Genomic DNA, 144,179 nt, shown 5'->3' with positions numbered 1-144,179 from the left:
TACCTAAATCACTAGACAGGAATGCATCGGCTGGAGAGCAAAATAGATAATTCGAAGGTGAAATACAGCTTCTTGGCAGGCAGGCGAAAACTGGCCGAGGCAGGCACCGTTAGCTGCACAGGGAGTAGGACAAAGTTCATGGATACAGATGCGAGCACAAGCTGAAGCTGTTAAAAGACAGAGAGCAGGGAAAGGCTTTGAGGACAGAATCGGGCCTACTTGCCTGAACTGTAAAAATGGAGTAACTTAGCCATATAAAGTCGGTGGCCTTTCATGCTTAGGAATCGAATATCCAGCCCATTGATGGCGGATCTGACAGAGAACATGTCGACGGTAGACACACATATGTTTGCGTCTTAGAAACTGGAACTGGAGGGAACATACATGTACTTGTAACATGCATATAGAACCGTTGGGGTCCAAGATAGGGGACATAACTGATCAGGAAAATCCACATTTCCACATTCCCTCCTTGTCCCCTACTTGCCCTTCAAGAGATATCAATCTTCATCATTCCATCGATTTGCTCATGGAGCATCATTTCTTCTTCCTTCTTCTTCCGGTATTTTGAACGAGAACTGTGATATGGAATGCATGATGTGGCACACAGACCACAAATCGCTGGTCCACATTGCAGGCATAAACAACAACTGAAGAGCATAAGAAGGCCAATACCTAGGAAGGATAGAACTCTCCATCCCCAGGCTGATATCACACTCCAAAACCACCCGGACCACGTCCAAGTGCCTGGATTCTCGTGTATCTGGCTCACAATCTTATGAAGGCGTGTTATAGCTTTATATACAGATGGCGAATTTTCTGGTATAAATATGCAGCAGCTGGATCCGATGACCCTGCAAGCTCCGCCCCTATCGGCCAGGATGACGTCAAGGACAAGACGATTCTGGAGAACAACAATTCTCATCACTGATTGTTCTTCTGTCAGATTGCCTAGGGCGGCTATAGTCTCGTTTACTACAGCTTCAAGAGTCTTGGTTAGTCTGCGTATCAGCTTACTATTTGATATTGTACCTATATAGGGAAAGATACCTTTATTGAAATCTACATACTTGTCCCATGCCGTCTCAGTATAATCGACAACTGGGAGATCTCTTCGCTCTCTATTGTGTACTAAATGAACATTTCGATAATAATCAGGGGGGGCTAGGAAAACAGGTGGCAGAAGGAATGCTATGTAACAGGTACCATCCCAATCTAGAGGCAGACGCATATATGCCGTCTGACCACATATAAAGTAAGAATGGCGAGAAGCTCTAAATGAAGATTTACCTTGATCACGATATTCTACTGTAGTAACGCATTGGCTATGGCCCATATGTATGGAACCAACTTTTCTCACACATAATTCACCCTTAACTGGAAATACAGACATAGTGGGCAGAATTAGTTCAACTTCGGTTTTGACATTCAAAATCATAAGATTAGGCGTAAAATTACCTAATTTATACACTTCATTTTCTAAATCAGTTCCTGTTCTACTGGGGTGACCCTCCTTATTAGGGTGACAGACTTTGAATAAAACTAGATTCAGATTTCCCCATATCCAATGTTGTTGATAAACTGCTGTGTCTGGGTCTATGGAATTTAATAAACTAAACCATGCTCCACAGGAGCCATTGTGTGTGAACGGATGTGGAAAGAAAGGCAGAACTCCTTTGTTATTCTGATAGGGAGGGAGTCGGCCACACACCCAACAATTGGTGGCATTACTAGTCTGATGGGAATGATGTAACATACTAATGAATGTGTTATTGCGCAGCGCAAGTCTATAGGACAATTCATGTGGCGGTAGGTCACTAAAAGAATGTTCAGCAGTAATATTATAAACATGTCTAGAAATAGGATGATATATGTGCAAAATCACACTCGTAATGATTATTAAAACACTCAATAAAAACAGAATTAATAATGTCCTCACACAGTAGCTACGCAGTGATTTACAATACGCCTGTCGTTTCAACATTTCTCTGGTATTTTCTCTACTCAGGTCCAAGGGATACATGTCAGAGACAATTCAACCGCTTCACCTTGGAGAGGACTTAAACAATCAAATTGCTCGACTGTTTGGGCCTAAGTTTTAATTTATAGTTCTGAGAGTCATTCCTTTCAACAAAGGGAAGTTTTGAATCAGTCTGTGAGGGAGTGCAGGGCACAGTGTCTATATCCGAGGATAGTCCATGAAATTTCTTAACGTGACTGGAATGTATCCATCCTTTGCGGCCCTCCACTTTCACGGCTGTTCTTGTGGTCAGCAGGACTAGCTTCGGTGTTTTCCACCTGGGCTCCAATTGGGTTTTCCGATCGAAATTCCTCACAAACACCAGATCCCCCGGAGCAACGTCATGGGGTTTCACCTCAGTGTTGTCAGGAAAAGCTGCAGCTACCTGTGAACGACAAGATTGTAGTGCAGACATCAAGGAAGCCAGGTAATCTGTCAGCATATTACAATTAACATCAGTTATTTTACGTGGTACAGGCGTCCCCCACATATTTGGTGGTCTTCCGAAGATCACCTCATACGGGGATAGCCCTGTTCGAGAGTGTGCTACCATTCTTATGTAAAATAGTGCAACTGGTAAGGCTACTATCCAATCAACACCTTTCTCCTTACATATTTTAGACAATCTGATTTTCAAAATTTGATTATGTCGTTCCACGAGACCTGCTGCCTCGGGGTGTCGGACACAGTGGAACTTCCACTGATATCCCAACAAAAGTGAGACATGTTTCATTAATTCGGATGAGAAAGGCTGGCCGTTATCTGAATATACAACACGTGGTAAACCGTACCGTGGGAAGAATTCTCGAACTAACTGTTTGGCAGTAGTCGGGGCCGTGTAATCTGATACTGGGTACGCCTCAGTCCATCGGGAGAGAGCGCAGACAACTACAAGAACATATTTGAATCCTCGACATCGTTCTATCTGGATATAATCCATTTGGAGCACTTCAAAAGGATGATCAGGGGTCTGGAATCCACCCTGTTCTACGGGAACACTTTTTCCCGGGTTGAACTGACAACATATCATACAGGTACGGACCTTTTGTTTAGCTGCTGCTCGTAGATGTTTATTGAACCAAATGTGTTGAATGCTATCTAGCATAGCTTTTTCTCCTAAATGCGCCGGGCTGTGAATTGTAGCTATAATGGCTTGGACCATAGAGTCAGGAAGAAACCATACAGATTTCTCCTTCGTCATCCATCCCTGATCTGTCTGGATCCCTCCTAGTTCAGTCCATTTCTTTAATTCTTCTGCAGTAGCATGTGTCTGTATGTCAATTACGTCAAGTGCGGGATCCTTAATTGTCATACACTGTGTTGGTGTCTGAACTATTGGCTTTGTCATGTCTAATGTGCGATTCTGAGCAGTCTGTTTAGCTGTTCTGTCAGCTAAATCATTGCCTTGAGAAATGATATCAGTAACCTTCGTGTGTGCTTTACATTTCATAATCGATATAGCAGTAGGTAGATGTATTGCGTCTAACAAGGCATGAATGAGGGGTCCGTGCTGAATGTGGGCACCATGGGAGGTTAAATAACCTCTCTCTCGCCACAGCACGCCGAAGTCGTGTACAACTCCGAATGCATAACGTGAGTCAGTGTATACATTAACTTTCTTATTTGTGGCTTGAATACAGGCTTGTGTTAGAGCAATAAGTTCTGCTGCTTGGGCTGACAAAGTATCTATACAATTTGTCTCAATAACTTCAGTGTCTGTTGTGACTGCATACGCGGCCACTAAATCTCCTGTACTTGTTCTCATGCACGATCCGTCTACATACAACGTCAGGTCTGGATCTAACAATGGAACGTCTGTCAAGTCTTGTCTAGGTTTCGTCTTTATTTCAATGATTTCAACACAATCATGAGCTAGTGGGTCTGTTCCAATTACAGGTAATAGTGTAGCAGGATTCAATGTATTACACCGTCGGATCTCTATGTGTGGTTGAAACAATGTCAGTTCATAACCGGTAAGTCTTGCTATGGTCAAGTGTTGTGTTTGTGTTCGGTTCACAAGAACCTCTACTGCATGTGGTACTTGTACTGTCAATGGATGTCCTAACACTATGGCATCGCTTTGTCTGATTGCTAAAGCTGTCGCTGCCACTGATTTCAGGCATGCAGGCAAAGCCTGAGCTACGGGATCTAATGTACTGGAAAAATAAGCACATGGCTTGCGTGATCCTGCTTGATCCTGAGTGAGTACTGACAAGGCAGTACCTTCGCGTTCTGTAACAAAGAGTGTAAAATGTTTGCTATAACATGGTGTTGCTAAAACAGGTGCTTGACATAAAGCTTCCTTTAGGCTTTCAAAAGCTTGTGTATGTTCCTGAGTCCAAGGGAGAACAGTCGATGTGGCTGCCTCCTGTGTGGTTAACTGAATGAGTGGTTTTGCTAGAAATGCGTACTGAGGGATCCACTGCCTACAATATGAAGTGAGGCCTATGAAAGGCCGCACCTCCTTTTGTGTCTGGGGTATTGACATGTTAGCAATTAACTGGATGCGATCTGGTGTAAGCTGCCTTCCCTCCTTGGACAGCGAATGACCAAGATAAATAACTCGCTGGACACAGAATTGCAGCTTAGAAGGAGACACCTTGTGCCCCTTGTCGGCTAGAAAATGTAAAACTGTCAGAGAAGCCTTTTCACATTCTGGCTCGCTTCTTGCGGTGATCAGCAGATCATCGACATATTGAAGCAGTGCAGTATTGACTGGCATGTGGATACTGTCAAGTTCTCGTTTCAGTGCTTGGCTGTAGATGCTGGGGCTTTCTGTGAATCCTTGGGGAGCGCGTGAGAATTTAAAACTGCGCCCATTTAAACTGAATCCGAACAAATATTGGCTTTCCGGATCTATTGGGACGCTGAAAAAGGCATTCTTGAGATCGATTACAGTAAAGAATGTTGCTTCGGAATCAATTGCTGTCAACAATGATGATATATCAGGGACCACAGGGAATTGTGGTACAATACACTTGTTTAGTTCACGCAAATCAATAACCAATCGGTACACTGGTGGGGCAGTAGGATCAGTTCGTTTAAGAATCGGAATTATCGGTGAATTACATACATTGGAGTCTGTTTCTACAACTACTCCCTGGGCAATCAGCTCATCAATGATTTTCAGCAAAGCCACTACAGCATCATGCGGTAACTTGTATTGTCGCATTCGTGGTAGTACCACTCCTGCTTTCAATGTGACTCGATAGGGTGTAATGTTCATACAGCCAACATCCGTAGGGCCTTGTGCCCATAGATGTACTGGTAAAGTCTGTAGTCGGGGATCCATGTCTCTACACGCATAGTGACCTTTAAAATCACGTAGAAACAACCTTACTCCTTCCGGAGAACAACATATTATGGCTCCTAGTGCTTTCAGAGTTTTAATTCCTAACAGATTTTCTGGGCATGATTTAGTAAGCAATAAATCTGTAGTTCGTGTCAAAGGTCCTATCGTAAGTGGTAGAGGCTGTGATACTTCATTAACAATAGGTTTTCCCGAAAAACCAAGGGAAACATTTTGAGAGCCTGAGAGGGGTGCCCCTGGAACTTCACTACGTTTTATGGTTGTTCGACTTGCCCCTGTATCGAGTAAGAATTTTCTATCTTGACCTAATAATTCACTATGTACATAAGGTCCTTCTTGATCTACAGGAATCTCGATAAGCGGTAAGTCAACTTCCCTCTCTAGGCTGGTTCATGCGTAACGCTGATACTCAGGGTATTCATACTGTGCAGTCTGATACATTTGTCGTGTTGTGGTTTGTGTGGCAGTAGCAGGCAACGGTGGTGCAGCTGGCACAAACTGTATGGGTTGCTGTGAGGCTGGCATGGACTGTTGTTGAACTGGCATGGACTGTCCATGCTGCATAGCTCCTTGTTCATTCTGATCTTGTCTAACTAATCGTGGTCTCTCCTTTGCAATACCTGTAGCTATATTACGTTTCAGGACTGGACAATCGTGTACATAATGGCCCAGTTGTTTACAGTAATTGCAGGTTCCCTTTACAGGAACTGCAGAATCACCAGAATGTGTCACACCCTTTTTGTGACCATCTGCTGGTACTGTCTGAGAAACTAGCATTTTCATTTTTGTATCCTTCATGCGTCTATGCTCGTGTTCTTGTTCATCCCTAATTCTATTGTGATGATACTGTAACATTTGTAGCATTTGCGACGGAGTGTTACTTTGCCAGGTACTCTCGAATTTCAATATTCTATTCTTTACTGGAGGCAATGCATTTTCCACTAATTTTGTCACAAATAAATGTGGATATGAGTCACTACTTGCTTTTATACCACTATTTATACCAAAACATTTTTCAAATCGAGCATAATAATCGCTTGTGTCTTCATCTTGCTTTTGTTTGCAGGCTGTGATTGCACCCCAATCTTCCTTTTTTGTAGTTAATAAACGTGGCAGTACCTGTACTAGTAAACCTGGTAACAGTTTAACTTTATCCCCGAGCCCTGAACCTGCAGTTCGGCCCCTTTCTTCCTCTGCTAATGCTGTCCAGTCTATCTTTTGGTCACCCACTTCCCACTCTTTTTCTTTCAGTTTTTCATAAATGCCAGCAGGCAAAAGCACCTTTAATATCGTCATAATATCAGGAAAGGTGTACTCTCCCATCAGTAACATGTCTTTAATTTCTCGGTGGAAACCCGCAGGGTCTTTGTCATGACTAGGTACTACTTTCTTCATTTCCAATAATTCCATTTTTGATATGGGTGTGTAAACAAATACACGGTGAAACTCATTGTCTTCGCCTTTTATTGGGTGCACTTCTCGTAGGGGATTTTGTCTATCCATATAGTACGGCGCTCTTTCTCTGCGGGGCAGCGAGAGAGAATCCGGACTTACAAAAAGGACATACTGCTTACGTGACACTAATATCTCTTTAATTAGCTTGTTACTAGAACCTCTCCATCTGTTCGTGAGTAGTTCCGTTAATATATCAGGTAAAGGACCAGGGTCAGCATGTTGGCTCTTATATAATATGAGGAGTTGCTGAATCATATAGATTCCAGCTAAACGTTGTTCATCTGTACTGAGATTAAAAAACGTGTGTGCTACGGTCTCATCACCGTATTTTTCAGGACTGTCAATCCAGTGAACGGCTGATCTGGCTAATTCTTGCTCATCCATGGAATCGAGGAGGTGGTAACCCCTTCGTTCTCGTAGTATTTTATCTGCGGCTTGAAACGAATGTTCAGGAGACTTCAGATTTATTATAGGCGTCGGATACGTTCTGCTATTATTTGGGCATACAGAGTGTATGGGATCAGAAAAACATCTAGCATTATCACAGGATCTTCCTCTGCCTACATAGGCTATGGTCTCTGACTGTCTTGCGGAATTCCCTGATTCGGACACTTCATCTTGCTCAAACTCGTCTGTTCCCAATCTTTCTTCATGAATACGCTCTATTTCTTTACGGATTTTTCGGCACATGGCTATTATACAATTTTGCTTATCGTGTCTCCCTTCTGATATATTCTGACTCCATCTTGTAAGAATAAGCATTGTATTCGGGTCTACCCCCGGGCGGTCTTGATTTCTGATCACACAGTTTATGAGGAAACGTAACAGTTCCCCCTGTATCTCTACTTTCTGGAATTCCATAGCTCTGTTAATACATCCTGGATCTCGTCCTGTTTGAACAAAATGATATATGTTATCTAGATGCGTAATCATTCCTGGTAACCTTGCTAAATACTCTGCGGCTCGCCTGATACGTAATGATGCCAGGACCATTTCGTCCTCTTTACCAACCACCGGGTCATATCTACAATTTACAAGGAGTTCCTTAAGCGTACGTTCACTTACGAATTTAGGTGTACGTGAATGCGCTGACTCTTGAAAAACAAGTTTATTTATTCTGGGTGGTGTAAAGGTAATGCTAGCACCTCCCGTGGCCCCATCTGGGGCGTCGGGTGTGAATGGATTCGTTGAACGTGACACAGCAACTATGGGTGTCGATACCCCTGTAGGATCGACTGCGGAGACAGATGCGGAAACAGATGTGCTTGCCGAAGCTTGTGTCGGGACTTGCTGTTGCACGGGGACAGATACCTGATCCTGACGTTGAACCCCTACACCAGACGGTCTATGTGGTGCGGCGTTAGCATACTCGGGAGCTGCGTCGTCTAGATATGAGGAAAGAAAAACATCTTCTGCGGTTCTGGGATGCCCTTTTGGATGTACCTTAATTGGAAATAATGGGGGTGGCAAGTCTTTTGGCATCTCTGGAGCAGCCTTAGGTAGTCCTTCGGCTAGAAGGGGATACATACCATTCATAAGAGCATTTCTTTGTCTATTTACTTGTTCTGATTTCACTCGGATACCTTCCTCAATTAATAGATTTTCTTGAACTTTATTTGAACTTTCTTTACTCCTCTCTTCTTGTCTACGTGCTTTTTCTGTACGTCTATGAGATTCTTTACGCCATAACTCAACAGCGTCTTTCTGTGACTGTCTGACCTTTCTTTTCCATAACTCTTCCTCTACTTTCATGATGCATTCTGCATCCCAGGTTCCCGCTACGGGCCACCTTTGACTTTCCGGCAATCCCTTGGTATAATCTACCCATAGATCAAGAAACAATATGGCATCTAAGCCATGCTTATGGTACATAAAATGCCCTGGAGTGTCCCTAGGAGGAATAGGAACTGCTTCTTCAAGCACCCCTTTTCTGGTAGTAATCTGTCTTAACTTCGAGAAGAGCGGCATATTGACAACTGATCTGATACTTACTCTTGAACTCACTTAATACGAAAAACACAATAATGAACAGTGAACAATGAACACTCATTCATACCACAATATTTGAACACTTTAAACATTAAACATTAAACATTTTAACAACGACCGACAATGATGACAGTCTGCCTAACTAATCACCACGCTGAATTCTTGACAATAACTGCATACTTCGGAATACTTGATATACTGCTAAACAGTACATATACACTGCTAAACAGTGCAGACCGGATTTGTGTACCCAAATCCGTCTTGACCGGCACAACCTATGTGCGCGTCAACACGCCTCCCCGGCGATGGTACTCACTGAGTAGCTCCTTGAAACGGAAGGCCTCAGAGAATGGACAGGACTCGATGACTGCGGACAGCGGACCCTCTGGACATCGGGATTTCGAGAAACCTGGTGGGCCTCTGTATACCTCGGATCTTGCTCTCTCAGCTAGGCTCTGGTCGGGATACTTCGCACTTCTCACCGCCTCGTCTGGGTTGATCGCAGCCTCAGTCGCCCCCGCTTGACCGGAGGGAGCTTACAGGAAATCCTGCTGGTACGCGTTTATGGTCCGTCCAGTTGTGGCAGGAGACCGGGCCTGCAACGCACCGCCGGCGCGTGAGATGAGAAAGTGTCCCTGTTCGGGCGCCATTATGTGGTAAATAAAATCTTCTTTACCGGACTGAATTTCATACGGAATCTTAAAATAAAGTAAAATAGCTCAAAATAACAAGAGGCAGAATCCGTGGTATAAGAGGTTTTCTAAATGGGCTTTATTCCACTCAAAATGGCCGACTCGAGTCGCGGCCTTCAGGTTCCGTCACCACGAGGGTTCAGGAAGTGAAGTACAATACTTTATTGACAAGAAGTAACTTTTATAGGTTATACATTTACAATGAAACGAATGCAAAAAAGGCGTAACAATTGATAAGATAAATTAACATAGTGACACGTAATCGAAACTAGGCGTAATAAGGAGCAAAAAGAAACATGATTGGCTCTGATTATCTTACATAGGTGGATCTATACGATAATACTTAACATAGATGCGCGCGCAGCAGCATGACGTGTGATTGACGTGCAACTAGGGGGTGAAGGGACTTGACATTTAGCTCTACATGTGGAGACGAGAAGTCTGGGGGGTCAAGTCAACCTAATCCCAAATCATATCTAACATCCTATGTTTAAAGAACTATGTTATCCACAAGGAAGGACTCTCGGACAGAATCTAGTCTATACTGACTGTGTGCGTGCACAAACGCCTAAGTGTCTATATGATATGCGAGAGGCAGAAAACTTTCCATGGCAGCAGGGCTATGAATCACTTGCAGGAGGACGGAAAGGCTGAGTCCTTTGCTTGTGAGCTAAAGGAAATGTTTACCTAAATCACTAGACAGGAATGCATCGGCTGGAGAGCAAAATAGATAATTCGAAGGTGAAATACAGCTTCTTGGCAGGCAGGCGAAAACTGGCCGAGGCAGGCACCGTTAGCTGCACAGGGAGTAGGACAAAGTTCATGGATACAGATGCGAGCTCAAGCTGAAGCTGTTAAAAGACAGAGAGCAGGGAAAGGCTTTGAGGACAGAATCGGGCCTACTTGCCTGAACTGTAAAAATGGAGTAACTTAGCCATATAAAGTCGGTGGCCTTTCATGCTTAGGAATCGAATATCCAGCCCATTGATGGCGGATCTGACAGAGAACATGTCGACGGTAGACACACATATGTTTGCGTCTTAGAAACTGGAACTGGAGGGAACATACATGTACTTGTAACATGCATATAGAACCGTTGGGGTCCAAGATAGGGGACATAACTGATCAGGAAAATCCACATTTCCACACTACTTCGGCTTTGCAACAATCTGCTGGTGGAAATAAAACTACCAACTTACAAGCAAAAGATCTCACAGGAAAGTCTACTAACCCTGCAGCTCCTCATTCTACAAACAAGCCCGAAGGCTCTAAGCCAAAGCAGGCGCGCTTTAAGTCAATTAGCCTGCCACCGGAAGTCTCTCCTTTTGTGGTTGTGCTGACAGCCGTTCCCCCACTGAAGGAGGGAGTAAAAGAAACCTTTGTAGAGCTAAAAAACAAATGTGCTCAGTGGCTTCAACTACACAAACCTTTACCTAGCAATATGAGTGGTGAAATTCTTACAGTGCGTAGAGGGGACTGGGTGGGCAGGAGTAAGAAAACAATAGCAGGGGATGTAATTACAGTTAACTTTAGGGATATAGGGGCAGCCAGCTACATATGCAATACACCCAATAGTGGTCCTGCTACCCAAATCAATCCACTCCCTTTGTCTTATTTCCTTCCCATGCCGCCAAGATTAAATCCCCATCGGCCTACTTTTCCAACTAACAGAGGGTCTGTGTATCCCCCGCAACATACCACTAAACACTGGCAACAACCACCACAATTCTCATCTTTATTCCCACATCATGCTAGTCTTCAGTGGCAACAACCTTTTCAGCATCTACCACCCCTATATCAGGCTGCTCAGCAGTGGCAGCAACCCCTTCAGCCTCCACAATTCGCTAACCATCATTGGCAACAGCCATGGCAGGACTTGCCCCCTTCTTTCGACCCCTCGTATTCACAATTCGCTCATCCAAATAGATACTGTGTGCTAGATGAGGTAGACTGACTTAACTTCATGGAAGGTCCAGATATAAATCTCACTATCACCGATAACGATATGGAGGATGTTCCGCCAGCCACATCTCTCCCTATGTGTTCCGAATCCCCAACAGAGGCACCCCTAATACCACTTGCCCACATATTTACTAGGGACAGTGTAGACCCACCAAATTCTAAAATTATTACCATCCCCGACGGTGATCCAACACATGGCGAGATAAAAATTCTTAGTTGGAACCTTGCGGGGATCTCTAGGAAATTAGGCCTCCCGGAGTGGAACGTCCTGATTGACGCCCACAAGATTTGTGTATTCCAAGAGACCTGGATCACTGAGCCACTGCACCGTGTCGGGTTTGTCACATTTTATACACCAGCTGTAAAACCTAAGGCAGGGAAGGGGCGGCCATCAGGGGGGCTTATCATCTGGGTAAGCATTTCGCTCAACTGTCGGATAACCATAAAAAAGGCAGGAAACCCAGACATCCTTGGTATCTCTCTATCGGGTCAACGTGGGGGACTACTTGTAGATCTCTACGATGTCTACGTTAGAGGCTCCAAAAATGGGTGCATCTCACCAACAGTAGCGGAACTTGAGGCCCAATTAGGGGACCATAACGAACCTGGCCATATCATAATAGCAGGAGATTTCAACTGCACATATGAGCCACTCCCCCTAGAAGGAATACCCGATTTAGGAGAAGAGGACAGTAGGTGGGGTATTCCCATCCTCTCTATCCCACCCATTAAGCGCTGGACTCGCAGTGCAATACAGCTTAACGCACTTACATTAGAGTTTGGATTAAGAGCAGCCAATGGCCGCACACGTTCTGATCAGATGGGTGCCCCAACGTTCAACAGAGTTGGTCACTCCACAAGGATAGACTATATTCTGCTGGACCGGGGGCTCTGGAGTTCGGTCATCGATATGGTTGTTATTCCTACCATAGAGAGTGATCATAACTCACTTTCCCTAACCCTAATGAATTCTTGGTCTACCAGAGCGCCGCTAGCACCACCGAGCTGTCCACAGGAGATTACTGTCTCCTCTTGTGGAAGACGCCTTAAGTGGAATAAGATCTTGTGTAATACTAATAAATTGTCCACTATTGAAGAGGTGATTAATGGCACACAAGATGTAATCAGCTCCATAGATTTATTTATGGCAGCAGATAAGGTAACAACTATCTACGAAGTAGCCATAAAAACTATAGGGGACCTTTTCTGGGTAAAAGGGATTATAGGGAAAACCAAACCTCTAACCAAACCCAAAGGCAGACACGACTGGTATTCTGCATCATGCAGAAAGGCCAAGACATGTCTAATTGAGGCAGTTAAAGGGAAGTCCCCCTTATCAATTCAAATAGCTAGAAGGGAATATAAAAAGGTCTTGTGGTTGGCCAAAAGGGAGTGGGAAGATGCCTACTGGTTAACCCTTAAAGAAGCCAGCCTGAAAAAAGACTCTAAACATTTTTGGGACACTATAAGGGCACGTAACAGACCAGACAGTGATCTGCTAACCTGTAACATCTCAAGCCAGGTGTGGGAGGACCACTTCTCCAAACTCTACTCCTGCCATGACGGCTCCAACGGGAGAGGGTCTGCTATATCCCTGCCTACCACAAACTATGCACTCTGCCCCACTGACTTTGATTTTACGCTAAAGGAAGTGGAATACGCAATAAGCTCTATCATTCCACAAAAAGCGGCCGGACCTGATGGGATTCCCGGGGACCTGCTAAAATCCGATAGCACCAAATGGGGCAAATTGATCCACTCCCTTCTTGTTGCCATCTGTAGGGGTGCCCCTATTCCCTCATCGTGGAAAGGGGCGGAGGTGGTCCCCATCCATAAGAAAGGTTCGAGGGATGACCCATCTAACTATAGGCCAATCAGCTTGTTAGATACCAGCCAAAAAGTTGTCGGCAAAGTCCTGTTACTTAGAATCCTAAATTGGGTAGAAGAAAATAAAATCCTTTCCGACTTCCAGGCAGGTTTTAGAGTGGGTACTGGAACGATTGAGCAGGCATTCAGGCTCATGATGGTATATTGGAAGGTTGTGGTTATAGGCAAGGGCAGTCTTTATCTCGCGTTTATCGATTTAAAGACTGCCTTTGACCTTGTACCTAGGGACCTATTATGGAAAGTACTTGCTGACATGGGGCTGCCACATTATCTACTATCTCTATTAGTCAGACTACACCAGGACAGCTTTGCCCAGGTCAGGTGGGGCCCTGGAGGGGAGAAAACGGGCAGTATTCCGGTCGAGAGAGGAGTCCGCCAGGGATGTGTTCTGGCTCCCACCCTTTTCTCTCTCTACATCAATGGGGTGGTTGAGCATCTCCTCAAACATCCATCTGACGAGCCATCCCTGGCTGGCGAACGCATACCGACCCTCCTCTTCGCGGATGATACGCTTTTAATCTCCAAAACCCCAATGGGACTCCAGAGACTTTTGGACAATTTCCAATCATTTTGTACCAAACGAGGTCTGGTAATAAATACTAACAAAACGAAGTACCTTGTCCTCAATCCACCGAAACAACATGTGCGTTCCCCCACCCTAAACGCTGAGCTTCTGGAAAGGGTAAAGGTCTTTGATTACCTTGGGATACGCTTTTCGGATAAAATGGACTGGACGCCACACCTAGATAAAATGCTGTTGAGCCACAAAAGGATTACAGGTGCCCTATTAAGAGAGCAACGTTCCAGTACAACAAGGCCTATAGGAACAGTCCTTGAGATTTACACAGCTAAAGGAGTTAGCTCTGCCCTTTATGGGGCGGAACTCTGGGGCTTTTCGTCTACTGACGCTCTGCAGAGATCTGAGAACAAATTCTGCAGAGAAATAATGTCCCTTCCACAAGGCACCCCGACACTTCCTTTATTCATGGACCTTGGCTGTACCCAGATTGGCGAAATCGCGAAATTTCGCCCTTTATTATTATGGGCCCGTATTTGGCGGGTAGAAGAACTAAGTGGATATGCCAGAGGCCTCAAGGAAATCATGTCATCACCAAGCTGGTATAAAATCAAATGGCTAAAAGACATGAAAAACTTATTAATTAAGTTGGGTCAACTTGAATCATGGCTAAGTAGAACTTCACCCCCAAAGCAAACACTTAAAAAGCTTTATTGGGACTGGATTTGTTCTCAAAGAAACTCTAGCACCTCCCTGGGCAGGCTAACAGAGGACTTTCTGAGGTTCAAAGACTGCCCCAGGCGGGAACTGTACCTGGATGCAATTGGAAAACCCTTTGATAGGGCCTTGTATTTTAGATTTGGAATGGGAACCTTACCACTTAATACCTTTACTAAAAGATGGAAATCCTGTATGGAAATGTCTGAGCTATGCCCATCGTGTCTTGTTAAACCGGAAACATTAGCACATTTTATGTTTGTGCGCGGCGAATATGCTACTCCAAGGAGGGTCTGGCTCAAAAACCTATGCCGTCAGCTGGGGACTAGGAGTCATGATGTGGCAATCAGGATACTTATTTCGGACAGTAGCGTACCCTATGCTTGCGCTCTAGCCAAGTTTCTATCCTGGGCTTGGGCTATCCGAGCCAAAAAGCTAAAACAATCTGTTTAATTCTTTGTTAGAAAAAATTTCTTAAACTGAAAATGCTGCCATAATTGTTTAACCTCTAAAATTTAACCAACTAGTTGGCTAGTTTAACTGAACAAACATTTTTTGAAACTATTGCCCTTCCTAAATGATGGAACAGAGATATAAAATCTTTTTAAATGTATTACTGTTGTTCTTAACTGTAACTTTTTATACACTGAGCTGCTTTTATGATAATGACTTTTTATCGAAATAAAGCTTTGACTTTGACTTTGAAAACCACTCTATTATAAAAAATCTTTTTACGGATTTCTTTATACTGATTTTGGCTTCTTTTACCATACATCGAATCTTTTAAATTTAAATTTTCTTTTTTTCTTTTCTGTTATTCATAGTCTTTTTTGTGGTCGAACCATTCTCAGTAGTTTGCACATTCTGCACACTGCTTCTAGGGTTTGAAAGTTTTTTAATGAATGCTTTTGTTGTCTTACCGGAAGACTTTTTCTTTTTACCCACATGATGTTGGTCATCCAATACTTGCTGTTGAATTTTCTTCAAATAATTGTCCTTTAACTATTCTTTTCTCTTTCTTGATTCTTCAGGCATGATAGCTTTATTTTAATGATGATAAACAATATCTGTAAAAGATAAACATAAATAAATGTATTTTAATAAATTTATAAATTATACTTTTCTAATATTATACAAATACATTCTATATAAAAACCATTTAACCACTTTCTTTTCTCATCACTAATTGAAATTGTAATGCAAGGTGTATACATAACTGTATAGGTGATTACAGGTCTGCATGTGTAATGGACAAAGGTTTGTACCAGTGTTTGTGATAAGCCCTGGGACATTATATGAGTACTTAGGCACTGACTGAATGATTACAGTCCTGCAAGGAGAATGCCTGGGTGAATGTATAAGTGGTTGGGTTTTGGCGCAGTGAATGGATTAGTATATGGTGCTGGATGAGTCATTATACGACTGCAATGGGAATGACAGGGTGTTTGCTGGAGTGTATGGACACTGACTGGGGAATTGAAGATATGAAAGACAAATGTCTAAGTGCTTAGAGGACTGTATGCATAGGAGTTTGTAGCAGTCCATGTGCTAAGGCCTGACTTGCTGCATGAGTACTTGGATACTGACTGAATGATTAGAGTAGTATAAGGAGACACACTGGCTGAATTTATAATTGGTTGTGATTTACTGCAGTGAATGGATTAGTACATGGTGCTGAAAGGGTCACTAGAGGAATGCAAGGGGAGTAACAGGGTGTTTGCAGGAGTGTATGGATAATGACTGGGGAATTGTAGGCCTAAAACACAAGTGTGTAGGTGGTTAGAGGACTACATGCATAGTGCATAGGAGTTTGTAGCAGTCCATGTGCTAAGGCCTGGCTTGCTGCATGTGTACTTGGATACTGACTGAATGATTAGAGTAGTATAAGGAGAGACAGGCTGAATTTATAATTGGTTGTGTTTTACTGCAGTGAATGGATTAGTACATGGTGCTAAAAGGGTCACTGGAGGAATGCAAGGGGAGTAACAGGGTGTTCGCAGGAGTGTATGGATAGTGACTGGGGAATTGTAGGCCTGAAACACAAGTGTGTAGGTGGTTAAAGGACTACATGCATAGTGCATAGGAATTTGTATCAGTCCATGTTCTAAAGCCCTGTATCACTGCATGAGTACTTCGGTACTGATTGAATGATTAGAGTACTACAAGGAGAGACACTGGGTGAATTTATAATTGGTTGTATTTTACTGCAGTAAATGGATTAGTACATGGTGTTGAATGGGTCACAAATGGAGTGCAAGACGAGTAACAGGGTGTTTGCAGGAGTGTATAGATAATGACTGGGGAATTGTAGGCCTAAAACACAAGTGTGTAGGTGGTTAGAGGAATACGTGCATAGTGCATAGGAGTTTGTAGCAGTCCATGTGCTAAGGCCTGGCTTGCTGTATGTGTACTTGGATACTGACTGAATGATTAGAGTAGTACAAGGAGAGACAGGCTGAATTTATAATTGGTTGTGTTTTACTGCAGTAAATACATTAGTACATGGTGCTGAAAGGGTCACTAGAGGAGCACAGGGGGAGTAACAGAGTGTTTGCAGGAGTGTATGCATACTGACTGGGGAATTGTAGGCCTGAAACACAAGTGTGTAGGTAATTAGAGGACTACATGCATAGTGCATAGGAGTTTGAAGCAGTCCATGTGCTAAGTCCCTGGATCACTGCATGAGTGTGTGGGTACTGACTGGCTGATTAGAATAGTACAAGGAGACATGAAGTTACCAAATGCTTCTCTCACAATGGTTGCCCAAATGCACACAGACTCACAGTGTGATTCTAGACAAGCAAGACTATTCCCTGGACTTTAGCAGAAGAGACTCACTAGTCTGGAAGGGGTTAGGTGGCTGCATACATTCTGCACAATTCACTCCAGCACAGCTACTGTGTATGCCTGACTCATTCTGCGAATGCATAAGCAATGACTGGCTTCTAATTCTACCAAAACTTGAGAACAGGATAGGTTTTTAAGCAGTTATTTATCTGAAAAGACATGAAGTACCCAAATGCTTCTCTCCCAATGGTTCCCAAATGCACACAGACTCACAGTGTGATTCTAGACAAGCAACACTATCCCTTGGACTTTACCAAAAAATATTTACTAGTCTGGAAGGGGTAAGGTGACTGCACACATTCTACATATTGCAGTACTGCACTTTAGTGTGGAAGCCTGACTCATTTTGCAAATACATAAGCAATGACTGGTTTCTAATTCTATCAAAACTTGAGAACAGGAAAGGTTTTTAAGCAGTTATGTGTATGCAAAGAAATGAAGTACCCAAATGCTTCTCTCACAATGGTTCCCAAATGCACACAGACTCACAGTGTGATTCTAGACAAGCAACACTGTCCCTTGGACTTTACCAAAACACAAGCACTAATCTGGAAGGGGTAAGGTGACTGCACACATTCTACATATTTCAATACTGCATACTACTGTGAAAGCCTGACTCATTTTGTGATTGCATAAACAATGACTGGCTTCGAATGCTACTAAAACCTGACAACATGACAGGTTTTAAAGCAGTTATCTGTCTGTAAAGACATGAAGTACCCAAATGCTGCTCTCACAGTGGTTGCCCAAATGCACACAGACTCACAGTGTAATTCTAGACAAGCAACACTATCCCTTGGACTTTACCAAAACACATTCACTAGTCTGGAAGGGGTAAGGTAACTGCACACATTCTACATATTTCAGTACTGCACTTCAGTGTCAAAGCCTGACTCATTTTCCGAATGCATAAGCAATGACTGGCTTCTAATTCTACCAAAATTTGAGAACAGGATAGGTTTTTAAGCAGTTATGTGTATACAAAGATATGAAGTACCCAAATGCTTCTCTCACAATGGTTGCCCAAATGCAGACAAACTCACAATGTGATTCTAGACAAGCAACACTACTCCCTGGACTTTAGCAGGAGAAACACATTACTCTTGTTAAAAACAAAGGCACCACATACAACCCCTCACAAATTAATAACTCACCTTTCAAATTGATTTGTAGATTAAGAAGTATGTCAGTCACACACCAGTTTTACTTATACAGAATGTCTGTACTGCAATGCTCTTAGAAAAACCAAAAAATGGCAAACTTTCTCTCTCATTCTGCACACATATACATGTAAATATCAAATCACATTCCTTCCCACATTAATTCAAAAGATAACACATTTCTATTGGTTACACATTTCAACCCTTTCCAATTTAGATACATTTGAACCCTACCCCCAATCTGCTTACTGCCTGTTACCACAGTAACAGTTCATGGAACACTCAACTGAGCACACAGGTCACAAGTTCAGCACACAATGTTGCTAATCCAAACAGTAAGTGTGCTTGACTTTTCAAAATATCAGCTTATCCTATGTAATGTTCCTTTCAAATAGTTTTTGTTAACTAATAGGAAACATGCTTTTAAAAAATAGAAACATGCACCCCACTTTTCAGTCTAGAGTGTTCTCAAACAGCCAATCATTTCTTTTCTTTTTTCAAAACTGCATCTTATCCACCATTTTAGAAAAATCTTACTTTTCAAACTGCCATTTCACATACAGACACCATCTGAGTGCATCCAGACCTCCTTTCAAGATGCTTAGAGTGTGGATTGTGGGACACAGCTATATTTTCTGGAGCCAAAGGTATGCAGAAAACAGAGGTATTGACAAAGACCTAGCTTTGCCAAATGTAGACATTAAATGGATTGGTCAGAGAGGATTAAAGTGGCACCAATTGATGCCATTGGTTAAATCCTTTTTGGATCTCCAACACCCTGACCTCATAATTGTGCACTGTGGTGGCAATGACCTAGGCCCTTTGACTCGGGTAGGTCTGGAAGTGCTTATGAAGAACACCTTTGGAGAATTGATGTCACTTTTCCCCCAATCTGCCTTTGTCTATTCCAACATATGCCAAAGACAGAAATGGAACTGGTCCAATCAATTTTGTCCACAGATTGAGAAAGCTGGAAAACATGTAAATAAAGCTGTTTCTGCTTTTCTCCGAATTATAGGATGGGGTCCATTTACCACAACAATCTGCGTTTCAATATGGATGGCATCTATAGGAGAGATGGTGTGCATTTTACAGATGAGTGTAACAGAGTCTTCCTCATCAACTTTAGACTCTGCATAGGTACTTACTTATAAGTACCAAATCTCTCAATAAACAAAATGGCTCTTTTTAGGGCAACCCAAGATCTAAACACATAAACTTGATGTATATCTGAAAAATATGACTTTTTTTTGCTTGAGTCGCGCACCCAACGCGAGAGGAGTCGTGCACCCAACGCGTTAGAAGTCATGCACCCAACGCATAGGAGTCGCGCACACAGCACATGCACACCAGGGGGACGCACTGAGCGTAGCGCTGGGTGAGCGACTCCTAATTTGCCCGTAAAAAAAACCAATTAGCACCTATCACTAATTTCTATTCTCCCCGGGGACCCCATCCCCCTGGGCCAATATACAATGTTGGGGACCATGGGGGGAGCCCCAATGCCCCCACGATTCCAGCCGGCTCCCCGTGTCCTTCGGGAGCCGGCATTGCTTTTCAACACGGGGAGCTGCTAACAATCAGCTCCCCGTGTGGAAAAGCAATATGGTTTGCATTTTGAAAGAGAGAGCAGATTTCCCTGCTCTCTCTTTCAAAATCCAAACCAAGTTTGCTATGACAGGGCGGGAGCCGAGGCTCCCGCCTTGCCATAGCAAACAGCAGTGTCCCGGGGGTGGGCACCCCGAGACACTGCAGGAGCTGGCCCTGGGGGGTGGTGGTCCCCAGGCCCATCATGAGCTCCAGGAGGAGGGCTGCACGGCCCCCCCTCCAAACATGAGTGAAGCCCTGGGGAGGTGCGGGGGCCCCAGCGGGCCACCGCTTTTATTTTTTCAGAAATGCACCCTGGACCTAGCCCACGCCCTTCATTGTTTTTTTAAATATTTCAGCGGAATTCACGGCCCCAGCGCGAACTGCGCCAAATTTTTTCTTTTTTTTAAAGATGGTTTTTTTGGGCCCTTGGGGTCTTTCTGGGGCAGGTCTAGGGGGTCAGGGTGTTTCTACCCTGCCCCCTTCTCTTGTTTTATATATTTGTTTCTCTGTTTTCTGGTGACTCGCTTCTACCAAGTCACAAGATGGCTGCCAACACTTCCTGGTTTGGAGTGTTGACAGCCAATTAGAATGAAGCTCCTGGTCGTGGCAGCCAATTAGAATGAAGTTTGTGGGTGGGAGGGGTCGCGACTCCACCACGTCCCTAGATATCGAAACGTTTATTTTTTTAATTTCTCAGCAACTACTGAACGGATTACACCATTTAAAAAAAATCACGCTTTCTGATCCAAGGACTACCTTTTTGCCAAATTTGGGGTAATTCCGTCCAGTAGTTTCGGCTGTAGCCTTGCCTAAAGTTTCCTATGGGAAATTGATTTTTTGACTTACTCAGAAACTACTGAGCGGATTTACACCATTTAAAAAAAAAAAGGTCGCTTTCTGAACCAAGCTCTACCTTTGTGCCAAATTTGGGGGAATTCCGTTCAGCAGTTTGGGCTGTAGCCCTTCTCAAAATTTCATATGGAAATTAACATGGAGAAAACGCGTTTTGAGACTCCCCTTTTTTTCTCAGCCCCCGCTTGACGAATCACCCCCAAACTTTCAGGATAGAAGCTGACCTGGATAGACTTGGCCTTTGAGCCCCCCCACCCATTTTTTTTAAAGCCTGGGGGTAGCGGTCCCCGGGGCTGGAGGAGGCTTTTGAGCCCCCCCACCCATTTATTTTGTAGACCCGGGGGGTGGCGGTCCCCGGGGCTGAGGGGCCCCCCATCAAATTTAATATTTTTGCCCCTGGGATTTACCCCCCGGGGGCTAATTATTAAAGAAGAGCGGGAGCCAGCGCTTCGTTTTATTAATTTTTTTACCGCAGAATCCGGGCACCCTGCGCACATTTTGCCATTTAAAACATAAAATTGGGGGGGCCCTAGCATCCTTGTGGTACCCCCTAGCAGGTCTAGAGGGTCAGGGTATTTCTACCCTGCCCCCTTTATATGTTTTGCACACTTGATCCACTGATTTCTTGCCAACACTTCCTGGTTTGGAGTGTTGACAGCCAGTTGACAGCCAATTACCATGCAGCTTGTGATCAGAAAGATATATATATACACACACACACAAATGTAGTTATTTATTTTATTTATTTATTTTAAGGGTTTTATATAGCGCTGTCTGTACCCGAGGATATCAGAGTGCTTTACATGGGTATTAATTGTAATATAACAAAATTTACAATGAGGTAGTATTCAAAACCAATACAAACAGGAGAAAGCAATTAAAATTTTACACAATCTAATTACATAAGTTGCAATGGACTACAGCAATTCCTGAGAGTGTAGGCTAGTGTGGGAGGGAAAGGATGGAGAAGAGGGAGGTAGGGTATAGGAATGGGGAGAGGCTGGGGAGGGGGGAGGTTAAGGCAATATCATATCGCTATACATGGATAATTAATTGTAAAGTAACAGAATTACAATGAGGTGGTACTCAAAACCCATACAGACAGTAAAAAGAACTCCAGTTTTACAAGATCACATTACATGTATTGCGATGGTCTACAGCAAGTCTTAGTGATTAGTCTTAGTAATTAGCCTAGCATGGGGGGAAAGGATGGAGAAGAGGGGGAGAGAGTATGGGAGTGGAGAGAGGCTGAGGAGGGGGGGAAGTTAAGGCAATACCAAGTGGGATGAAGCAGGTCCTATGGGAGAGGCTAGTGGGAGAAGTTAGTGGGCGAAGGAAGATGTGAGAGGGGGAGGAGAAAGGGAGTCAGATGTTTCCAAATAGTCTTGAATTCACACAAGGCAAAGAAACAGCAGCTCAGCCAAGCACCAATACTTTGTAAGTCTCTTTTCTTATACATATACATATACATATATATATATATATATATATATATGTATAAATATATATTCACTAAAAAAAACATAGGTTTCACACATGTTATATTTAGCTGGACATTTCACTCGAAAAAAAACATTGAAAGTCCCCCGTTATAGTTAGTTCAGCTAACTATAACTCGCGCGACCGCAATCCACTGCTGATGACGTCGCATATTACATCACTGTATTCACTAAGATACTGTTAATAAGTCAGTTATACAATAAATTTTACAAAAAACCCATCCATTTAGACACTTATTTACCCATTTATTCTTCTATTAACCTTTAGATATACATATATAAAAAAAAAAAAATTCAGAAAGACACATATTCACTGGATGATGTCATCAGTGATGTCATTTGAGATGTCATCAGTGATGTCATGAGTGATGTCACTGACCATGTCATGAGTGATGTAATATGCGACCTCATCAGCAGTGGATTGCGGTCGCGCGAGTTATAGTTAGCTGAACTAACTATAACGGGGGAATTTCAATGGTTTTTTACGAGTGAAATGTCCAGCTAACTATAACATGTGTGAAACCTATGGTTTTTTTAGTGAATTTGTAAGGTTTTTTAAATGCTAATTTATGTATGTATTATTATATTTTTATATATTTATTTTACAATAAACTACCTATGTATATAGTTATAGATTGACTTTATCCTTTAATATGGAATGGCTCAGCTCTTTTATTTTCAATTTGGATAAAGTTGAACAGCATAGTTACCATCTTCTATAAACTTATAAACAGTTTAAGGGTTATTCACCGTGCGCGCACCCCGCAATTTTTTTAAAAAAAATAAAATGTTTTTTTCACCCTTTGGGGTCCTTCAGGGACCCCCTGACAAAGGCTAGGGGGTCAGGAACTCTCTACCCTGCCCCCTTTTCACTTTCTCCAACTTTCTTTTTCACTGCCACACACAAAATGGCATCCGACACTTCCTGATTTCGACCGATTCGAATATTGACTGACATCTAACCACCAATCAGAATTACGTTCGCGCACGGCACCGTGCGCGCACGGTGCGCGCATATAGATATTTATGTACTTTTAACTGCAATTTTCTCAGGAACTACTGAACAGATTGACACCATATATGCAAAAGGCACATGCCTGACCTGATTACTACCTCTTTGCCAAATTTCAAGTAATTCTGTTCATCCGTTCGGGCTGTACCTTCGACTAAAGGTCCTATGGGAAAATGCATGGGGAAAACGCGTTTTGGGCCCCCCTTTTTTCTCAGTCCCCGCTTGACGAATCACCCCGAGACTTTCAGGGTAGGAGCTGAGCGGAGCACCCCATTAGTTTTAAAAATTTCGCGAGGATTCGTCAACCGGCGCCAAAGTTATTCAAAGTAGAATTTTCATTAGATATATTTATACATATATATATCTCCACAGCACTCCACTCCGCAAGGAAGAAGTAGAGGCCACTCAGGGGAAAGGTCGGGAGATCTTTTATTCAAACAGCTCACGCATAATGCATTTCGGCCTGTAAGGCCTTCCCCAGATGCAGCTGTATACAAGATATGGCTCCACCCTCACATTTAGCTAACCATAGTCTCTCCCATTGGCAGTAGTCCGCTGACCAATGGTCACATGTTCACAACTTCGCTATAGTTCAACTACAGCTCCCAGAATGCAGTATAACTGGGTAAGTGTTGCCTGGGAGGAACTTTTAAAATAAAACCCCTGTGGGTGGTGGTAATAAAACTAAAAGGTGCCAAGTGACAAAATTAAAGAGTTCTTGTGTGACGGTGTTCCGTAGTCCGCCCTCGAGTCCCCTTCAACGCTCCAGCCTTGATGTGCGTGTGCTGGCCGGGCTGTGAGCCAGCATTTCAGTGAACCCGACTCTCCGTTAATAACAGACTGCATTCCGCAGCAGCCGCTGGCATGGCGTGCACTCCAAGGCGGGCCGGAGCCATGTCAATCCCTTGACAACGGAGGGTTGAAACAGCAGCGGGTGCCAGTGACATTCCGGCCTCTTCAGGGAACGGGGCCTCCAATGCACCTCTGGCAAGCGCAAAAATATCCACAGCATTCCACTCCACAAGGAAGAAGTAGAGGCCACTCGGGGGAAACGTCGGGAGATCTTTTATTCAAACAGCTCACGCATAATGCATTTCGGCCTGTAAGGCCTTCTTCAGATGCAGCTGTATACAAGATATGGCTCCACCCTCACCTTTAGTTAACCATAGTCTCTCCCATTGGCGGTAGTCCGCTGACCAATGGTCACATGTTCACAACTTCGCTATAGTTCAACTACAGCTCCCAGAATGCAGTATAACTGGGTAAGTGTTGCCTGGGAGGGACTTTTAAAATAAAACCTCTGTGGGTGGTGGTAATACAACTAAAAGGTGCCGAGTGACAAAATTAAAGAGTTCTTGTGTGACGGTGTTTCGTAGTTCGCCCTCGAGTCCCCTTCAACGCTCCAGCCTTGATGTGCGTGTGCTGGCCGGGCTGTGGCGGTCACCAGTAGGTAGTTATAGTTAGGACCTATTATCCATAGGAAATCCGCCACATTCTATTTGGAATAACTTTGGCGCCGGTTAACGAATCTTCGTGAAATTTTCAAAACTGGTGGAGCGCTCTGGTCCGCTCCTATCCTGAAAGTCTCGGGGTGATTTGTCAAGGGGGCAGAGAGAAAAGGGGGTCCCAAAACGTGTTTTGCCCATGCAATTTTCCATAGGAACCTTTAATCGCAACTACAGCCCAAACTGTTGAATGGAATTACAACAAATTTGGCAAAGAGGTAGCCCTTGGTTCACACTCATGCCTTTTGGTTAAATGGTGTAAATCTGTTCAGTAGTTGATGAGAAAATCAAAAGTAAAATCACATATATATCTATGGCCTCGGAGGATCCGCGCACCCTATGCGCACCCAGCGCTCACCCTCCTGATCATATATGTCTCCGAGACAACCTTAAAAGCTCTCCTGATATGCAAATTGCACTTCACGTCTTGTCTCGGAGACATATATTTGATTAACAGAGTTCACAAGAAACATGGCTGTTGCAGGTTAGAAAGGTTAAGGCATCACACAGATTTGTTTGTTTAATTTCACACCTACACATACTTACCTTCATGATATTGTGGTAGTTGATATTCTGGCTACAATGTTGTAATACAAAGATATTGTAGTACATCTTATTATGACATAAAACCAATGTACCAATGCCTTGTAGTATGTCAGGAGGAACATGCCTATGGGTCAGACATAGAAGAAACCCATGAGCATCTTAGTTTTGGAATACTCTCCCTTACTCCATCTCCTGCCTGGAAGCTCATTTTCCTTTCCGTAAGGCCTGGAAGACCTGGCTTTTTGCCTTGTAATATTCCTTTTAGCTCCCGGATGAGGCTCTTCCCTCCTCAGTAGACTAACCACATTATTGCCTTGACACCTTCGGGTATATTTTCGCGCTTTATAAATTGCCAAATCAAATCAAATCCTAAGGAGCTTTGGTGTGTCCCCCACCGAGTCGACCCTCTTCTCTATTTACAGCCTGTAGCGAAAGAAGAATAGACTGAGGAGGAACATTCCCTCGAGGCACTTTCCCCATTCTTTACACAACGTAGCTCCTGGAGTGGTTTCCAAGATGACCCGGTCCACCAGAGAAATGTCATCAATCACTCTTGACCAATAGCCAGCAGAAGAAATGCATCAAGGGAGGAGACGGTAAGTGAGGACTGGAGAGAACAGCAAGGATGAGGAGTACGGGAAGAAAGAGCCGGAGACCGACAAGAGGCCACCAAGGAGGAGAAACCACAGGCTGCCAGCACTGTGGATGACCCCAAGCTGGGATCAAGTCGCGGCAAGCCAGGAGGCCAACGTCTTCACAATGGGCCCAGCCACGCTCCCAGAGGAGCACGGCTTGCCCATGTAGTGCAAGCATACACAGACTAACCGGGAGGAGGGAGAGAGTCAGTACTGTGAAAACCCTATAATGGATGGCTAGAAAGTGCTGACCTCTCTTCCCCGATAATAGCAAACATGTGGTGACAGGCGTAAAACCCTTGGTGACCTCTCACCCCCCTCCCTGATAAAATTGCAAAGTGTGACACTAAACACTTACTGGTGCCACTTCTTTTATTTGAGGAGAGCCAACGTTGGTCCGCTGAGAACTCCGAATAAGAGGATGGAAACCTATCAAGAAAAAAGAAAATCAAGGAATAAGAAATATTATCACTTTGGGAAACAGTCAAAAGATTGAAAAGGAAAAAAATAAAAAAAGTGTAAACTTCCCTATTGGTTTGGCTGTGTCTTTCCAAACCCTTACATAGAGTTAACAGTTATTCTAGCGGGAGGCATTGATCCAGCGGTAAACCAGCCTCAGATACTCGAATACCATTTACTCACCTGGGCCCATAAACGTACGCACACACACACAGACCAGTTAAAACCACTGGGGGTCAATTTTTATATATTTTCTTTCTAAGATTAGTTACCAGTCATTCTAACTAATCTTTCACTGATCAAAAAGTTATTTCCTCTGGTCAATGGGCCATTAGTTGAACTAGTTGATGGTGAAATGACACGAATAAAACCTACTTTTCTCTGCAATGAAATAACCACAGACTCGGGAAGATTTTAAATGTTTATCTAAATTAAATTCATGTGAGCTAAACTCAGAGTACAGTACAGTCTCCGTCTCTCACGGAAGGAAGAATTAAATCAGCGAGAATTTTCAATGACAATACAAAGAAAAGAGAGGATAGAGAGAGCAGTACAATTACACATTCACAGAATTATATTTACCTAGAATGGTGCGAGGACCAACCCCCTAGCCAAGGAGTTGGGAAAGGTCCCCCGGGTACGGTCAGGAGACTAAGACTTCAGAATTCAGGACAGGTTTCAGAACAGGATTCAGGACAGGATATGGTGACCTCTTCTAGATCCGACGCCTGCGTCACACCCCTCTCTGACACTATCTTCCTCCTCGATTCTTCCACGATCTTCTTCTAATTAATTTGGCTAAAATTTGAAGTCTGCAATACGATTCTTCTTCAGTATTCGCTCATCACTCCGACAGCATCTCGAGCTCTGCAGCATTCCGGTCTCTCTGTTCTAACTAACTAATTAAACTACCTCAATTATACCTTTCTAACGTCATGTACCACCCATTAATGTTTCAATTTCACAAAACTCCTAATTCTGGTTGGACAGGCAAAGGGGATGATCATCACACCATGCTAAATTTTCAATACGGTCTTTCAATTCATTGTTTAATGATCCCGCCCCTTAATTTTTATTCACAAAACTTAATCCTCACATCTGCATCAAATACAAAAGTATATACTTCATATATTCTCTTCCTTTTCACAGGACATTGTGCTGGTTCCCAAGGTATGTTTCTGTTCTCGTCCTTGGATGGCGTTCAAGGATTACATCGCGGCTTCTGGCTCACTTAAACTGCGCATGTGTAGAAGTCACATGGGATATAGACTTCGGTCTCTCACAAAGGCCCGAATACGAACAATTAAGAAAAGTCAAGAAAATGTATATTAGTTTCAAATTAAAATGATTTCACTGTATAACACCTATCTCTACTCTAATCCCATTTACTTATAAATGCTCTCCTCACATTAGCAATTAGTAAATAGCTTTGTTTAGTTTAAGCAAAGCAGATGCTTAGAATGTGAGCTTTTTAGCGTCCATTTTAGATGCGTTTGCACAGGTTCAGAAAATTCCCGCCAAGCGACAGCTCGTCATACTCAAGTCAATAGATCTTTATTCGATTCACAGAATCATAAAAGCATCATACATACCAACAAAAAATATATAAGATCTATTTACAAATATGGAACTGATCCTTCGTTAAAATACACATTACAACATTTAAAACCTAGTAATAGCAAAAAGTGCAACGTAGTGGTCACCCTGATGCTCGTAGCATGTCGTACCTATACTTATTGCTTACTTAGAGTCAAGGTAGTCATTTATAACCAGGATTGATTTTTCATAAAGTGCAAAGTGCTTCATCTTAAAATACTATAATTTTTGTATAAAAACGTGTGAGCATGACTTCCCTTAAAGTATTTAGAGTCAAACATATACTTTAAATACAGTATAAATGCATATTTTGGAATTTCCCGTAAGTCACAATAAAAATAAGTTTAAAATTTGAGTCCCTTTTTGATCCTAATAAAATTAGCTGCCAATAAGAATCTGCTGGTACCGAATACAATGAGTTTGGAAGAGTCGGTTTTTAGGATGCGCAACATTTCAAGATATTTTCCAACACCTAACTTCCTGCCCAGAGGTTTTATCCACTTGTTTCTAGGTACTCTATAGGCGGGGCAGAAAAATAAAACGTGTGCAACATCCTCTTTAATTCCTATGTTACATTGGGAACACCTGTCGTCAATTTCCCCACTCTCTTTCTGGACTGACCCCCATTTAGATGTAAAAGACTTAATCTGGAGAGTGCCGTACCTAAATTTAAGGTACAGTACTTTGGCGAGTTGAGGCTCGATCTCATCCAGAAATTGTTCAAAACGGGGGATTGTTTTGAACATCAGAAATTGAGAGGTAAGAGGACCGGCGTCACAGTTTAGAACAACATTGTGCCCGATAAAATTCCAATAGATAGTTTTTATTTCCTGTTTTGAGTCAGGAGTGAGTAGATTCGGGTTTTCCCAGAATCTGCTCAGACCCAAGTCCAGCAGCCATTTACGAATATGGGAGAACCACGGGAAACTAAGATTAGTATCTAGGGCCAAAAGTTCGCTTAATGATTGTCTATAAATGTGAAGTTCCTCTGTCGTCCAGATTCTTATCCAGTAGGACAGGGACATCCATACAGCCCTGTGGCCCAAACGTTTTATGCCTAAATCCATCATGAGGGGGGTCAATGGTGTGTTTTGTGGGAGAGCAACAAATCTCCTCAAGATCTTATTTTCCCCCTTAATTAAAATCGCGAGGGAACCCCCTCCCCATAACTCTGAGCCATACAGCGCGGCAGATTGGGCCCTTGCCTTGTATACTTCCAGGGCTGGGGTAATGGCCTTTGACGTGGTTGCATGCAGTTTGTTTAAAATTGGAGCTGAGTTTTGCATTAAAATTGTTCTTGATTTTGTAATCTGCGGGTTCCATGAGAGTTTGGAGTCAATATTCACACCAAGATAAATAAAATTAGGGACACACTCTAGACTCATTCCGTTCAGCTTAATGTTGCGATTAAAACTTTGGGGGGTCTAATTGACATATATTTAGTTTTTGCGGGATTGATTTCTAAACCCTTTGAGTTACAATAGTCATTGAGTGAATTCAAGAGGTTTTGCAAGCCCTTTGGTGTTTGTGATAATAGTATTGTATCATCAGCAAAGGTGAGAGCACAAACATGATTCCCCCCCAGCTTCGGGGAATCGTGATTAGATCTTTGCAGGAACTCAACCATGTCATTGACATATAGGAGAAAGAGGGTGGGCGCCAGGACACATCCCTGGCGCACACCTCTGTTGACTGGTATTTCTTCGGTGAGTTCTCCCGCCTGGCCCCAACGTACTCTTGCGAAGTTCTTCTCATGAAGCCTAACCAACTGAATTAGGATATTCTTAGGTACTCCCTGTTGCAATAAATTTGACCACAATAGATCTCTAGGGATAGAATCAAAGGCGGCCTTTAGGTCTATAAAGGCCACATATAAGTGGCCAGCTCTTAGCCTGGTATATTTCCAGGCTATTGTTATCAGTCGAAACACCTGATCTATGGTGCTTGTCCGTTCCCTGAAGCCTGCTTGGTAGGGGGAGAGTATGTTATTTACAGACATCCAATCTTTTAACTTTTCCAGGATTTGTTTAGCGTAAACCTTTTGCAGTATATCCAGCAAGCTGATAGGTCTGTAATTAGCGGGATCGTCCCTGCCACCCTTTTTGTATATTGGGACGATCTCCGCACCCTTCCAGGATTCAGGGATTGGCTGCCCTCCTGCTATTGCGTTGCTCAACAGGTTGATGTATGGTGCCCACACGTCTGGTGTGTGTTTAAAAAGATCACCTGGTATTCTATCGGGGCCAGGTGCTTTTGAGGGCTTAATAGTATCCAGAGCCAATCTAGTGTCTTCAATACTAAAGGACAACGGAACAATCATGGTTGATGACATAAGGTTTCCGATGTCGCTAGTGTGGCCACTTGTCGTAGGGACTAGGGAAGCATACAGGTGGGCGAAGTGCCTATGCCAGGTACCTGGATCCAAGTTATGGTCGAGAGCTTGGATACCTGGTTTCTTACCGTTTGCGATAATCCGCCAAAATGAGGATTGGTCGCCCACTTTTGCTGCCATTAGCAATTCTCCCCAACTTGTGTCTTCCCAGCTCCTGCGAGCTGTATTCAGGGATCTACTATATAATGTCCTCGCTTCTCTAATAGCCAAAGGGTCCTTTGCATAGAGTGCCTTTATTAGGAGTTGTTTTTTTTCACCACAATCTTTACTAAACCAGGGGTTTGATTTCACAGCCTTAACTGTATGTTTTGTCTTAATAAGCCCAGGTTTTGTCAAGTATGGTTCGATTCTCTTTACCAATTTCAAGTGAGTCTGTGTGATCAGTGAAGTCCCTAAGGGTTCGTCTAGGTACGACGACACTAAATCGCTAAAACTATTATATATATGAGTAAGTGATTCAATATTCCCCATTATAGAAGGCCATTTTACTGCCCTTCTGTTGTTACTCACTATGGGCTGGTTCACTTCATTCCCAGGTCCCAAGTGGATCGTTGTGTGTTTCTGGAACGATTCTTCTACGAGATCTAGGCAAAGTGGAAAGTGTCACTTTCTCTTCTAGCGTCAATTTTAAATCTTTTACGTAGGGCCAGTAAGCTGAGCTTACCATAATATAATCAATCCTGGATGTCGCGGATCCCCTCGAAAAAGTGTTAGATCCCAGGGGGTCCGAAAAAGTTCTACCATTGCATGATCTCAAACCATTTGCTATGGTAAAATTCAATAGCTGTAATGCAGATGGAGAGCTTCTAGAGGGTTTGATAATTCCTAGAGGGGGTATACCCAGGGCAGTGTCTTCATCCTCAAAAATTTCTTTCAGGCCTGGCAGCGGTTCGTAACAGCAATTAAAGTCTCCGCCAATTAAAATAGGCCCAGTGGGGAGTAGGGGTCTATGATTTCTTCCAATAGCTGTAATGTCATTGATTCTTTGGAATTTTCTCTAGGCCTAACATATACATTAAATAAAAATAGCCTCAAGTCATTTTTAAATTTAAAGCTTAGGCCCAAGACATGCTCTGTGTCTGATGGTATTATTCCTATTATAGCATTGATGCTATTTGTAACCCAAATAAGGAGTCCTCCTGCTGGTCTACCTCTGGGTGATTGCCGCGCCTCTACACTAAATGTTCTAAAGCCCGCCTTATGCAACGGTTCCCTGGCCCACGTTTCTTGAAATAGACAGAGATCAAAAGTATCTATATATTCGTGCCAGTCAGGTTCCTGGAGCTTTCTTGTAAGGCCGGCTATATTCCAGCTTATCATCTTCACGCAATTTGGGGTAGTATAGCTGGAATAATTATAGCCTACTACTAGTTGTGTTGGGTTGGTATAGCACAAGGATGTTTCAGTGATGTTATCCAGTCTACCCACTTCCTCTAAGGAAGTGCATAGACCTCCCTCAGAATGTGATTTCTCATGATTTGTGTCATTCTCGATTACAGGGGGAGGTACGGATACAGATTGTAGTGCCGAGGCTATAGAAAATATTACTTTTTTCGATGGGCTACAAGTCCACTCTTGAGTCAGTCAGTCTGGGTCTTCAAGGTTCGAAGGCCCCCCAAAAATGGGAGGGTCGATGTCCCTGCCAACTAGGCAAGTTCTTTTCTGCCTGATGCCAATACTGGAATTAAAAAAGGAGTGGGATCTTAAGTTCATGGTTATTAAATTATCAGCGGTGTTTTTAGAGTGAAACATTAACTTAATGTCATCCAGGTCACCCTTATCTTGTTGAATCCTTTCCGCAATTTTTAGATCTGATCTTATTATAGATAGACACTGCCTTTCCTTTCTAATCCAGTGGACTGCTTTGTTAAGTAGGGAGTCCTTGTCTTCCCTGCTACCCGCCTTCAATCTAGGGCCTTTTGTAAGAAATACACAGCATGATTCCGGGTCCTCCCTGGTTGCAAGATGGTTGGCCTGGTCTAAGTGTCGATTGTGCTCTTGTTCAGTGCCCCTTGCCCCCCTCCAGGGGTCCTGAGTAGGTCGTATGGGTCTGTCTGTGTGAGGAATTCTCAAATTTACATGGGTGTGTCTGGCCTGGTGTTGAAAAATAGGCTTTTTGAGATGTTCATAGTTATTATCCTGTACTCTACCGTACTTGGTCGAGGGAGGTATGTGTGTACTTTGATTTTTGCACTGCATTATATTCTGGTACTCAGGGTGACTGTTGGATACTCGAGGCGGTAGATTGGTCATTTGACTTCCCCTAATCGTACATGCTAGTTTTATTTCAGGTGCAACTGGTTCTCCCGGAGTAAGAATTAAACCCCCCTTGTAATTCGGTAATTGAGACGTTAGGGCCTCAAGCATTTTTTTAATTGACCTGACCTCCTCTTGGAGTACGTCAAGTTTGATATTTAAGGTTGCCACTAGGCTATAAGTGTCCAGTGATACCGGATTTGTTTGTAACTGTGCCTGAGAGTGGTCCCCTATCTCGTCCGGATGTTCAAAAATTGTTCCATCATTACTATTCGCGAGGTTCATGATGTCAGGCTCTAAATTGTCACCCAAAGGTGTAAATCTATTAGAGCACTCGACATTAATCACCTCTCTACATGTAGAACTATCTGGATACCTAGTTACATTCTCAGTGTTATCGATGTTGTCAATGTTGACAGGGCCGGGGGGGGGCCTACTAATTGGTCCCCTACTTTGCTTTGGGGATGGAGGAATTGGAGATTGAGATTGTGTTTGTGTTGAGGGGAGGGGTCTATGTACTGTGACAATGGGGACAGGGGACTTTGCTCGTGTCACCTTCTCTCTTTTGCCAAAGTAAGATGAAATTTTATTTCCCTTATTATTAACCCCCTTGTCACTCGACAACATAATCTCCACTTCTTCTATTAAATTGTCAATCTCAGCCAGTGTGCAATTGTTTACAGCTGTTTTTGTTTGTTTTTGCATTTTAGCTAATTTCCTCTTCCCAATCATGGGTTCAGTGGCTTTCCGCTTTCCCATTAGAGCCCCGAAAATAAAACAACACTATATACCCTTCAACCAAAAATGGCTCCTTTACCAGTGTCCGAAAAACAAATGAAACAGAGAGTATTAAAAAGGCCCGACTGTCAATGTATCAAAGATGGCAGCCTAAAGCAATGTCCCGAGCAACATTTAAAGGCGCAATCAGTATATCAAAGCTATGTAGTACACGAACACCCAAGGAAATAAATACTGGCTTGAAGTTACGAATCAGGGCACTCAAAACACTAGGTCCTCAGGCAAAAGGCTACTACGAGTGCAGAAACATGATTAAGCAGTCTTACTTGAAAGTTAAAGGGGATGGCCCAGTCCAGTCTTGTCCGGTCTTTGACGGGCAAGGACGGTCCCGCCCTTGGCCCGGGCTTCGCCCGGGTGCTGCCCGCGCGCGTCCCGCGCCGCGGGAGGCGCACAGCGTAGATGTAGGCAGGTGACGCCTGCCACTGACGTCACCTGCGAGCGCCGAACAGGGGAACCTGGAAGCTGTAGTTTCTTGCTGATGCCGTTGCCCTCACGGCGGAGCTGGAGATCTGTTACCAGGTAAATGCTCCCTGCTTGGAGCCCTTCTGGAGTTAAGTGCGAGACTGCCGTTGCCCTCACGGCGCTAGAGAGGTGTCCGGTCTCGAGCCCCCTTCGAACGCGTCCCGCGCCGCGGGAGGCGCACAGCGTAGATGTAGGCAGGTGACGCCTGCCACTGACGTCACCTGCGAGCGCCGAACAGGGGGACCTGGAAGCTGTAGTTTCTTGCTGATGCCGTTGCCCTCACGGCGGAGCTGGAGATCTGTTACCAGGTAAATGCTCCCTGCTTGGAGCCCTTCTGGAGTTAAGTGCGAGACTGCCGTTGCCCTCACGGCGCTAGAGAGGTGTCCGGTCTCGAGCCCCCTTCGAACGCGTCCCGCGCCGCGGGAGGTGCACAGCGTAGATGTAGGCAGGTGACGCCTGCCACTGACGTCACCTGCGAGCGCCGAACAGGGGGACCTGGAAGCTGTAGTTTCTTGCTGATGCCGTTGCCCTCACGGCGGAGCTGGAGATCTGTTACCAGGTAAATGCTTCCTGCTTGGAGCCCTTCTGGAGTTAAGTGCGAGACTGCCGTTGCCCTCACGGCGCTAGAGAGGTGTCCGGTCTCGAGCCCCCTTCGAACGCGTCCCCTACGCAGATGTAGTTGACGACTGCGCAGTACAGTTTCCCGCATTAGCAGCCATTTAAGATTTCTCTCAAGTTACTTGTTAATAGAACACCTGTGCAAGCTTCTCCTCTTCTCTAAAAATGAACTGTGATGCATATTAATTACACAATACACAATTAGTACGAAGTTCTGAGTTATAGGAGAGAGTTTCTTTCAAGCAAGTCTCTTTTCTACGAGTCCTTGCTCTATCAATCACCTCTCTGATGGCATTTTTGAGCCATCACAAAATTACCCATCACAAAACCAGGTGCCAACTTTAGCACATCTCAATTCCCCTTTCAGTCTTTTCGTTCCCATCCTCATTTTTATCTTTTAAGTTTTTTATTTTCTTGTATAATTCACCTTTCATTTCTTCTACCTGTATTTCTTCATACTTTCTTTTATTTCCTTTTCCATTTATTTCATATCTTTTTCTATTTTGACAACATTTGCACCATATCATTATTGCTAAAAACTATTATTATTATGCAGACTATTGGTAGTATTATTTGGCCTATAAAACTCTTTCCTATATTAGCAACCCAAGTCCCTATTGAGAAAATACTCTTTGTTAATTTCTTCCATACACTATCAACTTCCAGTGGTTTCAATTCTTATTCTAGTTTCGAAATATTTTTAATGTATCCTCCAATTTCTACACTTTAGTCCGGTATATAAGTGCACAATGTTGTGCTTTCAGCATTTTACAGACGCCTCCATCTTTTGCTAATAATATATCAAGTGCAAGTCGATTTTGTAAAACCATAGACCTAATTGCAAACATTTCTGTATTGATCATTAAGAAACCTCTAGCAGTATCAGTCGATAGGCGATCAACTACTGTGGACAATTGACAAATTTTACGTGAATTCAGAATGACTCCCACAGAAGGTATCAATGCACTAAATATGTCACCTACTGTTTCTGAAAAACTAGCTCTTTTCCTACGTGTTAGTTCTTTAGTGTTTTCATTGCTTCCAGTGATCCTTTTTACGTGGTAAACTTTAGGGAATACTATTTCGAAATACCAACTCCTGTACCACCGCGCAGGCAGCTTAAAATAAGCTTTATTCCCACACACGTAATAAACACCAGGAAAAACTGGATCTGTTCCCCCTTTTAGTCCCCAACCTCCAAGAATCAAAAAAGTATGCCAGCTGTATAAATTCCCTCTTTCTCAGCCCATGGTGGTATATGGGGTTTCTTTTCAGAAGCTTTTCTTTGGAAGTCCTGTCTCCTCTCTTCTACTAAATTCAAAAACGCCTTTTCTTCTTCTTTTAATGAGCATGTTAAGTTATTCTTGTGTGCCTTTGCTATATCTATTGACTTCACAGTTAAGAAAAATTCACCCATAAACTGTGCATCTTGACTACTAAGCACTAGATTCATACTCTTTTGAATAGGAATCTCTGAAAATATCACATCTAAATTTGAATAATAATACTGTAATTTTCCTGTTCTATCAAATAAACTGGTTAAAATACTACATGAAATGCCATTTGTTAACAGTAAATGTTGATAGGTGATGCCCTCTGCTACTGAAGCTGGTAATTTCATACAAACATAACAATCACTAATTTCCATTGTGTCTACATACTGAAATAATAACTTTGTGAATACATTTAAAGTAGTGTCATTATCTGTCACAGTGTGATGCAAATCTAACTCATCTGTTGCTTCTAATTCTACTCTATCTCTTTTTAGGCTAGCAACCTTCCCATTAGGGTCTGTGTTATTTTTCTTATCTGTAATCAAAAGGTAAGGAATCGCTATAGTTAAAACCAACCAAACTGTAACTACTAATAATATACTAAATATACAAATTCCACAACATTTCTTTACACAATTTTGTTTTGGTCTTCCAGCAACTCTATCTTCAGCCATTTTAGTCTAAGAAGATTTCTCTTCTTTTCTTCACTTTGCTTTATGAATTTTATTTCTTTTGATACTTCAAGGAGGTCTCACTTCTCCTTTGTCAATCTGTTCTGCAGCTATTTCTTCTTCACTTTCTTCATTTAAATCTAAATTCTCGAGTTCTTCAAGAATCACATAGGTCCACTCAGGGCCTTTAAACTTATTGTTCAAGATTCTCAGTCTTTGGCTTTTTCGTTTAGTTTTCTCATTCAACTGTTCAGACTGACTAGTGGCTTCATTCACTTGTTCAGGTTCCTCACTTATTGTCGTTAAGTGATATTTTAACCTTTTGACACCACCTGGCCAGTTATCACCTTTACTGGCCTTCTTGGCTTGCACTGCACTTTCACCTTCCTCGTCTCTTTCGAAAACTCTTTTATTTTCCATAAGTTGTGGCACAATGTGATTTCCCTTGTCTACAGTGTCCCTCTCGATCTGTCCTTGTTCAGGTCTTGTTATTGTTATTTCATCTGCCTGAACACATTCTTCTTCCTCTATCTGATCCTGTTCAGGTCTTATTTTGATTTGTTTATCTCTTTCCTCCTGAACTTGTTCTTCTTTTCCTAACTGGTCCTGCTCAGGTCTTACTGCACTTTGTTCTTCTGCAGCCTGAACATGTTCTTCTATGCCTGTCTGTTCCTGCTCAAGCTCATTTGGTTCATTGATTGCCTGAGTATTGGTTTCTTTCCCTGTCTGATCCTGCTCAGAGTCTCTGTCAATTTTGGTTGCCCTTTCCTGAGCGTGTTCTTCTACATCTGTCTAGTCCTCTCTAGTTTCTGGTCTTTCTAATCTAGTTCTGCTTCTTGTTTTAACAATCAATTCAGGTATATCTACCACTGGTATCCAATCTTCCTGACTTGTGCTTGGTTGTTCTTTGTGAGCTTCTTCAGAATCTGTTGCTCTAGATTCTTCAGCTGCACAGCCATCAGCGGCCTCAACTTCTTGTGTCAGTTGTGGTCCCTCTTCCTCAGGAGCTGAAACTCTTTTGGTGTGACTGGCATGTATCCAGTTAGGCAACCCTGTACATTTCACTGCTGTTGTTGTGACCAGTATGACCTGTCGCGGATAATCCCACCTGGGTGCTAGGCATGACTCTCGGGTATGATTCTTCACTACCACCCAGTCTCTGGGATTCAGATCATGTGCTTCATCTGGCTGCCTGGCAACTGCGTCTTCTCCAACCTGGTGAGAGACAGAACGCATTAGGTCAGCCAATCCTTTAAAATAGTCCAATACCAAATCATCAGTTATATTCAACAGTTTATGTCCTGGTATAAATGCTTGTCTCATTGCTCTTCCCATGGGAATTTCATGGGGGCTCAGTCCTGTGTTTCTGTCAGTAATGCTTCTGAGTCCCATCAGAACAAGAGGTAATGCATCTGGCCAACACAGTGATGTGGATGCACACACCTTTGCCAATCTTGACTTCATTGTGCCATTCATTTGTTCCACCACTCCAGAAGCCTCTAGGCGGTATGCACAGTGCAGGTTTTGTTCAATTTTAAATGCTTCACAGATTAACCGAATTATTTCATTATTAAAGTGAGATCCTCTATCTGATTCCAAAGTTAATGGAAAACCAAACCGCGGAATTAACTCTCTCAATAATAGTCTGACTACTGTTATATTGTCATTTCTTCTAGTGTGATATGCCTCTACCCATCGTGAAAACAAACACACTATAACAAGGACGTACTTTAAACCCCTGCATGGTGGCAATTGTATGAAATCTAACTGCAACCTCACAAATGGTCCTTCTGTCTTTCCAATTCTTCCACAACTGACCACTGTCTTCCTGCCTGGGCTTATTTGTTGACAAGTTAAACATCGCTGCCAAAGCCTCTCTGCGACTGCCCTAAATCTTGGATTGTACCAATCTTGTCTGAAAAGTCTGATCATGGCGTCCCTGCCTATGTGTGTGTCTCCATGATACATTTTAGCCATTTGTGAGAGCAAACAATCTGGCATGACTGGTCTGCCATCTGGATAAATCCACACGTCATCTTCTGCCCTCCTTTGACACCCTGTTTTTATCCAACCTTCCTTTTCACTCACGTCCACCTCATCCTGCAGTTGTCTCACCTCATCCCATGTCTCTAGAGCTGAGAATAGCATAAGTTGGCAGCTGATTACACTTGTTTCAATTTTCTTGTTTATTGCCATTTTATTTCTTGCACAGTATTGAGCAACCTGGTCAGTGTATCGATTACCAGCTACCACATAGTCATTTCCTGACTGCTGAGCAGCACACTTGACCACTGCTAATTCATTTGGCAATTCTTTTACAAATTTCCAATTTTTTATAGGGGATCCTGAATGTGTCATGCAATCCCTTTGCATCCAGAGTGGGCCAAAGTCATGAACAACCCCTTAACCATACTGGCTATCAGTAAATATGGTTACTTTCCAATTTTTCCCAATTTTGCAGCCTTTAATTAAAGCTATCAATTTGGCTACTTGTGCAGGCTTGACTCCTGGTAAACAGGATGCTTCAACTACTCCAGTTATTTTGCATACAGCATAAGCTGCACTTAATCCTCATTCTTCATGCCTTAAACATGAGCCATCTACAAAAAGCTCATGGTCAGATTCTTTCAGGGGTTCTTCCTGTATGTCTGGACGGGGCTTAGTACAAAACTATGTTACATCTAGGCAATCATGCTCAACTTCAGCTCTCACTTCTTCTCATTTGTACATCTGGCAACAACATAGCAGGGTTTAACATGGTACACCTAACCGCAGTTACATTTTCAGCTCCCAAAATTATCCTTTCAGATTTAGTCATCCGACTAGGTGTAAGATACTGTATTCGAGTTCTTGTTAAAATAATCTCAACTGAATGTGGAGCATATACCTTCACTGGATGTCCCATCACAATTGGCTCACTTTGTTCTAGGCTCATACAAGTAGCAGCCACTGCTTTTAGGCAACCAGGTAATGCTGAAGCCACAGGATCCAAGGTAGCAGAAAAATATGCTACTGGACGTCGGCTCAAACCATGTCTTTGGGTCAAAACTGAGAGTGCACAACTTTCTCTTTCACAACAGAATAGTGAATATTCTTTTGTATAGTCTGGCATACCTAGGGCAGGGGCCTCACATAAACAATTTCGGAATTTTACAAAGGCATCCACACTTTCATCATCCCAATCTACTGGGTCCTTCGCTCTTTTTCGTGTCATCTGAATTAATGGCTTCGCTAACAAGGAAAAACCTATTATCCACTACCTACAGTATCCCACTACACCAATAAACATCCTGATCTCTCTGGGTTTGTGGCAACTGCATCTGCTTTATTAATACCACAATAAAGGGAGCGCCGTATTCAGTAATCAGTATTTGCAAATGCAAATTTGTTCCCAACTGATTCAATCAAAAAGACAGATTTCCTTGAATCCACAGATCCACAATTCATTGCACGTCCCTTTAGGATAGTGTTTCCACAACAATTATGACAGTTCATCAATACTGATTGACAAGCTTGCAGCAGTTCATCAACAGAAGTTCCTAATAAATTCAGCCAACGCATTTCGTCCAACGTAGGACGTCGTCAGGTTTGAAAAAAAAAAAACCACTGTTCATATTTCCCATACCACATAGTTAAAATCATCTTGATTGATGACACAATTTCCTAAGCATTAAATTCTTCACATTATCATCAACATCCCCAATATATAATTGTCATCAGCATTAACAATGTCCCTCTGTAAGGAAGCCTGCCTATATAACAATATCAACAAAAGTCAATCATATAAAGCAAATTGCAAACAATTCTTAGAAACAACTAAACACTGGGAGAAAAACATATTCATCATATATGTAGAAAAACCGGACCCTCCAAAACATAATCTCATGATTATTAAATCCTAACCGTACATTGACCAGTTCATTCATGTCACCTAATTGTCTTTCCTGACATTTATAATTCACTTATTATTTAGCTCAACCTGAGACATTATTATGTGCCAGAATTCTATCTCTATGTCAGGTCTGCCAGGTTGTCAGTAGCGCCCAAGCCAATAACCCGCCACTAACCTGCAATGTAGAATCCAGCAGAGACGATAGATGAGAAGGTCCCTGACTCCCAAAAACCTACTCCCCAGCAGCGGAAGGTAACCTAACTGCGTGAGATCAGGTCTGTGGGAAAAAGGGAAGTGGATAACATAAATAGATGAGGCCAGGGATAGGGACTCTCCAGAATGAAGGTCGGGGTTGTAATTTCTTCTGGGAAGATGAGTACCTTTCTTCTTGCGGAACTCTCCCGTAACTGCCTTAACCGCACACACCCTTTCCTGGGTTACTCCACAGTTCCCTACAAAGTACTAGGTCTTCGGGAGTGATATTCTCTCACCCCCACAAGCCAATGACGGAACGGGTCCCACCGGGAGCCCTCCGTAGGTGCACTGTCAAGCGAAAGTAAAGTTCGAAATAAACAAATGATAATCCCTTCCTCGGGACTTCGTGGATACTTTTCCGTTTGCGAAGCAGGACGGCAATGAGGCACTTAGTGTCCGTGTCTACATTACACCAACCCCACCATGTCCAGGCAAAAAGGGAACAAGTAATCCGGGATTTTGCACTGTCTCTCACGGTGTCAATAAAGTTGTGTTGACGGAGCAACACTCGTGGCTTACCAGAACAGCTGAAGAATCTACCTTCCCAAATACCTCGGCTTCTCGCTCGCCGCTGAATTGGGCTGGCTTCCTCGGAAACGCGGGACACGGCCCGTCACAGGGATGGCTGCTGAAATGCTTCTCGGCTTCCTCGGGAACGCGGGACACGGCCCGTCACAGGGATGGCTGCTGAAATGCTTCTCGCTGGAATCCGGCGGGGAACACCTTCCGCCACAAACATCCACAAGCTCTCTGATTGACAAGCACCGTCCGCTTCCCGCGGAAGTGCTTATGTAGGCAGGGTCGTCGGATGCGCCCCAGTGCATGCAGGGATTTGTAGTTCGTGACTTCCCGACATCGGGAAAACGCGGAAACACTCCCGGTTTCCTGATAAGGGGCATAGTCTGTGAGACTGCTGGCGATTGTTACACTCTATCCTAAAAATCCTCTTTACAGAAATAGCACAGAAATCAATCAATCAATCAATCAGACCATTTGTAGAGCGCACTACTCACCGTGAGGGTCTCAAGGCGCTGGGGGGGGGGGGGCGAGGGTGCCTCTACTGCTTGAACAGCCAGGTCTTGAGAAGTCTCCTGAAGGTCAGCAGGTCCTGGGTCTGTCGTAGGTGGAGGGGGAGGGTGTTCCAAGTCTTGGTGGCGAGGTGGGAGAAGGATCTTCTGCCGGCGGTCGCTCGTCGGATGCAGGGGACGGTGGCGAGGGCGAGGTCAGCAGAGCGAAGCTGGCGGTTCGGGTGTAGAAGGTGAGTCGTTCGTTGAGGTACGCTGGTCCAGCGTTGTGGAGTGCTTTGTGAGCATGGGTGAGGAGCTTGAAGGTGATCCTCTTGTTGATGGGGAGCCAGTGCAGGCCTTTCAGGTGGGCTGTGATGTGGCTGTGGCGGAGGATGTCGAGGATGGGGCATGCAGAGGCATTCTGTATGTGTTGTAGTCGTTTCTGGAGTTTGGCTGAGGTTCCCGCGTAGAGGGCGTTGCCGTAGTCCAGCCTGCTGCTGACGAGGGCCTGGGTGACCGTCCTTCTCGTTTCGGTGGCGATCCATCTGTATATCTTGCGTAGCATGTGGAGGGTGTTGAAGCAGGAGGAGGAGACGGCGTTGACTTGCTGGGTCATAGACAGCGAAGAGTCCAGGATGCCCCTCAGGTTGTGTGTGTGGTCGGTGTGCGTCAGTGCAGCTCCCAGTGCGGCTGTCCACCATGAGGGGAGGGGGTGGATCCGATGATGAGGACCTCCGTGTTGTCCGAGTTCAGTTCCAGGCGGCTGTTCATCCATTCGGCGATGGCCTTCATACCTTCGTGGAGGTTGGCTTTGGCAGTGGTGGGGGCCTTGGAGAGGGAGAGGATGAGCTGGGGGTCGGTGGCATATGAGATGATGTTGGAGTCGTGTGATCCGATGATCTTGGCGAGCGGTACCATGTAGATGTTGACGAGTGTTGGGCTGAGGGACGATCCTTGGGGTATGCCGCAGATGATCTTGGTGTCTTTAGATCAGAATGAAGGGAGGCGGACATTCTGGGTTCTGCCGGTGAGGAAGGAGGAGGTCCAATCCAGGGTTTTGTCACGGATCCCTGCGTTGTGGAGGCGAGTGCGTAGGGTGCGGTCGCAGACGGTGTAGAAGGTGGCCGAAAGCTCCAGGAGGATGAGGGCCGCGGTTTCTCCTTTGTCCAGCAGGTCCCTGATGTGGTCGGTGGCGGCGATGAGGGCTGTTTCGGTGCTGTGGTTGCTGTGGAATCCGGATTTGGACGGGTCCAGGATGTTGTTCTCTTCGAGGAAGGAGGTCAGTTGCCTGTTGACAATCTTCTCAATTACTTTCGCCTGGAACGGGAGATGGGCCGGAAGTTCTTGAGGTCCTTGGGGTCCCCCCTGGATTTCTTAAGTAGGGCGTTGATCTCGGCATGCCTCCAGCTCTCCGGGAAGGTGGCGGCCTCGAAGGAGTTGTTTATGATCTTGCGGAGATGGGGTAAGATTGTGGAGCTTGCTTTGTTGAAGATGTGGTGCTGGCAGGGGTCTGATGGTGAGCCGGACTGGATGGTGTTCATGATTTTGATGGTGTTTTCGTCGTTGATGTGGGTCCAGGAAAGCAGGGGTTCAGTGTGGCTGGGGGGCAGTGAGTCTGAGGTGTTGGTATCTGTCGGGTGGGCCTGGTTGTTGAAGCTGTCGTGGATGTCTGCAATCTTGCGATGAAAGAAGGTGGCTAGGGGGTCGCAGAGAACTTGCGATGGCAGGATGTCATTGGAGTTGGCGCTGGGGTTGGAGAATTCCTTCACGATGTTGAAGAAAAGTAAAACACCTACCTATAGTTCAGTGTTCTTTCTGTGTAACTTCTACCTATCACGCAAAAGATTCTGATTTTTATTTTTATTTTTCTGAAGATAAAAGGAGATACATAAAATATAATTATTACATCTGCCCCAATCCTCTTATCTCATGCCATCTGTTCCTAAACTGATAACTTCATTGCCCATTAAACATACCTTCTAAAATAATGGTTTCCAAAATGTCATGAGCACCGTATTTTATTAGGTCATCCGTGCCTGCTAAATTACCAATCAGCAGTTCTGCACGAAAATAAAATTAAACCTATTACACCAAAGTCCACTAAAGACTTCATCATACAAAAATTTCAACATTGAACCCACCCTCTATATTTATTATTAGCTCACCTTACAAATATCCGCATCCAAATTCAACAACGATTTACCTGTAAACAGCTATTACAGTGGTCTTGTAAAAGCATCTTACTTATTTGCAGTCCAATCCCTACAATTGGTAGTAGTATAAGCTTTATTCGATATAAAAAAATATCATAAAAGCAATGCATTTCCAAATATACACATTATTTACATAAATAAAATGGTTTAAAAAGTCATTAAATCATCGTCTAGTAAGCTTATATAATACAATATCCACAATTGATTAAAATTCGTAATTCGGTTGTTAAAAGGAAAAAGACTAAATCTACAATGTGTAAACTAGAATCCTGTATAAGGGAGGGACAGCTGTTCGCCATCAGCGTCTGCAGGCTTCCTAGCTAGTAACTTACTTCTAATTAGCCAGGCGGATCCCAAGAATTTAGCTACCCCACATATCAGAGTAAGGGAAGAGGTATCAGTGCAAAGGATGCGGAGAGCATTACGATGGCACATTGGGCCCAGTAGTTTGCAGACCGGTTTTAGCCACCTCATTCTGGGGAGCCTATACGCCGGGCAAGCAAACAAGAGGTGAGCCGTCGTCTCATTATGGTAGGCACAGCCCGGGCAGGGTAAAGATGACATAATTGGCCCTTTCCAACGTGAAACAAAGCTGTTGGTCGGCAGAGTCCCGAATCTCAGCTTCATATATAATACCCTATGGCTGGGGGTCTGGATAAAATCCAAATAAGGTTCTAATGAGCGGGTATGTTTGTGTTGGAAGAATCTTTCCGCCAGTTTCCCCAGTCTGGGATTTTGAATGACCAGCAACTGGACCCATTCCCAGTACAATTTTTTGATAACCTGTTTTGTAGGTGGTATTTGGGTGCGCCAGGCCTCCTTTAGACCAATAGAAATTAAAAGTTTTCGAAGGTCTGTTAACCATTTTATCTTACTCCCAGAGTCCGCTGCAACTAGTTCGTCAAAGGCTGCAGCGTAATGGGAGAGTTCTGGAGTCCTTTTTATACGGGCCCAGAACAAAAGGGGGCACAAGCGTACTATATCCTGGAATGAGTGTCTCCCTAGGTCAAAAAATAGGGGCTTCAATGGCGTCGAGGAAGGTAGGGAAAGCATATCTCTCATAAACTTATTTTCCGACAAAACAAGATCACTCACATTCTGGAAGCCCCAGAGCTCGGAGCCATACAGGGCTGAGGAAAGTGCTTTTGCCGGCATAGACCGCAAGGACAGGGGCCACAGGCCTACACCCAGTAAGACGCTGCTCTCTCAAAATAACGCCAGACGTCCTCTTGTGATTTAAGAGCATCTTAGCAAGGTGGGGGCCCCATTTCATGTCTTTAGCAAGAGAGATTCCCAAATAATCAAAACCCTCCACGTTGTCCAACGGGACACCATCTAGGGTGAAGTGGTTTTTAAAGCGTTTGGACGGGTTGATGCACATGGTCTTAGTTTTGGTGGTATTAACTATCAGGCCGTGTGAATCGCAAAAAGAGGCAAAGTTATTCAAAAGTTTCTGGAGCCCCCCCGGGGATTTTGAGATCAAGAGAGTATCGTCTGCGAACAGGAGAGTCGGGATCTTCTCCCCGGCCAGTGATGGAGCATCGGCCGGGTCCTGGCATAAAAAATCAACCACCCCGTTGATGTAAAGAAGGAACAGGGTGGGTGCCAGCACACATCCCTGTCGAACTCCCCTGTTCACGGCGATTCTCTCAGTCAGTTGCCCCTGGGACCCCCATCTAACCTTGGCGTAATTGCCTTGGTGTAGACGCTGAATCATGTCAAGGACCAAAGGGGGAGCGCCAAGTTGTTGTAAGGTAAGCCAAAGTTTCCCCCGGGGAACTAAATCGAAAGCGGTCTTCAGATCTATAAAGGCAAGATACAAACTGCCCCTGCCCAGAAGTACTATCTTCCAATAAATCATAAAGAATCTGAAAACCTGGTCGATTGTTCCCATCTTGGTCCTAAAGCCTGCTTGAAAGTGGGAAAGAATATTATTGTCTTCCATCCAATTGCCTAACCTAGCTAGTAAGACCCTGCCAACAACTTTCTGAATCACGTCAATTAGACTGATTGGTCGGTAGTTGGCAGGGTCTTCCCTATTCCCCTTTTTAAAAATGGGGACCACCTCGGCACCCTTCCAAGAATCAGGTACTGGTGCACCTCTAGCTATCAAATTCAGGATCAAAAGGATAAGGGCTGCCCAGGGCTCAGCAAAATGTAAAAGCAAATCTCCAGGGAGGCCATCTGGACCTGCCGCCTTACCAGGGGCTATGCTTTTGATTGCTATTGTCACCTCGCTTAAGGCAAAGGGATCCCCGTGGTTACACCAAAGTCCACTAAAGACTTCATCATACAAAAATTTCAACATTGAACCCACCCTCTATATTTATTATTAGCTCACCTTACATATATCCGCATCCAAATTCAACAACGATTTACCTGTAAACAGCTATTACAGTGGTCTTGTAAAAGCATCTTACTTATTTGCAGTCCAATCCCTACAATTGAAACAACAATAGAAAAACCTATCACTCAAAGGTCCAAGACGCAAGCCCAAGATTATATAAAGCCTCCAATCCACGCCAAAATCTGCTCACCTTCAATTAAAGCCCAATTCAGCTAAGACGACCTCATTCCTCGCAGCCGGCCCCATAAATCCCGCTGTCAGAGCACTTCCCGCGTCCATCTCCTTCTAGTCTAATCACAACCAATCATGAGCGAGTCCTTTTAGCTCATTCATTAGCATAAAACCAGTACTGTTTCCACTGTGATCCTCGTCACCTTTCAACTAATGAAAGCCCTTCTTGATATATTTCCTGTGCCCGAAAACCAGCCTATCAGAATCCTGCTTTTGCGCAAACCACCGTGACCAATGCCAACCCTTCTTTTCATATTTCCGGTCCCAGGAAGTTAGCGCATAGTGTTCAGGTGCACTCGGTTAATACACAAAACACCATTTTGTCAGTGCACGCTACGTTTGTGCGCACCCAACAACCAATCACATCCATCCTGTTATAAAAAGGTTGTTGCGGCCACACCGCATCCTGTCCTAGTGCCAATTATGCTCAAGTACACTTCAAATCTTCCTGCCTACAAGTTACCTGTTTTCTCTCTGGTCCGCCTTACAGTTTGCTCCAATCAAAATCTTTCTATTCATTCTGGCTTACGTCCGGCTAAATTTCTCAACAAAATTGACGTACCCACATTGTAGTGTGTCACTGCATAACTCTCGTTGTTACTAAATGGTGTAACCAAAGCCATCTCTCTCTGGGATTGTGGCACCTGCATCTGCTTTATTAATACCACAATAAAGGGAGCACCGTATTCAGTAATCAGTATTTGCAAATGCAAATTTGTTCCCAACTGATTCAATCAAAAAGACAGACTTCCTTGAATCCACAGATCCACAATTTATTGCACGTCACTTTACGATAGTGTTTCCACAACGTCTATGACAGTTTATCAATATTGATTGACAAGCTTGTAGCAGTTCATCAACAGAAGTTCCTAATAAATTCAGCCAACACATTTTGTCCAACGTAGGACGTCATCAGGGCTGAAAAAAAAAAAGAAACACCGTTCATATTTCCCATACCACATAATTAAAATCATCTTGATTGATGACACAATTTCCTAAGCATTAAATTCTTCACATTATCAACAACATCCCCAATATATCATTGTCATCAGCATTAACAAAGTCCCTCTACAAGGAAGCCTGCCTATATAACAATCTCAACAAAAGTCGATCATATAAAGCAAATTGCAACAATTCTTAGAAACAACTAAACACTGGGAGAAAAACATATTAATCATATATGTAGAAAAACTGGACCCTCCAAAACATAATCTCAAGGTTATTAAATCCTAAGCGTACATTGACCAGTTCATTCATGTCACCTAATTGTCTTTCCTGACATTGATCATTCACTTATTATTTAGCTAAACCTGAGACATTATTACGTGCCAGAATTCTATCTATATCCTAAAAATCCTCTTTACAGTATTAGGACAGAAAAGTAAAACACCTACCTGAAGATAAAAGGAGATACATAAAATATGATTATTACATCTGTCCCAATCCCCTTATCTCTTGCCATCCGTTCCTAATCTGATAACCTCATTGCCCATTAAACGTACCTTCTAAAATAAGGGTTTCCAAAATGTCATGAGCACCGTATTTCATTAGGTCATCTGTGCCTGCTAAATTACCAATCAGCAGTTCTGCACGAAAATAAAATTAAACCTCCTACACCAAACTACTGGGTCCTTCTCTCTTTTTCGTGTCATCTGAATTAATGGTTTTGCTAACAAGGAAAAACCTACAATCCACTGTCTGCAGTATCCCACTACACCAAGAACCATCCTGATCTCTCTCTGGGTTTGTGGCAACTGTATCTGCTTTATTATTTTTATTCTCTCAGGCGTCACTTTCCTCACTTCCCTTTCTATTTGGTGACCCAAATATTTAACTCCAGTTTGACAAAATTTTGCCTTGTGTCCACCATCAGCCAAATGATTTAACAATGCAATTGAATCAGTAACACAATCATCTCGAGACATTGATGCAATGAGCAGATCGTCGATATACTGGACCAGAACTGAATTTCTATTTCTAGGCATAACTAGTTTTTCTAGACTTTCTGTATACCTGTGAGGAACTCGATTCCATACTAAAAAACAATCTTCAAATTTAAAAGAGAAGAGATACTGGCTGTCTGGATGTAAAGGTATGGAGAAGAATGCTTGACATAAATCAATCACTGTAAACCATCCTGCATTCCAGGGTATCTGATACAGGGTCACTGCTGGGTTTGGTACTACAAGGCAAAAAGGTACCACAATCTTATTTATATTCCTTAAACCTTGTATAATCCTGTATATTCTGCTAGGCTTTTTAAGACCAATTATAGGCGAATTACAAGGACTGCTCATTATTTCTTTCAAAATGCCTTGTTTAATCATTCGATCAATTTCAGAAGCAACACCTGTTCTGACCTCAGGACTCATTTTGTATTGTCAAGTATTTGGGTAAACTGCACCTTCCTTCACAGTCACCTTCACTGGATCTACATTTACCATTAATCCAACTTCTTTTCCAGTAAAATCCCACACTTCTGGATTCACAGTTGTTTTTAATTCTTCTGGTAAGTCGTCTTTTGTCATTAATGAATACTTCTCATCTACCTCTGTGCCTTGTTTCACCAACATTATTTTGTAAACGCTGTCTTCATCAGGGTCTGAATTGCAACACCATCCGGTGTGCAATAAATTGTGCAATTCACCTTGCACAATAAGTCTCTTCCTAGCAAGTTTACTGGACTAGAGTTGCACACCACAAATGTGTGCATTTCTCTGAAATTGCCAATGCGCACCTCCATTGGTTCTGTAATCGGGGTTCTAATCTGTTTGTTAGATACGCCTACTACTTGGATTGCTTCTCCGGAGAGGGGTAGGTTTGGGATGTCTGCTGTTCTCACAGTAGAACGAGTAGCACCATTGTCCAATAGAAAAGTGATATCTTTTACTTCTACTTTCCCATCAATAAATGGGCCTGACTGATCAACTGGCAAGGATGCGCCAAGTACGCACTCCTCTTTCTCCCCCCTCAGTCACCGTCATTGTTCATTGTCGCTATCACTGCTGTTTTGCAAAAGAAACTGTGAAGATACAGAATTTCTCTTACCACTTGCTCCTGGAAATCCGGCGTCTGCCCTGTACTTTGGTTTGTTCACAAAATTTTGCATAGGGGCAGGTGGCACCTGACACTGCTGATTAACAACCTGCTGCGGTTGATTCATTAGCACCTCACTCTGCGTCAGTGGATTTAAATTTTGATTTGGGCCATTATTATTCTGAATATTTTTACACTCGTTTTTCCAATGTCCTAGCTTTCCGCACCCACGACAAGGAAATTTCTTCTTTGCATCCTCTCTACTCATTCGTCCTCTTGGTTTACCCCCATTCGCTGCCTTATCATTCTGACCCTGTTCTTTCATTTGACCATTGGTCTGACTATTCAATTTAAGTTCCTGTTGTTCTACCAGTTTCACTCATGCCCACCTCATTTTCTCTTCTAACTTTTTATGCATGGCCTCAATTTCATCCCTGTCTATGGGTTTTCCTTGCCAGCGCAACATGTGCTGCTGAATCATCTGACTTAATTTCTGGTCTTAAGCCATATACAAATCGATACACAAAATTACCCATGTCCTTATGTTTTCAAATCCACTATACTGCTTAAACACCTGTAACAGGTGTTCATAATAAGCATGTACAGATTCATTTGGTTCTTGGGTTGGTCTATCTATTTTTACCCAATCTGTTTCTTTCGGGGGAATTTTCCTTTTCAAGAAAGTAATCACTTGGTGATACTTCTTCATTACCTCATCTGAAGGGGCTCCTGTTTTTGAGTCTCTTGGGTACTTCTCACTAGGCCAATCAACTGTGATTTTGCATTCTGTCCATAAATCAGCAGGTGCCACTATGTCACACAGACCATCCAAATCTTTCAACAAAACTTTGGAACCCTTCACAAACCTTTCAACCTGCTTCTACCATTCAACTGGTTTCACTCTCAGCTTGGGAAAATCATCGGTAAATGACAACATATCTTGTCTACTCCAAAGAACATGAACATATCCCCCTCCGGGAACTTCTCTCATCGGGTACAACCTCTCTGCCTTTCCTGATTCTTTTATTAAATATTCAGATGCCGTTTGACTTGCCTGTGCTTCCTCCTTCTTCTTTGTCCACCCAGTCTTCCACCTGTCTAAGTCTCCCCATTTCTGTAAAATGGTCATTAACTCCTTAATCTGTAGTTTCCTTCCTGACACATTCATATTTTCTAAATCCTTGTCAGTAAATTCTGCTCTATATGGTTTCTGTAGTATCTTTGATCTCCCTATTTCAATCCCCATTTCAGAGGCAGGTTCTGTCAATTTTTCATGAAATGTCTTAGCATTTCTAGTTATCGTTCTACATATGAACATCAACTCTTCTTCACTGTTAAGTATTCAAACTATCTTTTCCCACATTTCCTGCTATCATCTCTTCCAATTCCACCTTTCATTTGAAAATGTCTAAAATCTTTGGGGGTGAACTATGTTTTTCTATTCCCTGTGCCCATCTCTCTAGATCTTCTGGAGTTACTGCTGTTGCGCTTCTGACTCCTGGAGATGCCACTGATCTTCCTTCTTTTGAACAACTGGGTATAACCCTTCTCGGGGTTTTATTTGTTTGGTCTCCTATTGGCAAATCCAATAAGGATATTACTGAATCACACTCACGGATTTGATCATCAGTTATTACAATTTCTTTACTTGGTTTATTCAAAGGAGTTATTACAACTGGCGGTTTTGAACAGCTTGCTTTATCTCCGTATAATGGAACAACGGGACCTATAGTTACTGGTACAGTTAATGCATCAGGGTGTACATTCAGTTGGATTATTTTCTGTGTCAATTCCTCTCTGTTTTTATTCAATGCCTCTCTTTCTTACCCTATTGACTGTTGTATCATGTAAAATCTGTGGAACCAAAGGTGTTCCAAAGACCGGTGCACTTGGAATGACTCTACTTGGTTCTTCCTGATATGGTGGAGGGTTTTTAGTTAAAATGTCCTCCATAAACTCATCTTCTGATTCTCCAAAACCTGTCATTGTTAAGTGTTTAGTTTTCTCCTTACATTTTCCTCCTGCCTGCTCATCAACTGTCAATACTGGATATATTCCCCCTACTGTCATTGAGGGAGAAGTGGGGACAGGATGGTCTACAAATAGATGACGAGGAATGGCAGGAGGCACTTTCTTCCCCTAAGGAAGTCGCCATCTCAGCAAAACTAAGGTTGATCCTGATCCAGCGCAAAAACCCTAGCAACAGGGAAACAACCTGCGTCACAGACCCGACGTCACACTAACTCATTCACACATGCAGTCATTGGTGGGGCCCATAACACCAACACTCACACGTTACTTCCACACCGGTCTGCACACACAGGAGGGATGAATGATTCAAGCGCCGGACATGTGGCGGAAACACCTTATAACCTATAGGGAAGGAAAAATCATTTACAAAATATACATTAACGCCCTTTCGCCTACAGATCCTTAATCCTAAAACATCAAGGCACTCCTCCCACTTCGGTCAAATGGACCAAATTAGTTGGATTGGCTGATGGGGATTTAGAACCAGCTAAAACACATTTTAAGACCTCAGAATCTATCTCTTGAATGAAACTCACAACTCCTGAATTCTTGTTTATCAATAATTGTTTATCTAAAATTTCATAATGATCTAAAATCCGCATTTGTCTCGTCAAAATTTTAGAAAGTTAATATCAAATTTTTAGTAAATCGCAGAACATCATATTTACCAAATCTTGCTATTTGGAGTCCTCTAATTCATTGGCTCTGCATAATTTTGTCATAAAACGTCCGAAAGCAAGCCAAAGCTCGAAGTTCTTTGCTCAGCACGCTACAGTCCCAAAGATCGGAAAAGGACCAGGGACATGCAAGCATCTATCATTCCCCGTAGATTTAGGAAACGTTCGCAGTCATCAGATGATCGGGCAGCATCCGGACCTTCAAGGATTCAGGAAAATGCACAAAACGAAGTGGCCCAAAAGTAAGAGCGGAACGAGCCAAAACGAGTCTACCCTCTCTATTCTACTACTTCTTTTATAGCACAAGGAAGTCAAGAAGATACAATATAATATTTTAGAGCAGTCGTGATTGGCTGGTTGAGATCATACGATGTCAGTTTTAAGTTTTCTGTTCAGTTCGAGGGGTGATGTCATGAGTTTGTCCAAAAGTCGGCTTGTTCCGGTTTATTGTAAGGTAGATTGTTCTCTGGTTTTTGGCTGATGTCCCACTCTGTCCTTGTTCGGGTACATGGTGAACAAAGGTTGTGACAAGGTTTAGGAGAATTTTCGCGCATGTTCAGCTCACTCTGCGCCTCGTGGGACAGTGGTCACTTCGTCGTGTGGTGTCAGCGGCCAAATGCTAATTTAAGCTAAACAAACACAAAAGTGTAATTAATACATAGAAATAATGAATCTAATGTTAACACCTTACTAATCCCTCTATGTGCTTGTATTTAACTAGTGTATAGCAACATTTAAAGCCATTATATTCACCTTTTCGGTCCTCCTCTTGGGCAACATTACAAAAACAACATATATCATGCAGTATTCTATTTACCACATATACTAGTGTTAATATGCCTACAGATTTTAGTCATAAAGGTTATTTTAGCCATGCAAATGCAAATCCCAAGTATAATTTCAATATTAATAATGTTGGTTAATAAACATGCAAACTCGTTTAATAATATTATAGTTAATAGATTATTCAATTAGTATTTTCATGCAGAATAGAGGAGGTATACAACATTTTGCACTACCTGCTCCATCAATGCCCCCTTTGGTGATTTTATCACCACACCATTAACATTTTGTATCAATTTGTCATAAAAAGCTAAATGAATTCTTTAGTTTAGTTCACATTTCTGTTTCCCCAATTTCTTCTCTTCTTGCTGTTTTATACATATTATCTTTCATTTCTTCTAATTCTACTTCTTCAAATTCCACTCTCTTGTCTCTTATTCTCTTATTAACTTTTTCTGTATTTTCTTTCTTTTATAACATAAACATTCTAGTCTTAAAATTAATACTAGAAAAATCACACATGTTAATGGAAATAAGATCCTACCTATAAATGTACCACCTAAGTTTAATAAGAAATCTTTAATGGAAGAAAGTTTCTTTCCAATCTTTTCCCAAACACTTTCAACCTCCAGTGGTGCAATTTCCTCATGCAATTCAGTTATATTTTTAATGTAGATCTTCAGGTCTTTACTTTCATCTGGAATGTAAGTACAACAATGTTGAACTTTCAGCATTCAACAGACTCCACCCTCTTTTGCCAATAATATATCAAGGGCAAGTCGATTTTGCATTACCATGTCACGCATGGCAACCATTTCAGTATTTACCAATAAGAATCCTCCAGCGGTGCTTGTTGACAAGCGATCCACTACTGTTGATAGCTTTCTAATTTTGTGTGCATTCAGAGATATTCCCACTGCTGGTATCAATGCTCCAAAAACGTCTCCTACAATGTCTGACCAAGATTCTCTTTTTCTACTTGTTAGTAGGCTACCTAACTTATGTACACCATCCTCTCCTCTTCCCATGTGGAATATCTTTGGGAAAACCAGACCTACATAACATGTGCCCTACCAATGATCTGGCAACCGATAATATGCCTTGTTCCTGCAGATAAAATAGAACCCAGGAAAAACTGGATCATTTCCTCCTTTAAATCCCCATCCACCCATGATTCGGTATGTATCATGGCATTCACTGTTACCTACAAAGTAATTATCATACGCAGTTTAATTCCTTCTAATACACAACTTCCCTTTCTGAGGCCAATCTAAAGCCATAGTTGGACTAGCTTCTCCCTTCAAGTGTTTTTCCATTTCAACATCCCAGACTGTCTTTTTCTCTTTTCCCTCAGATGCTTTCTTTTGCATTTTCAATCTCCTTTCTTCAACCATATCTAAAAAAGTATTTTCCTTTTTCTTTAAACTGCAAGTCAAATTATTTCTAAATATATATTCTCATGTTAGTTCTTTAGTTTCTAAGAAAAATTCACCTAACACCTTTGCAGGTTTTACTTTGTTCAATTTGTTAACTGCAGGTACTTGTGAAAATATGTTCTCTACAGCTGAAAAATAATATTCTAATTTCCCTATTTTGTAAAACAAACTAGCTATCACACTACATATTATTTCATAGGTTACTGGAAGGTGATGGTAGGTCACTCCCTCCGATACAGATGCAGGTAACTGCATACAGACGTAACAATCTCTCACATCCATTGTCTTTACATATTCATACAATAGTTTCGAAAATATATTGTTAGAGAAATCATTTATAGACCTGTCTTTATGAAGATAATTTCTATCTATTTTAGTCGGATATACTTTCTGAATCTTTTCTATATTAGTTTTATTCTCACGATGTCCTTCTATTGTTTCTAGCGTAACTTTAAATGATATCATCAAAGCTAATACACTCCACAGAAGCATTTGTAATCCTGTACAACAACAACACATTTTAAACCACCTTCTAAGAAACGTACATTTAGCTTTTCTACTTTCTGTGTTTGCCATTTTCGTAAAAATTATCAGTGTCTTGTGACTTAGCCTCTTCTACTTCACAACTAGTTTTGTCTAACCCAAGGCTCTAAGCACCTACTTGGTTCTATCAGTTATGTATTTTTCCGTATTTTATTGTCTTTCCATTGACAGCATTTTTGTCTTATTCAATTTGGCATTTGATCGTCTTTCACTTTTCTCTCATAATCTTGAAACAGAATTTCCTGAACATCCGTTTCTTCTCCAATATCGGACAAGATAACTCTCAGGATTTCCGATTCTTCGTCTTCCTCAACCACTTCTGGTACAGTCACCTCTGGGTTTTCTTGGCTATCCGCCTCTTCTTTAATTTCAGGCAGAGCTACATACGTCCATTCCGGCAACTTATACTTCTGGTTAGGTTTTCTCGTTCTATTGTTTTCCTCTGCTGTAGTTATTTTCTCATTTTTCGATTTTTCTTGACTAGATACTTCATTCACTTGTTCTGCTCTTGGTGAATTTACTCGTGTCAGTCGGAATCTCAATCTCTTTATTTTGTTTGGCCAAATTTCATATCTTGCTGATCTTTTCGATTTATTTCCTTTATCATTCTCTTCAGCTCTCCATGCTCTCTTTCTCTAGACTCGACCTTCTGGTACTTCTTCATCACTATCCTCTGATTCTGTTACAACTTACCTTTTGCTTTCAGCTGTTCCTCTTTCCACCACTTCTTTAAGTTTCCCTACTTCTGTCCCTCCTCGTGGTTCTTGCACACAATCTTCCTGCTGAATAACTATCCCTTCATCTAACTGGATGTTTGAATTCCCTACAACTCCTCGGGGGTCTTCCGCAAGAATCTTTCCCTCACTTTCTGTATCTGGCACCTGTTCATCTACCTTTGTTATTTCAGGTGGAATTTCTCTCAGCTTCCCATCAGGAACCTCCTTATCAACAATTTCTTTGATAGTCTCTTCTGTCTCTTCACTGCTTTTCTCTTTTCTCCAATGTACCTGTGCTTGTTCAGTCTCCGAGTCTGAGCTGGTATCAGAAATCTGTAATTTCCTTCTCAAGTGAATATTTTCTGGGGCAACAGTCAAATCTGGTTCTGATTCCCCCCTTTCAGAATGTTCTCTTATTCTTGTTTCCTCAGCATCCGATTCAGAACTAATCTCTGACTCTTCTAAAAATTCTCCTTCCTTGTTATCCACTGGATTTGAGATTCTCAATGTGTGACTAGCATGTATCCAGTTCTTTATTCCAGCACACTTCACAGCAGTTGTTGTGGTCAAAATCACTTGTCGTGGTTTTCCCCAACGTGGAACCAGACAGTTCCTTCTTCTATGTACTTTGATTCTCACCCAGTCTCCTGGGCTCAGATCATGAGCATGCTTCTTTTCAAGGGTGGTGGCATCCGATCCAACCTGATGAAACACAGAATGAACTGCGTCAGCCAGCCCCTTACAGTAATCCAACACCAAGTCATCAGTTATAGGTAACAGCTTGTTGACTGGTATGAAAACATGTCGCATTGCTCTTCCCATGACAATTTCATGGGGACTCAGACCTGTGTTCCTATCTGGAATAGATCTAATAGTCATGAGTACTAGAGGCAAGATATCAGGCCATTTCAAACCTGTGGCTAAACACACTTTTCCCAATCAGTTTTTAATGGTGCCATTCATTTGTTCCACCACACCAGAAGCCTCTGGGCGATAGGCACAATGTAGTTTCTGTTGTAAATTCAATGCTTCACAAATCAATTTCATGATCTCATTATGGAAGTGTTTTCCTCTATCTGATTCAATTGTGACTGGGATCCCAAATCTAGGGATGAATTCCCTCAAAAGTAATTTTGCTACTGTGATTCCATCACTTCTTCTTGTGGGATATGCTTCTACCCATCTAGAAATCAAACAGACCATCACTAGAACATACCTCAACCTGTTACAGGGAGGCATTTCAATTAAATCAATCTGCATTCTGGTGAAAGGCCCTCCTTCTCGACCTATCGTTCCTAGACTTACCACTGTTTTCCTCCCAGGATTGAACTGCTGACATATAAGGCATCTTTGACAAAAGCTCTCAGCTACAAGTCTGAATTTTGCATTATACCATGTCTGCTTAAATGACCTAATCATTGCATCTCTCCCTATTTGTCCTTGTCCATGATATATCCGTGCCATGGCAGACACCATACTATCAGGCATGACTGGTCTTCCATCTCGATAGACCCACACATGGTCTGTTTCTCTTGGTGCACATCCTGCTTTTACCCATTGTCTCATTTCCTCATCTCCTGCTTCTTCCTGCAATTGCCTCACTTCTTCCCAAGTACTCACAATGTTAGGAAACAGGGGGCAAGAATTCATTTCCCTTTCTTTTGTCCTGTTGATCGAATTCTGATTACGAGCACACTATTGAGCCATATCGTTGGCGTACTTATTACCAACTACGACATAATCTCCCGTCTGAACATGAGCAGCACACTTCACAATGGCCAATTGCTTAGGCAGCTGTATCGCCTCAAGCAACTTCCCAACCACTTCAGCATTCTTTATAGGAGTTCCACTTGAAGTCAGAAATCCTCTCTGCAGAAATATCTGACCGAAATCATGCACAACACCAAAGCCATACTGACTAGTCATCATCATCATCATCACTTTATTCGGTTATAAAATATAATAACCAGGGGGCGTGGTCTCGCTGCTGATGGAGTGAGACACACGCCATCGGAGCTCCGGGCCGCCGCCGGTTAAATCAGCATCTGAAAGCGGCACAACGCCCACGGGGGCACCCCACCTGGGGGTGAACAACAGGCAGAGGAGAGCGGGCAGTTATTTGGAGGCTCGGGATCCTGTAATCGAGCGGCAGCGGTGAATACTGTGGCGGAGGAGAGGCCCCGACCGGGGAGTGCTCGCCCGCCATCTTGCGCGTACGGACCTAGCGCGCTCCAGAGAAGACGAGCCCCATCTGCACGCGGTAGGGGCCGCTGGTAAAGAGACATCGGAGCGGTGTAACAGACTGACCGTATCGACGTCCTGACCCTCCTGCTCTGCTGGCTGACGGCGGAGGAGACCGGGCTGCGGAGGCAGGGAAGACCGCGAACGCCATTTTCCGACGCCTTGCCGCTGCCACCATTGACTCTGACCCTGCAGGGGCCCGGTTTGTTCCCAGGCAGCGGCGTCCTGCGGCTCCCGGGTTCTCCTGTTCAGCACTCCACTGCTTTTGGGAGGCTTGGTCGATGGCCCCCACTGACAAGCCCTAGCCCACCGGCCAACGCCGACCCCTTGCTATCACCCTGCCTCCAAGCTGAGTGGGCTAAAGCTCGCATGCACTCCCGGGCCGCGACTGGGCCATCGGATCCTCTCCCAGGGGGCAGAACGGAAAGCGCACCTTGGCACCTGGCACTCCTGGGCTGCACTCCGGCCTGGGTGTGAGCCTGAATGTTCTTTGCCCCCGCTGTATCTAGCGACCCGGTTGCCACCTCTGTTGCCCTGGCGGGAACCATCAAAGCACGGCTGGGCACTTGAGTTATTATTTGACCCGGCAGACGGCTTTGGATCCCGCGCAGCGGAGTGTAGGAATGCCAGTGGCCGCAGCCGGGCTGGATCGGGGTCACTGATCACTTGGGATTGCTCAGGGGCTTCGGAGAGTCGCTGGCGCGAAGGACACCCCTTCCATGATCTACACTCTCCAGGAGAGCCCCCTACGCCACGTGATAACCTGGACCTGGGTGTGTGGCTGTAGCCTGGCGGGCGCGGGCGGCGCAGGGAGCTGAGAGACGCCGGCTACCACCTCGATTAAACACGTGGGGGAGGCCTGACCCACGCAGTGACTGGACGGGGGAGGCGATTGAGAGAGAAACGCACTCTGGGGTGATCGGCCCCAGCGACCTGCTGCCTGTGTCCTTCTGCTTGCACCCCCAGACCTGGAGGTGGTGGACTAGCGCTGGGTTGGGTGAGGCCCGTTGCCGCGCCTTGGCTTGGGAGCCTGCTGGTGGCCCGCATTGCAGGCGCGACGGCCATTCCTCACGCTGGGAGTCGCCTCTGGAGTTGCATCGCGGCCCTCGACGCACGGCGGGGGTCCTGGACGGCGTGGGAACTTGAACCTGGAGTTGGCGGTGGATCCCGTGGAGGGGTGCAGTTTAGCGTCCGCTTCACTTCGTGGTGCTGTGCCTGGAGAGCCTTCTACATTGCGGCGTCCTGTGCCACGGCCCTGTCGTCTGCGCTCATCCTTGCGCCCCCGTGTTTCCGAGACTGGAAGGTCGGAGCTGGGCGTCCACCATACGACTGCGGGGCGTTGAGCTGCTAGGGGCTGCTACTCCCATACGCTGAGAGGCCGATCCCAGGGGCGGCCACATCATGACCCGCACGAAGCCAGGGAAGGAGCCGCCGGCGACCCCCAAAGACGCCTCTGTCAAGGACTTGTGGAACAAGCCTAACACGACATCGCAGAGCGCGGAGCCATCGGGGGCAGGTGTCTCGGCGGCCCCCGTCACGCAATCCTTCATGGCGGCGTTCATGCAAGAACTTAAGTCAGAAATTGGGTCCCTCCGCACAGAAGTCCAGGCATGCGTGAAGGACCTTCGGAAGGATGTGGGGGAGTTGGGAGGCCGAGTAGATGACTTAGAAAAGACCCTGGATGCGCGTACAGAAGACCAAGAGCACCTATGGCAAAGACTGGCGACCTTGGAAGAGCAACATGTTGAGCTCCAGATCAAACAGGAGGATTTGGAAAATAGGGGGCGCCGGAACAACATACGCATCCGGGGGGTGCCGCCTGGAGCAGAAGGGGCAGATATCATGTCCTTCGTGGCGGACTTACTCCATGACATCTGAGGGGATGAAGATACTTCGCCGCCCACCTTGGACCGCGCCCATAGGGTTTCAGGGCCGATGGGGAGGCCGGGTCTTATCCCTGACATCTTGACACGGGTTCATTTCTTTGTGGAAAAGGAAGCCATTCTGAAGGCGGCCAGAGGCAAATCCGAAATCCTCTGCGGGGGGAAGCCCATCCAACTATTTCAAGACTTGGCCTCCACCACTCTCCGGCGCCGTCGGGACTTCAAACCCATCACGGACAAATTGAGGGAGCTCAACATCCGCTACCAATGGGCCCATCCCTTCGCCCTCATGTTTCAGTGGGAGTCCAAGCGGCGGGTGCTGCGCTCATACCGGGAAGCGGCTCAATTACTGCAGATTCCCAATTCACCACCGGCCAGCCCTTCGCGGCGCCCCGCCAAACTCAGAGTCCCGTTGAGGCCACAGTGGTCCACAGTGCGACGCCCTCGACACCCATCGTCGCCGGAGGGCAGCAGGGCCTCCCGGGACAAGCAGGACATTATTGAACATATAAAATCCCTGGAGGGCTCCTCCTCGCCGCTGGGCTCACAGGCCTCTGCCCTTAAATGAACACTACCATTGCGGAACATCCCACCTGATTGTGGCTTTACAACTGAGACGACTGGAGGTGCGGCCGGCTGTGGGCTGCATTTCTCCCCCATTACTCGACGCCTTGGACGCCTCATTCGGAGGCGCACCGACGTCTCTTCTACGGGGCGCTGCCTCCCCGGCTTGGGCGGCGGCCCAGGAAGGACTCTCGACGCCATAGCTTAGTGGTTCAGCGATGGCGCACCCCCACTCCTATTTCTGGGAGAGTGACATCTCCGAGACAGCCTGTGCCGTGGTGCCTGGCTACTCTCTTGACTGGAATAGGCTCTTCCGGCCCTGTTGGCCGACTACAGGTTTTCATGGTTGTATTTGTTTCTATTTGTTCCCCTCAGTGCCCCCTTTCATCCATTCCCCTTGGCGGGGGGGACATGCGTATGGGTGGGATGATCATGCGGGAGGTGCCCTATTAGGGATTTTACGACAATGAATACCACCTCTCCCTGGAAGATTCTTTCTCTTAATGTGAAAGGGCTCAACTCTCCCAACAAGCGACGCCTAATCTGGCGCTACCTGCTCCTACAGAATCCCGATATCATCCTCCTCCAAGAGACACACCTCCTCAAGTCGGATGTGGGCCGGATGGCGCACCCGCGCTTCCCCCTTCAGATCTGGTCCTCGGCTCCCTCGAAGACGGCGGGAGTAGCGATACTGTACAGGGCGGGGATATCCCGGGGGGACGCCAAAGTACTTAGGGATGCTGAGGGTCGGTTTCTGCGGGTGGAGGTCCGGCGGGGAACCCGCGCTCTGACACTGTGTAATTTGTATGCCCCCAATCAGGGTCAGGATCTCTTCTTGCGTAGGATAATCAGGGAACACCTTGAGCCAGTGTCCACTGACCTCATAGTCGGAGGGGACTTCAATTTGGTGTGGGACGCGGAGCTCGATCGCTGTGGGGGCGCTTTCCATGGGGTGGGAGCCATGTCTGCGGCGGTGAAACGCTCCCTAACCGCCTTAAACTTAGTAGATGTCTGGAGGTATCACTCCCCGGGGCTGCGAGACTACACCTTTTACTCCCATGTCCACCGCACTTACTCCCGCATTGACCTCCTCCTCGTATCGCACTCTTTGCTCAAGGATTCTGTCTCGGTGTCCCACTCCACCATCTCGGTCTCAGATCACGCCCATGTTGAGCTGCTTCTACGGGAGGGTCCCCTCCACCTACTACGGCCGCGCCGCTGGCGATTCCCGGATCACGTCCTTCGTGACCCAGTAGACAGGGAGGAAATCCAGACAGCCATTCTGGCATACTTCGAAGACAATGACTTGCCGGGGACCCCTCTCCCCCTTCTTTGGGACGCCTTCAAGGCCACTATACGGGGTACTCTCACAGCCTTGGCTGTCGCTCGAGCGCGAGAGGCCCAGCTCTACGAGACAAAACTTACGAGGGAGCTGCAGGTGCTTGAGCAGATGGACAAGGAGCGCCCGCTGGCGACGCACAAGCGCCGCTTGGCCGTCCTTCGGGGGCAGCTCCGCGCGCACAGGGTCAACAAGGCTGAGCGCGCTCTGCTTGCACTCAAGCAGCGCTACTACGTGGGGGGCGACAAGGTGGGAACTGTTCTGGCACGACGCTTGCGGACGCGGGCAGCTACGGCGCATATCGCGAAACTACAGAAGGCGGACGGGTCCTGGGCCGTTGCGGAACCGGCGAAGCTCCAAACGTTTCGCGACTACTATGCGGCCCTCTATACTGGCGACTCCCCTGCGGCGGAGCTGGTTGCGGAGGCCTTGGACTCTTGCCACTGGGACCCGTTGAGCGAGCATCAATCCGGGCTCCTGGAGGACTCTATTACTCCGGCAGAACTGGCTGGCGCCCTGCGCGACCTCCCGCTTGGCAAAACGCCCGGCCCGGACGGGCTCCCGGTGTCGTTCTTCCGCGCCTTTTTGCCGCAATTGCAGCCGTACCTTCTGCGCCTCTTTAATTCCTTCGCGGAGTCGGTAGGGCCCTCGGCAGACATGGCAATGGCCGACATAACCCTCATCCCGAAACCCGGGAAGGACCATACGCTGTGCTCCTCTTACCGGCCCATCGCCCTGTTGAACACCGATTTAAAACTCTACACCAAAATCCTGGCTAAGCGACTTAGCCCTCACCTACCTAATCTCATTGAGCCCGATCAGGTGGGGTTTATCCATCAACGCCAGGGCGCGGATAATGTACGGCGTATTGCGCATATCGTTGGGAAGGCTAAGCACTGGAGGATCCCGGCCTGCCTGTTGTCACTCGACGCTGAAAAAGCGTTCGACCGGGTGGACTGGACTTTTCTCCGAGCAGTGCTGCGGAAAGTGGGCCTGGGCCCTAAGATGGTGGCGCGCATTATGGCCCCGTATATTTCGCCGGTCGCCAGGGTACGAGTCAACGGCCAGCTCACGCAACCCTTCCCCATCTGTAGAGGCACCCGGCAGGGCTGTCCTCTGTCGGCCATTATGATTCGGCGGTCCCCTGATATCTGCGGTATACCTCTGCGCGGAGTGCAGCACAAGATCGCTCTCTTTGCAGACGATCTCCTGCTCACCCTTTCCGAGCCCCTACGCTCACTGCCGGCGGTGCACTCGCTACTCCGAACCTACGAACGCGCCTCCGGGCTCAAAATTAATCATGCCAAGTCCTGGGCCCTCAATATTTCGATCCCGGCCGGAGAGCTTCCGGCGATCCAAGCTTCGGCCCCATACCAGTGGGCGGACGCGTCAGTGTGATACCTGGGTCTTAACTTGACTTCAGACCTGGCCACCTGGACGCAAGCCAATTGGCAGGAATACAAACTCTCTGTCCTAGCTGACCTACGGGCGTGGAGGGCCTTGCCGCTCTCTTGGCTGGGCCGACTCAACACAGTGAAGATGTCGATATTGCCAAAGGTCCTCTGTCTGTTTCAAACACTGCCAACTCCGATTCCGGAGCATCAAATACAGGGGCTCCAACGCGAGCTCAACGCATTTGTTTGGGGGGGAAAGAAACCGCGGTTTTCGAATAGAATTTTGAGCCTCCCTCGGGATAGGGGTAGCCTGGCCTGCCCTAACCTTCTCGAATACTACTGGGCGTCGCATCTCCGCTGTGTCCTGGAGTGGGGGGCGTGGGAGAGTGAGAGGGTGTGGTTCCACATGGATAGGGCAGTCACCTGTCGCCCGCTATGGGACCATGCTTGGCTTCCCCGAGCGGCTCGTCATCGTAGCGCTTACATGGCCGTCCCTACCAAAACGGTCCTGGAGATCTGGGATAAAGTGGCGGTGAGCAGGGGCCTGACCACCTTTCCATCCCCGCACACCCCGATTGCGCGAAATCCGCAATTCCCGCCGGCATGTCGACCACCTCACTTCGCGAACTGGACGGAGTCGGGATGCAGGACGATACGGGACCTGTTTCTCGGTGACTCTCTCAAAACCTTTGCTCAGTGCAAGCAGGAGTTCGGGCTCCTAGACGGTGACAAATACCAGTATATACAACTGCGTCACTGGATACAGGGATCGTCCCTGACGCCGGCGGCCACGCGACCCTACACGCAGTTCGAACAGCTAGCTCGCGACTTCGGCAACTACAAGGGGCTAATATCTCGCATATATAAGGTGCTGCAGCACTCGCACCGGCTGGACCCCCACCCATACCAATCGAGATGGCAACCCTCTACTGGCTCAGGCGTTACCCCTGCCCAATGGGCCCGGCTCTGGGGCGACATCCCCAAAATCCTGCGTAGCATTCCCCAACAGGAATCGGCTTACAAAGTAATGACCCAATGGTACTACATCCCCGCCAGACTTCACAAAATGTTTCCCAACTCATCCCCCCTGTGCTGGCGATGCACCCAGGTGCAGGGAGACTTCATACATATTTGGTGGACATGCCCGCTTCTGAAAATCTTTTGGAAAGAGGTCCTCAGCCATGTAAAAAGGGTACTCGGGTACCCCCTTCCGGAGGATCCGCTGGTGGTCCTTCTGGGCATTAGACCAGCAACCCTGAGAGCCATGACTGGCCGCGATCGGCACCTTAGTCTCCACATGCTGGGCGCTGCAAAACAAACGGTAGCCCTTTACTGGAAGAAACCGGAGTCACCCTCCGTAAACGTGTGGTTTACTCGTCTGTGGCATGTGGTGGCGATGGAGTCTCTCACGGCGTGTCTGCAGCTCCGAGACGCCAAATATAAGAAGCTCTGGAAGCCTTTGGTTGATTACCTGGGGCGGCTAGAACATGCTCGTCTGCAGCCGCCACGGCTTCGAGCCCTGAAGCTCTTTTATGACGTGCTGGATCCCACGGACCCGGGGGGGTTCTGGAAACCTGCGGGGGGTGTATAATATAAGTCCCTAGCGACTGTGTGCCTGGAAGGGAGAGGACCCTGCTGTTAGCAGACTAAAACCCGTAGCCCCCCACCTGACGATGACAATAGAGCGCACACCCCTTCCTCCCCGCCACGATTATTGCCTCTTACACTGGTTCTCCCCTTCTCTTTTCACTTGTTCTGTCCCCCTGGTTGATTGGTCGCCGCATTGGCAATCTTTGATGCAGGGACTGGGGCGGTATTTCTGCCCTGGCATGGCTGTTGGATATTGGGGGTAGAGTGCTCAATCCCTAGTTGCTCTGGCAGTGGAAGGTCTGTCGGAAGCCGAATTGCATTATACCCTGTACATCATTGATGAAAGTTACTGGACTTATACAGCGCATCTCCTGTGCGATATTCGCTATAATAAGTTATGACTGTTGCATTGCACGAGTGGGGCGCCATTGCAGTCTTGCCCTAACGCTACCTGCCCAGCTGGCCCGTGACAATTGTGATATACTATTAGCCAGGAGTTTCCTGCCCCCTATGAACTGTTTATGCAGGGTTGCTGGGCGGGAGGATTACTGAGGGCCCGACGCCGCTAAGGCGGGAGACTCTGTGAGTAACTGTCTCTATGGGGACTGGTTTCTGGGCTATAGGTGATGTTACTTGTGCTCCTTTATGTGCCTTTGCTCCTGACAATGAGTAGTCACCCGCTGCCGGCCGTTATGGTTGTAGGCGAATAAGCTGTGTATGGACTTCTGCACGACCATTAAAATCAATAAAAGTTGGTTTAAAAAAATAAATAAAAAAAATAAATATATAATAACCATCAAAGTACAGTGTTAAAAATAGATCACATAATCATTGTTTTCCTACATCTAAAAACATTTTTAAGAAATACAGTAACAGAAGCAATGACGAATTCATTCTCTAAAAATTGCAATGCTAAAAGGGCCGGGCGACAGCGTCTCAAACCAAAGGACTTTAAAACTGGGACAATCCATCTCTTTCTTTGTACTTCATAGTATTTACAAAATAAAATAATGTGAATGGTGGATTGCATAGAGATACCATCGCAGGGACAATTACACAGATGTCTGGACCAGTCATTCATCAATGGGAAGCTTAGGAGTCTGAATATCATATTAAATCTAAAACGGGTTAACAAGAGGCGATAAAAATCATAGTCAGTTAGTGATAGGTATAACTGGATGGTAGGTGACGACAGAGTTAGGTGGTGAGCTTGAACTGTGGGTTTTTCATCTCGCTAGTTGTTCTTTTTTCACCCAAATAATCCATACAGCAGGCCTTAAGCTCTTTCCTAGTAATTGTGCGCATAGCGCTGGGATCTATGTAGTATTCAGGATGTCCTATATCCGACATGAATTTTTTCACAAATTCCAACCACCTAATGTATTTAGCTCCATCAGACTGCAATACGTCAGCCAATAAGTAACGGTTAAATCCAGTTTCCTCTGACAACCAAATTCTGTGCCACAGGAGAACGGGTTGGATTTTAATGGTGTCTTCCAGATATGGAATACCCAGTTCCATGTGTACTATATGTGTTGAAGTGCTTTGGGGTACTGCTAAAAGGAACTTCAAAAACATATTTTCCGCGGTCTGCATAATCTTTGTGTCGGCGTAACCCCATACACCCGCTCCATATATAGCAATGGAGACACATTTGGCCTTGTAAATATGTATAAGTTCAGCTGGTGGACGCCTACCTAGTTTACGACTGAAGTTTGAGAGGGCCGCTAATGCCCTGACAAACAACAGACGTCTACTCTTAATCGCCTCCGTCCAAGTTCCTGTCCTATCGAATAAGATCCCTAAGTAAGAGAATGTTTTTGTTTGCTCGATTGGGCTGGCGTTGATATATATAGTCTTAACCCTTTTGTTTGTCCCAGCCCCAGAGTTCATGGTATAGGTCTTTGAGCAATTTATAGACAGTCCCAAGTTTGTCATAAAACCAGTGAATGAATTAACTACCTTTTGGAGTGCAAGTGGAGTACAGGCCATTAAAACAGCATCATCTGCATACAGAAGTGCCGGAATAGGACGCTTGGCCGCCTTGGGTAGGTCCCTACACTCTTTAATTAAAATGGATTCCAAACCGTTTATATATAAGGTGAAGAGAAATGGGGCAAGGACGCAGCCCTGCCTCACCCCTTTTTCAATTCCAAAGTGGCTCGTGCATTCCCCATTCCTTCCATATCTCACCTTGGCCCTAGCTCCAGAATAGAGTTCCCTTAAAAAAGCAATAATTAAAAGATCTACTCCAAGCCCTTCTAAAATCAACCATAGCTTATCGTGCATGACACAGTCGAAAGCTGCCGTTAGGTCAACAAAGGTCATAAAAAGTCTGCCCTTTTTTGCCTTAGTATACTTTTCCATCAAAATATGGAAGTTCAGTCCCTGTTCGACGGTGCCCAGGCCCTCACGAAACCCATACTGGAGGTCACTAATAATGTCATGTTCAACGGCCCAGGTCTGTAATCTATTCAGTAGAACCCGGCCTATAATCTTGGTGGTGGAGTCCAGCAGCGAAATCGGACGATAGCAGGCTGGGTTCAGTCTGTCTCCTTTTTTAAAAATTGGCACAATCAATGATTCGTACCAAGTTGGTAAAAAGGCGTTGTTATTACAGGCATTAGAGACCTGGGTTAAAAGAGGGCCCCATAATGCTGTGTTTGATTTAAAAAGGTCCGCAGGAATACCGTCTGGCCCTGGGGCTTTACCAGAGGGGCTGGAATGAATGGCTGCAATAATCTCATTTAGGGTAAAATTCATTTAGAGATCATGTGCTCTGTCTGGGGTATTGAGTGTCTGACCTTGTTCCTCTGGTATTGTGTTTTTGTACAAGCTAGAGTAATGTTTTACCCATTCAGCTTCCGAAATGGCAATCTCCATGACTGCCAAGTCCTTATCTGCCATAAAAGGTAAGTTGACCACTTTCCAAAAAGCTGAAAAATCATGACTATCTGCTGCATCGCGTAAAGCCCGCCAAGTGTTTTGTTTTAAGGTAGACTTAGCATTTTTAAGGGCATTTTTATATTACGTCTTGCCTCCCTTATTTGTACAATGTTTTTGACTGGTGCATGAATACAATTTTTAAGATTTATATACGCTTTTGAGCATTCAGGATTGAACCAGCCTTGTTTTCTTCTCGGGGCCCCATTGTTTTTAGCAGATAGTGACTCTTTTATATATTTTGAGATTGCCAGGAAGTTTTCCCTAATCTCAATGCTGGGTGTGGTCTCGTCTAAACATATCAGAAACATGCTTTTACAATTAAAAACAATATTTGAAATGAGTTCATTAGTATTTACGTTAGACCATTTTAGTGCAACCCATTTTGTCTAATACCGACAATATGGTCAACATTGTCTGCGGCTAATGATCTTGCATTAGTACTCTGTTTAAGCATAGTAACATCAACACTAAGGGGAAAGTGATCGCTTATGGCTATCGCATGTGTCATAAAATTATTGGTACAAGGAGAATATCTACATGAAGACAAGATAAAATCAATTGTAGATGATAGACCTCGCGCATGAAAGGTGGGGGTAAAGGGAATCATAGGGGAACACAGTCTATTAACAAACCCCAAATCAAGAGTGAACATGATATCATTTAGAGCATCCCCATAAGGTGAATGCGGGAAGTGAACAAAGCTTTCCCCATTACCATATGTCAGTCCACAAACTTCGTCGTCGGTATGTTTACAGAAAGGAGAGTTAAAATCCCCACCCTAAATCACGAGCACCTCCTTCTTTATTCGGGTAATTAGTGTGTGCAGACAGCAGCTCAGTGACCTCAGGGTATCTATGACCACAGTCGGTAACATATTGTTGTAAAAATGTACGATTACTAAACAGAAAGTACTATCCAGATGAAGGGTCACAAGATGGTAATGAGGATCTGTGGATGTAAATTCAATTTTCCCGACAGTGAGGTAGTTAGAAACATATGTGCACAGCCCCCCCTTGGCTCTGCCGGATGATGTTGCGGTGGCTGGCGTATGAAATGTTTTATATCCACTGATGTGTAGGGGGTCTTTCATCCAGGTTTCTTGTACATTAATTAAGTTAAAATTGTTAATGAACTCGATCCACAAGGGATTGTCAACCTTTGATTTCAGCCCTGCAATGTTCCAAAATAATATTTTGCTCTGGGCCTCAGAACCTCTTCCATAATCATTTATCCCTACTTTACTAACTTGATGCTGCGATAGGCAGATATGTTGTGCTGGGCTAGAAGCTCCCTCCGGTGTACTGATAGCCACCAGTTCTTGCACTAGGCCGATACTTACTGGGTCATTATGTGCAAGTGGCTCGTCTAAGATGTTAGTGAATGTTAAATCAGAGAAACTCTTTCTATGCACCCGGTCCATAGTATTGAGTATATCTATACAAGGGGGTTCCCCCAGTTGTTGTCAATCAACTAAGTTAAGGTTTGAAAAGGTTTCAAATCGATTTTGGACAGGAACATTAAACCGATTTATGGGGGCCGGAGTAAGGGTTTCCCTAATCTGGGCAGGTTTGCTGAGGGTAGTTGGATGATAAAAAAAGCCTAATGGTACCAGATTGATACCCTGGGTGATGGTAGGGGAGGGGCCAGCCCTATACAATATTTCACGGACCAGGTTTGGAGATTTAAAAGATAGAATCACACAGTCCCCCATCATGAGCTTTCGGCCTTTACCAATCCACGACGCCCTTCTGGCCACCTTAAAATCATCGTACAGCCTTTCTGTAAGGCCAGTTCTGGAACCTAACCAATGTAAAGACTTATTTCTTAAGCTCTCCCAGGATTCCATGGTCCCGTTTGGGAGGCTCGGTACATTTGTTAGCACGACTACGTAGGGGGTGGCTGCAGGTGGTAGGTCCGGGTTTTTATTACATTGGTCATCTATATGGCCCTGCCCATTGATAGAAGAAATGTAATTATAGCCCGGGACCTTTGTAGATAGGGGCAAGGTTAGGGGATGGGTTATTAAATTAGATTCTTGAGTGGAAGAATAATTGATCTCTGGCCTACGTTGTGGGCCACTACTCCGTTCCTCATTGCTAGCAGATAAAATACCAACCGGTTGGGAGTTTTCTCTCTTATCACTACCTGCTTCTTTGCACTTATGCATAACTAATAAATCCTCCGAGAGTTGCTGTGTTTTACTAAGGCTGGTATGTACTAGATCTTCTAGCTTCCCAATTCTTTTAGTTAAGTTGTCTAGTGTTATTCTAATAAAAGCATCCAGAGAGTCCAGTTTATCGTTCATCTTTATTACTTCCTTTTCAATGTGGACATTCAGGGTACCTAATTGCTTGCCTCTATCCCCTGATTTTTGCATAGCTAACGGGGGGGCTTTTTTATAGATCTTTTTTCGCGTCTTCAGTTGGGGTATTACCGACGATACATCTAAGTTCCCCGTGGGTTTTGGGGTAGGGGCAGGGTTTCTGGCTCGCTTGGGGGGTGGTTGACCTTCCTGCTCGTGATCACTTACTGAAATGTGGTCTGATATGTCCACACTGCACGCATTGATAATTGGTGCAGTTACGGTTGGACTATCAGAGCACCCCTGAGTAATGTTGTCAGTTATTGGGTTTATAGTAGGTTCTAAGTTAGCCGTGCTTAGCGACTCCTCAACAGTAAGAATCTGCTGTTCAATTGCTCCCACTGCCCTGGTTAAATAGGTCAGTAATGTCTGACGTGAACGCGTCTGCGGATTAGACTGACTATTAACATTGTGGGGAACGGTTTGTGCCTTACGTTTCCCCATATCTAGGGCACCTTAGCCTCAAGGAAAAAAAAAAAATACGCAATTACTCTCCCTCCTTAGTTGGTTATGACTATTAGAGGACCAATCACGATCAAAATGAAGCATATATTAACAAGAGCACGGTCACAAAGATGTAACAATCATGGACCTCGCACACACAGTACCTTACAGGCTCAAAAGACCTGGCCCAGTCCAGTCTACTACGGTCTATGACGGGCTAAGACGGGCCCGTCTTGGCCCGGTCTTGGCCCGGGCACGCCCGCGCGCGTCCCGCGATGCGGGACCGCGTCCGTTGGTTTATCGACCCTCCAGGGACCGTGGCCAAAGTGCTTCGTGCATCAGCAGCAGGGCAGGGGCTGGAAGTAAAGTGCAGCGTGCCAGTCACTCAGTAGTGGTCTCCCGCAATTCGGGACCGCGTCCGTTGGTTTATCGACCCTCCAGGGACCGAGGCCAAAGTGCTTCGTGCATCAGCAGCAGGGCAGGGGCTGGAAGTAAAGTGCAGCGTGCCAGTCACTCAGTAGCGGTCTCCCGCGATGCGGGACCGCGTCCGTTGGTTTATCGACCCTCCAGGGACCGTGGCCAAAGTGCTTCGTGCATCAGCAGCAGGGCAGGGGCTGGAAGTAAAGTGCAGCGTGCCAGTCACTCAGTAGTGGTCTCCCGCAATGCGGGACCGCGTACGTTGGTTTATCGACCCTCCAGGGACCGTGGCCAAAGTGCTTCGTGCATCAGCAGCAGGGCAGGGGCTGGAAGTAAAGTGCAGCGTGCCAGTCACTCAGTAGCGGTCTCCCGCGATGCGGGACCGCGTCCGTTGGTTTATCGACCCTCCAGGGACCGTGGCCAAAGTGCTTCATGCATCAGCAGCAGGGCAGGGGCTGGAAGTAAAGTGCAGCGTGCCAGTCATTCAGTAGCGGTCTCCCACGATGCGGGACCGCGTCCGTTGGTTTATCGACCCTCCAGGGACCGTGGCCAAAGTGCTTCGTGCATCAGCAGCAGGGCAGGGGCTGGAAGTAAAGTGCATCGTGCCAGTCACTCAGTAGCGGTCTCCCGCGATGCGGGACCGCGTCCGTTGGTTTATCGACCCTCCAGGGACCGTGACCAAAGTGCTTCGTGCATCAGCAGCAGGGCAGGGGCTGGAAGTAAAGTGCAGCGTGCCAGTCACTCAGTAGCGGTCTCCCGCGATGCGGGACCGCGTCCGTTGGTTTATCGACCCTCCAGGGACCGTGGCCAAAGTGCTTCGTGCATCAGCAGCAGGGCAGGGGCTGGAAGTAAAGTGCAGCGTGCCAGTCACTCAGTAGCGGTCTCCCGCGATGCGGGACCGCGTCCGTTGGTTTATCGACCCTCCAGGGACCGTGGCCAAAGTGCTTCGTGCATCAGCAGCAGGGCAGGGGCTGGAAGTAAAGTGCAGCGTGCCAGTCACTCAGTAGCGGTCTGACTTTCAGTTATCACAGTCACTCTCACATTCTTTGCCAACTTGCATGCTCTAGTTAAGGCTACAAGTTCAGCAACCTGGGGTGATTTTACTCCCTTCAGGTAAGATGCTTCCATTATTGCTGCAACTGTGCATACTGCATATGCTGCACTTAGAATTCCTTAGTCTGTTCTCAAGCATGACCCGTTCACAAACATCACAAAGTCACTTTCTGACAATGGTACATCTTTTATATCAGGACGTGGTTTGGTACAGAGATCAAGTACATCCAAACAATCATGATCCACTTTGTCTCTGACTTCTACATTCTCAGCATCAGGCAGTAACGTTGAAGGATTTACATTCAAGCATCTCACAAGGCTCACATTTGTTGCACCTAATATGACCCTCTCATATTCAGTCAGCCGACTATGTGCCATGAACTGAGTGTGACTCCTTGTTAAAAGGATTGCCACATCATGAGGTACAAACACTTGCACAGGATATCCCATCACAATTCCTTCACTCTGTTCCAGACTCTTACAAGTAGCAGCTACTGCTTACAAACAACCTGGAAATGCTACAGCTACAGGGTCTAGCATAGCTGAAAAATATGCAATTGGTCTTCTCAATTTTCCATGTTTCTGTATTAGTACAGAGAGTGCACATCCATTCCTCTCACTGCAGTACAATTCAAACTCTTTATCGTAATCAGGCATTTATAATGCTGGCGCTTTACACAGACTGTCTCTCAATTGTTTAAAAGCTGCTAGTTCTTCCCTATTTAAGTCAATGGGGTCTTTTACATCACTTCTTGTCAGGCGTACCAAAGGTTTCGCAATCAAGGAAAAGTTACTTATCCACTGACGACAATATCCAACCATTCCAAGAAACATTCTAACTTCTCTTTGCGTCATTGGAGCTCTCATTCCTTTTATTATCTTGATTCTGTCTGTAGTTATTTTCCTCAGTCTTTTTTCAATTTTGTGGCCTAAATATTGTACTTCTTTCTGACAAAATTGTAATTTCGATGGGGATACCTTAACTCCTCCATCTGCCAAATGGTTTAGCAATGCTATGGTGTCTATTACACAAGCTTCCTGAGTCTTTGACGCCACAAGTAGGTCATCAATATATTGGACTAGCACTGAATTCTCGGGCATTTCTAGGTCTTCTAAGGACTTTTTCAATATCTGATTAAATATCGAGGGGCTTTCTGTATACCCCTGTGGGATTCGGCACCATGCCAAAATACGTTCGCCAAAACGGAACGCTAAAATTTGCTGGCTATCATGATGCAACGGGATGGAAAAGAAAGCGTGACACAGATCAATCACTGTGTACCATTCTGCATCATGTGGAATCTGATACAAAATCACAGATGGATTTGGTACAATAGGACAACATGACACAACAATTTTGTTTATCTTTCTCAAATCTTGCACTATTCTGAACTTTCCATTAGGCTTTTTCAGTCCCATAATAGGTGAATTACATGGACTACTCATTATTTCTCTCAAAATATCTTGTTTAACCATTTTCTCAATTATAGGAGTAACTCCTTCAATTATCTCAGGTATCAATTTACATTGAGGAACATTTGGGTAGCTTATTCCTTCCTTCACTGTTATTTTTACAGGATCCACATTTTTCATTAATCCTACATCTTCTCCTGTGAAATCCCAGACTTCTACTTTTACTGTATTTTTCAATTCTTTTGGTAGTTCATCAGGGTTGAATACAGCAAAGGCTTCAGTAATCTCAGTTTCCATATTAGCCATAGTCATTTTATACAGTACGTCTTCATCAGGGGTCTCAAATGCTATACCATCAGGGGTACAAAATATGGTGCAATTCATCTTGCACAGTAAGTCTCTCCCTAACAAATTTACAGGACTTGAATCGCACACAACAAAGCGGTGCATTTCGAAAAATTTCCCTATATTGACTGTAACTGGTTCTGTGAGATACATCTTAATCTGTCTGTTGGATACTCCAACCACTTGGATTGTTTCGTCCGAGAGAGGAAGATTCCTAACATCAGCTGACCTAACAGTTGAGTAGCACCAGTATCTACTAGGAAAGTAATATTTTCATCATTTACCTTTCCATCCACAAAAGGGCCTGTGTGGTCTACTTCTAGAGTTGCGCAAGTACGCACTCTTCTTCCTCCCTACGGCACCGTCAATAATCTTCTTCTGACTCACTCTCATCGCATTGTAGCCAATACTTCGAAACAGTGCTAGGGCACGGCAGCTTAGTTACCTGTTCTTCATTATAGAATCCTGTCTCATTACTGTATTTCTGTGAATTTACGCTCTGTGGAAAAGGCGGTTTTGGCGCCTGATTCTGTTGGGCAACAACCTGCTGCTGTCGCTGCTGTTGACAACTCACCTCTTTCTGCACCTGCAAATTCAATGATGCATTATCATTATTAGTATTTGGGGGAAATTTACACTCAGATTTCCAGTGTCTTATTTTCCGCAATTATGACATGGCCATTTCTTCTTGGCTTCTTCTATATTGAATTGTCCCTTTCCTTTTCCAGCATTAAATTTAGGTTTTGGTCCTGCACCATTTGCTTGTTCAATCAACTGAGCTTCCTGTCTTTCTGCCACTTTTACCTGTGCCCACATAGCCTTCTCTTTTAACTTTCGCTGCTTGGCTTCAATTTCATCATTACAATATTTTGCATGTCTTAGTACTTCATCTATTTTCTTATTTTGCCAATCCACTGTATGCTACTTAATCATTTCACTGATTTCTGGGCGTAGACCATATACAAATCTATATACAAAATGACTTAAATCTTTCTCACTTAAATTTTCATCACCACTAAACTGCTTAAAGGCAAGGATTAACCTCTCATAGTATGCGTGTACTGACTCCTTAGTCTCCTGATGAGTTCGATCAATTTTTACCCAATCAGTCTCTTTGGGAGGTACCTTGTTTTTCAGGAAAACAATTACTTGTTCATATTTTTTCATGACTTCCGGGTCAGGGGCTCCTGTTTTTGGATCCCTAGGGTATTCTTGTGTAGGCCAATTTATCATCAATTTCCACTCTGTCCATAGATCTGCTGGTACTATTATGTCAAATAGACCATTTAGATCAATCCACAAAACTTTCGATAATTTTACAAATCTATCCACTTGCCTATACCACTCGACTGGCTTTTCGCATAGCCGAGGGAAATCATTTGTAAATGACAAAATATCTTGCCTAGTCCAAGGACCATGTACATATCCACCTCCTGGAATTTCTCTCATGGGACATTCTGTCACTACCTTTTCTTTTTCTCTTACAGGGAAAGCTGCAAATGTTTTATCTGAGGCATCATCTCTTTTTCTAAACCATCTACTTTTCCATTTATCTACATCTCCCCATTTTCTCAACAAAATGATTATGTTTTTAATCTGAGTTATTCTTCCTGTGGTGTTCAGATTTTCAATATCTTTTTCAGAAAAATCTACTCTGTAGGGTTTTTGTAAGGCTTTTACTCTTTCCATGTCTATACCCATTTCATTTGCCACTTCTTCTAGTCTTTCATGTAGACTCTTTGCTCTCCATGTTATGCTTTTGTATAGAAATAGTAATTCTTCATCCTGATAATTTTTTAGCTTTTCTGTGGGGATAGTCCCTACTATTAATTCTTCCAAAACCATCCTTAGCTTGGCCACATCTATAGATTGGGATTCTCTGTCTTTTCTCTGTAAACTCCTTAACCATTCACTTAATTCTTCTGAAGTAGGACCTACTGGTTTCTCCTCATTACCTCATTCTGGGTCTCTTGGAGTTTCTGATACAGATTCTGTAGTCATTATCATTCTTTCCACTAAACCTGGATTTGCTGTCAAATTTTTAGGAGTACTCTGTTCTGACGTACTTACTGTTTGTCTCCATGGGTTCTCGTCTGAACCTTTTATTGGTCTCTCAATCTGTCTATTACTGTTGTAAGGGACATTTAGACAATGCTCATTAACTGTCTATTTATCAAAAATAGGCATTACAGGACCTATAGATACGGGAACAGTCACGGCTTCTAAGTTTTTAGTCAATTCCCCAATCTTTTCAATGAACTCTAAAGTGGTTTTCGCTAATTCTGCCGAATTTTCATTATTCATTATGCCACCCTGTTTTTTCTCTATTTCTCTGAAGGAATAATTTCTCCCTATCTCTTGGGGTACTGATTCAATCTTTATGTTTCGCAAACTCTCTCTCATTGGGGCACTTGGTGTCAACATGTCAGAATCTGTTTGATACGGGGGTGGATTTTAATAAAACATGTCGTCAAGAACATCATCCTCCGATTCATGCACTCCATACCCTCCCGATTCAATATTATGTCTATTTTCTGTACATTTTCTTCCGCTAATTTCTTCAGCATGTCTCACAGGAAACAAACCATCAGTCATATTTGCACTTCGCCATCTCCTCATTCTGTCATCATGATTCTCCTGTGCATGTGATCTACCAAACATGTATCTATACCTTCCGCCACTCCTGTGTCGTTCCCTGTCATGCATCTCATCTTCCCATTCAGTCAATGCTTCAAACTGTGTTGGTCTAGGTCTCGGTTCTAGATTCATCATTCTTTCTCTCAAATTCCTCAAAACCGCTAAATTAAATGAACCATGTTCTGGAAATGCCAAAACTCCATCATCATTTGTATACTTTGCCCAATTGTCCAACCAAATACAAGTATGATATCCGTATTTCGCAACCATGAAGGATGCGGGCGATTTTGGTGGAGGAAGCAACTGTCCCTCTCTAGTCTTAATCGGTTTGTCCTTTTTAAATAAACTCTTGATTTTTCCAAACCAGGATCTTTTCTCTTTTTCTGTTGGATCGTAATACATCATTTTGTCTTCCGTGTATCGCTAGATTTTCCCTACGACTATTCTGTTGTTTTAACCAATCGTAGCGCAACTCACACTAACGCACCAATCCGGAGCGTCTATGTCACTTCTGTAATTCTCCAATCCCAGCGTGACTTACACTAACGCGCCAATCAGGAGCGTCTACGTTTCTTACTGACTAGCCAATCCCAGCGCGGTCTTTCTGACGTCAGTTTTTCTCACTACTCCTGCTTCTGCTGACCCCTCCTTTACAAAATTTTCTCGGTGAGCTCTTTGCATTCTTTAAACTTACAAATCTGTTAGTAACAACATAAAAACGCCACCATTATCTGTTTCACTAACCAAAGAATAGTTAATGACCTTTCTTACAAGAATTCCGTCTTTCCCGAGAGCAGCGCTTACCTCTGCCCTACTACGGAATCGTTACTTCTGTTGATAAAGTAGCACATCCCTCTACCTTACCCTTCCAACAAGCATTAGCTAACCGTTTCTCCAGAATTAAGGCTCTGCTCCTGAGAAATAAAACCAGAGTTTCACAATTAACCTGAATGCTATTTCATTCACGCACTTTCATACGGAAAATGTAGTTCATTCACACAGAATTCTGTCTTTTTTTCCGAGAACAGCGAACAGTCTGTCCTACTACAGAATTATGACACACGTTAATAAAGTAGCACTTCCCTCTACTTTATCCTTCTAGCAAGCTTAGGGAACACCTATTACATTTCCAGTGATAAGCGTAATCAGAGTGCCTTTTGGACTCCTGGTACCTAAGACCAAAATTTCACAGGTGGCCTTCGCTACCATACATTTCTCTCATACAGAAAATATCCCTAATGGCAACACACGACGATGTTACCGAATCGAACTCAGACAATGTGTCGTGCAACTCCAATCGTCACACGTTTTCCCCGTGTACCTACAGGGCAACAACAATTCCGTCTTTCCAGAGAGCAGCGCTTACCTCTGCTCTACTACAGAACCGTTACAAACTTCTGAGTTCCTACATCCCAGAAGCCGTCAAACAACATAGAACTTGATGCGACTCAACATAGAGTGCTAATACAGAACCAATACTTTCCCACAATCAATAATCAATAAGCAATTTACAAGCAATAATCACCAAAACAATAATAACCATCATCCTGCTACAAGAAAAACTGATCCAGCGCAAAAACCCCAGCAACTGGGAAACAACCTGCACCGATATCCTCCCTGCGTCACAGACCAGACGTCACACTAACTCATTCACACATGCAGTCATTGGTGGGGCCCATAACACCAACACTCACACGTTACTTCCACACCGGTCTGCACACACAGGAGGGATGAATGATTCAAGCGCCGGACATGTGGGGGAAACACCTTATAACCTATAGGGAAGGAAAAATCATTTACAAAATATACATTAACGCCCTTTCGCCTACAGATCCTTAATCCTAAAACATCAAGGCACTCCTCCCACTTCGGTCAAATGGACCAAATTAATTGGATTGGTTGATGGTGATTTAGAACCAGCTAAAACACATTTTAAGACCTCAGAATCTATCTCTTGAATGAAACTCACAACTCCTGAATTCTTGTTTATCAATAATTGTTTATCTAAAATTTCATAATGATCTAAAATTCGCATTTGTCTCTTCAAAATTATAGAAAGTTTATATAAAATTTTTAGTAAATCGCAGAACATCATATTTACCTAATCTTGCTATTTGGAGTCCTCTAATTCATTGGCTCTGCATAATTTTGTCATAAATCGTCCGAAAGCAAGCCAAAGCTCAAAGTTCTTTGCTCAGCACACTACAGTCCCAAAGATCGGCAAAGGACCAGAGACGTGCAAGCATCTATCATTGCCCGTAGATTTAGGAAAAGTTCGCAGTCATCAGATGATCGGGCAGCATCCGGACTTTCAAGGATTCAGGAAAATGCGCAAAACGAAGCAAGGCAACGTAAGCGACGTGACCCAAAAGTAAGAGCGAAACGAGCCAAAACGAGTCTACCCTCTCTATTCTACTACTTCTTTTATAACACAATGAAGTCAAGAAGATACAATATAATATTTTAGAACAGTCGTGATTGGCTGGTTGAGATCGTCCTATATCAGTTTTAAGTTTTCAGTTCAGTTCGAGGGGTGATGTCATGAGTTTGTCCAAAAGTCGGCTTGTTCCGGTTTATTGTAAGGTCGATTGTTCTCTGGTTTTTGGCTGATGTCCCACTCTATCCTTGTTCGGGTACATGGTGAACAAAGGTCGTGACAAGGTTTAGGAGAATTTTTGTGCATGTGCAGCTCACTCCGTGCCTCGTGGGACAGTGGCCACTTCGTTGTGTGGCGTCAGCGGCCATCTTGGATTTAGGCCCAAATGCTAATTGAAGCGAAACAAATACAAACGTGTAATTAATACATAGAATTAATAAATGAATCTATTGTTAACCCCTTACTAATCCCTCTATGTGCTTGTATTTAACTAGCGTATAGCAATATTTAAAGCCATTATATTCACCTTTTCGGTCCTCCTCTTGGGCAACATTACAAAAACAACATATATTATGCAGTATTCTATTTACCACATATACTATTGTTAATATGCGTACAGATTTTAGTCCTAAAGTTTATTTTAGCCATGCAAATGCAAATCCCACGTATAATTTCGATATTAATAATGTTGGTTAATAAATATGCAAACTTATTTAATAATATTATAGTTAATAGATTATTCAATTAATATTTGCATGCAGAATAGAGTAGGTATACAAAATTTTGCACTACCCGCTCCATCAATCCAATTAAATATTCTACAGTGAGTGTATATCTCTGGACACAGATTGGTGCTGATGGGCAGGAGTGCAGAAGGGATGTGTAAGAGGCAATGTGGCATGGAGGGGTCTTTTCTACACATACTCTGGGAGTGTCCACTAATCCAAAATTACTGGAAAAAAGTTCATGAATGTATGAGCATAGTATGGGGGGTGGAAATTCGACTTGAAGCCAAAAGATGTCTTCTAAACATTTGGGAGCCCACGGATTTGACCACAAAACTTGGGCAACGCTTGGGCAAATGGTAGCTAAGCGAAATATCGCCTGCCTCTGGGGAGTGGTGACGCCACCAACACTCAACGCCTGGAAAGAAGACATGGACTGGTGTGTGATACGTGAGAGGACAGTGTATGTAGCTCGTGGCTGTCCCCGTAAATGAATAGCACTCTGGACTAAATGGAACATTGATCGTGGGAATCTGTGTGAACCCCCAAGTGTCCCCTCCCTTGCCGAAACATTAACGCCTTGATGTATGTAGATATACAGCGACCACCTTCATACGGCTTACGTTCTGGGCAGTGGTATTATTAATAGACAATAGGCACTTATGGTGAGTACACCTGGTATCTGTGGGGTTCAAATTGGTTACGGTGCTAAAGGGTTGGAGAGAACCACCAGCCTCCCTGAGTGATTGTGGCAAACGCAACACAAAGTCAAAATTGAGAATACCCAAGCACACGCAAAGATTTAGTTTACAAGATTATTATGTAGATTCAGCAAGTAACACAATAAAGCAGTTCTTTGTTTCTTTCTTGTGTATTTCTTCAATTTAATATTCCCGTTTTCACAGTAGTTCCACAGTCTTCACAGTGGTTCCAAAACCAACACGTGTTTCGTCGCCTTTAGTAATATTGTACATGCGACTTGTTCACGGCTAGGTACAAATTAATATGATATTCCACATTAGTCCAATGTTATTGTAGATGTTGCAAACATTTGTTAACATAAGCAAACAAATGTGCTCCCAGGGTAGGTGACAACGTATTGGGCTTTCAACATGTGGTGGTATCACACGGCTAGGCTATGGTGTACATATTTGCACCGTGAAATAAGGTGAGTTGTAGCCTTATCATATAAGATGGTGAGTATCCGAACGTACAGAGATTTAACGCATGGGCAGTGTACATGAAACTGATTGATTATGTGGTGAAAATATGTTCTATGTGAAATTTTCCATATATTTCATACGGTATGTATAGTCTCTAAACACCGGGCTAATAGTGCAGACAGAAGTGAGCTAATCAAAGCATAGAATAGCTAGGGGTGTCTATTGATTAATATGCTATATAGGAGAAGAAGGTATAATTAAGTCACTGACCTGAACACTGTCTTGTAAATAAATTCTGAAAATGTACAAGAACAGAAAAGAAAAAGGATACGTGGCTGTAAATATCTATGTCTCAGAGTACGAGTGTGAGGTAAAGACACCGCAGAACAGTTATTGGACGTCAAAAGACTTCATACGTATATCAAGTGTGACGGTAATTCCAAATCACACAGTCATGCGACGTGGGGGGCAGGCCCTCGTAAGGTTGCACTTCAAATTAAAAGCGGTATTCGGTACTTTTTTGTACGATCCCCATCTAGTTCAGAAAAAGATAAAGGGTGTCTCTGTTTCAATATGAGTTTGTCTATTATGACTGAGATAAATATAGTCCCTTAATCAGGAGAAAGTCTGCCACAGATATAGATGTGCTCAGAGAGCCAAAAGTTATTTCCTTTACCTATGGGTTAGTGAGAGCGTCTCTGAAAAGTGCAGCTGCCTCCTCGCGTCTGGCTCCGAATTCGAGTTGCCGGCAAACGTAACGCGGCGTGGTTATCTACGTCTCACGATATCACATGACCGGAAATCGGTCCTACGAACATATCTGCGAGGTCCCAAACCAAGGCGCCATATATAAGAGGATTATATATAGTATTTGCAATATAGTCAAAGACCCCAATATGAAACGAGTTAGTTTAGTGTACTGTTTGCATAAAGCAAAGCACTATGTATGCAATCCCTGATCTCCCGGTGAAAATATACATCGCGTAGTAAGTCATACGGCAGAAATGGATATATTCGATCTAAATATCCTGCTAATACAGGGATTGGTTATGTAAGCATGACAAACATAAATTGGAGATTGTAGCCGTATTTATATAGCCACCATCAAAAACTGTTTCGGACAGTGACTTGAGTAGAGTGGCAGCCATGTTAGATAGGGATGTGATCAATGGGATATAAAGGAAGGAAAACTTTATTAGAAGCCTATCGCGAACAGATAATCGGAGGTATTAAAATCTAATATTACTCGCGATGAAACCGACAATACGGTACGTTATGTGGGTCTGTGTACGTCATATATTAGTGACGTGCCGGATATGTACCGCCATACAAGTGCTTATTTATTTATAAGGCAGAAAGGCCCCTGAGAGATAATGAGAGCACAGCCTGTAGATTCGCTGATTCGCTGAATGGACCTCATGTTAATAATAAAATATAGGGAATGCACCTCTCGGTCTATGTATGTGGTGGATCTGAAAATAGATTTGTTTAAATTTATTGGGGAAATTCAAATTAAAAAGCATTTCATGTTATATAATGAAGCTAATAAAAGAAATACTGTTGATCGACAATTATATCCGTTGAGTGAGATAACTATCCAGGAAATTTTTGATACTAGACTAATCTTGTCACTAACAGATTGTGAGGATGAGATTACAACTGCAGATATTGTCATGCGGGATCTAAATGTGATAAGTGATGCGCGGGTGGAGAGTGGTCTGGGAGAAAAATCAAAATGGACACCCACCTTACAGAGTGGGAACAGTATAGATATTTTCCATAAGTTGGTAAACAATGACTTAGACAGATTTGAACTAAAAAAACATACACCACATCTAAGGAATGACAATCTGACACATGGTGAAAGACAAGCACTAAAAATGATAAGAAATGATGACAGTATAATTATAAAGGAGGCAGACAAAGGGGGCAATATCGTCATTATGTCTAATTTAGACTATGAGAACCAAATTCTCTCACAATTGGGAGATCTGGAATGCTACGAACACCTCACTACCAATCCAATTTGGAAACTTACAGACCATATCAATGGACACTTAAAACAATGGTATGGCATGGGTATTTTGGACCAAGACAAATACAGCTATCTACAGGTAAACAAACCTAGGTTTCCATGTATATACACACTCACAAAAATCTACCCTTCCCACCTGGCAGGCCTATCATCTCAGGGATAGAGGGCCCCACTGAAAGAATGTCTGAATACGTCGACATTTTTTTGAAACCATTGGTATACAACCTTCCATCATTCATACGAGATACCAAACATATTTTGGGGCTCATATCGGACATTACATGGGGGCCAGACATGACACTAGTTACACTAGATGTTACGGCCCTAGATACGAGTATCAGAAGAGAATGTGGATTAAAAGTGATTAGGAAAATTCTAAGCACAAGATCTGCTAGCACATGGGAACACACAGAGATGCTAATTACCATGATAGAACTTATCCTTGACAACAATGTTTTTCTTTTCAAGGATAAATGGTATCGCCAAAAACAGGGAGTTGCTATGGGCTCCAGATTCTCTCCTTCGTACGCCAACCTTTTCATGGGATGGCTTGAGGAGGAGTGGATCTGGGGCCTTCATGGATCTGAATGGACAGAGTTCATTCTCTTTTGGGGCAGATATGTCGATGACTGCCTGATGATCTGGACAGGAGATGACGAAAAACTTATGAAATTTGTTGAACACCTCAACAACAATACTTGGAACATCAGATTTACACACGAGCATAGCAAGGTTAGAGTAACATTTCTTGACACAGAGCTGTACATAGAAAACAACCAGATACACAGCAGACTGTATCGTAAAGATACAGCGTGCAATGCAATACTACATGCATCAAGCGCACACCCCAGGCACCAGATCAATGCCATCCCTTATGGGGAGTTTGTCAGAGCCAGACGCAATTGCAGTCTAGACTCTGACTTCACAAAATGTACTCAAGAAATGACCAAACGCTTCAAGTCTAGAGGTTACAACACACATATTCTAAAGAAAGCTGAATCTAGGATCAGTAGGATCAAAAGAGAAACGACTTTAAGAGACACTATTAGCAGAAAGAAAAATGACAACAAAGTCAGATTCATTACGAATTTCAACAATCTTTCTAATGTGTTAGTCAAAAGCCTGAATAGACACTGGCATATCCTGAAAAAAGATGAGACCATGACGGGGGTGATTGACCACAAACCGGAGATTACCTACAGAAAAGGGACTTGTCTCAGAAGTCTCCTTAGCCCTAGCTATCCCACACCCACTACCAACATAAATTGGCTATCAGCACACATGGTGGGCTTCCACAGGTGTGGACACTGCTCAGCCTGCAAATGGGCGGACAGCAAGAAATTGGATTTCATGGGTCCTAACAAAAGATGCTACAAAATCAATACGAATATCAACTGCAACACGAATTTTGTAGTATACATTATTGAGTGCAGATGCAACAAAAAATATGTGGGAAGCACGATTCGTCCCTTACGTGTCAGAATAGGGGAACACATGAGGGCGGTAAAACAGGGCGATCAGAGATATCCAATTGCAACACATATCCTGGAATGCCATTCGCAGGGTATACATAAGGACTTTATATTCTATGGTATAGAGCAGACCATGAGGAACCCCAGAGGGGGAAATAGAGAACTCACGCTTCGCAGAAACGAAGCATCCTGGATTCTGAAACTACGAACGACTGACATTGGGATAAATGTTGATGATGAGATGCATTATTTCCTTGGCAAATGAAAGTAAGGCTTTATATGTAACCATACTGATATATTATCTTTTTTTGATCATATAATGACTAAGTAACTAGGATTTTTCGAAAGTATGTATTGAACAGAATCTCCTTCCTTAATATTATGTTTCTATTATGTTTTTAGATGTCACTCACTTATGCACTTTAGTCACTGACAACTATATTCGAAAAGTCTATACTAGATTACACATAGACCGGTATGTGTAGTCTCTATCTTTCACTGACGAAAATATTCAAAATTCTGAGCCGGGGTATACATAGACCGAGAGGTGCATTCCCTATATATTATGATTAACATGAGGTCCATTCAGCGAATCTACAGGCTGTGCTCTCATTATCTCTCAGGGGCCTTTCTGCCTTATAAATAAATAAGTACTTGTATGGCGGTACATATCCGGCACGTCACTAATATAGGATGTACACAGACCCACCTAACGTACCGTATTGTCGGTTTCATCGCGAGTAATATTAGATTTTAATACCTCCGATTATCTGTTCGCGATAGGCTTCTAATAAAGTTTTCCTTCCTTTATATCCCATTGATCACATCCCTATCTAACATGGCTGCCACTCTACTCAAGTCACTGTCCGAAACAGTTTTTGATGGTGGCTATATAAATACGGCTACAATCTCTAATATATGTTTGTCATGCTTACATAACCAATCCCTGTATTAACAGGATATTTAGATCGAATATATCCATTACTGCCGTATGACTTACTACGCGATGTATATTTTCACCGGGAGATCAGGGATTGCATACATAGTGCTTTGCTTTATGCAAACAGTACACTAAACTAACTCGTTTTATATTGGGGTCTTTGACTATATTGCAAATACTATATATAATCCTCTTATATATGGCGCCTTGGTTTGGGACCTCGCAGATATGTTCGTAGGACCGATTTCCGGTCATGTGATATCGTGAGACGTAGATAACCACGCCGCGTTACGTTTGCCGGCAACTCGAATTCGGAGCCAGACGCAAGGAGGCAGCTGCACTTTTCAGAGACGCTCTCACTAGCCCAGAGGTAAAGGAAATAACTTTAGCTCTCTGAGCACATCTATAGCTGTGGCAGACTTTCTCCTGATTAAGGGACTATATTTATCTCAGTCATAATAGACGAACTCATATTGAAACAGAGACACCCTTTATCTTTTTCTGAACTAGATGGGGATCGTACAAAAAAGTACCGAATACCGCTTTTAATTTGAAGTGCAACCTTACGAGGGCCTGCCCCCCACGTCGCATGACTGTGTGATTTGGAATTACCGTCACACTTGATGTACGTATGAAGTCTTTTGACGTCCAATAACTGTTCTGCGGTGTCTTTACCTCACACTCGTATTCTGAGACATAGACATTTACAGCCACGTATCCTTTTTCTTTTCTGTTCTTGTACATTTTCAGAATTTATTTCCAAGACAGTGTTCAGGTCAGTGACTTAATTATACCTTCTTCTCCTATATAGCATATAAATCAATAGACACCCCTAGCTAGTCTATGCTTTGATTAGCTCACTTCTGTCTGCACTATTAGCCCGGTGTTTAGAGACTATACATACCGTATGAAATATATGGAAAACGCCACATAGAACGTATTTTCACCACATAATCAATCAGTTTCACGTACACCGCCCACGCGTTAAATGTCTGTACATTGGGATAAATGTTGATGATGAGATGCATTATTTCCTTGGCAAATGAAAGTAAGGCTTTATATGTAACCATACTGATATATTATCTTTTTTTGATCATATAATGACTAAGTAACTAGGATTTTTCGAAAGTATGTATTGAACAGAATCTCCTTCCTTAATATTATGTTTCTATTATGTTTTTAGATGTCACTCACTTATGCACTTTAGTCACTGACAACTATATTCGAAAAGTCTATACTAGATTACACATAGACCGGTATGTGTAGTCTCTATCTTTCACTGACGAAAATATTCAAAATTCTGAGCCGGGGTATACATAGACCGAGAGGTGCATTCCCTATATATTATGATTAACATGAGGTCCATTCAGCGAATCTACAGGCTGTGCTCTCATTATCTCTCAGGGGCCTTTCTGCCTTATAAATAAATAGGTACTTGTATGGCGGTACATATCCGGCACGTCACTAATATAGGATGTACACAGACCCACCTAACGTACCGTATTGTCGGTTTCATCGCGAGTAATATTAGATTTTAATACCTCCGATTATCTGTTCGCGATAGGCTTCTAATAAAGTTTTCCTTCCTTTATATCCCATTGATCACATCCCTATCTAACATGACTGCCACTCTACTCAAGTCACTGTCCGAAACAGTTTTTGATGGTGGCTATATAAATACGGCTACAATCTCTAATTTATGTTTGTCATGCTTACATAACCAATCCCTGTATTAACAGGATATTTAGATCGAATATATCCATTACTGCCGTATGACTTACTACGCGATGTATATTTTCACCGGGAGATCAGGGATTGCATACATAGTGCTTTGCTTTATGCAAACAGTACACTAAACTAACTCGTTTTATATTGGGGTCTTTGACTATATTGCAAATACTATATATAATCCTCTTATATATGGCGCCTTGGTTTGGGACCTCGCAGATATGTTCGTAGGACCGATTTCCGGTCATGTGATATCGTGAGACGTAGATAACCACGCCGCGTTACGTTTGCCGGCAACTCGAATTCGGAGCCAGACGCAAGGAGGCAGCTGCACTTTTCAGAGACGCTCTCACTAGCCCAGAGGTAAAGGAAATAACTTTTAGCTCTCTGAGCACATCTATATCTGTGGCAGACTTTCTCCTGATTAAGGGACTATATTTATCTCAGTCATAATAGACGAACTCATATTGAAACAGAGACACCCTTTATCTTTTTCTGAACTAGATGGGGATCGTACAAAAAAGTACCGAATACCGCTTTTAATTTGAAGTGCAACCTTACGAGGGCCTGCCCCCCACGTCGCATGACTGTGTGATTTGGAATTACCGTCACACTTGATGTACGTATGAAGTCTTTTGACGTCCAATAACTGTTCTGCGGTGTCTTTACCTCACACTCGTATTCTGAGACATAGACATTTACAGCCACGTATCCTTTTTCTTTTCTGTTCTTGTACATTTTCAGAATTTATTTACAAGACAGTGTTCAGGTCAGTGACTTAATTATACCTTCTTCTCCTATATAGCATATAAATCAATAGACACCCCTAGCTAGTCTATGCTTTGATTAGCTCACTTCTGTCTGCACTATTAGCCCGGTGTTTAGAGACTATACATACCGTATGAAATATATGGAAAACGCCACATAGAACGTATTTTCACCACATAATCAATCAGTTTCACGTACACCGCCCACGCGTTAAATGTCTGTACGTTCGGATACTCACCATCTTATATGATAAGGCTACAACTCGCCTTATTTCACGGTGCAAATATGTACACCATAGCCTAGCCGTGTGATACCACCACATGTTGAAAGCCCAATACGTTGTCACCTACCCTGGGAGCACATTTGTTTGCTTATGTTAACAAATGTTTGCAACATCTACAATAACATTGGACTAATGTGGAATATCATATTAATTTGTACCTAGCCGTGAACAAGTCGCATGTACGATATTACTAAAGGGAACAAAACACGTGTTGGCTTGGGAACCACTGGGAAGACTGTGGAACTACTGTGAAAACGGGAATATTAAATTGAAGAAATACACAAGAAAGAAAAAAAAGAACTGCTTGTGTTACATGCTGAATCTACATAATAATCTTGTAAACTAAATCTTTGCGTGTGCTTGGGTATTCTCAACCTTCATACGGCTCACTACTACAATGTATGACTTTTATGCCTGACTGCGGGACTGTAACACAGATATCAGTAACGACTTCTTGTTTACAATGACCAATTTTTTGAATTGTTTAATAAAAAGATTGAAAAAATATATACTAGATATAATCCGTCTGACACCATTGCTTTTCTCCATTGCTTCATCTGACCCTCACGTGACTCACGCAAATACCTAGGAAAATGACCCATGTATCTTCCACTCCTTTTCTTCTCTCGCTCATAAGATTCACCATTCTTCTAATGCCTCATACTGAGTCATTCTGTGTCTCGGATCCAAATCATTCATCCGCATTCTCAAATTCTGCAAAATCTTTCCATTAAATGTACCATGTTCTGGAAAAGCCAAAACACCATCACCTTTCGTGCACTCCATCCAATTCTCCATCCATACAAACGTATGATATCCTCTTTCCATCATCATAATGAAGCAGGCGTTTTTGTCGGAGGAATAGGAATTCCCTCTCTAGTCAATATTGGCTTGTCTTTCTTAAAGAAATTCTTAGCTCTCTTCATCACTGACATTTTTCTCTTTTCTCCATACATTCTATACTGTGAATACATAAAACAATAATCTGCAACCTCGAGCTTTTCTTTCCAGGTCGACTTGCACCAAATGGCAAATGAGAATCAACCATACAAATTTCCCGTTAACCAATACAAAAGCAGCTTTTATTCAAACTCCCAATCAAATTTCAGCTCACGCTTGCGATCTGACCAATGCCAGCGCGACCTTTTGTGACATCAGTATAACTCCTTACTGCTGACCCCTCCTTTACAATTCTCTTTCTGTCACACGCCCGCTGCTTCTTCCAATCCCAGCTCGGCTCTTTGTGACGTCAGTACAACTTCGGCGACTGACCCTCCCGTCACAGGGTAACACAAAACTTATTTTCTTACAATTTTCATTAATAACAACATAAAAACATTTGCTACTCTGTCTGTTTCACTAAAACCAAAGGATAGATTTTTTCTTTTGCTGCGAGTAAAACCTTCTGCTTACTCTTCATACACTGCGAGTAAAACCTTCCGCTTACCCTTCATCTAAGCTCAGAGGAACCTGCTACTCCTTCGGTGTTACCCTTTCTAGGTGATATAACACCAAAGTTTCACCAGCGAACCTTTTGCTATCAGTCACTCTTGCTTTAACACAGAAAATAGTCCCTAATTTAGCACTGGTAGACCTGCATAGCTTCTCAACACTTTTCTAACAGACGAGTTACCTCACTGCAGTATAGCTTCCATTTACCACCCGCTATTCATTTCCTGGGAATTTCCAGACAACATAAAACAAGACATTAACGATTTTGATAAAATATAAATCAATAATCAATAGTCCAAATACTTTTCACCAAACAAGTCAATAATAACCATAGCTCTGCTACCAGAAAAATTGATCCAGAGGTAAACCAGCCTCAGATACTCAAATACCATTTACTCACCTGGGCCCATAAACGTACACACACACACAGACCAGTTAAAACCGCTGGGGGTCAATTTTTATATATTTTCTTTCTAAGATTAGTTACCTGTCATTCTAGCTAATCTTACACTGATCAAAAAGTTCTTTCCTCTGGTCAATGGACCCTTAGTTGAACTAGTTGATGGTGAAATTACATGAATAAAACCTACTTTTCTCTGCAATGAAATAACCACAGACTCAGGAAGATTTTAAAAGTTCATCTAAATTAAATTCATGTGAGCCAAACTCAGAGTACAGTATAGACTCCGTCACTCAAGGAAGAATTAAATCAGCAAGAGTTTTCAATGACGATACTCAGAAAAGAGAGGCTAGAGAGAGCAGTACAATTACACATTCACAGAATTATATTTACCTAGAATGGTGCGAGGACCAACCCCCTAGCCAAGGACTTGAGAAAGGTCCCCCGGGTAAGGTCAGGAGACAAAGACTTCAGAATTCAGGACAGGTTTCAGAACAGGATTCAGGACAGGATAAGGTGACCTCTTCTAGATCCGACGCCTGCGTCGCACCCCTCTCTGGCACTATCTTCCTCCTCGATTCTTCCGCGATCTTCTTCTAATTAATTTGGCTAAAATTTGAAGTCTGCAATATGATTCTTCTTCAGCATTCGCTCGTCACTCCGACAGCATATCGAGCTCTGCTGCATTCGGTCTCTCTGCTCTAACTAACTAATTAAACTACCTCAAGTATACCTTTCTAAATTCATGTACCACCCATTACTGTTTCAATTTCACAAAACTCCTAATTCTGGTTGGACAGGCAAAGGGGATGATCATCACACCATGCTAAATTTTCAATACGGTCTTTCAATTCATTGTTTAATGATCCCGCCCCTTAATTTTTATTCACAAACCTTTATTCCCACCCGCATTCACATCTTTATCAAATACAAAAGTATACACTTCATATATTCTCTTCCTTTTCACAGGATATTGTGCTGGTTCCCAGGGTATGTTTCTGTTCTCGTCCTTGGATGGCGTTCAAGGATTACACTGCGACTTCTGGCTCACTTAAACTGCGCATGTGTAGAAGTCACATGGGATATAGACTTCGGTCTCTCACAAAGGCCCGAATACGAACTATTAAGAAAAGTCAGGAAAATGTATATTAGTTTCAAATTAAAATGATTTCACTGAATACCACCTATCTCTACTCTAATCCCATTTACTTATAAATGCTCTCCTCTCATTAGCAATTAGTAAATAGCTTTGTTTAGTTTAACTAAAGCAGATGCTTAGCATGTGAGCTTTTAAGCGTCCATTTTAGATGCGTTTGCGAAGGTGCAGAAAAATCCCACCAAGCGACAGCTTGTCATACTACGTAGATGCAGTTGACGCATGCGCAGTACAGTTTCCCGCATTAGCAGCCATTTTAGATTTCACTCGAGTTACTTGTTAATAGAACACGTACGCAAGCTTTTCCTCTTCTCTATAAATGAAATGCATTAATTACACAATACACAATTAGTACGAAGTTATGAGTTATAGGAGAGGATTGCTTTCAAGCAAGTCTCTTTTCTACGAGTCCTTGCTCCATTAGCATGTTTCAAAACCAGTGTATTTTTTAAAGAGGCTTATGGGACGGTCTCATTCTGCCTTAAATCTACAGTTGTCATGTCAAATGTCCACTCCATGTGGTTTTTTTAAGCAATAAGGCCATTTAAAGGAAAATAAGAACTTGGACCTAGGTACGATCTTCCAAGTAACATGTAAGAAATGATCAAGATAAGCGTGATCAAGCATAGGCCAAAACTCACAGTAGAGAAGTTCAAGATCTCCCAGGCTCCCCGCATAACATCCCTGGCCTGAACTAAACAGGAAATGGGTTAGGGGTGTATAGCACTCTCTATCCAGCCCACTTCATGCACCGTATACACCAGATTTGGGCCCTGACCTGCAGACTGCTACTATCAGCAAAAGGTTTAGTTAGGAACAGCAAGTCTAAAAGGTGAAAGGCAGGTGCCTGCCTTCCATGAACAAGAGTGGATGATTCAGGATGGTTGTAGCATAATGTTATGTCCCCATCAATTCATGATATAATCTCGATGATAAAAGCAGCCATAAATAACATTTCTCCTATTTCCATGGGCTTCTTGTTGTGTCTGCAAGGTGAGGAGTCATGCCCACAGGGATGGATGTCCACGGTTACACCCACCAAGAACAGGAGCATGGTGTGAATTGAATACTGATACAGTGGAAACTGCTGCCTCTGTCAGGCCTTGCTCTAGGGCATTTGAGGAATGTAATAATCATAACTTATCTGAGTCTCCACCCAGTCGCATCTACTGGGTTCCTTCACAATTGTATTTGCATGATGGTTTTCTCTGGCAACTGTTCTGCCAATCTTCTTGCAGATGTTTGTTTCATTAGGGTTTGGTTCCCACAATGTTTCCAGGGCTTAGAGCTTTCTGGAAAAAGGCAAGCGATTTCTGGGGAACCTGAACCAACCCTTTTTTTGCTCCATGTCAGTATTTCCAACTTCTTTATACAAATCATTCTACTATGGCTTTTTGCAATAATTGACAGTTTTAATTTAATAAACACTCTTCATTCAAACAGTTCTACCATCTTATGTTATTATTCTCCAACTAGTGGCATAACGCAGGCCCCTGCAGCCCTTGTGTGCAGGGGGGCCTTGTCCTTTTGGTGGGCCTCCTTCAGCCCAGAGCCAAAGAATATCTGTGATAAAGTGAAATTACTAATTGAACGCATGTATTAACAAAGTGCAATGAATAACGTTAAAATAACATATACACATTTAACACAACATTTGTGATAGGTAATCACAAATAGCCATTATAAGCAAACACTCAAGTTAACTTATTGTAATTAATTAAGTTAGTTAAAATACTGATGCCATTTTGAATGTTGGTTTTTACACATTAGGGCTAAATTTTAATTCAAATTCAAAAAGGCTTTATTTCGATAAAAACATATCATAAAAGCTGAATATAAATAGATTTTTCCATTTTAAAAGACATTTACAAGAACCACTAGATTCCATAAATTTTCAACGGAGAAATAAATACATTCTGTACAAGTTAAAAGCAATTAGCAATTTAACAATAAAAAGGAATTAAACATTAATTTTAAGCCTTTTGCTACGTAAATACCAGGCCCATGATAAAAATTTAGATAAACCACAGACATAAAGTGGGCGTGAATCTGACGTTAAGATACGCAAGGCCTCAATGTGTGACCTAGTGCCTAAAAGCCGACACAGTGCTTTGAGCCACTTTTTCCTGGGTTTTACATATTCCGGGCATTGGAACAAGAAATGCGCTAGGGTCTCGGTGCAAGTTGTGCAAAAAGGGCAAAAGGCAGTTGTCTGTGCCGGAATTTTCCACCGTGCTGTAAACGCTCTTAGTGGGAGAGTCCCAACTCTAAACTTGAAATAGAGAGCTCTATCGAATGGTTTTTCAATAATGTCCAGATACAGTTCCCGAATGGGTAAGTCCTTGAACTTCAGGAAGTCCTCCGTTAGTTTTCCCAAAGACTGATCAACATATATTCGGGACATAACCCAATTCCAATATAAAGTCTTTAGAGTTGCCTTTGGTGGAGATGATCTATTATCCCATGCTTCACTTAGTCCAAGAGCGATAAGTAAAGCTTTTACTTCTCTCAACCACTTTATTTTGTGCCATCCCGGTGATGCCATTATTTCGGACAACCCTTTAGCGTATTTGGCGAGTTCTGGGACTCGCCACAACCGGGCCCATAAAAGCAATGGCCGAAGTTTTGCAAGATCAGCTATAGAACGACAGCCTAAATCAAACATTAACGGTAAAGTTGGCGTACCCTGAGGGAGCAACATCAATGATCTACAAAATTTGTTTTCCGACTTGGAAAGTTCATCTATATTTTGGGTACCCCATAGTTCTGCTCCATAGAGAGCAGAACTAACTCCTCTTGCTTTATAAATGTCTACAACCGGGGCTATCGGTCTTATTGTGCAGAGACGCTGTTCCTTTAGTAGGGCCCCTGTCACCCTCTTATGATTTAGAAGCATTTTGGTTAAATGGGGGGTCCATTGCATTGTTTGTGAGATGCGTATTCCTAAGTAATCAAATACCCTCTCCCTACCCAAGGGTACTGAATTCAGGACAGGGGGTCGGGCGAGTTTTTTTGGGGGATTCATCACCAAATATTTGGTTTTGTCAGTATTAATGACCAACCCCCGCTCCAAACTAAAGGTCTGAAAGTTGTTAAGGAGCTTCTGAAGGCCCATTGGGGATTTGGATAACAAGAGCGTGTCATCCGCAAAGAGGAGAGTTGGGACACGCTCGCCCGCCAGGGATGGTTCGTCTGAAGGGTCTTTTAACAGATGCTCGACCACACCGTTGACATATAGAGAAAAAAGGGTGGGAGCAAGAACACATCCCTGACGGACCCCTCTATCCACCGGGATTTTGTTTGTTTTCTCGCCCTGTGTACCCCATCTAATTTGGGCAAAATTACCTTCGTGGAGCCTCATCAACATTGAAAGAATATAGCGCGGGAGGCCCATTTTATAAAGGACTTCCCATAAGATCTCCCTAGGCACAAGGTCAAAGGCAGTCTTTAAGTCAATGAATGCAAGATAAAGACTGCCTTTGCCTATAACCACGACCTTCCAATAGATCAGCATTAATCTAAATACTTGCTCTATTGTTCCCGTACCTGTTCTGAACCCCGCTTGGTAATTGGAGAGGATATCATTATCTTCGATCCATTGTTGGATCCTCCCCAATAAGACCTTCCCAACTACCTTCTGGGTTGTGTCCAATAAGCTTATAGGGCGATAGTTAGAAGGCTCGTCCCTTAAGCCCTTTTTAAAAATAGGGACGACCTCTGCGCCCTTCCATGATTCCGGGACTGCCGCACCTTTATGGATGGCAACTAGCAGGGAATGTATAAACTTCCCCCACGTTGGAATATCGTAGCGGAGCAAGTCGCCAGGAATACCATCACGCCCGGCCGCTTTTTGGGGCAAGATAGTATTGATAGCAGACTCAACTTCTTTAGTTGTAAAATCGGGCTCGATCATATCACCCTCTAAAGCAGAGTAGTCAAATGGTGCTCCGATGCTAAACCCCTGTGGGCAAGTATACAGTTGGGAGAAATGGGTAAACCATGCTTGACCGGTAATACTGCATGTGATATGGTTACTATCAGGTCTATTCCTAGCTCTGATAGTATCCCAAAAAAGTCTAGCATCCTTAGCAGAGCTAGCCTTTTTCAGGATATACCAATACTCATCCTCCCAATCCTTTTTGGCACTAGCTATCACCCGTTTGTAATTCGTCCTATTGGACTGTATTATGGATTGTGTTTTACCCTTAATTGCTTTAATTAATGCTGTTTTTGCCTGCCTACATGCAAGAGTAAACCAATCATGGGTGCCCTTCGGCTGTGAATTCGTTATGGGTTTACCCCGGGGCACTTGTTCAAAGAAAACTTCCCCTATAATTTTAATTGCTTCTTCAAAAATTAGGGTTACCCTACCTATTGCAAGGGGACTTTGAGAGATAGCATCAAACTCTGTTTGAGAGGTTAACAAGGTCTGGTCTATAAGATTGAGTTTGATTTTGTCTAAAGCTATTTTATTCCACTTTAGACGCCGCCCACAATTGGATAGTAAAACTTTAGGGGCAGGCTTATGACTCAATCCATTTGTCTTACTAGGCCATAGATCATTAAGGGTTAAAGACAGCGGGTTATGATCACTCTCAATAGTAGATAGGACCGTCATATCCTGAACCGAGTTCCAAAGTGGAAAATCAATTAGGATATAGTCGATCCGTGAGGAGCAATTCACCCTATTGTAGGTGTCAGCACCCATTGAGTCTGAAACAGTGCGGCCATTTACAGCTCTCAATCCGAACTCCATAGTCAATGCATTTAGTTGTATCACCCTTTGGGACCACTTTTTAATTGGTTTAATGGTTAATGGTGGTATGCCTCTTTTTAAATCATCTTCCACCAGGTCCAAAATATCTTCGGTCGCAAGGGGCTCAAATGAGCAATTAAAATCCCCCGCAACCAACACCTGAGCCCCATCACTGCAGGCTCTGAGCTCATTTTCGAGTAGAGTTACTGTAGGGGAAATGGAACCATTTTTAGGACCCCTGGCATAAACATTAATTATTTCCAGGGCTCTCCCCCTATTAGGACCTCTCAGTAAAATTCTCATTATATCCGGGCAATTAGTATTTTTTTGCGTGATATTACATCCAAGCGTGATGCTTACCCATATAAGGAGACCCCCGGATGGGCGGCCCTTCCCTGTACTTGAGGGTATTGCGGGCAGGAAGAAGGTAACATACCCGACTTTGTGGAGGGGCTTCAAACTCCAGGTCTCCTGAAAAATACAGATCTTATGATCTTCTACCAGAGAATTCCATTCTGGCAGGCCCAACTTCCTATTTATGCCAGCCAAGTTCCAACTAATAATTTTAAGTGGTTCCAGAGCAGGACTAATACAACTCAATATTGGATCAAATTGATCTCTAGGAGAATTAACCACTACATTGGTTTGATTGAGAGTGGGAGTACAATGGAAAGATGTTTCCAGATCCAGGGTGCTTCTTATATCCACTAAAGGGGATACCAAAGGAAAGGGATCAATGGGGTTAGTTTGTAAATACGAGTGGGAATAATGGATACGTCAAAACCCTAAGTTGTGGTCAAAAAATTCCCCCTTGTAGCCATAGGTAGAAGTAGCACAAGGGTGGTGCTCATACATATGCCTACCCCAAAATCTATTGCCCTGAGCTGGCCATTGTATTTGGGAAACTTGACAGGGATAAAAGAAATCTAAACCAACTACTCTGATTGTGCTGCTAGAGGACTCATTCTGGTGGTTACAAATAAACTTCACGGCCTGTGCATCACGAAAATTGACTATAATACAGTCACCAAGGACCTCCTTGCGTCTGTTGCCTACCCAGCCAACCCTTCTAACAAACAGGACCTTCCCATCTAGCTGTCTAGGGAGAGGACAGGTTTTATTCAAGTGATAGATGGTTTTATTTTTCAATTCCGAGTATGCTTCAATCTTACCAGATGGCAGCTGAGGGACTCCTACCAATACTACCACATAAGGCATGCTGGCTGAAGGTAGGTCAATATTGGGGGGACTAGACTGTTCATTGTCACCCCTGTCCACACCATTTGACAATTTTGCCCTCACTGCAATTGCATTCTTAGAAGTGGATTTATCACCAAAATTTTGTGAAGATGTGGCAGGACCGACTCTCTCACTTCCCGCAATAGCTCCATTATTAGGGATGTTAAGGGTGGCCTTAGGTTGGGAAGCTTGATCGGCTCTTAACACCTTACTAGTTTTTGTTGCTAAACTTTTGCTCGTTTTATTTCCTTTTTTCGAGCTTAATGTAGAAGAGTTGTCACTACCCACATTCCCAGGGGTAACATTATTATTTTCTAAGATAGCAACAGTATGCGTTGGCAATGGATCTTGTGACTTCTGTTCCTGTGAAATAGAATTATTTTTTGCGTGCAATTTAATAAGAGATTTTAAGGAAAAGAAGTTGTCAAGGATATCTTGCTCAAGCCTATCCAGCCTAGTTGATAAAGCTTTAAGCCTCTCATTGACCGGAAGTAAGAGAGACTTCATAGTTTGTTCAATACAGTCAATAAGAGGAACCTCTTGAGCACGGCTTAAAGGATGTTTCCGGTTTGAAGTTTCACTCTGGAATAATATGGGACCAGTATTAGTAGTTTCATTGTTGGGTTGTACCGGGAGTCTTCCTGCCAATGCTTCAAGCCTATGTGAAGGTGAGTCTCCAAGAATAACACCACCAGTTTCCGATATTATAACAGAGGTGTCAGATAAATGACTAACATCAGAGTTTTCAAGAGTTATCTTGCGTTTCTTGGATTTTTGGTGCTTTTTATTTTTTGCAGTTCCCCTACCCCCACTAGATCTTTGGTCAAAGGGATTTACCCTATGAGGTAACTCAGATCTAAGCCTAGCAGACTGACCTCGGGTGATTACATGAGGCGAGCTTATGTTATGGGCATCCTCTGAGATCTCAGACAGATTAAGTGGCCTCGAACAATTGGTAATTAATTGGGAACCACCTGGAGGGGATACTGATATGATCGGCGACTGGGATAGCCTTGAGTGGGATGGCAAAGGGGGAAGGTTAGGGGACACATTATTATCCGTAGAAGACACAACTACGGTGTCAGGAACCTGACGAGTCATTGGAAGCAATACAAAGGAAGGTAATAGAGTGGAATCCTGAGAATTGGTAGTAAGTAGTGACAGATCGGGATTGGGGAGGGGAGGGACACAACCCATGGGCAATGATAGGCGACGTTCCGTACTTTCAATGGCGTTTGCCACCACGCCAATCGTCTTTTGTAACATACGGTCTATCGCTGTTAAACTAGGAAGCTGTGGTGTAATAGCATTTTGGTTGTGAGCAAGTAAGGTTTTATGGGTATTGCGCTTTCCCATTTTACAAGTTCTATTAGGGGGTACAAACCTAAAGCGTATTATACAGGATGGTGGACCAGCTAAACAACCATATACATAAACACAACAAATGAACTACAATATAATATTTGCCACTCCCCTGTCACAGTTTGCTATAACACAAATTATAGGTACTACACCAATGGCCAGAATTTACGAGTAGTTAGACAAACCTTTCGCACTGTGAGTGCTCAAGGGAGTGGGACTCAGAGGGATGGCCCAGCCCAGCCTCTTCCGGCCGCTAACGGCCACAAACGGTCCCGCCCTTGTCCCGGGCTTAGCCCGGCGCTGCCCGCGCGCGTCCCGCGACGCGGGGGCTGAGTTCGATTTTAAGCGCCTCCGTGCGTGAAACTGACGAAAGCGGACTTCCGCCGCTAAGGCTCCTGGGGGCTGTAGTCCCTCCTGCGCTCTGCGGCCGCGATGTGATGAAAATGCGGCGGCGGCAGGGGGGCAACAGCAGCAGCACCGGGACCAGGTAGGCAAAAGGACAGCAAGTGTGTCTGGAAACCGCAAAGTTCTGAGAACGCCAGCTCTGCCGGGGGCTGAGTTCGATTTTAAGCGCCTCCGTGCGTGAAACTGACGAAAGCGGACTTCCGCCGCTAAGGCTCCTGGGGGCTGTAGTCCCTCCTGCGCTCTGCGGCCGCGATGTGATGAAAATGCGGCGGCGGCAGGGGGGCAACAGCAGCAGCACCGGGACCAGGTAGGCAAAAGGACAGCAAGTGTGTCTGGAAACCGCAAAGTTCTGAGAACGCCAGCTCTGCCGGGGGCTGAGTTCGATTTTAAGCGCCTCCGTGCGTGAAACTGACGAAAGCGGACTTCCGCCGCTAAGGCTCCTGGGGGCTGTAGTCCCTCCTGCGTTCTGCGGCCGCGATGTGATGAAAATGCGGCGGCGGCAGGGGGGCAACAGCAGCAGCACCGGGACCAGGTAGGCAAAAGGACAGCAAGTGTGTCTGGAAACCGCAAAGTTCTGAGAACGCCAGCTCTGCCGGGGGCTGAGTTAGATTTTAAGCGCCTCCGTGCGTGAAACTGACGAAAGCGGACTTCCGCCGCTAAGGCTCCTGGGGGCTGTAGTCCCTCCTGCGCTCTGCGGCCGCGATGTGATGAAAATGCGGCGGCGGCAGGGGGGCAACAGCAGCAGCACCGGGACCAGGTAGGCAAAAGGACAGCAAGTGTGTCTGGAAACCGCAAAGTTCTAAATAGGGGCTGTTTACATATTCATGCAGGTGTTTTGTACAAGATGTTTTTCTCTTCCCTCTGCAGATGCTGTAATTTTCCAGAAGCCCTCTGTTAGCTAGTGAATAGACATGTCTTATTTCTTATGTATTAGACAACGGATAGAAAGGTTGTCACCAGGAGGAGAAGAAGATGCCAGGAAGCACGACTCGTGGGAAGAGCTGTCTGAACCAGAAGATTCTGTTCACAGGATCAATTCATGGACATAGTTATGTATGAACAATATGCAATGTTGCAATTAGAGTTATGTTAAATTCTAATAGGGATGCATTCCTAGACTAGGGCAGATCTTAGAGATGCTTGCTGACTTCAAGCTGAAAAGACCTTTCCAGCCTCTGCTAATTTCCACTGCCTGAGTGCTCAGGCATCATGCCTCTGCATTCCGATTCTTTCATCTGAAACTTTCCTTTAGTTTTCTGAAGCTGACAACTTCCACCTTTGCTTAAAATAAAGTGCCATTGTCGCCCAACCTTTTTTAATCTAGATTAGAGATTTTACTTAATGAAACACTCTTGCTGCATATTCTGCATTCTATTTCTAATTTTTAGCAATGTGCTATTTTATTTTATTTTGAAATATAATCTTTTAGATTATTTTAATCTGTTATAATGATGACAGGAATGTAAGTACTTACTGAACTAATTATTGATTTGAACTAATTTGTTAATCAATCCCTTTTAAACTCTTTCCAATTTTCTTTGTCATTTTCTGTGAAGCCCCAATTGGTCTTTGCTTTTATGGTAACTAATGTAAATGATATCTCCCTATCTGTTCTCCTTGTCAACTAACAGAGATCCAGCCGACTAGTTGGGAGTATTATTTGATGATCATACCCAACTTTTGAAATACAAGATTCCCCGCTCCAGCATCTGTGACATATGGGAGACTGAGGGGCCGCTCAGATTCTGCAGGGAGAATGTGTGATACGTCACTGGCTCCAAGATAGTGGGTTCACTGCCGTTTCTGTCTACCTCTCTCAGAACTGGGAGTGCCTGCCTTGCTTGAGCCAGCTTTCTTTTCTACTGCTTCCAATCTTCTACTTGAAATTTCTGAACCTGGAATCCTTTGCAAAGTACCTGTTCTTGGAGATTTTCTCAACCATAAAGCTTTCTCCTCTAGCTTGATATATCTTTCTGCAGACACCTGCTACCACACATTTTTCTATTGTGCCCAGTAAAGTGGTTCAGAAGGGTTTCATCCCTATCTGGGACAGACCAGGTCAAAGACACAAAGATATCTGGTGCACTCTAGCCCAGGCTGCAAATCATTACATTCAAATGTTAATTACTAGCAACCTTCTATAGAGGTACATGATTTATTATTTCAATTAGATTGAGTCATATAGTGAATAATGGTGTCCTCATAATGACTAAACAGCCAACATTCTTCTTCTGTCAAATGTAATTGTATCTGGAAGCAATCAATATATTGTACCAGTCCAAATGCCTATTTCAACACCATATACAACTCATAATGTATAATAGGGTATAGAGTAATTTCTCAGCTAGACCCTAATTAAAGAATTCAGTCAATGAGCTTAGACTAGAGTCATATTGCATAGAAATATATCTATCATTGATTAAAGCTAGCAGTAGTCCATCTGTCCCCAAGAAAATCAAATTAGGGGGCTGCTTTAGAGAGCCTCAGAAAGGGTACACTGTCGCAACGGCAATGGAGTACCCTTTCCACCATACTGAAGGTTCACTCACCTTATTTAGATTTGGGTGGACCATCAGTATGTCAGTGGTGGAGACTACTCCATCGCCACCGTTAACATACACCTCAAGGGCCGTTGGACGTTTTGCCATTTGCCTGCCCGTCCTATTTAGACAGGGTGAACAAATAGAAAGCTTTTACTTTCGATTACCACCATCTAAAACATGGCAGTAAGTGAAAGTGAAAACATTTCAATAACCCCAACATCATGGTAGAAAACATGGCTGGTGACGGGGTCATTGCTGAAAATAATAAAAGTATGCTGTATGCCTAGGTCATGTTGATGGACCCGAAAAGCACACTTTCACTGCATTGAAAGGAACTTCCATGACAACGGTTCATGCTGCTGGGGCAACGGACATCTCTCATTTTGGAGTATGGTTTCTCAGTCAGGGTCGCCCTTGACAGAGTAACCGCAAACTCTATATCAGGCCCTCACTATATAGTTATAATGAAAGTGTCCCTGAAAAGTATAGAACAATGTTCTCCAGGTATCAGTACAAATACTCTACATAAAGGAACAGCACAGAGTTCATATTGACATTAATTAAGGTCATGAAAGAAAATTAAGATTAAATCTCCTAATCAATACAAATTTATAAAGTACAAGGAGGAATAATTGTATTTCTCCTCGTTTTTCCTCTTTCAATGCATGCCACATTTCTAATGGTGCTACCAACATTCGGTAATCCACAGGGGCAGGTGAGTGCAGTTATGAGATTGTTTATATACAAATGTATTGCAATACTGACTTGTAATCATCAGTCTTCTGCTAAGCCTGATCACAAAGGGCTTCACATTTGTAAAAATATTTAGAGTCAAGGTAGTTCTTATTATAGCAGTCTAGTTCTCATAAACTTGTAATAAGTATGTAACATAGATTATCAGGATGTGAAAATGTCAAGGGGGCATTTTTATTTAAACCATGACATCATAAGATGACATACTCAAAAAGCAAATGCAAATATTTTTTTACAATTTTCCTCACTTTTACTCAATTGGGTGCTTGTCTATCAGTTCTCATACAAACATCCTTTGGCTCTCTTTATAGTACTGTCCCTATCCATGTTTCCATCTAAAGAAGCCAGCTATGTCTAATTGTTGTTTTATGTATCCTGTACAGTAAAATAGTTGTCCGTCGGCTAAATGTATGTAATCCTCATTCCTAGTACAGTTACATTTAGTTCGCAAATATTCAACATATAGTACCCTGGTTATCATGCATTCAGAGTGACAGCTGCGTACATGAAGCGCAGAACTGGTTGTACTTTCTTTCCGATAGAGAAACACATGTAATTTATCATACTGAGCATGGTTTGAACATGGACATGTAGGTCTAAATATTCAACCACATTCTGATCACATGTATTATGTAAATTGAAGTTTCAAATAATTATTATTAAGTATTTCAATGAAACATGTTAGTGTATCTTTGAGCACGTTTCACAAAATAGGAGATGATCTTTTATTTAAATTTTATTTAAGTTTCCATCATGGCAACCCGCACCCAATGGTTGCATTCAAATGCTGTGATGCCGGTCTCCCACTTTGCTGCTGTATAGGCACTGCCACAGGGCCACGTGTCAGAGAGTTTCAGATCACAACTACCTAAGTTACAGTTTTGCACAAGGAATAAATGTGCCGTGCAGTGCAGTGAAAAGACGTTTGGAGCACGTCGGTGGTAGACAGAAGTGCACTCTCGAGCAAAGGTTTTTGAAGCTCCCTGGAGTTCTGCCATCGAACTCTGCTGTGCTCATGCACCCTCGGTGATACTGGGCTGCCCGAAGAAGAAGTTTGGACTCCACACAACACCCCCCCCTAACGTCTTAGAGAGGCACTCGTCAACTCCCAGTAAAACACCTTGGCGAGCTGAGAAGACGTTCGCTCAAAGGTAAGAGTGGGGGCGTGGCGGTAATTTGGGGAAGGAAGGAATAAGAGCTCCTTCCTCGACATCAGGCAGGAGCAGCTTGTGTATTCTCTTGAAGGCTTCAGTTAACATGAGGCTAACAGCTACCATTGAGTCTGTACAGAGTATAACCAGTGGCGGGGGCAGGGGGGTTAAAAAAAATAAAAATAAAAAAAATCTTACTTACCTGAGTATGGCCGTCACCTCTCTCTGTCCTCCCTCTGTTCCTGGCTCCCAGACTCCCCTAAGACAATCACAATGCTGCTGGCACAAGCAAGACAACAGCATAGTGATTGGTCTGAGCGGCCTGGTTCAGCGCTCTGACAAGGAGTGGGAGCCTGTGCATTTTCTTCACCCGGTTGTGCAATACAGCCAGGTGGAGAAAGGCTAAGTGCGCAAATTTGATTGGCAGGCTCAAGACGGCCGACCAAACTGTCATGCGCACTTAAGTGCACCCAACCCCGCCCGCCCTAACCTGGCTCATACAAAAAAGAAAATGATAATAACATAACATTATTAACGTTGTGTTACTGTCCTTTTATTTTTCCTTTTGCACATAGTGGTGCGATGATCCTCAACCTTAGCGGAGGAGCCACCGCTGGACAAACCCATAGTTCAGAAGTACTAAGGTTACACATTCCACACGTGCCAACAACTCTTGCAGCTCCATAAAATAAAAGGTTTACCCAAATTTGGTTAAATGCACCCCATCAGGCCGAAACAAATACCCCTCTTTCTTCCTAATGTTTGAATGAGTCAGCACCATAACCCCAATGGACTGGCAGAATAACCTCATGGCCCTGTTCAATTTACGTCTGGCCTTGTCCACCGCAGTGGGTTTTAATGCCCCTCTCCATTTCCCCCAAAGAATAAACTCAGTCCATACAATGGTAGTTCCCGACCTTAACTGATTGAGTCATTTAAAGTCCGCCTTCATATTTTGCAGCAGTGGCAGTCCTGGAAGAAGCACCAGATCGTGCATAGGTGTATAAGTCGTAAATTAGGACAACCCCTAGTAGATGACAACTGAACCAACAAAAGAAACAACCCCCACCCCATACCACTCGTGCCCCACCAAAATATTTTGTGTCAGCTGCTAGCCAGGCCAAGGCCTCTGTCACAACCTACAAAAAGAAAAAATTATATCAAACAGAATATTGTCTGAGAGTTAAACCCCATCCCAACAATATTTTCTGATATATATATATATATATATACATTGCAAGCACCATCTCCCAATCCTCCTAAACTCTCTCCAAGACAAACCTAGCAGCCTCCGTTGCCTACCTGATGCGGAAAGAATGTGTCCCATAGGAACTGGCATCCAAACCGAGCCAGCCTAAACCTATTCTCAAAACCGCCAACAACTAATATGCAGTAACTGTGAAACCGTTGGCGTGACAAAAATATTCTCCCTGTGTTGCAAGAGGACCAAATTACAAAAAACCTTCCATTTCACCCCCTGGGCACAACCTGCCCCCCTCTCGTCCCCTTCGCCCACCCCCAGCGCTTGGGTGCAACCAAACACAACACCCCGTCCCCGATGGGTCTTTTTCGAATGCCTCAACCAAATCCTCAAATGTGGAGACTGAAGAAACACGTACTCAAACAGAAAAAAACCCTCCTCCCCTTCCCCCCAGTAACTCAGAAACTATAAAAGGCCCAAAAAACATCCAAATCATCAACAAAAGAAACAGCACCACTTCAAAAGGTGTGTAGCAACAACAGGGCAAAACAATCAGTAAGCGCCCCAACAAATTCACAGTAAATGGAGTCCTCCTAGACCGCTTCAGCTTTTCTTTGCCCTAACCAGACAAGATTCTCCGCACCAGGTCACCCTCCGCTGGATCATAACCCCACCGCAATTTTGCCATAAAATGAAATACGGGCCAATTTGCCTGGTGGTGTGTTAGAAACCCTTATTGATGAAATGCAAAACAAAGGTAATTGAATTACCCTCCTTCTCAGCGACTTGCTGTCCAACAAACGTAACCTGAGCATGACCAAACTGCAAAAACTCTAGCCAACCCTTGTGAATATGACCACCAGGTTGATGCAGAAACCAGCTTTTCCACCAAATCCAAAATCCTCATTCCCCCCACATCCAGACGTGTTCCAGAGCTGGGATTTTGTCCTCATCTGCACCCAGAACCAACTTGCAGCAATGCAGCGACTGTGAACAAGACAAAAGACAACTAAGTATTAACCCATAAGCAAAAAGCAGAAGGGCGACAGGAAGCTCCAGGCAAAAATAACATTAAAATAAGACCCCCTCACACAAAACTTGCAAAACTGTTTAATCATGCCTGCCACTTGAATTGAAAAAATGTAACAACCGCAACCTTCACTATACCTTTCAAGAATTTTTTTTTACCACCTAGGGGGACCAAAAAGTAGAAAAAGAACCTCTCACTCTACCATAGCGGCTGTGTTCATACAAGTCCAACAACCCAGGACCTCAAAAGGTATGAGGGAGGCTCCTGTGTCCCCAAAGTCCAAGGAACCAGTACATTTTACAGAAACTTTTATAAGACCACCAAAAGAACCAAAACGCATTCCCCAACCTCTTCGAGCAGTGAGAAGGAATTATCAACAATCATCCAATACAGTCATGCATGATAAAAACATCTCCCATCAACCGGAGTAGGGACCCTTTGGTGAAGGTTGACCGTGTTGACCCCTGCCCTTAGAGGGCCACCACTGTTCCCCCTGAAGCCACTGTGGAGAAACATTGTGCAAAAGGAGGACGCCCGCAGCACTTCGAGCACTCGTGTTTGTATCTTCAAAATTGCCTGGGACAGAAACCCCTGTTAAAATCCCAACACGCTCCTGCAGGGAGACCCTACTCTTGACCTCCAGCGACCCCCGATGCTAATGATCCAGACAGCAAAGGCTGATATGTTACTGGCAAGCCACTTGCCTTATTAGTAGTGGTTGGTAATTGAGTGGAAGACATCCATTGAAGCCACAACTCCTGATCTACATCACCCCATGGCTTGTCCGGGTTAAGACTCAATCGAGCCCTGAACTCCTTGTCGTACCTCAACCAGGCAAAACCCCAAAAGTGCATCTAGGCCTTATGAATTATGCCCATGTACTTAATAAATAGCAGTAGACCCTCTCCCCATACTTTTCACAGTGAATACTGGCATAGGTATGAAATGCTGATGTACAATTAAATACTGTGATAGCACCATTGGTCTGCGTGCCAGCTCCCACTCCTCGTCCTTGGACCCCTCTTTAGACTAAATGTCATGATGCAGTAATTTAAAAACATCAATGTACTCGTAAATCCTGATCGATCCTATTCCGTGTTTTCTGTGATAAATGAGAGCCCAGTGGCATCACAAGCCCCATGTACAGCAATTTCTTCCTAGACTGCATAGAATCATCCCCATACTCCTCTAGCACATCTTTTCCTTGGTCTGTACATGCATCGCATTGAATTTCTTCATCACATACTGAATACGACCACATCTTTGTTCTATTAATGACAGACTCCTTTTTCTCCACTGGAAGCCCATCAAATTGCTGCTTGAACTCCTCCGATATCACCCCGTACCCTACCCACACCGATACTGAGGAAGGCCGCCCCTCCATGTCCCCGCTCGCATCCCAAACAGACCACCAAGGACCCATACCTTTTCGCAGGCAATGTCCTCCCGCCGTTCATTTCATCTGCCACCTTAGGATATCCCCCTGGAACTCCTGGGCACCTCCGTGGTACTCTTCCCATCTGCACTTGACATCTGAAAAGCACAAATTGCCACACTCCTTTCTGTTAAATGCTCCCACAGCTTCCCTTCAAGAGAGCCCTAAACCACTGAAATATCTTCATTATCATTCAATTCCCCTTCCTCAAGCTCATCACTGTCATCACTATAGTCCAAAACCAAGGTTTCATCTTCCATCTGCTCAGACACACCACTAATACTTGGACACTCTCCATCACCCACACCACCATCATAATTTCGCCAGGCATCCTTTGAGCGAGGTCAATACAAGGAACATTGCTCCCACTGTGATGGGAAAGCCATAACAGACTCCCCAATGCCTTCGGACTGATGTCCAGGAGCTGCAAGCCGCTGCGTTGGGACTATCATCCTACTGCCAGCCCGTGAGGCTGAATATCCCTTGCTGCACCCAGAGACTCACTCTGAATGAATGAATGAATGAATGAATTAATTAATTAATTAATTAATGAATGAATTAATTAATTAATGGTACAACTAATAAAGCTCACAAATACCCAGAGGCGTCTTGGCGCTGTACCGATCAGAAGGAAGCAGACGAGAACTGAGTGGTGTCCATGAGGCTCATTGATTAAATAACAAGATTTTGTAAAAACCAAGAGTGAAGGCGCTGTTATCAGTTCAAGTGGCAAGAGGTTACAATGGAAGGCAGTAATTCTGAAGAAGCATTCCCCCACCCCGAGTTTGTGCGTTTGAAGGAAGCAACCCTCAAGCCGACTAGTTGAACAAGAGCGCAATGTTCTGCTCGAAATGTACCGCACAAGATTTTTCTTGAGGTAAGCATGAGCCTTTCCATGAAGTGCTTTGTAGGCCAGACAAAGAGCCTTGAAGGTAATGCGATGGCAGACCAGAAGCTAGTACAGTGCTCTTATAAAGATCCCAACTGAGTGAAAATTGGGAATTTTTAGGAGAAATCGAGTGGCCACATTTTGAATGGTCTGCAATTTTTTCAGTGAACCCTTCGGAAGGCCGACACAGAGACTGTTACAATAGTCCATTTACGATAGAGCTAAGGCGAAACCACTGCTTTCAATAGATCAGCCGGAAGAAATTTTTCGATTGTCTAATTCAGAAATGGGAGGAGGAAGTAATCAGATTAACTTGTTCTTTATATTTTAGCTCACTATCCACCAAAACCCCCACATTTTTTACTTTGGAGGTTGGTGTGAGTGCAGTGCCCAGGTCCGAAGGCCACCAGTTAGACAACCAAAAAGCTGGATTATTGCCGAACTGAATAACCTCTGTTTTGTAGGAGTTCAGCTTTCAGGCAGTTGTTGGCCATCCAACCACTCACTGCACTCGTACAGTTGTTAAACGTATTGACAGGATAACTTTCATTTTTTGCAAATTAGACTATGATTTGTGTATCATCAGCGTAAGACGCCAAGGACCGACCAATGGATTTAATCAGAGCAGCAAGCGGTGTAACGTAAAGATTAAACAGCGTGGGGGACAAAGAAGACCCCTGAGGAACCCCACAGGACATGCAGTAAGATTCTGAGTGAAAGGTACCAAGTGACGCCACTTGTTGGCGTCCTGAAAGAAAAGATTTAAGCAGCACCAGTGCAGAATCACTAATCCCTAGCTCCATCAGACAGTCAACTAGTAGTTCATGATTGACCGTATCAAAAGCTGCATTGAGATACAGCAAATCAGCACTGCATTACCCCCACTGTCTAGAGATGATCTAATTTCCTCCAGAAGCGTGAGCAGAGCAGGATCGGTGCTGTGATTTTCTCTAAAGCCGAACTGAGAATCATCCAAGTGAAGATTAACCTCCAAAAAGGAGGAGAGTTGAAGATTCATAATTTTTCTGCTAATTTAGGTTAAAAGGGAAGTCTTGCAATAGGTCAGTAATTGCTGGGGTCTAGAGAGTTAAGAGTGGATTTCTTTAGGAGCTAAGCACTGATGCTGCTTTCCGGGTGGTGGGAAAAATACCAGTCTTGAACATGGTAGAAAAAATGACAAAAAGGTGTCGAGCTATGACTTCAGCGACTCTGGCCATCAGAGGGAGGAGATCATCCTTCACTGATGTTCAAGTTCACTACTGCAGCCTACTTTTTCAGTGCCAAAAACACCTACCTGCCCCCCATTAGCTGGCAGACCAGGGGAGCACCAAAGACCCTGCCCACAGAACCCTCACTACATGACATCCTCGCTGGGTCTAATTTACTACAGGTGATAGGGGGATCGAGATCCCCCAATCCGGCATACTTCACATTAAAATTATCCTGGGCCTCCTGACCATAGCCTACACCCTGCCCCAGCGCAAGCACCTCACCCAAGAAGCTGCACTAGCACAGCTGTGCACTGCTTCCAATGAGAATCAAATCCAAAAATAGTGAAAAAATAAGTGCCTCAGTTAACTCTTTTATTCCCACACAGAAACACGCCGGAGACTGGCTAAAAACATACCCCACCCCTCCCGGGTACCCTCATTTAAACCAGTAGCACCACAGGGCATCTGAAGCACATGAGCATCTAGAGCATTTGCCCACCAGAGCTGGCCCTCATTGTGAATCACTGGAGAGGATTGTACCGGGGGTCCTCCTAGCCCCCACACATCAACATCATTCCCTGTGCAGTCCACACAAGCATCTTATGGGAGCATAACAGATAACACTAGAGGAGGTGGTGCTTATAGCTGGCCTCCCCTCTTCATCGTGACAGTCAATATATTCAAATCTACAAAATCCTCTTCAATAAAAGATCTATTGCAAAAAGGGGCTACCCTTCTTCACATGGAACCGGCTCACAACACCACCTACGAATGGAAGAAGCTCCAAACTCACAAATGCCAGTCACGAAGGAAGATATCTACACACTCCTTACAGAGTTCAGGAAAGAAATTACCTCTCTGAAACAAGACTACCACAACTCCATTTCAGAACTAGACCACTTACTGCTCAAAACAGAATCAAGACTGGCTCAAGTGGAAGTGGACTTGGCTGACAATATCTATGACATAACCGACCATGCACCCCAACTGGAGGCTATGGAGTGCCAGCAACAGGCCATGGATGAGCTCAAGAATTTTGAAAATAGATCTTGCTGTAATATTATCCGGAGTATGGGCATACCATTCACATTGGCAGCAGCTGAACTAGAGCAGTATTTCCACTCTATCTTTAGCCACCTCCCCGATGAGACCCCAGTGATCCTGGGCCACACCCACAGGGTCTATTCACTATTCAACAACATAGAAACCTTCCCGAGACATTTTAAAGTGAGTCCATTATTACCATGTTAAACAGAAAGTCCCGATGGTTGCCTGATGCTTGGAACCGCTAATATTCCGTGGGGACAGGCTCCTCTTGTGATGTTTCAGCTGAAATGTTGGCATGGAGAAGTTATCTTAAAAATCCATACAGCCGAGAGTTCTCATTCATGCTGCTGTTTACTTCTAAAGACAAATGTATTGTGATCTGAGACTTACAGGATGGTAGGAAAGCCCTTGGCTTCACAATTGAGGCATCTTTTCAACAAGATCCTGGCTCTAGTCACCCTCTCAATGCCAGAGGTGGTTGGCGCATCCAAACTTTCAGAGCTGCTCGCAAGGAGGTGAGGAGACAGTGCCATTTTTGAGATGGAAAAGCCCGACCATTGTCCTCAGAGGAGGACACGTAGTACTGTCCCAGCTCCAGTCTTGAGACTCTGCCTGAAGAATGATGATGTATTGGTACACAGTTTCTTTTGTTATCCTAGCAGTTAGGGGGAGGGTGTAGTGGGTAATATAATCAAAGTCATTCCCCCCTTCAGAACTACAGTGACATTAAAATTGGTGGATCCACCCAGTTCACCCTTTCTGCCCTAATCCATAGAGAGGGCATGCAAATCCATATGCTATTGTTTCAGGTTCCTTTCTTCTGTTTTTCCCCTTTGACCTGTTCATACACAAGAGGTGGGAAACATATTTGATCCTTGTGAATTGGCCCAAATAACGCCCTCCCACAGCAGCAGACCACGCCCCGAACACAGCACCAATCGCTCCCCCCCACATTTACAAAGCTGGTGACATACAGGTACCAGGAGACTGTGCTCCAATTGGTTCCCGTTACAATTTCGCATATCTAATAAACGCATAATGAGAGGGGTATCAATCCTTATACAGACAGGCTTAAACTGCGAGATAGAAGATATATTGAGGGACAAAGAGGAATGCATGGTTGGGATTTGAGGTAAATTGGGTCCCACCCAGTTGACTGTCTTCTCATGCTATGGACTGAATGAGAACAGGGGAACAATTCTCTACTACCCTCTTTCCCAAGATGGCCCATTTTGCAAGGGGGAGATAGTCATAGGAGGTGACATTAACACTCCCCTGTCCTCTCTGTTGACCAATCCCACCCATGCACACCACCTCCATCTTCCTTAGCTGAGGGAATCGGTGACATGAATTTAGTAAACTCACCGGCTCCACCTCTTATAGCTCAGGGAGTGGGTGACATGAATTTCGTAGAAGTTTGGCGCTTCCACCACCCCACCGACAAAGGATATACTTCCTACTTGAATATACATAAGACAAACTCATGATTAGATTACTTCTTAGTTACAAAAACACTACTTCCTCAATTGATGAACACTTCCAACGGTGTCTGATCATTTGCAGATCATGCCCGAATCTGGCTTCTTATGAGCTTACACCTACCTCAGGAACCCTCTCCCTGCCCATGGCTATTCGAAGAGATGAACAGACACGAGGGCACCTCATCTGATCCCCATACAAGCTGCACAGCCAAATCCATTCCTGAATGAATCCAATAAATCGAATTATAATATAACTCTTCAAATGTTTCCACATTTTACTCCGTTTCTTTTCACCTTTGTTTTTCTTAATTTCATCAATTCATTTTACTCATTCTCATGTTTGTACTGTGTTTTTCATAACACCCCTAGTGGTGACGCAGATTTTACGTAACTCGGGCCTCTGCAAGCTCACTCAATCAGAAGACGAGTCAGAGTACCTGAATTTTCCAAACAACTCGTCTAAAGCTGGTTGTTGAAAAGACTGATCTAATCTAGTAAATATATGTTTACAGGTGGTGAAGATTGAAGTTACATATCTAACGATATCTATGCAATTTCGGTACATAAACCTTTTGATTTTCACTTCCATAATGTCATGTAGACTCCCGGATTGTGTTTCCCACTTTTGCGTGCTATGCTTTCTACATCTGTATTCTTCCCCATGTTTTGTACTGTTCTCTGATTCCTTTTCAAAAATCAAAATAAAGTGGTAAAAAAAATCTTATTTCCCATAAAAAAGACAACTGGATAAAAAAGCCCAACAATCTAAGAATTCATGGTGAAAGAATGGCAGCCTCTCCTAGCCTTTCAGCAGCTTGTCCAAGGCTTAATGCAAGTGAAAAGTAAATGCCAAACAAGGTTAACAAGACACAAAATGGACAATAAAGTTGGATATTCAAGTGTTCTCAGTAAAAAGTGCAGATTGCTCAAAAAATGTTTAGCTGCTTTTATACAAGGCTTAAACTAATGATGGCGCAATCTGTCTAACTGCAACATTAACTGATGCTTTATCTCATCTTTTGTATGGCAGTCTCAGAAATCCAATCAGAAGTGGGGTGCTTGACTAAGTTGGGACTGGGAAATGGGGCCTTCTGCAGACACTGAGTGGCAGTGACAAAGAGTGGCTGAGGTAGACTTCGAGGTTAAGTTGACCGCTATTATGTACAAAAAAAAAAATAACAAGGAACTGATATATTGCCATATTGTTTAAAAGAAAGTATTGACAGAATCTTGATTTGAGAAAACAGTTACATTTTCTTTAGCCAGGACAGGTGGTGCTGCGCATCAGTATGGTATGAATTAGCTATATTAAGGACATGCAGAGATCATTTTAACGATTTGGGTGATCAGTATTTTTATTAAAGTAAGTGTGTTCACGCTTACTCCGCTCTCTTTGAAGGCCCCTCCGCACTCAAGAGGTCCGCAACAGCGCTCATCTGTCCTTCAGAAATCCCTGTATCAATGTGTGCACATCAGTGACGGTCTAATGAAACAGTGCCACCTCAGCACTTATACTGCCCAGTGGATAACTTGTCTGGGTGAATTTGCGGGAGGGTACTGCTAAAACAGCTGGGGCCTCACGATGCATGTTCTCTGCAGACAGCAGACCCATATATTTAGCAGCTGTGGGAGGCACCACAACCTTCTAGGTAACAGGATCAGCTACAGTAGGGGGCGGGAAAGTCCAAGTTAAACAAATATTCCTTTCGACTCTGTATTTGACTTGTCATATTTGCCGAGCTATAGAGACAGATGGCGAATAGGAGGCTATGTCTCCTGACAAACTGCTTGAATTTTATTTACTTTAACACAAGGATTGGTGCTCATAACTCCTTCATTTTGCAGCCAGAGAAAGAAAATGTAAAGAAATAGCTGGGAATGGATTGGGCACACTCAGCAGTCATGAAAGTAAAAATAAAGCACATTTCTTATAATTCTGAAGTCTGACAGTAGCAATGATTTTATTATGGCCAAAACAAATTAAGACACTCTAGAAAGCATTGCATAAAAGACAAATATTCATGGAAACCGGATTTGACACATTATTAATTTGCTCACTATAGTTTTAGCATTAAAAATGTCTGTCCAAATTCAGTGGCCATTTCAATAGAAAATGTGCTCTCCATAAATGAGAGCACGTGTAACAGGATGCTTCAGTTAAGCTAAAAAGTGTGTTGTAGTTGCAAAAGTTTTGGAAAAACACTGGTTTACAGCACAAATGCTGACAATTTATTCTAAACATTTGGCATTTCCATAATTAAGGAAAGTGCAGGTAAATTTGTACATATGTTTTACTCCACGTTCTCACCATCCCAAGGCTTTTTCATCTTTTAGTCTACAGTCATACCTTTAGCAGAGGTTTTGCACTGGGCTACCTACAAAAGGGTGGGGACACTAGTACGGCAATACAGCATATTAAGATTTCAGCCAGGCTGTGATGAGCTTTCAGGCAAGAAGGACATGAAATGAAGCAGAATACTAGGAGTACATTTCGGGGATCTCGAGCCACACCCCCTGTTTTAGATCCACATTTAATATTCACACCTGTGATTTACAGAGATAGGCCTAACCAGGAAAGTACTAATCACTTTTAATATTGAAAACACACCAAGACGTACATCTGGTATCTTGGCAAAAAAGCCGGTATGTAAACAAGTGAATGTGTAATGGAACTACTGGGGAAGGGTTCCTTCTGGATGTATGATGATACAACGCGATCATTTAGATCGCGGTACATTACATCGCTGCTTTTACAAAGCAAGTCATTACAACGACTTGTGCTGGAGGGCACTGGACTTAGGAATAGTGCGATTTACTATTCCAACTCCAGCCTACGTAACCCTTGACCTTCTGGTAGGTCGCCCCCCCCCCCCGCTGCAGCTCCGCCTGCACCCCCGCTGTCGTCGCTGCCGCTGGAGAAGTCGAGGCCCTCCACCACCCGCAGGCTTCCACCTGCGCCTCATCCCTGGTGGCCAGTGGTGGCCTTAGGTTCGTTTCATTTCCCTTGTGCTCTCTCTTTGCCTTTTTGCCTCTGTGACCCTGATTTGTGCCTGTAACTGCCCGTGCCCCCTGCCCCCTGCTCGCCGCTCTGCTCTGTGCCATTTCCCTTGTGCTGTTCCTTTGCTTTTTGCCGCTGTGACCCTGATTTTGTGCCTGTGACTGTCTGTGCCCCCTGCCCCTCGCTCGCCGCTCCGCTTCTGTGCCCCCTTTTTATTTCTGTACCACCTCGCCGTCCGCGTGCTTAATTTGTGCCTGTGACCCTGTTTTGTGCCCCGTTTATCTTCTGTACCACCTCGCCGGTCTCCTGTCCCCCGCCCCGCCGTTGCTTCCCCTGCGGCCCCGCCCCTCCACGCCCATTCGCCACTCCCATCCCTCGCCTCCCGTCTCCCAGCTGCTCTTACCTCCCCTCCTCCCCATATATGGCGCCCGCTGCGCGCTGAGGAGAGCAACCCTTGACCTTCTGGTAGGTCGCTCCCCCCCGCTGCAGCTCCGCCTGCACCCCCGCTGTCGCTGCTGCTGCCAGAGAATTCGAGGCCCTCCACCACCCGCAGGCTTCCACCTGCGCCTCATCCCTGGTGGCCAGTGGTGGCCTTGGGTTCGTTTCATTTCCCTTGTGCTGTCTCTTTGCCTTTTTGCCTCTGTGACCCTGATTTGTGCCTGTAACTGCCCGTGCCCCCTGCCCCTCGCTCGCCGCTCTGTTTCTGTGCCCCCTTTTTATTTCTGTACCACCTCGCCGACCGCATGCTTAATTTGTGCCTGTGACCCTGCTTTGTGCCCCCTTTTTATTTCTGTACCACCTCGCCGTCCGCGTGCTTAATTTGTGCCTGTGACCCTGTTTTGTGCCCCGTTTATCTTCTGTACCACCTCACCAGTCTCCTGTCCCCCGTCCCTGCCGCTGCCTCCTCAGCGGCCCCGCCCCCTCCGCGCCCCTTCGCCACTCCCGTCTCTCGCCTCCTGCCTCCCAGCTGCTCCTCCCTCCCCACCTTCCCATATATGGCGGCCGCTGCGCAGCCGCACAGCTGGCGCGCCGCTGGCGCGCCAAAGGCTTGCCTGAGGCAAGCCCGTCTGCGCCCGCCGTGCCCAGTGCCGGAACCCCTGGCCCCCGCGCCAGCCACGAGGAGCACCGCCTCCGCTACGACGCCAAGACCCTCATCGCTCTCAACCCAGGAAGAACCCACACCTGCTGCAAGGTCGCCCTGAGGCGCACCCACGGGTCCTTCACCTGCCGGAATTGCAACTTCTCCTGCAACGAAAGCGCCAAGACACCCACCACAACGGAAACCAACCAGCTCAGATGCATCCTGATCAACACTCGCTCCGCACACAAACACGCCTTCGAACTCTGGGACCTACTCGACATTACATCTCCGGACATCGCCTTCCTGACCAAAACCTGGATGAACGAAACCTCCGCGCCTGACATCGCCTTAGCCATCCCAGACGGGTACAAGATCACCTGCAGAGACCGCGTAAACAGAGACGGAGGAGGTATCGTCATTGTTCACAAAAACACCATCAAGATCTCTACAAACACCAACGACACCCTCAGCACCGCCGAATACATGCACTTCTAGATCCACACGGACCCCAAGACCACCCTAAGGGGCACCCTCGTCTACAGACCACCAGGACCTCAATTCTGCGACTCCATCGCCGACCTCATCAGCTCACATGCACTGACCTCCACCAACTACATACTCCTCGGATACCTGAACTATCACCTGGAAAACAACAACGACAGCAACTCCTCCACCCTGATCAACAATCTCGCCAACCTCGGACTCAAACAGCTCATCACAACTCCGACCCACATCGCCGGCCACACACTTGACGCAATCTTCTCCTCAAGCCCCCACGTCACCTTCAGCCACATCTCCGAACTCACCTGGACCGACCACCCCTGCATCCATTTCTCCTTCCGAAAACCACTCACACCCCACCGCACCCTACAGACCCCCTGCCGCCACTGGGGCAAAATCACTGAAGAACAACTCCAGACAAGCCTCGCACTCAACCCTCCGACGAACCCCACCAACCCGAATGATGGTGAGCTCTCCCTCGAACACTGGATGAACGACTGCGCCAACACCATCGCGCCGCTGTAAAACCCTACCAACAGAGGCACCAGCAGAAGAGTCCGCTGGTTCACCCCAGAACTCCTCGACTCCAAACGCACCTGCCGGAAACTGGAAAACACACGGAACAGGAACAAGACGCCAGACAGCCACACTGCCTACAAAGACGCCATCCGCAACCACCATCACCTCATCAGGACCGCCAAAAGGACCTCCTTCACAGACCGCCTTGACAACAACGCACACAACAGCAAGGAGCTCTTCACCATCGTGAAGGAACTCTCCAACCCCAGCTCCAATGCCAACGACATCCCACCATCACATGTCCTGTGCGACTCACTCGCCACCTTCTTTCACCGGAAAATCACCGACATCCACAACAGCTTCAGACCCCGGACGACCCCTGCCGACCACACCACACCTAACCCACCGCACCCCACCACCCACGAAACCCTGACAACCTGGGCTAACGTGAGCATCGAGGACACAATCAAGACCATGGGATCTATCCACTCTGGTTCCCCTTCAGACCCCCTCCCACACCACATCTTCAACAAAGCCAGCAAGTCCATCGCACCCCACCTGCACAAAATCATCAACCTCTCCTTCGAGACCGCCACCTTCCCTGAGAACTGGAAGCACGCAGAGATCAACGCCCTACTGAAGAAACCCAAAGCAGACCTGAGCGACCTCAAAAACTTCCGGCCCATCTCCTTGCTCCCGTTCCCAGCTAAGGTCATCGAGAAGATAGTAAACACCCAGCTCACGCGACACCTCGAAGACAACAACATCCTAGACCCATCACAATCAGGATTCCGCAGCAACCACAGCACCGAGACCGCCCTCATCGCTGCCACAGACGACATCAGGATCCTGCTAGACAACGGCGAGATGGCGGCCCTCATCCTCCTAGACCTCTCCGCCGCCTTCGACACCGTCTGCCACCGCACACTACGCACGCGCCTCCACGATGCAGGGATCCGAAACAAAGCCCTGGACTAGATCACCTCCTTCCTCTCCGGCAGAACTCAGAGAGTCCGCCTCCCCCCGTTCCGCTCTGAGGCCTTCAAGATCATCTGCGGCGTCCCACAGGAATCCTCCCTCAGCCCGACGCTGTTCAATGTCTACATGGCACCACTAGCACGCATCGCCCGACAACACGACCTCAACATAATCTCCTACGCCGACGACACTCAGCTGATCCTCTCCCTCACCAAGGACCCCCTCACCGCCAAATCAAACCTCCACCAGGGAATGAAGGCCGTCGCCGACTGGATGGAGGACAGCTGCCTCAAACTGAACACAGACAAGACAGAAATCCTCATCCTCGGGTCCAACCCCTCCGCCTGGGACGACTCTTGGTGGCCCACGTTACTGGGGTCCCCCCCCGCCCCCACCGACCACGCACACAACCTGGGAGCCATCCTCGACTCGAAACTCTCCATGACCAAACAAGTCAACGCAGTCTCCTCCACCTGTTTCAACACCCTCCGCATGCTCCGCAAGATCTTCAGATGGATCCCGACAAACACAAGGAAAACTGTCACCCAGGCCCTGGTCAGCAGCAGGCTCGACTTCGGAAACGCCCTCTACGCCGGAACCTCGTCCAAGCTCATCAGCAGACTACAGAGAATCCAGAATGCCTCTGCACGCCTGATCCTCGACGTCCCGCGCCGCAACCACATCACCCTCCACCTGAGGAACCTGCACTGGCTCCCCATCGACAAAAGAATCTCCTTCAAGCTCCTGATCCACGCACACAAAGCACTCCACAAAACCGGCCCAGCCTATCTCAACAGTCGACTCTCCTTCTACGTACTCAACAGGAAACTCCGCTCCGCTGACCACGCCCTGGCCACGGTCCCACACATCCGGAGAGCGACTTCCGTAGGCAAATCCTTCTCCCATCACGCCGCCAAGACCTGGAACACCCTCCCCCTCCACCTACGTCAAACCGAAGACCTGCTGACCTTCAGGAGACAACTCAAGACCTGGCTCTTCGACCAGTAACATCTTCCCCCCCCCCAGCGCCTTGAAACCCACCCGGGTATGTAGTGCGCTTTACAAGTTACATGATTGATTGATTGATTGAACAGTAGGGAAGGTGTTGGAATAGAAAATCACACTATTCCTTAGTCTAGCGCGCCATCCAGCGCAAGTCGTTGTAACTACTTGCATTGTAAAAACAGCGATGTAAGTGTATCGCTGTGTTTTGACCGCATTGTAAAGGTCGTTTTCCGTTCCTTCTAGAACAAGAACCCTCACTCACCCAAGGGTGACATGCTTCATCATGGGGTGCCCTCCTCACACCCGGACGGTGTGGGTTACGACTGCCCAGGTGGGGTGGAGCTGAGGTATTTTGTGATGAGTGATAGTTTTGGGGTAAGCGAGGGACAGAGTGCAAAAAAAGGAATATACATTAATTAAACCTTCCTGTAGGAGCATACTGATAATATTGCTAACTCACAACCTTTTATGGTCCTTTGGAGCGATAACAATCTACAGTCGTCTAGAAAATGAGCTTTCTTAATGCAAAAGGGTTAACACACAGGAAAGTAAGTCATAGTCATAAAGGGGAGAGGAGTTGGCCTAACGGCTAGGGTGGTCAACCTCGAATCTGGGGAACTGGGTTCGAGTCTCGGCAATGACGCTGAACATCCTGTGATTCTGGGCAAATCACATAATCTGCCCGTGCCTAACAGAAATGAATGTGTCCTCATGTAATGCAACTGGTGCTATGTAAAGCGCTCTGATACCCGATTCGAGTCAAGTTTGCGCTATATAAAACTCTGTAAAAAAAGAAAGTATGACTGTTGCCCTGTATAAAATAATTAATTTGGCTATTTTCACAATCAATACACTCACTCACAAGAAAACTAAGCACCTAGAGAAGCTGCACCACACTTCTATGGTCCTATATGTCTTTTACACTTCACTTTCAGTTGGGCAATTCTGGATGTACCCAGTGGCCTGAGGGTGGACAACACTTTCCACTAAATTAGGTAAGGCAGTGGATGTCATAAGAATGGAGCAACACATATGACAAGCCTGACAAATGGGACATTTGGTGCTTTTGTGTTTTGTGCCATGTACACTGTGCATCCATTCATGAAATACATACCTAATGACTATTTTTTGTGTGAAATGTTATTGTTCCGCAGTTTGATCTATTGTCTCCTTTTTTGTCATTATTTTCAGAACGACGATGGACCCCGAATATATATGGGCCATTGTCTGTCTGGCCGTTCTGGTTAGCCAGTATAATTTTTGTTTATCACATTATACACAGAGTGACTATATATGACTTTACGTCCTACTGAATGCCCTGGAACCCGGTTTGGGGACCACAGCGGGCACAAACATGTTGACCACCGACCATTGAAAGGGATATATATTTTTTTCCAACCCCGGTCCTCTTTTTAACCCTATCCTCAGTGGGCCACGGAATAAAGTTTATTCAGCACCCTTTTTTTGCATTCAGTTCCATTACACATTGACTTGTTTACATACCGGCTTTTTTCTCAAGATACCAGATGTACTTCTTTGTGAGTTTTTAGAGCCATCCTTGCCTTAGCTTAGGCAGGAGAGGCACACCCGGCATCTTCGAAAGGACAAGACACAGCTTAAATTCTCTGAGACATGTGATCAAATTCCTATGATTGGGTGGGCCATGCCTAAGGTGCCAGCTCGGGCAACGCAGGTATTATTTGGCACAACACTCTACTCCAGTGGACTTCAAACATTTGATGCCGCGACCCCGTCAACGTTTTCTAGGCATAAGGACCGCTACTGACAAAATATTCTAGAACCTGGTACTCCTTATCATTGACAACCATAAATGTTCTCCAGAGAACCGGTCTATCTGTGATTGCACCTCATTAGTACCAGTTTACACCCAATATATAGCAATAAGCAACAAAAAGATGACCAGTGCAGCATTGCAAAAGGCTTTCTACTGAGCGGCAACACCTGTTGCTGCTTTTTAAGTAACTGTTGAACCTTTTGAGTAAAAACAATATTTTTTGTTAAAATCAGCAAAATATGCGGAAGAGGATATATTATGTGGCAAATACAGCAAATCTATAATTATGATAAAAATGTTGACGCCGCACAATCACATAATCCCAGTGGCCCTTGGTATAATAGCTGTAATGCATGGGCTGCAACTTTATTGCACAGCATCAGAGGAAAATCCTACTATATTTCATGGGATGCTGACATCTTGGTATTTTCAGCTGCATGTAACTGGAGGTAGCTGAACATCATTCATCATAATTATAACAACATTTACAATCATTAATGATGAACTGTACGGTCGAAGTAGTGTGCTTTAATTCCAGGGTACAAAGTGGCCCCTTAATCTTCCTTCATACTGTTTTTCTACAAATGTTTTTATTTTTAACGTTATGAAAATAAATGCTTTCATTTTAGCAAAAACTGACTCCTGGTCAGGGCCGTGTCTACCATTAGGCAAGACTAGGCGGCCGCCTAGGGCAGCTAAATGGGGAGGGCGGCATAAAACATGAGTTTGGGAATCCCCTTGAACGGCCTTCGACCTCAAAAGCACATTGGGTAGCGCCTTCTACAATTCGACATGACGTCACGTTCGGCACCACGTGCCGATTTCCAACTTCCGATTCGCTCTCGACCCAATCGGAGTCGGACCTCTGTCTGCGCTCACACGGTCGCACCCTGTGCTGACCCAAAGGTGCCTGCCCGCATATAGGAGCATCCGTTCTTCTGAGAGGTAATGGGGAATATGGGTGTAAATAATGTAACTTATCATTAGGGGTGCATTTGTGGCGACCAAAACAGACATTGTTTGTTCTATTTTTAGCAACCCCCTCTTGAAGGACCACATGGACCAAGATGCATTGTGGCAAAATCATGGAGCTTACCTCACAATGACTATGGAAAATGTTCGCCATTGTCCAGCACTGTATATATGTTGATTCTGATTTGAATTTCATATCGACAAAAGTTAAAGATTTTGTTAAAACATTTTAATATAGTGAATTTATATTTTGAATAAATCGGGAAATAATACATTTGCTTAAATTTGAATGAACTGATGACCATGTTGTTCACAAATTCATGAAGTCTGTATTATCGGACACCATGAGACTACTCCCAGCATAGGGAGCAGACATAATTTTCTTGTTGTGTGTACATTGACAGAGCAGATTCCCCGCTTGTATTGGGGTTGAGAATTTAGAGACTGGGCAAACTTGTATGGATTCTCGAGATACATCTTGAGGATGAAGAAGGAAGGTGTCTTCAAGATCTGATGTCAATGGTTTTCTGGCAGTATGCCACCATCTCGTCTTTCTTCCATCACACTATCATTGATGCTGCAAAAGCCTGCTGTGCATTTAGGATGATGAGTGAAGAACTGTAGGAATCCATTTTAAGAATGCTCTTTTATGAGAGATTACATTATCACTTTCCCACCTCATTATGTTGTGTCCAAGGTCCTAGTTTATGATGTGGCGACCCAAGGCATCACCTTAATAGGTGTTTGGTAATTGCTACCCAGGTGGTGGATAATGATCCAGTTTCGTATGCCTGACCAGTGAGCGTGACGTTTCAGACTGGTACTGTCTTTTTTTTATCTACCTGTGATGTTCTATTACTTGGCCAGGATGAGCGTTTATCATTGGTGGTGATGTCTGAAACCAGTCACAAGACACCCCATACTGAAAAATATTGAAGTGCATCTAGTGATTGTGTGTGTCATGTGTATGTCTTCAGGCAAAACAATTCCACCCTCTGTCCCAGCTACACAGATCACCTAGTTGATAGTGGGCATTATGTGCTCTGCTTCATTCGTTAGCTGCTGTTACATGGGTGCGAGGCATTGGTGTTGTATCCTGAGAAATTTCAGGTCTTACAAAAGATCAGTTGGCCAATTGTCCGTTCAGTACTTGAAACAGTTTGCAGGTGCCCATCATTTTTTTCTAGCTTTGGGATCATTTAATTGGCTGAGACTGGATGACGTTTAATTAGTCTAGTTATCGATTAATACAAGGAGGCTGCAGAAATTGGCACTGGTCATTGCCCACCCGATGGTCGGGATGTGCTCTGGTGGCACCTGCTATCCCTGGCAGCACTTCCTGGATCTAGTTCTAGAAGACTTCAGCAAAACTGAGGATGCAGAAACGTTGGCATTTGTGTCACCTAATGGTAACTTGAGTTGAGAATATTGTCATGTACCAATCATCTAGATCTAGCAGAAGCTAGTGAGATCTGGAATTGAAGTAAATCTTTGAGAACTATCTCTACATGTTGACTTTAGCCACAAGATCATCTACTGTGGTGGAGTCGTGGCACTCTTTTTTTGATTGCTTGGTTAGCGAGGTTTATATCTAATGCATTAATTCTTCTAGCCTGGATGACAGGGGGAGAGAGTCATGTTAGTAAAAAGGAGGGGGCGGCATTTTTCAATTCTCGCCTAGGGCGGCAAAACACCTAAAAATGTCCCTGCTCCTGGCTATATTAGTTTGTTTCTGCTATTGACTTCAGTCATGTTGGGGGGGGGGGGGCTGGAGTACCTTCATAGTCTGAACATGGGGACTGGGTCAATGGTGTGGCTAAAAACAAAATATTCTGCACGTTTTTTAGGTCTTTCACCGTCAGGTAGCTACATATATAACAATGGGCAGCTTCAATGAATAATAAATACATTTTAAAAACGTTGTTACTCGGTGGGAAATGCACTATGGTACATTATGAAGACTCTATTAGTTAATGCATTGCAAAGATCTGTGTGAAACCAGAGAGCCACAGAAATAAATTGTGGTGGGTGCAGTGGAGAATAGTGACTTGTGTATTTTTAGTGCTATGAGGTCACAGCCTGTGACAGAAAGCACTGTGCATATGTAAGTCTTTATTTTATACTTGCATGACACACAGTATAATATCGACCACTACAAAATGCTAAATGTTTTACAATAAAATGGAGCTTTCAAACTATAGGGGCTTGTGTACAAGCCCTTGCCCTGCCAGTGCGCCACTTTTTATGGCAATCTGGTTGCGTAGAGTGCAGACCCATATCTACAAGGCCACACAAAGTCACTTTGCGTGGCTTTTCATGGCCTCCTGATATAGTGTAAGGCAACGCAGTGCAAGCCGCTGCATTGCCTCACACTGCATTAGGGGGGCATCCCATGAAGGGGGGCATCCCATGAGTGTTGTGGTGGGTTTTCCCAGGCAACACCCATGGGTTTTTGACACATGCCTAGATTTACAATGATCAGTAAACCTGAAGGATGCGTTAAAACTGCACGCCGCCCGGGGGGGGGGGGGGGGGGGGTCGGGGGGTGCCTTATGAGGAGAAATATCTTTATTTCTCCTCAATTGATTTCCTCTTTCTATGTGCAGCACACATAGAAAGAGGAAAAAGCCTCCACAGATTGTTTTTGTGCAGGAAGGTGTGCCTTCCTGCACAAAAACAATCCTGCCAACAAAGCAGACACCCTTACACCATGGTGCAAGGGTGCCTGCATTGGTGCGGAACCAAATTATGCGCTGGCAGAAAGGACAGGAATGCACCGTATGTTATAAATACGGTTCATTTCTGCACTTTCGAATTGACATAGGGTAGCACAGCAAAAATACTTGCGGCGCTGCCCTACACCATTTCATTGTAAATGAGGCCCATGGATTTTAGTAATACCCAGACCCTATATAATGCAATTGTTTTTACATAACTGTCCCTTCAACACCTTCTCCGGGATAGTAATTGCTATGTAAATACAATGACAATTAAAAGCAAGCACTTCACAGCTCAGTTAACTCTATGCACTCATTTGATAAATTAACTGCAACAGCACTCTCCTGTGCTGCGAAATCGAAGTGAGGCATACACCTAAACACACGTGCCTTTTGTGCTAGTGTGCTGCTTGCCTGAAATAAATGCAAATGTGTGCAACTAGTTAATCTGCAAATGTAAAGGATTTGCAGGTTAGCTCGTTGTGCACATTTGCATTTCTTTCAGGCCAGCAGGACACTGCCAGAAAGGCATGTTTAGCTGTCTGCCTAGCTTAAATTTCACAGGAGATTCCCTGAATACCACCCCAACCGAAGCATTTTAACTACGGGAATTAACCTTCTGCAGAGCGCAACCCCCTTCCCATGACTACACGCCCCCTAAGGGGGTAATGCCCCACAGATTGAAGGCCTGAGCAACCAGGGGCTTTCCGTGCAATTCTCCGCCCCTAAAAAGATGTGAGTAAAATCATGGACTGGTAGTCCATGGTATTTAAGAAAGAAAATTCCTAGATAAAATGGTAGCACCAAATGGGTTAGCCACGGTGCAGTTTGGCGGGTGGGCAGCTTAGGGTACTCATCGCTGCCTGCCCTTGGATTGCCCGTATGTTAACCCACCACGTTGGTATATTTCATGTATGAAATAAACCTGCAGCAAACTGTTTTTCCGCTAAACTTTGTGTGGCATGTTTATTTTAATTCATTGTGTAATAAGTGCCTTACTATTTTGTGGGAGAGGGTTGCCGATATCAGCACTATGTGGCTGCCCACAGCACCTGCAGTGCACCCTTGTAAGAGGGCGGCCACCTTAGTGCTGCATCCTGGTACATCCACCACACTGCACTCACTGGGACCCCCCCAGGAGAGTCCCCCATGTCCTGGCTCTTACCACATAATTTCCGGCACACAGGGGGCTAGGTTCAGGTACTTATACCTGCCCCACCGAGTTGCAGTCCTCTTTGTTCCACCTGCTCGATACACTGTCACCCTCCCTACCCTATATCCAGAGTGCCGGCGGCGGAATTTCCTTGCACTGTGTTGAACGTATTAATATGTCAATTTGTGTTGCAGGCGGAGTTACAGGGTGATCCGGAGCCATATTGGTACATAGGGGTACCAGCTCAAAGAGCACAACAGGGGTGCTCTATGCCAAATCACAGGAGTCTTTACGGCAGGACCCTGGATGGGAACGTCAGCGCTCGCTTGTCCTTTGGGCGGTTGTAAGCCTGAGCAACAGGGGGGCTTGCCTTGCAAAGCTCCGCTCCTAAAAAGACATGAGTAAAATCATGTGCTGGTGGTCCACGGTATTTAAGGGAGAAAATCCCCAGATAAAATTATAGCATCGATTGGGTTGGCCACGGTGCCGTATGGCTCATCAGGTGAGTGGACAGCTTAGGTTACTCATCGCTGCCTGCCCTTGGATCGGCCGTAAGTTAACCCACCACGTTGGCATATTTCAAGTACGAAATAAACCTTCAGAAAATTGTTTTTCCAACAAACTTTATGTGGCGTGAATATTTTAATGCACTGTTTAATAAGAGCCTTACTATGTTGTGGGAAGGGTTGCCGATATCGGCACTAAGGGCTCCAGGCCACAGGCACCACACGGAGCGTGGAGGCGGCCGATGTTAGAGCGGCATAGCTTGTGCCTCTTAGAGGAGCCTGCCCCACACATGCACGCCTGCTCGCCATTCACCCCCTCATCTGCTGCCGTCACTGCTGACACATTGCCTCATTGCCTACCTGCCTATTGCCTGATGCTTTGCTGCCTCAGAACATTTCGGCTGCACTGCCAGTATTGCCTACAAGCCTTAAGGCACTTAAAGACTCTTTCTGGGCTTTGTTTGGCTTTATATGTTTGAGCATATATCCCAGCAGACACCTGGCACGCAGAGTGGACTGTTGGGTACAGCTGGGCTTTGCTGCTGCTCCTGCACACATCACACAAACAAATACAGGCTTCATTGCCTGCCAGGAAGTGCTCTGAAATGTCATTTGTCCAGGCTGCTTTTAATCTCCTGACTTCTTTCCCCTCCCCTTGAGGGCTTCATCTCTGCAGGTGATAACTTACAACTAAGAGACAACCAAGAGACACAAGGATCTCAGGACTACAATTTTACAATTTTAATTTCCAATTCAACCAGCTAATCAAGGTCAACTTGGTCAATTAGCACAAACATGAGCAGGTGGCAGCTCATCATTAGTGTTTTAAGTTGCAAAACTGGAAAATGAACTAGAAAGTTTTAAAAGCACATCACTCTGCGAAATGCGATTGGGTAAAACTAGGGGGCCTGTGGTGAATCAGAACTGCAGGAGGACAAGAGCTCAGATGGTAAATAGAAATGGGACCAAAGTACAGATCTAGTCAACCACAATAAACACCAGCCAGGTATAGTTGACTTACAGGTAATAGCATGGCTTAACCTGGAATCTAAGCCCTCACAACACAAAATCACTTCAAAGTTCAAATATTTGACGGATTCCGGGGCAGTAATATATTCAGGCAACAAAGACATCACAGGCCTCCCCTACCCGCTTAGCCCTGTCATAGTCAACTATCTACAAAAGTGGGCTACAGGTGACATGCTTGCCATTGAAGAACCCGCAAACACTTCAAAATCAGAGAATTTTTAGTCAGAGAGGATGTGTCGCAAACAGCAATAAGAGAGGCCATAGAGGTGGGCTGGAGTTGGCTTTCACTAGTATTAATATCAAATTTAAGCATGACACCCTACGATAAATCACTGAGCATGGAGTCCCTACTAAAGTGGACCCTGCACAGAAGGGACTGAATGGAGCTGGCAAAGCAGAGACTCTTGATTCCTCGTTGAGAATCGATGACCTGTCCCGCTTGATATGCTGACTGGAGAAAGAGGAGGCCGCCCAGCAAGCAGGTGAGCTGGAGGGTCTTGTGAACCCCAACATAGACCTGGAATAGACAGTCTGGCAGGAGAAACTGATATTGTTGTGTTTCGATTTAGATGCCCGTACATAGGTTTCCCTGAATCATGTCCTTATATAGGCACAATTCGCATTGCCCTTATTTAGGCATAGAATCCCAATCCTTATTTAGGCATTAGCCATGCTATCCAAATACAGGCATGGTCCATCCCACGTCACAACAAGTTCTTAGAAACCAGACCCTTAAGCCATCGGGACTTTCCCTAGCTAGAATTATTGATTTCTCCAAGAACTCATCTATTATGCATGAACTACTATTCCTCAGGGGTTCATTCATGACGTCTTCCTCTGCCCAACTTTACGTCAATGCTTGCATTCCTAAGCACCTTCCAGGTATAAATATACCTTCCCTTACCATGGCAAGCACGGCACGCCTCAGCTTGATACGGCTCACCACAGCAAGTTCGGAAGAATTTGAGTTCCGGCCTGACGCACTGACCAGACGCTGTCATCCCTACTCGCAGACAATCCAGCTTCCAGTGTTCTGACTCCCTTTGCGGGGTGTTGGAGTTTGAGATTCGGAAAGAGATTCCCACCTCTCTCATTCTAAAGTATGGAGCTGACTAGAACCTAGAGGGACTCTTGGCATATAAACTTAGTATATACTATACTATAGAAAACAGCACCTACTTCTTACTTTGTACAACACTTAGGTTAGGTACACTGGGGTAGAACTATTTAGAAGCATCAGATGAGTATTCACTTTTTAGCCTGTGTTATATATGTATGTTTATATGAATATAAGTCATAGCTAAAAGACAGTGCTTTTGCAGTATTATTTCTTCTTACTGCTTACGCTGTGCGTATTATATCTTGCATACTCAATCAATCAAAAGCTTTATTTCGATAAAATTATATCATAAAAGCATACAAACAAACATAAAAGACGCAATAAAAATCAGAACAAGATTCAATAGGGGCGAGAGAGTAATACAAAAATCAATAGACAGACTGGAAAAAAATGCATTACTACATCCCTTTTCCAATCCCCCTCGGCCTAATACATGGCGTCTAAAATCATTTTAAATGCAATCATAAAGTTAAAAATGTATTAAATTACATTTGGCACGAAAAAGGAATTATTTCCCCAAAGCATTTTGACATAAAAAAGAAGTGAAGAAGGAGAAGAGGCATTATATCATGTTATAAGAAGGCAAAAAGAGATATATCACGACAAAGGACCCAGGAGCTTCGATCTAATCAACCAGGACCAGGCAAGGAATTTGGCCACCCCACATACGAGCAAGACACTAGTGTCCGATTGAAGAATTCTCAGCGCTACACGATGGTTTGCGGTGCCCAATTGTCTACAGACGGGACTCAACCATCTTGCCCTGGGATTTTTGTAGACAGGGCACTCGAACAATAGGTGCGCTACAGGTTCCACCTACGCTTTACAACATGGACAGCTTGCAATCGTTTGGTAAGGGGGTTTCCATTTATTTGTACACTCCCGGGTGGGCAGTGTACCGAATCTAAACTGAATATACAGTCTCCTGCCTCTGGGCTTCTGGATAACATCGAGTTAAGACTCCAGCCTTGTCACTGGTTTATGCAAATAAAAAGCCTCAGTTAATCTGCCGACATTCACAGTTGTGTTCTCTTGGTTATCAATCCACGTCCAATAAGCCTTCTTTAGATCAGCCTTACTTAAATGCATTCCAGACTCCCAGACTTCTCTTAAGCCCAAAGCAAAAAAGGACTTTTTAATGTTACACAACCAAGTGATCCTATGGGACCCGGGCGAGCTCATCACTTCTCTAAGACCCTCAACATATTTGGAGAGCTCGGGGGTACGCCATAGGGGGGTCCAATAAAGCAGGGGACATAGTCTGGCAAGGTCCCTAACTGAGCGCCTGCCCATGTCTCTCATAGGGGGCTTTAATGGAGTGCCCATTGGGAGCGAGACCAGATCCCTAAGGAATTTGTTTTCCGACATAGAGATTTCATTAACGTTATCGAAGCCCCACAGTTCGGCCCCATACAGTGCCGAGCTTACAGCTTTCGCAGCATAAACCATCAGTGCGGGAGCAACGGGCCTGCTCTGAGATGAGCGATGTTCCTTCCCAATTGCCCCCGCAACTCTCTTGTGGTTAAGAAGCATTTTGTCGATGTGGGGTCTCCAACTAAGTTTGTCGCAAATCCTGATTCCAAGGTAGTCAAAGATTTTTACAAACTCAAGAGGTGCACCCTCCAGAGTAAAATTGTTTTTTAGTAGATCTAGAGGGATTAAACGAGAGAAGCTTAGTTTTTGATGTGTTTATGGATAAGCCTCTCATATTGCAAAAGAGATTGAACCTATCAAGAAGCTTTTGCAACCCCGCTGGTGTTTTAGAAATTAGCAGGGTGTCGTCGGCAAAGAGTAGAGCTGGGATCTTATCGCCCGCCAGGGCCGGGGCGTCAGCAGGAAACTCCCGTAAAAAACTTACCACTCCATTCACAAATAAGGAGAATAGAGTGGGAGCCAAAACGCAGCCTTGGCGCACTCCTCTGGTGACCTGAATTTTGGGTGTTTTTTTATCCTGACGACCCCATCTCACCTGGGCAAAGTTGCCCTCATGAAGGCGAATCAAGAGATCTAAAATAGGTAGCGGAATTCCCAGTTCCTTCAGCACCGACCAGAGGCGGTCGCGAGGAACTAGGTCAAAGGCAGTCTTCACATCTATAAAGGCCAAATGAAGACTGCCCTTGCCAATCGAGACCACCTTCCAGTGCAGGAGAAGGAGCCGAAATACCTGGTCTATTGTTCCCACATTTGCCCTAAAGCCTGCCTGATAATCTGACAGGACGTCATTATCGATAGTCCATGACAGAATTCTTTCTAACAAGACCCTGCCAATCACCTTCTGACCAGCATCAATAAGGCTGATTGGGCGGTAGTTGGCAGGATCTTCCCTGGAGCCCTTTTTGAAAATTGGGATCACCTCTGCCCCTTTCCATGATTCGGGGACAGGGGATCCTCTAAGAAGGGCATTAAGTAGAAGAGTAAAAAACCTAGCCCAGTTTTGAGGGTCTGCCTGAAACAGGTCACCTGGCAGGCCATTCGGCCCGGGTGCCTTTCCTGGGACCATTTTCTTAATAGCAAGCGAGATTTCAGATTCCTCGAAAGGGGAAAAAGGTTGCTTACTGTCTAATGACTGTAACAGCTCACATCTTTTACACGAGAAACAAGACTGTTCAATAAATCATTTTATTGAAATGCCCGTCTATCTATTTTTGTGTAACTCTGAAGAAACTAAGCATGCACGATTGAATGAGTGAAACTGTTATCTATTGTTTCCAAAATTCTGAGACACGTTCCGAATCTAGGGGAAACAAAGTTGTCATGTTTATGTGGTTGTCAGAAACTACTCCCTTCTTGTTTATTCAAGAAGTTTCTAGTGAACTCTGAGTTAGCTGGTACACAAGTAATTAAGTTTAATGTACTCGATAGAGGCATACTGACCTTAGTCCTATGCAAAAACTATAGTGTATATTATTCCAATGCGTAGAGCCTATAAGGGAAATAGGAACTACACTACATGGCGCCCAACGTTTGGTAAGGCACTAATTTAACACTAGATACTGAAGTAACTCAGTCGTGCTTTTCTCAGAGACCCCTACTCATAATTCTCCATAAGACGTCTGGAGTGGGTAGGGTTAATATCCGCCATAGCTGAGTAGGACGAGAATCCTATGTAGTAGCTGTTTGGTTTGTTCAACGTTGAAGGATACAGTGTTCCAAAATATTGTGCATCTTATCTTTGTTTCTTTGAAAATTGTTCTACATTTTTCAAAAACAATGTCCCAAAACAGGGATAATAATACCATGACCGGTGAAGCTGCGGCTGACCAAGTCGTAACAGCTTTTAATCTTACAGGTTTAAATGAAACCGATGAGGGTGTTACAAACATCCATCCAAATTTAAGGAGAGCCATCAACTTATAAAACATGGCCTAACACCAAGAGATGGTAGAGCAGTTTTCGTGATAGAGGCACATGAATCTTTTCAGACAGAGGTATTCTATTCATGGATAGTATTCCCAGTAACAAAAGTGGTTCACTTCTATAAAGAAGATGAACCACCTGAGGAATACATTCCCTTCGAGGATGTTGAAATTCCACTCACATACCAGGAGCATCAGCTCTGGTTTAAAGGCGCCCTAAAACATTACAATCACATTACCAGGCTCGGTCCACTAGGTAGACCAGGAGCAACATGGCCGATTTTGTCCGACCTACACACCTCATCCTGACATCGAAGAGATGTCAGACGATTAATTACTCACTCAACTCAAAGAGTTAATAAAAATGTACAGACAATGAGTCCAATATGTCATGCGGACTTTCACAGTCCAGCCACCATTAACCATTCCAAATCAAACCCTTCATCAGGGGAATACACTAAGAATTACTCCACAGACTTTACACGCAGTCATGGGTAAAATGCCCACAAAACGTGAACAACTTCCGTTCTGGATAGCTCAAAAAGTTACTCAAATGGAAGCAGTATTTCCTAATACTAGCCCTTATGAGAAACACAGAATCCTAACAATCTGTTTACCAATGGGGATGACACCACATCTGGAAGACTGCACCACTAGGGGCACAGTCTTTGCTGCCATCTATAGTAAAACACATGGTGTTCCGTCTATTGCAGTATAACCTGATGGCCTGAAACAAATTCAAAATGAATACGGGGCAGAGCCTGCTCTGAATTTAGGTATGAAATTACTAAAAAATTTCGACCAGTTCTCAACAATAATATTATCTAATATTAAAGGGGAGGCAGCATCAGTGGCGATCCGCCAACGTTTAAGGGAATTTGATGTAACAGAACATCAACAAGAACTACCCAGAATAATAGAAAAATCCTATGAAGAATTAGGCAGAGACAGTTTGGTTGGAAAACCAGCTAAACCACAACTGTCTGGAGGTCCTGAGAAGGACTCAATTAAACATAATCCTACATCTTCTAAAAAGAAGTGGGAAAATAACAAACAACATTCAAAAGAGAAACGTTCTCAATCCCGAGGTAGGTCTCCTCAAAAGGAGCCCTCTGAAAGGAGATATAACCTCAGGAATAGGGATAATTTGAAAAAACCTGACAGGTATCAAGATACCGATACATGTTCCTCTCGTACCTTTCAAACATCTTCACAGACATCCGAAAGAAGAGGACGGTCAGATCACAAAGAAGAACGCGTGAAGTCCAAAGACGATCAACACGTTCAGAAAAACAAACCAAAACCTCAATTCAGTAAGAAAAAGGTAGCAGGTCTGAAGATCAGACATGCTGAAAATTCTAAGAACACAACTCAAGAACAGAGAATGGGCTCAAACAATGCTGGAGAGTGCAGCAGAAGTAACAATAGCTCGCCAGAACCTGAAGAAACTTCTGGAGATAGTGGACTTGAATGAGTACATCACAGTTGAGACTGTAGACACTAGGGTTAGTTCTCCACAAACGTTATATGAAATAACCCTCCGGATGGAGGGAGACATACCAAAAAAAGTGAAAGCACTCTTTTGGTAAAAACTTTTAAGGGGTTATGACATACTTCTAGCAGAACGGGACTGTCCACCAAAATTTGTCAGGGAGTGCCCACATGGCGAAGACATTGTTATGCCAGCCTTCTCCAACCATGTTCCAATACATTTAAAACATACATATGCCAGGAAATGGGCAGTAGCCCAGGCCCCAGCATTATACAAAAATCATGTAGGATGGGATGAGAACTCACCTCACCATAGAATCCAATTAAAATGTCAACTTACTGCACAAAGACAGTACCCAATTAAGCAAGAAGCTAAAAAACAGGTCAGGGAGATCTTAGATCAACTTGACTACCAAGGGGTGATTGAAACATACACCTCATCGATGAACAATCCTTTGTTTCCTGTTTTCAAACCAGACAACACATATCGTCTAGTTTTGGATTAAATGACACCTGAAAACACTTGTTCTAAAACATTTGCTGTGCAAAATGCACACAGTACAGCATTAATGAATAACATTGTGCGTAAAAAATATAAAACCACATTCGATATTCAAATGGTTTCTTTTGTCAAAACATAGCAACTGAAAGTAGGTACTTGACAGCTTTCTCAATAATGGGGACCCAGCGTCACTTTTGTCGACATCCACAAGTGTTCAAGAACAGCCCGGGGTTATTCTCAGCAAGAGTAACAGAGTTACTACAAATATACGATGACGAGGCATTGCCATATGTCGATGATATCTATCTGACAGACGATGACCTGGATAGGCACTTGAACAGGGTAAATTCTATTATACTGGGCTTTGCCTCTGAGGGATACAAATTCAATTTAGAAAAAATCAAGAATTGCCCATCTCAATGTCCTTTTTCTAGGATATGAGCTTTCAAGTGAAGGCAAAAGCCTGGCAGCAAACATTTTAGAAAAGTGTGCGCTGCTCCAACCTCCAAAAACGCTGAAAAATTTACACTCGATTCTAGGTTTCCTGAATTTTGGAAGAACTTAAATTCTAAATTACGCAGAAAGGGTTAAACTTCTCTATGAATTAATCAAACCTGATTTCAAAAACAAAAATTGGACACAGGAACACACAGATATCCTGCGTTCACTATAAGCTGACATGTTAGCCAAAAATCACTTACAACCACGCGTAAATACACGCAATTTAGTGATCCGAATAATTTCGGGTCAATGCGGATTCACATACTTAACTTTTAATGAAGGTGAAAAAGTACCAATAGCATACAAATCACATTTGTATACACAAGCGGAAATGTGCTTCACTTCAACAGAAAAAAATCAGACAGCTGTTCAAACCGCTGTAGCAAAAGAAAGTACTCTAGCTCAGGGAAAACGCATTATTGTCGTGACTCCGGTACCAGCCTTAGAGGCAGTTTCAAAAGCGAGCATTCCAAATGCAAAAGCTTTACATCCAAGATGGATACAATGGGTTAATTCTCTTGCTGCAACAGATGTTGAATATGTTTTTGATCCTTATTTAAAAACACAAGCATTCCTGCAATACGAACACGAATGTCTTCTGCCTATTGAGATTCACCCTCTTGACCAGTACGAATTTACAATTTATACTGACGGATAAGCACTACCCCCTACGGAAAGTTAGCAAGCTTCCAGTGTAGCGTGCGCGATCGTTAAAGGTCGTATGCGCAATGGTAAATTCCGACCAATGGTCACTAAAACACAATCTCTAGGGGATTGTACAGCTCAGCGAGCTGAACTACAAGCATTCAAATGGGCACTTGAAAATACGGATCGCGAATTCTCCACACTTATAGTGTGCGATTCTTTTTACTGTGGTCAATCATACAATGAATATTTACAGAATTGGCTTCAAAATGGTTTCAAAGATGCAAAAGGTGGCACAATCAAGCATAAAACGCTTTGGGAATAAGTAGTTCAGTTGCAAAACGGACTACAAAACACTCACGTGATACACACGCTGAGTCATCAACGTGATGGCGTTCACGTTGCAGGGAATTCATTGGCTGACGAAGCCGCGAAGGGGGCTGTGCAAATGGCTTCCGTAGCTGCGATCACTTGTTCAAAAACAAGAATAGACAGTGAGATATTATTGGCTGTCAATGCTTCAAGTAAAGGCAGTGGTGCAGCATTACCTAAAAAATGTCCACTCAAATACTTGTATGTAATTGATGCAAACAACGTTCCGTTTGCTCGAATCCCTGGAGTGGGGGATAGGGTAATTCCAAAAATGGAACGTAGAGCAGCTTTGATTTATGAAGCACATCTGGGAGAGGGTCTGTCACATCAGGGGATCTCTAAGATAATATTAACATTAAAAGAGATGTACTGGTGGCCTGGAATGAATACACTGATTCACATCTTCATCAATAACTGCATAGACTGCATAAGAGATCTCAGTTCAGAACGCCACCAGACACCAGACTACGAAGTAGCCTGCCAAGTACAGACACCATTGTTAGACAGCATTAGACTATCTACGTGCAGGCGTCCGCTTGGACAAATGCACTCCCACAAACACTAAGTCAACGTTCCTATGGATGTGGCCTCAGCGCTCGGCTGACCCTCTAACTGTTATAAAAGATTTGCAAGTCTTTATCGGCACATACGCAATTGGCACACTTCACTCTAACCAGGGCCCTGCATTTAGCTCTCGGGCTTACAAAGAAGCCATGGCCAGTTTGGGCGTTGCATTGCGGTACTCTTCTCCATTCCATCCTGAGGGAAATCCTGTTGTGGAAAGGAAAAACCAGGACATAAAGCGGTCTATAACAGCTAGGGTATTAGGTGAGGGTGATGGGTGGGTCAAACATCTTTATGGGGTCCAACGCTCATTAAACAATTTGCCAAGAAGTTCTCTGGGGGTCACTCCATATGAAGTCCTATTTGGGACAAGAATGTGGGTTCCAGATCTCGAATGTAAAGGCACAGTGGTGGAAAATAAACCATTTGAAATCAAAGATCATTTGGCTGTTTTACAGGACTTAAATGAACTAAGATCGAAACAAAGCAATGTGTTCCTGAAGCCAACCACCACTGGGAAAAATCCAGCCGTCCCAGCAAGGCCTGTCTGGATCCCAAAGCTTGGGGATCTAGTCAGAGAGAAGATCGCGGACAAGAAGGAATTTGGGCCTTCTTACAAACAACCGGTACATGTCCTGGCCATCCACGGAACAAGAACAGTATTTCTGCCGCCCCTTGCTGGTAAAAAGGAGAAAAGAGTTGTGTCAATCGACCTCATCAAACCACACTATGTGGCCAATACTAAGCAGTAGGCGTTGTGGACTCCGACTAAGTAGCAGACGCACTTCTCTAGCTACTATCCAAGAGGTTCAAACTGAAAGACTCATCACAATCGAGAATTCAGCAGTAAGAAATGAAGGACTAATTAACAATGCTATGGAACTCATTCCTCTTGAAACCCAAATAACAGTTCGTCCTGATACACCTGTTTACACCAACGTAACACGTGATCAACTGGTGCCAGCAATTTCGACGAATCCTGATGCAATTTCAACCATTGACAGAACTGCCTCTGGCTATTTCATTAACTTTGATAGGTTTTCTGAGGATCCAAGCGAACCGTAAACGACGCCAGCCAAAAGAACTTTGAAAGAACGAGCACAAGACTTCTTTCATAACGTGAAAAAGACTTATCTGGTTTCCCCATGGATTGAACTATGTATTATTTCTGGAATATTTTTCTTTCTGCTTTGGCTAGCTTTAGTAATGACTCTGAGCATGCTGATAAATGGAAGATTTGTTCACTTGGACACAGGAAGTAAAAATGTGAACTTACTTTTGAAACCACACAAATCATCCCATCGTGAAGCAAGAGACTTGTCAGCAGTGAACATCACAGCCGTTGCCATACAAGATGGTATAGTTTGGGACAAAACGGAATATGATATATTCGGCCCGTCTGAACTCTTGAAGATTCCACACTTATTTAAAATTTCACTAACTGACTTCATTACCTCCAGTACCTATTCTGATGATTGGGACTTTGAGACTGTTAATAACATGATGTCTGATCTAGAAAGGTCTGCTGCATTCTCTAACCATGAATACTTAGAGGGTTCAACAGACTATGAACAGCTTTTTTGTTACAACCACTATGGTCATCATTTCTTGCATAGATCTGCAACACCTAGAAATGTATTTATGTATATCCAATGGGAACATTGTCCTACACCACCAAAGGGTAGCTCAAAAACATTTGCAATGAAGTTTCCATATTTTTCAGGGTACAATACATTCAATCCAGAAACATTTTACTTTAAAAATGTGAACAAAACAGGAACGAAAAATATGTTAACTAATACAAAACAGATTTTTATTCTGCAGCCTTTATTGCCCAACTGTCTAGACAGGGTTTTGAGTTTTGGAAAAACACAATTGACACAAAATCTGTCTGGGGTACACAAGATTGGCAAGTGCAGGGGACAGAAGCTTTGTTTAGGGCCTACATCATCCCACGGCAGATAATATTTTTGAATGACACTGTCCAAACAAAACACAAAATTTGGAACTTTTTTCTGAAAATTGACTTTTTTCTTTTATGGCGAAAATAACTCTGCTTACAGTAGAACTATTCATAGAGAACAGACTTCTTTGGAACACTTCCAGGGACACATTGTCACCTTTTCTTCGCTTTTATGTAATCATGACATGAAATGGCCCTGAGCTATTTTTTTGCTTTCTGTAAAAATGGTCCATTTCATTATGTATGTGTATATTTCTGTGCATTCATTTACGATTTTAGCATCCATTGTAAACATATGCTTCGGATAAAACATTACTTTAAATATGTACAGCACCTTTGCATTCCATGTTTAGCTGAGAGTTTTTAACATGAACTTATTTTTAAGTTTGCTTTTAGAAATGTTTTTAGTGAACATGTGATACTCAATTTTATGTGTTTAGCATGTTTAGCATTTAGTAATATCAATCATTCGTCAATGGAGTGGGTGTTGTGTTTCGATTTAGATGCCCGTACATAGGTTTCCCTGAATCATGTCCTTATATAGGCACAATTCGCACTGCCCTTATTTAGGCATAGAATCCCAGTCCTTATTTAGGCATTAGCCATGCTATCCAAATACAGGCATGGTCACCTACATCCGTCCATCCCACATCACAACGAGTTCTTAGAAACCAGACCCTTAAACCATTGGACTTTCCCTAGCTAGGATTATAGATTTCTCCAAGAACTCATCTATTATGCATGAACTACTATTCCTTAGGGCTTCATTCATGACGTCTTCCTCTGCCCGACTTTACGTCAATGCTTGCATTCCTAAGCACCTTCCAGGTATAAATATACCTTCCCTTACCATGGCAAGCACGGCACGCCTCAGCTCGATACGGCTCGCCACGGCAAGTTCGGAAGAATTCGAGTTCCCGCCTGAGGCACTGACCAGACGCTGTCATCCCTGCTCGCAGAGAATCCAGCTTCCAGTGTTCTGACTCCCTTTGCAGGGTGTTGGAGTTTGAGATTCGGAAAAAAATTCCCACCTCTGTCATACTAAGATATGGAGCTGACTAGAACCTAGAGGGACTCTTGGCATATAAACTTATTATATACTATACTATAGAAAACAGTACCTACTTCTTACTTTGTACTACACGTAGGTTAGATGCACAGGGGTAAAACTATTTAGAAGCATCAGACGAGTATTCACTTTTTAGCCTGTGTTATTTATGTATGTATATATGAATGTAAGTCAAAGCTAAAAGACAATGCTATTGCAGTGTTATTTCTTCTTACTGCTTACGCTGTGCGTATTATATCTTGCTTACTGTCTGATGGTTGTAACAGCTCATATCTCTTACACGAGAAACAAGACTGTTCAATAAATCCTTTTACTGAAATGCCCATCTATCTATTTCTGTGTAACTCTGAAGAAACTAAGCATGCACGATTGACTGAGTTAAACTGTTATCTATTGTTTCAATGATTCTGAGACACGTTCCGATTCTAGGTGAAACAAAGTTGTCCTATTTATGCGGTTGTCAGAAACTACTCCCTTCTTGTTTATTTGAGAAGTTTCTAGTGACCTCTGAGTTAGCTGGTACACAAGTAATTAAGTTTAATGTACTCGATAGAGGCATACTGACCTTAGTCCTATGCAGAAACTATAGTGTATATTATTCCAATGCGCAGAGCCTATATGGGAAATAGGAACTACACTACAATATCACTAGTGATGTAACAGGGTGCCTAGCCATGCAATATTAACATGAGGAGACTGCAGAGATTGCCAACTACATGCTCGAGCCAGCAAAAGATCTCTCATACTTAAGCACTCTAGAGTGGGAGAACATGGTGGCTCCATACGCTAATAATAATGCCAACAATACTCCTTCACACAGCAAAGCTAACAATACAGAAAATAGAAATTAGAGGGACCCAACAGGAGGTATTTGGTAGTCCCTGCTCAAAACTCTTCAACAATCAGTGGAAGGGATGTACTATCAAGCCAACAAAGTGGATATTCAAATGAGTCCGTTTAACACCCTAGCTGTCTAAGTTTCAGTGAGTGACAAGAAAATAACCGATCTCAACTGTCTGATAAGACGTGCACAGAAAGAGGCTTCTGGCATCAGACAAACTTGTAGCTGCTCACCAGTTTTGAATAAGCTTGTAACTCTTCCCAAGACCTTAAGTTTGCTTATTACTGAACTAAAGGAAGTCTTGCTACAAAAGACATCAAACCGCCAGGGCTGAAACCAAGCATTTTGATGGATACTCGTACCGTTACCACCGGGACTTCGGTTAAGTCAAGTGAGCTAACACTCAACAAAATCATTGCAGAAGTTGGCATGGGCGAGAACCAATAGCAATGAGCACAACAGCAACAGACACAACAAAAGAGAGCAATATGCTTGGAATCCTCTGTGTTCGAGAAGCCAGAAATTACTAAGCAACTAAGGCTAGCCCCAAAACAGGACCTTTCGATTACAGGGGCAAATTCAAAAACAAACAGAAGTAAGAAAATAAAAGCAATCAATAAAAAAACCATGAACACCAACGTGATAGCAGAATACCCAATTTTGATGTTTGATAAGCTTTATTGAATTAATTAACAAATACAGGAAAATAAGCCAAGCATTTGGCATATTGACTGTGGTCCAGTACAAGAGAAAATAGGCTGTAAAATAGAGTAGAAAGCTATGTTTCATTTTGGGCAATATCAGAGGGGAAAAAGGGCGGAGGGGAAGAGAGGGAGTAGAATATAAATCTGTAACTGAAGATCAAGTAAGAGTATAAAAATGACTTAAAAGATAAAGAGCCAATTATAATAATCAAAAGAGAAACAGTTAAAAAATGAAAAACTATTAAGATGAAAACAGCAGAGACATTAACAATTTTGGGAGGTTGAATATTTTAAGAACAATTGCGTGAGACACTGGATGTTGTAACCTTATTGAAATAATTGGCTAAGAGTGACCAAAATAAGTCTCTATTTACAAATGGTTTAAAAGAGGAGGCAAAAGCAATATCCAATCTGTTATAGTGAAAAACATTGTTCCACCAGGACTTAACAGACAGTTTAGTTGAACATTTCCAGTTTAACTAAATTTGCTGAAAGGCTATCGCTAACATCAAGTCAAATAAACCTTTTTCATGAAAGGTCAATCCCAATGAATCTGATAGGTTGCTTATAAAAATAATAATATTGGATGGGGGGGGTGCAAATTAAAAATTGTTGAACTATTAGACCAAATATTCCTCCAGAAGGAAGCTGTAGGAGAGCAAGAAAACAAGAGGTGCATCAAATCTGCAAGGGGAAAGTCACAGGACCAACAAACCTTGTCATCATTGTGTGTAAAGATAGGTATGAACAAAGGAGTAAAGTATAGTCTGTGATAGAGAAAGAACATGGAGTGGAAGTAGAGGCAGATCTAGAAATTTTCAAGGGTTTAGCCCAGAACTTGTCCCAGAACTTGATGCTCCAAACACAATCCAATCCTGCCTGTTTTAAGCTGGCAGTGAGGCCTTAATAATGAGCATGTATGCTTAAATAGCGGAAGAGAAGTGACATTAACCTTTGTAGTAAAGGCCAGCAGTTCTTTTACAGAAAAAGGTACAAGAAAAGATCCATTAACAATGACCTATAAAGGAGTAAAAGGGGAGGAATCACCTAGAAGCCATCTAGAAACAAGTCTAAGGCAAAAAGCTTTGTGGTAAAGCCGAAAATCAGGAAAATGCACTCCACGGTTGGATTTGGGTTTCCAAAGTTGTGACAATGAAATTTTGGATTTCTTATTATTCCATAAGAACTTAGAGAGGAGGGAGTCGATTTAAAAAAAAAATGGAATATTGACAGGATTCATGGAAAGAATACACAATAACACAGATGTAATCATTATTTTAATAGAATCAAGACGACCCCACCAAGAGAGAAAGAGAGTATTCCAGGAGGAGATAAGTTTGGAGATCTAAGTCATACTTCATGTTGATTGGAACTGAATGCAATATGGAGTTATTGAACCAGATGCCTAAATATTAATTTTAGAACTATTCCAACGGAACCCAGTAGAGTCAAAATGTTGTTTGAGCCAGAATTTGGTAATGGGAAGGATTTCTGTTTGGTCAAAGTTAATCTTATAACCTGAAACTGAGGAAAAGTCCAAGATCTCTTGCAGTAGAAGATGAATAGATGTTTCAGGATGAGATATAAAAAGTAAAATATCATCTGCAAGACAACTTCAAATGTTGATCACCGTATATAATCCCAGAAATGGAAGTATTTTGGCGAATGCGGGATAAAAAAGGTTCAAGTGATAAAATAAATAGAAGAGGAGAAAGGGGACAACCTTGACGTACACCGCGTTGTAGAGGAAAGTATTGAGAGGTGAGGCCATTAACTACGACAGAAGCTTTAGGGGCTGAATAAAGTAAGGAAATAAGAAAAATAAATTTAGGACCAGATCCATGCCAGTGGAGAGCCTTAAATAAGAAGGACCAATTTACCCTATTGAAAGCTTTCCCTGCATCAATGGCGACAGCAGCTAAAGAATAGGAAAGAGAAGGAGCCCAATTCAAAACATAAACAAATAGCTGGAAATTATCAGAAGTTAGTCCACTCTTAATAAAGCCACATTGCTCTGAGCCAATTAGCTTTGGTACAAGAGGATAAAGACGTAAAGCAAGCAGTTTGGCAAACATTTTATAATTGACATTCACAAGGGAAATAGGACGATAACTTTAACAATGTTTGGGACCACGACCATCCTTGTGAATAAGACAGATTGTAGTTTCCAAAAAAGTGCCTTCTGATTTAATCATAGTAAAAAATTATTCAAAAAATTGTAGAAGTTGTGGAAGAAGGAGATTTGAGAAGTGTAAATACAATTCTGCCGTAAAACCATCAGGACCCAGAGTTTTATCTTTCTTAAGGAAACTTAAAGGTTGAGACAACTCCGGAATTGACAGATCAGATTCTAGAGATGCGAAATCAAGATCTGCATGAGGGGAGGATGGAATTCCTCTAAGATATCCTGATCTTTAAAAAGAAGTGATCCATCCGGTGTGAGAATGGATTCTAGTAACACACGTTCCTTCCGGGATTTGAGGTAATTAGCTAATAGTTTACCAACTTTAATATGTCTGCCATAGTAGCTAGCGCTAGTGCGGAGAAGAATAGATGAAGCGTTGTCTGGTAGATATTTTATTAAACTCGAGTTTCACGTGAACGAGATCTTGTAACGTAGAATCAGATGAGGATGAGTAAAATTGATGTTCAAGGCGCTTAATATTGGTTCGTTGATTTTGGTGCTGCGAGAGTAAATGCTTCTTTTTCCTGGAGACAAAGACAATAATAAAGCTGGGGGGAGTAGTCTTTAAATTGTCCCAAAGCACAGAGGAGGTACATCTGGAGTTGCATTTAAGAAAAAACAACTCCTCAGCAAAAGAAATAAAGGAGGAAGAAAAAACACAGATCCTGGAAAAGGAAATTATTAAACTTCCATCCAGAAGACCTGGGGTGTGAATGGAGCAGGTAGAAATCAGCGACCATCCGAAATGACGATAAGTCCAGTTGAAGAGGGAATAAGATTCTGAGTCAATGATTTGGAAACAACATTTTATCAAATTTGGTCAAAGAACCACGTGGAGGGGATTAAAAACAGAATTCTGTTGTCTCTGGGTTACAGAGTCTCCAGGCATCTACAAGGTGTGTTTGAGAGATTGTAGTTTTAAATTGTTTGTGGGTCTTGTGAAGAATAAAGTGGACTTGGGATTTGCAGTCAATAAAACGATCAATAACCTGGTTACAATCTCAAAATAAGGCAAACCAAAACCTTAATCATAACAAAAAAAAGGCCAGAAACAGCTCACTTGGTATTTAGGTAGAGCCAGTTAAAGACTATAAATGCTTCCGGGTGATCTTCAACACCAATGCCAGCTTTAGCAATCAACTAGTGGACGTCAAAAGGAAAAGAAATGCACTTATAGCAGGTTTGGGAATATTGCATAAAAAATGATGGGCCCAACTCTAACACCATTATTGTAAGATGCTCAAGCAAACTTTGCCCCCACTGTAACCTATGGAAGTGTAGCCCTGAGAGGGCGGGACAGTACTACACTGAATAAAACAATAACAAAGATCTATGGGGAAATCTATAAATTACTAGCATACATGTCTCCTGCCCAGATCAGATTGGAATTTGGATTAGTTAGGCAGTCCCTGGCACAGCAGGCAGATTTTCTGTACTAAATCACCCCTCTGGCTAGAAATACAAGGCAGGGCCTGTTTCAAATCAACCATGAACAATCTGGGTCTTTTATCAGTATGGGATCTATCACTGAGCAGGTCATAACTCAACAAAATATCAGTGTACAGCATAAATGCCCAGTCACTCTTGGGAGACAAAACAGCCCTCTCCATGCACAATCATGGATGGATAACTCTTAATTACATAAAGCTTGAACCCAAGAGTTATTTTGGAGAGCCCTACAGCAATTCAATTAACAAGCAACTTTTAAAATAGAGGCTGGGAGTCCTGCTGGTACTGAATCATGCTCCACCATGGAAAAGAGAAGAGTTCATTGCAACTCCAAAGGTTCATTGTAACTGAACGTGGACAAGTGAATGAAGACATGGTTCATGTATTATGCCTGTGCAACGCCGCGTGAGGGGAGCGCTGAACACGCCTTTGTAGGAAATTCTACAAACGAAAAATAAGGACCTGCAGGAAGGCAGTTGTAGCTAGCTTTAATCGAAGCGATCCTCAACTGAACTGTTGGGTGGTAAAATATCTGCAGAAGGTAGAGAAGAAGGCATTGAAGCTGGCAACAGAAGTGGAAGCTGAGTCATAAGATAGACTGTTAAGATGCCAAACAAAGCCATCACTGCGAAAGGCCGGTACATC

This window comes from Triturus cristatus, chromosome 6, assembly GCF_964204655.1.
Source record: "Triturus cristatus chromosome 6, aTriCri1.1, whole genome shotgun sequence".
NCBI classification, from domain to species: Eukaryota; Metazoa; Chordata; class Amphibia; order Caudata; family Salamandridae; genus Triturus; species Triturus cristatus.
Note: the sequence above shows the minus strand (reverse complement) of the source record.